This window comes from Phoenix dactylifera, unplaced genomic scaffold, assembly GCF_009389715.1.
Source record: "Phoenix dactylifera cultivar Barhee BC4 unplaced genomic scaffold, palm_55x_up_171113_PBpolish2nd_filt_p 000007F, whole genome shotgun sequence".
NCBI lineage: Eukaryota > Viridiplantae > Streptophyta > Magnoliopsida > Arecales > Arecaceae > Phoenix > Phoenix dactylifera.
In genome coordinates, this window is record NW_024067666.1 from 2,813,025 (window position 1) to 2,951,147 (window position 138,123).

At 39.0% G+C, this 138,123-nt stretch overlaps 11 protein-coding genes and 1 long non-coding RNA gene across 28 annotated transcripts; 6 read left to right on the forward strand and 6 right to left on the reverse strand.

The window, feature by feature from the left end:
* The first annotated feature begins 1,420 nt into the window (after positions 1-1,420).
* On the forward strand, positions 1,421-2,161 carry LOC103709202. Its single transcript, XR_003386118.2, has 2 exons — positions 1,421-1,585; positions 1,684-2,161. It is a non-coding gene; the product is annotated as an uncharacterized LOC103709202 (long non-coding RNA).
* A 3,623-nt stretch (positions 2,162-5,784) lies between these two features.
* LOC103709201 (metal transporter Nramp6-like) lies at positions 5,785-13,701 on the reverse strand. Of its 2 annotated transcripts, XR_604416.4 has the most exons (5): positions 12,935-13,701; positions 11,868-12,004; positions 11,111-11,763; positions 6,574-7,153; positions 5,785-6,286 (listed from the first exon to the last, which is right to left on the reverse strand). XR_604416.4 is itself a non-coding variant. In XM_008794429.4 (4 exons), exons 1-4 carry the CDS (start codon positions 13,621-13,623, stop codon positions 6,944-6,946), a joined length of 1,689 nt encoding a protein of 562 aa, XP_008792651.2. In that variant the 5' UTR covers positions 13,624-13,701; the 3' UTR covers positions 6,448-6,943. The 2 variants fall into 2 exon arrangements, 1 of the variants encoding a protein (XP_008792651.2); XM_008794429.4 differs by lacking the exon at positions 5,785-6,286 and having other exon boundaries at positions 6,448-7,153.
* Positions 13,702-21,131: 7,430 nt separating this feature from the next.
* On the forward strand, positions 21,132-37,156 carry LOC103723689 (TIP41-like protein). 14 transcript variants are annotated; one of them, XR_003382995.2, is made up of 12 exons: positions 21,138-21,835; positions 24,439-24,624; positions 25,019-25,109; positions 28,583-28,687; positions 28,775-28,834; positions 28,939-28,980; positions 29,290-29,451; positions 29,866-29,966; positions 30,851-30,905; positions 31,734-31,838; positions 34,194-34,337; positions 36,091-37,156. XR_003382995.2 is itself a non-coding variant. In XM_008814682.3 (10 exons), the coding sequence occupies exons 2-10, from the start codon at positions 21,690-21,692 to the stop codon at positions 30,867-30,869; spliced, it is 912 nt and encodes a 303-aa protein (XP_008812904.2). In that variant the 5' UTR covers positions 21,132-21,418; positions 21,594-21,689; the 3' UTR covers positions 30,870-31,220. The 14 variants fall into 14 exon arrangements, 8 of the variants coding, with proteins under 8 accessions (XP_008812904.2, XP_017702260.2, XP_008812902.2 ...); XR_003382992.2 differs by having other exon boundaries at positions 30,851-31,116; positions 36,091-36,632; XR_003382997.2 differs by lacking the exon at positions 34,194-34,337.
* An 869-nt stretch (positions 37,157-38,025) lies between these two features.
* Positions 38,026-69,942, reverse strand: LOC103723687. The gene is made up of 9 exons (XM_026800201.2): positions 69,827-69,942; positions 66,058-67,541; positions 65,594-65,960; positions 59,973-60,057; positions 55,657-55,713; positions 52,502-52,561; positions 52,190-52,408; positions 50,532-52,106; positions 38,026-38,687 (listed from the first exon to the last, which is right to left on the reverse strand). Exons 2-9 carry the CDS (start codon positions 67,538-67,540, stop codon positions 38,325-38,327), a joined length of 4,209 nt encoding a protein of 1,402 aa, XP_026656002.2. The 5' UTR covers position 67,541; positions 69,827-69,942; the 3' UTR covers positions 38,026-38,324.
* A 3,153-nt stretch (positions 69,943-73,095) lies between these two features.
* On the reverse strand, positions 73,096-83,180 carry LOC103723686 (mannose-1-phosphate guanyltransferase alpha-like). Of its 2 annotated transcripts, none has more exons than XM_008814673.3 (15): positions 82,818-83,180; positions 82,635-82,732; positions 82,450-82,550; positions 82,277-82,355; positions 82,000-82,060; positions 81,082-81,128; positions 80,878-80,970; positions 80,629-80,719; positions 78,661-78,709; positions 76,926-77,045; positions 76,693-76,840; positions 76,123-76,215; positions 75,965-76,033; positions 73,494-73,536; positions 73,096-73,381 (listed from the first exon to the last, which is right to left on the reverse strand). In XM_008814673.3, the coding sequence occupies exons 1-15, from the start codon at positions 82,873-82,875 to the stop codon at positions 73,281-73,283; spliced, it is 1,251 nt and encodes a 416-aa protein (XP_008812895.2). In that variant the 5' UTR covers positions 82,876-83,180; the 3' UTR covers positions 73,096-73,280. The 2 variants fall into 2 exon arrangements, with proteins under 2 accessions (XP_008812895.2, XP_008812894.2); XM_008814672.3 differs by having other exon boundaries at positions 76,926-77,048.
* Positions 83,181-84,879: 1,699 nt separating this feature from the next.
* Positions 84,880-99,652, reverse strand: LOC103723685 (WD40 repeat-containing protein HOS15-like). 2 transcript variants are annotated; one of them, XM_008814671.4, is made up of 14 exons: positions 99,391-99,652; positions 98,238-98,383; positions 97,778-98,111; positions 96,498-96,592; positions 96,355-96,401; positions 94,120-94,270; positions 93,883-93,946; positions 91,338-91,496; positions 91,114-91,235; positions 88,793-88,867; positions 87,642-87,695; positions 87,489-87,562; positions 85,514-85,588; positions 84,880-85,411 (listed from the first exon to the last, which is right to left on the reverse strand). In XM_008814671.4, the coding sequence occupies exons 1-14, from the start codon at positions 99,455-99,457 to the stop codon at positions 85,192-85,194; spliced, it is 1,683 nt and encodes a 560-aa protein (XP_008812893.2). In that variant the 5' UTR covers positions 99,458-99,652; the 3' UTR covers positions 84,880-85,191. The 2 variants fall into 2 exon arrangements, with proteins under 2 accessions (XP_008812893.2, XP_038971681.1); XM_039115753.1 differs by lacking the exons at positions 97,778-98,111; positions 98,238-98,383 and having other exon boundaries at positions 99,391-99,648.
* A 1,123-nt stretch (positions 99,653-100,775) lies between these two features.
* LOC103723691 (cytochrome P450 81Q32-like) lies at positions 100,776-103,513 on the reverse strand. Its single transcript, XM_039115754.1, has 2 exons — positions 102,542-103,513; positions 100,776-101,609 (listed from the first exon to the last, which is right to left on the reverse strand). Exons 1-2 carry the CDS (start codon positions 103,493-103,495, stop codon positions 100,986-100,988), a joined length of 1,578 nt encoding a protein of 525 aa, XP_038971682.1. The 5' UTR covers positions 103,496-103,513; the 3' UTR covers positions 100,776-100,985.
* Positions 103,514-106,502: 2,989 nt separating this feature from the next.
* On the forward strand, positions 106,503-106,996 carry LOC103700947 (myb-related protein P-like). The gene is given in 3 exon segments (XM_039115838.1): positions 106,503-106,595; positions 106,597-106,717; positions 106,860-106,996. Coding segments are annotated over 3 exon segments (273 nt in total). The 5' UTR covers positions 106,503-106,580.
* A 634-nt stretch (positions 106,997-107,630) lies between these two features.
* LOC103723684 (cytochrome P450 81Q32-like) lies at positions 107,631-111,872 on the reverse strand. Its single transcript, XM_008814670.4, has 2 exons — positions 110,897-111,872; positions 107,631-108,473 (listed from the first exon to the last, which is right to left on the reverse strand). The coding sequence occupies exons 1-2, from the start codon at positions 111,869-111,871 to the stop codon at positions 107,850-107,852; spliced, it is 1,599 nt and encodes a 532-aa protein (XP_008812892.3). The 5' UTR covers position 111,872; the 3' UTR covers positions 107,631-107,849.
* Positions 111,873-114,437: 2,565 nt separating this feature from the next.
* On the forward strand, positions 114,438-116,997 carry LOC103699120 (cytochrome P450 81Q32-like). The gene is made up of 2 exons (XM_039115755.1): positions 114,438-115,394; positions 116,239-116,997. Exons 1-2 carry the CDS (start codon positions 114,489-114,491, stop codon positions 116,851-116,853), a joined length of 1,521 nt encoding a protein of 506 aa, XP_038971683.1. The 5' UTR covers positions 114,438-114,488; the 3' UTR covers positions 116,854-116,997.
* A 12,684-nt stretch (positions 116,998-129,681) lies between these two features.
* Positions 129,682-132,055, forward strand: LOC103723690 (cytochrome P450 81Q32-like). Its single transcript, XM_017846774.3, has 2 exons — positions 129,682-130,656; positions 131,297-132,055. The coding sequence occupies exons 1-2, from the start codon at positions 129,751-129,753 to the stop codon at positions 131,909-131,911; spliced, it is 1,521 nt and encodes a 506-aa protein (XP_017702263.3). The 5' UTR covers positions 129,682-129,750; the 3' UTR covers positions 131,912-132,055.
* A 1,020-nt stretch (positions 132,056-133,075) lies between these two features.
* On the forward strand, positions 133,076-135,653 carry LOC103704573 (cytochrome P450 81Q32-like). Its single transcript, XM_008787927.3, has 2 exons — positions 133,076-134,043; positions 134,895-135,653. Exons 1-2 carry the CDS (start codon positions 133,141-133,143, stop codon positions 135,507-135,509), a joined length of 1,518 nt encoding a protein of 505 aa, XP_008786149.3. The 5' UTR covers positions 133,076-133,140; the 3' UTR covers positions 135,510-135,653.
* The last annotated feature ends 2,470 nt before the right edge of the window (positions 135,654-138,123 follow it).

A 138,123-nucleotide genomic window follows, 5' to 3' on the forward strand; every position in this document is an offset into this window, starting at 1 on the left:
GAGACATGCAACTTATTTTCTCAGAATTACAGTTTTTGAAAAGATTTTAAATTCTAACTCGGTATACATCTGTTTGGCATGTCGTAACGTCAATCTAGAAATATTTATCTAACACGATAACTAATAAAAAATGTAAATGAATGAGCTAAGATGGGCCAAGACTTCACAAAAATATTAATAGAAACAACTTAACAAGCAAGGTTACTTTGACCCTCCATACCGTACGTATTACTCATCAATAAACCACGTCACCGCACATGCAATCCTTCTACCCACAACAAAGTTAAAAAAAAGAAAAGAAAAGAAAAGAAAAGTGAAAGCAAGATGCAAACCAGGGGAGTTGGAATTAACGTATCCCGGAGTGCCTTTCCTCTGTCCACGCTAGGCTTGGTCCGGTGGAGGTGCGATTCAGAACCTTCCATGTTTCTCCCGCGTGACGATCGAAAGCCGGCTGGAATGCAGCATTCCAGACTTCCAGTCTGGTTAGATTACCGAGTCCCGACGTACACGTAACGCTGACCGAGCCAAAGGCAGACGGAAGAGGCAAAGCAGAGAGAGAGAGAGAGAGGTGATAGACTCGCACAGAGAAACAGAGCAGATGCCGGAGGTAATAATAAAAGCCAAGGGCGACGCCCTCGCAAGGGCAATGAATGTGAATTGGAGGCCAAGCAAAGCCGCGTGACCCCACGCGTGTTGTCCCTCCGCGCGGGGCATTCCTCCTCCTCCCGTCCATCGTCCCATGATGATGCCATGCCGACGCTGGTCCCGTCCATGGTCCCATCCATACCATGGTTTCTTCCCTTCACCCCAAACCTAACTAGTTGCCTTCCACTAAAACAAAAGTAAAAGTTGGTATCCGTTTAGTTTGAGTCATATTGGATTTTTCTAAAACTAAAAGTAAAAATATTGGCTGCTATTACAACTACTACTAGATAGTATAATTAAAAAAACACATTGGATAATAATGAGAATATAGTTATATTTTTTGCTCATATTTAAACGATGTTATCTAAAAACAATTTGGCTAGAGATTAAGTTTGGAATTTGATAGGCATTCAGAAATGTATTAAAAAAATTTAAAAACTTGTAAAAAATCAAAATAAAGAAAGAATGTAAGATTATTGGAATATGTAATATCTGCCTTGAAATGAATTGCGAACAATCTGCAAAGAAAATATAGTTCTATAAATAACGATAAAAATTGATAATTTTTTATATTTGTTTAAGAGAGTAATTGGAAGCATCATGATAAACATCCAGGGAAAGAAAGCAAGAAACTTATCATTATTTCGAACCCCGGTTTCATCGGTGCGTCACTTTACTCCCCCCGGATGCCAGCTCGCAGGTCATCACCATCGAGTGAAATCTCTCACCAAACCTCCAACCTGAAACCCTCTCTCTCTCCCCTATAAATACCCACCCAAAACCCACACAGACCCTCATCACCTCAAACTCCAGAGTCTCCACTATATACCTACTTTCCATAAACCAAGTTAAAACATCATGAAGACGCTCCACACCACCTTAGCCCTTCTAGTCCTCCTCTTGGCCTCTTCCTATCTTCAAGCCACCATGGCCGGCTCACGTAAAAACACTAATTAAGCTCATGAGAGCTGTTGTTTCTCTCTAGATTTTTTTGTTAAAGTTGCACTGATCAGGTTGCTTTTTTTTTTTTGGTGCTAGCTTTCTGCAATTCCAAGTGCAAGGTGAGGTGCTCCAAAGCAGGCGTTCGGGACCGGTGCCTCAAGTACTGCGGGATATGCTGCGAGGAGTGCCACTGTGTGCCTTCGGGGACTTACGGTCACAAGGATGAGTGCCCTTGTTACAGGGACAAGTACACTGGCTCTGGCAAGAGGAGGAGGCCCAAGTGCCCCTGAGCCTCGTTCTGAGGCTAAATACCTTTTATATAGCCTCTTTTCTTCCCCACTTGGCACCGGTAACTAGCGGGTAATCATGTTATTGTGTGTCTATAAGAGTTGATATGGAGTGGGATAAATAAAGGAAGTTGTTTCTGGAGTCCTATAGCTATATTTCTTCGTCCAGATGTGAGAGTGACGACGAGTGTTCGGAGAAAATAAGAGAGAGATCTGTTGGAATTTTTACCGTTGTATTTTCCCATATATATATATGTATGTATGTATGTATGTATACCACCATGTTTCTTATATTTGTTTTCTATGCTCGCACTGAACGTTTTGTCACCCTTTTCCTACTTGCCATTGGGATCGATTCTATACTTCTGCAGCCCCCCAACCAACAAATATTCCACCTCCAATTTATGGTCTGGAAAGGGGGTCAAGTTTGCTCCAAAACAGTGAAAGTAAACTATTAGAAGCATAACATTCGTTCTAGTGCGCACATCATGATGGCAATTTTCCTTTTTCCTTTTTTAAAGTTTGAGTCCGGAACCTCTCCCAAGAACAGCATGCATTGAGGGGAGGTATCGAACTTCTTTTTTGTTTTTCTATCCTGTTGATGTGCAAGTGATATATGTAAGTGATTTCTAATCCTTCATACATATATCGTTGCTTATAGCTAGCTTTCATTCTTCCACTAGCAAGGCACCGATTTTATAAGTTTAACATCAGCATGGACCCTTCTTGTGGCCCTTCCCGTGTTAAATACCAACGTACAGTAGGGCTGACACGATTATTAAAGTTTTGTTGACCACCTGGTTTACGTACCTTATCGTGGTTGTGGGTGGAGCGAAGGGCATCTACGTAGCGCTTGATATGGTTTTAGCATCGTTTTCTTAAAGCGCGGGAACTCTTGGACTAAATGTGGCTTGCCATATATAGTTAGAAAATTAAAGTAAGTGCATGATGTTATTATACTACACTACTTTATCAATTACATGGATCAACATTCTATGCTACTTTTTAATTGTAGAAAATACTAACAAATCATTTACTTTTAAAAATTATATATAACATAGGAAAATACATCCAATTTATTTACATATTTAATATTTTAAATAGTTTACGTTTTAAATATATATACAAAATAGAATGAGTGTGTGTGTATATATGGCATATAGTTAAGAATCATCCACTGCACAGATTTCAAAGCATTTCGAACCTCTTCACCCGTATGTTTGCATAGATCTTAAAATGTCCTTACTATATGGCCCATAGTTAAGAATCACCTATTGTACAACTATCAAATCACTTTGAACTGTTTTATTCATCCGTCTATATTAGATTTCAAAGCATCCTTTGTAAAGGATTATCTATTCTTCAAACTCCTTCAGTCAGAAGAAACTCCCTAAAAACGTGCAAGGCCTGGAATGCCATCCCATCCCTGCCCATCGACCAAATATTCCGAAGCATGAGATGGTTCTAGCTCGGACCCCCCCGGATCCAATCTATCACAGTAGCCGAGTCACCCTCCAAGATGATAGAGTCGGCCCGCAACGTGTGCCATGTATATATAGCAAATACCCAATCAGGCTGCTTGCAGCTTGGCTCCGAAAATAGTGGTGTATAAGAGCTGACAGCCACCCGCAGCTACTACTCTCGAGCATGAGTCCCTGGTAACACAAGCCCTCTTCCCCACTTTAAGAGGCAATAGAGTACTAGGATCATGTAGCAGCATGTGGCGGAATGGAGTTGTTCTCACGTTTGTATGCACCGCGTACTGTTCGCATTCATGACATAAACTTGTAACCTTATCTGAAAAGAAATGCACGCCATACCTTAAGGTACGTTTTGCATGAATTACGGGCGCCCAAAAGCATTTTCCGATACCTATCTTTTCTTTCTTCCCTTTTTTTTTCTCTAAGAGAGTTGAAGTACATAATCTAATCTGTTGGTCCATATTGGCATGACGTTCACCAATCTTTTGGCCCAATCTTGTTGTGATGCATTCGGATTATGCCCAGTCATGGAGCTCGCAACAAGTGCTCTTGGACGCTCGCCTCGTACTCCTTAGAGGAGCCATTGTCAAATATGTGTGTTATAAAAAAATAAAAAAAAAAGGTTAATTAAGGAAGTGAAATATAGCAAACCTTATGCGATTATTTTATTTGATGAACATATATTGATTTCAATGGCCCATGGCATGGTTCACTATACTGGCTCAAACCAAATGGTATGGAACATACTGTACCATACCAATACAGTGCTAGTATAGCCCCGGTGTGAATCTAGTATTGAGACGATAAATCTTGATCCATGGTGCATCGTGGGATAATTCAACTATAATTAAAAGCCTCAGCTTTTTTTTTTCAGGTTTGACGCATCAAAGGTCCGATCCTGCTTGACTGGAATAAAGAAGACATCAACAATCCAATAAAATTAAATAGTCCAAATCTAACCAAAATACAGAAAAACAGAAATAAAATAAGATAAACGACAGAAAGACTGTTTGAAGCTTCAAATCTACTAGTGATATCATTATTTTTCATGTCAAAAACCATGTTTTCAACAAAAAACTAAGTACCATATAAAACCTCAAAATAGGGAATAACGAGAGCAACAAACTTCTTTGTAGTATCATAAAACATCTCGAGGGCTTAGAAGTTACAACACAGTCATATCTCAACTTGTAATCCTAATACATTTCTCCTGTATATTACACGTAGCTCACTAGCCTTGAGAACATGCTAGTTGGAAGCATTTTTTATTTTTCCTGATTCTTTTCCTTCTCCTAGCTGTCCAAAGAGAGAGCAGGGATGGGGAGGTATGATTTTAAGTTAATCTTTTTCGTTAGTTCTCCGAAACAGTGATCTCTTACCATTGTTATCCTATAAAAAGCCTTTCCATATCCATATATAAGATTATAAGAACTGTTAGATCCTATACTTGGTGCCTATGAGTGACCGTCATGTTGCTTTAATCTCTAACCTCATGGTTTGAAATCCATGCAGATGGACTGCTAGATCGGTGGATATTGGATAACCAAATAACATTGCCTCCATCTTCACACGAGGATCGAGATCCAAAAGGATTGGGGAGGTTTCAGCGAAAGAAAAAAACGATTGGGGAGGGCCAATGGTTCTCAGACACTCAACTGATTTAGGTGAATCCAAGGGTTCTAAAAGTTTGTTTAAATATGAGGGAGGATAAGGATGTCGAAAGCTCTTAGCTTAAGTAGTTGGCACTTCTCTTCTAAGAGCTTGCTTTTGGAGGAGATTCAGCATTAAAGATGTATGTTTTGAACATCATCGTAGATGAACAAATGGACCTGACAAAGACGATTGATATCCAAAACCATAAGACTTAGGTATCAGGGGTCTGAGATTTAAATCGAGTTGATTTAGAACTTAAAATGAGGTTGGACATATTAGAGTAAATCCAAAGATCCTAAAGGTTTTGTTCAAATATGAGGATGAGGATATTTCAAGGATAAATGTAATATGCAAAAATGAAAGTTTCATATGCTGGAAATATTGAGACATTTACATAGTATTAGTGATGTCATTAGTTGTAAGTGCTGGCCGATTCCAATAGAACACATAGATCGTAGAGAATCCTCGAAGAATGTTAATCACAAAAGCTTGAGGTTGCGGAAATTTTGAAGGGTTTTAGGGTTGTGGAGGAGAAGAGTGGAGCGGAAGAGGAGAGAAGGGGCTCGAGTTCTCCCGACGGCTTCTGACCAAGAGAGACGGTGCTCTAACCTAATCACATAAACTGGTTTAACCGGTTTACTGAGGATGTTAGTCCAATCAAACTAAAGGATGCTTTGGATATTAGGTTTATTGTCAGCCGAGCGTTCTGTTTGCAAGAGTTTAACCCATGGACAGCTATTGATATTTTCTTAAAAATATAGTGACCATCATACACAAAAGAGAAAGAAAGGGACTGGCTTCCAACTTCAGAAAAGAATGGGACCGTCCTGCAAAAACAAACCTCAAAAAAGGAAAAAGAAAAGAAAAGAAAAGAAGATTAATATGCTCCTGCATTCATGACAACATATCAAACTAGAAACTCGGCCATTCTTCCTTTTCAGAACATATGTCAGGGTCAGGCCTAGAGTAATTCTCCCTTCTGTGAAATAATTTCAATAGGTCTCTTTTATCCAAGGAATACCGGCTTAAGATCACCATGCCAGCCTAATTTTTTGACATTGGCATTGAGGCTCCAGCATCACTTAATTCAGAGGATTAATATAACTTCGCCGATCCGATCCATCTGCAGCTGCTTCTCTTCTGAATTCCAATTGCACCCTTGCCTGCCCCAAGTTGCATCCATCTATTTTTTTTGTATGTTCCTTGGTACTGACTATAGTGATCCAGGGAGCAGAGAAATGAGTCCCTCCCTTGGATAAGCCTCCTGACATATTAAACCTGTCAACAAAATCAAATTTCTTCCATATTAAGCTAACAGTGTTGCTCAAGCCTGCAAGATATTGAGTAACAAACACCATATCTATCACAAGCAAACCCTGCTTGATTCATACAACTGAAAAAAGCTAGGAAGTCTAGGAAGAGTCATCAAAGACTAAAAGTGGGGGGAAAAAGAGGGGCTTTAAATATGCCTTGGAGTTTGGACAAAACCATGGCTGACACAAGATTCAGCCTGCTTATTTATACTATTGAAATGTGCAAATACTTCAGCATAACAATGAATTCACCTGTGAATGAATTACTTGTCATCTCCTGCATTGCAACAGGGAGAAAATTTGCTAGAGATAACCATACCAAAGAGGCTTCTGCAAATGGCTCGGAAAAGCTGATCGTGTGAAATCAACATACTACAGAACTGCTGGCCTCTTCAACACAGAGGTAGAGTACAGCAAACCTATTCCAAACACAACTACGCTGTGGAACATTATTTGACTGATTTACAAGACCATGAAAGGCCAATCTAAAAATATAACCCTCGAGCTCCTGCAGCTTCTGTACAACATTATCTCCAATCTCTCAAATGTGGGATAGCAAACTCATATTCTGTATCTTCCAAACATGTTAAAGCAAAATCAATTCTATTTTGAGTTCAAATCCTCATGAGAATCTCCAGCGGAATGCTGATGCAAGCCGAGTGGATAATTCACCACCACGCAAGATGAGATAAATTATAAATGCCACGTATACAGCCACGGCTATGCACACAATAGAACCAAGCAACGGACCATGTATTTCAGAAGAGAAGAATTCCAGCAAGAGGTAGCCGTTGATTATTATTAGCAAAGCAGCGACAGTCCAGGTTACCATCTACAGCAAAAAAATCCGAATAACATATAAGAAATCAATTGTTAAGATTTTTTTATGAATGCAAACAAAAACAGTTAGAAGGCATCAAAACTATAGTGCACTAGCAGTAAATTACCTATTTAAGGATGAGAGCAATATCAAGATCTAATTCAGTTATAAAAGAAGACCGATCGAACTTAATTTGACACCACTTGCTTAGGGACCCACCCAATCAATTCAAGGTTCAAATTGTACACCTAGAGCAAGGTTTGTGGTTCTAGACCTCAGCCAAACTATAACCTTGCACGACAAGAAGGGCAAGGGATTCAAGTAAGAGCAAGGAAGTAGGACAAATTACCAGCCTTCTAGCATGAAGTTGAAGTAGTTTCAATTAGATTACTGCCACATATCTAATCTTTGTTCCATCTTGTTAGATATGTCACATGAATCACCTAGAAAAGTTGTCTCATGCACATCACCATTACTTTTATATATACTAGTAGAAAAGTACTTCCCTAATATTTGGTCAGTTATTTAAAATTCTAAAAAAAATGCTGAATATAATAGTTGACTGAGCCAACTTGGTTTCTTAACACAAATTTATACAATTGTAATGAATGTTAAATAGTCCTATCACCATGCACTTTTACATGGTTTTAGTATTCATTAATTTGTTTTGTAAGTCAAGACTTGTATATATTATTCCTGCATAAGTACTTCCCCATCTAGATCCGTCCCTAAAAGTTCTTGTTCACAAGAATTCTTTTAATAGCCTTCTTCATATTGTGAATGGAGCTTCATGCTGGCAATTTATAGAGGCATATGAAAGTATATGACGCTGCTTACATGAACTTAATAAGACATACTTGGTCATTTTAAATTATTTTTTCTGTTTCTTCCATGTCTTCTAAAATTTCCATGTTACGTTACTGACATTCCTTCAAGGACTTTTTATTGTCTTCCAATGAAAGCCTTTTGGATCTCAATATTCCACAAGAGATGCATTATATTTAAATGGGAATGTCATATTCAATATGTTTAAGAAATTACAGAATCCATGCATTAAAAAAAAAAAAAAACTTTGCAGATCTAACTCAGTAACCTGTTCCGGGTACATTTACATTTAATCCTTCCAGGAAGGAAATGTTTCTCGTTCCTAGCATGTTATGTGCAGTATTTCACACAAGTTGATTTCCCTATGTCCCTACTAATATTTTGATACTTCACATAAACTTCAAATAAATGAATATCGAGCACCAATATAAAATTGGGCACACAATCACACAGCTTGAGTCACCTTCCTGATATAATTAAAAAAGATCCTTTCAGAGGTCGTAGGCTTGTTGAGTACAGTGCCACTGAAGTTTTATTTACTATAAAACCTTTTTAAACTTGTCTTGCAGGGAGGAAAACCAATTGACATTTAACAAGTGCTTAACTCCCTGCCTTCCTACCCCCTTTCCTTCATGCAGTTTCAAAATTTAGAATCATATATCTTTCACATAATTGTGTTGGGAACTTGGGATATTCATAATAACAATAATTTACAGCAAGCTTTAGACCAGAATTTTTCTAGAAACATCAACTAGACCAGACACTTTGTTTGAGCATCAAATTGGAAATGAACTTTCAAAAAAAAATTAAGAATAGTACATACATATACAAATTTTTAGACCTGTATGTCATCATTTTCTTGCTTCATCATGCAAACGAGTTGAAAATAATATGTATTCTAACTAGATGTGGACTTCAGTTGAACTAAGGGTATGTACTAGTTTGAAATATCAGGATGTGATTTTTTCAAGAAACACCAATTAGTCAAAGACTGATATCACCACATCTCTTCCTCTGGGCTAAATGAGATTTGATGCATGACACCTTGAAATTATTAACCATCACCTCCAGCTTCTAAGTGCAAACAAATCAAAATAACCAGTTCTTTAACTAGTTAGTAGTGAAAGTCAGTCAAAAAACTTCAAGGGAACAATTATGATTTTGCTAAAGGTGTATATCATTATTTTTTTTTGTTTGATATAGCCAAGAACTCTCTTATTTCTCTTTATTCTCCCACCATCACTGGATACCACTTGGAATAACTGGTCCTCAAACTAATAATGGCAAACTCTTATTAAAAGAATACAAAGGGCAGGGTTTTAATGTTGCCGAAGGTTTACAGTGTTTTCCTCTTTTGAGAGGCAGCAGAAAATTCCTTTCATGAGAGAACAACACGAGAGAATAGCTCTTCTATCTTGTAACGAGAATTGAAAAGGTAGAATAAAGAGGCAGTTTCTTTTATGCAATAACACATACAAGAGTGATGGAAGAGGAGGAAGACAAAAGACACCCCCATAAACCAGTAGCAAGAAGAAAATATAATGTTCCTTAAAACTCATGAGAAGTATGAAGAAGAATCCTGAACAACACGTCTTTCTCTTTCTTTCCTTACTTCCCACCATAATATATCCAATAATCCAGCAGCTTCTAGAAAATGGTGACTTTAACAAACAACTTATAATAGATTGAGAATTGAAAGTGTCAGAACTCAGAAGAGATGTTCTATATCTTATCCTCCATGGACATAATAACTGTTAGGGAGATACCACCTTTGACAAGATCTTGATCTTTAACTATAAGATGCTCCTAAGTCACTTGCTGATAAAATCGATTGAAATTATGTGGTACCACAAGGTTCAATGCTATCTAAAATTATAAGTGCAAAAGGAATCAGCATGAGCATACACAACTATCAGTTCAGCTAATGTAGCTACACAGCATAGTGCACAAAATGCATGAATGAAGAGCATTATTAACAGATAATACATTCATATTTGATACTGAAACAGTCCATTCAAGATGAAAATTTGATTCCTGAACCTGTTGTACAAAACAACACTCATTAAATAGGCTTGCATCTAGAGCAGATATGTGTAAACACATTTAACGTAGATGGAGTTTCCTTGGTTTACAAAACATTCCATTGGGTAAGAGTTCTTCCAACACAGAACTATAATTTCAGCAATTTTATGTGTTCACGTAGATCATATTTCGGCTGTACCATATTCCAAAAACAAAGTTACAGGTGTACATGAACACCATTTATACATATACATAGACATATACATTATATATAGAGAGATATAAACCCTGCGTGGTCAGTTAAGATAAAGTTCCACAAGCATAGATAATGTTTCAACAAATGTAAATGCTATATTAGATAGATCCTTTTAGGTTAAGGAAGTTATTAAATGAACTTCCATAAGGTATAGTGGCTATAGTATATCCAGGGGATTTAAACTATATACCATATCATGCCGGTTGGATTCAAGGAGTGACACAAAAATGCCAAAACTATGGATGCACCAACATGGAAAGACAGGAGAAACTGTTAAATGATATACTAAAGCAATGTAAGTTCTGCAAAAGAAATCACACAATTTTAATTGCTTTATAGCAATAAGCAAACATGTTTTTTTAAAAAAGAAACTGCAGTCTTTTGAACAAAACTAACATAAGAAGTTCAATTTTAGTTGCAACATTCTTGCTAATTAACATGTTGTGAAACATATCTGCCACAATTTCCATAAAGATTTAACCACTAAGTTTACATGAATCAACAAAACATGGGATTAAATAATACAAAAAAGAAAAATGCATGAAAGGGGAGGTTTTAGGAGAGGAAAAGATCAGCATGATTGATTTTGCTACTTCCACAAAATTTGAAAATTAATGAAGCTTGTCTGTGATAACTACCCTTACTTTTATACCAGATGAATAGCTCTTTTTAAGCTCTAAAACTGTATATTTGAAAGATGAAACTCGATTCAAGAAGATTAAGTAAAACTAAAAACCAGTGGCTAGCAACGAAATAAGAAGCATGGAGCTAGCAAAAAACAAGTCATGACATAAATGAAAATATATGTAGCAATAATGCAGACTTAAGTTACAACCTGAATAAAAAGTATTATGTTCATTACTTACTTGAATAGTAGCGCCGATTTTGAAAACTCCCATAAGATGCTCCTTTGATACCAATGTTAGAAGTGGAATAAGGGCAAATGGGATCTGAACAGATTGCAGCACATTGAGCCACTCATTTAAAATATCCAATGTAGAATCAGATGAATCAAAAAACAAAGCAACAATTATAGTTGGCACAATTGCGAAGCTCCTAGTAAACAATGCTCTGATCCATTTCTTCAAACGAAGATTCAGAAATCCACCCATGATAAATTGTCCAGCATAGGTGCCTGTAATCGTACTACTCTGCCCAGCTGCTAATAACCCGATTCCCCAGATGTAAAGAATAGGAAATAGCCCTCCCCCATACTTCTCTTGTAAAAACTTCCCAGCATTCTCGAGACCTATACTATTAGCTTCTTTAGTACCATAAAATCCTTTTGCAAAAACTGTTGTAACAAACAGATTTATTGTGAAGGAGACAATCAGGGCCAAAGAAGACTCTATGGAATAATAATTTATTGCTTCTCGAACACAGATTTCATTGTTAGGATCAATCTTTCTTGACTGTACAAGAGCAGAGTGCAGGAATACATTGTGGGGCATAATGACACAGCCCACAACCCCAACAGCCTGCCTAATGGTTTTTGAGCTTAGTTTTGGAACCAATACACCTGCAAAGAAACAACTAATCAGCTGTAATTTGAAGAACTTGGATGAAGTGGAAAAGGGAGCCAGACAGAAACAACAAGCCTTTTTAATGAAATCAAATATCTACCAATCAGAAGCTGCTTCCCACTGGGCTTAGTTTCACCAAACATCCAAGCAAAGGAAATGCCCATTGTTGCGATGAGAAACGCAAAAACAGCTTCTAATTTCCTCACACCGTAGTTCTCAAGGAACAGGAACATGAAGCTGCCAACAAAATGATGCATATAAAATCTTCATTCACAATGTTATGGCATACCTTAAATTCTGATGACAGAGAATTGGGGCTTCCTATCAGAACAGAAAACGGAAATGGTTGCCATACCGACCATAAATCTATGGTCAACTTTATTTTGCAAGACAAATTATCAAAAGAAAAACTCAATCCAAACCTTCTTTCAAAAAGCTTCTAGCATTGGCAGAGCCCTACGGTTTAACTAAGAAAGTAGCGGAGCACTTTATCAAAAATATTCTTCAACTTAAAATTCTTTTCAGAAGCTGTAGACTCTTTGAATTATATCTCATTTATCCCTTTTTATAAACATGAAGATTAGCAGTGTATCTAACAATATAGACTGGGATTATAACTGGCACTGGCTTATAGGCATTGCACTTTTAATAGCTGAAAATCTACATCGTGTGGTAAAGTTTGTTAATCCCAAAGAACATTGATTTAGCCCCGGGGAGCTATAAAAGTGAAATCTCTTATATAGATATAAGTGTCTGTCCAGGGTATTTCTGGGACTGAATTCAGAACAGATAAAGCTTAAATAGTAATTCATGATTTAAGAAGCAAACTCAAACTCTATTAAACATAATAGATCAGATTATGTCTAGCGTGATCTTAGTCCCAGAAGTGAAAGTGAAGACACGCACAGAGAGCGCATATCATGAAGCATACTTTGAAAAAATCTCTATCTTTTTAACAAGGGGAAAGAGACGGAACAAATTCGTGATGGAAAAACAAAAAAAAAAAAAAATCACATATTAAGATAGAAGGACATAAAACATGAACATAGCTTCTTCAATCTCACCCAACAAACCAGAATTCCTAAAGAGAGCGACAATTTTGGCACCCAATACAATAAGATCTGCAGGGATCTAAATCAGGAGAGAGAAAAGTACCCAGATCCTCACCAATCCATGGCGGTGATAACAACTCCAGCCCAAAGCGGCAGCACCCCGCGGCTAAGAATCTTGATAGCAATAGCGCTCCCGATCACCTCCTGTATATCCGCCCCAATCAGGGCCACCTCCGCCATGAACCACAGCGCCAGTCGCGCCCAACCGGGATACTCCTCCCGGCAGAGCTCCGCCAGGTGCTTTCCCGTGGCAACCCCGAGCCTGGCCGACAGCATCTGGATCAGAAGCCCCATGGCGGTGGCCCAGAACAGCAACCACAGCAGCGAGTACCCGGCAACGGCCCCGGCCTGGAGGTCCCCCTCCAGATTCCCGGGGTCCAGGAAGGCAATGCTCATCAGGAACCCGGGGCCGGTGAAGAGCCAGAGCTTCCGCCAGGAGAAGGTGGGGACAGCGCCCGGCTCGTCGGCGTCGATCCCGACGACGATCTTCTCTCGGGCGTCGTAGGCGCGCTCCTCGGTGTCGTCTTCTTCGTCATAAAGGGAGTCAGGGCCAGCGGAGAGAGAGGGAAGGAGGGAGCTCTCCTCCTCGTCGCCGGGGTGGGAGGAGGCCATGGGGGAGAGGACGCGGAGGGGGTAAAAGGAAGGCTTTTTATTGTTACTTGGATTGGGAGCGGGAGCGGGAGCGGGAGCGGGAGAGACAGTGGGGACGGCGGAGAAGGCTGAATCGACCGGTGCGGGATCCATTTGCGCGCTTGGTCGGATGGTCGGAGGAGCATTCCTAAACGTCCCGTCTTTCGTTCCGTCTATTTGAGTCAAAAAGGAACAAAAGGGAGATGGAACAGCCCTGGAGGCGAAAAGGGTTAGGGAGAATAAGGTTAGACTTCCACGTGTCTTCTTTGGTTGGTGGGAAGTTTTGTTTACAGATTCGCTGTTTGCTGTGTCGACCTAGATAGCCTAATGTTCTTTCATTATTACGAAGGAGGGCCGGCTGCCGGCGTTCACTCTAGTCGGGCATAAAGGGTACATAGATCCGATGCGGGTGGCTGTTCTTTTGCTGGGATACGGAGATTGCTGTATTCCTAGGAAATTTCTTGCTACTGTACTGAATACGTACATGGTATACTGCTCATGCAAAAAAAAAAAAACAAGTGACTGTAATTTTCAAAAAAATATTATTTTTATCTTCTGTTTTTGTTTTTTCAGAAATCAAAGAAGAAAAATGAGCTGTGCCGAACTACATGGGCCGTGAAACTCATTTGATTTTAAAACTTATTTATAAAATTTTTAGAGACGTTGGAGGCAAAGTTCATTGCTTTTAAAAAAATAATAAAAATAAAAACAAAAGCGGTAAAAGTTTTGTGCAGGTACTGTTTTTGATATTCATTTCCACGCAAATTGAGCTAGTTTAGAGAGAAACTAAAACCGCATAAATTCTTAAGTACTTAAAAAATTATATTAAAAATATTAATATTTTTATTTACTAAGAATTTGGTATTTTTAGAGTAGTTAATATGATAAGATTGAAAGATTAGAGAAGCATGAAAAAATCTAAAGTACATATGTCTTCAGACATTAGAGTCTCAATGAAGGAGTACATGACGACTTATGTGGACGTGTATTTACTTCTATATTAGCTATATAATGGATAGTTGTTGGACAATTGTATACTATACAAAAACTCAACTAATATATTTTGGTTAGTTTTGTTTGGACGGGATTCTGAGGTATGCTAACGATAAAGAGTTTTGGTCCTTGGGCAATGACAGTGTTTAGTTAAGCTTATTACATTGTAATAGGTACTTTTTTTATGAAGAATTTAGAGCATCTGCCGTTATAATATGAATTCTAGGGTTCTGTTTTTCTCCCCCCTAAAAAGACAATGCCCAGTCACATCCTTTCTTTCTTATCACAGAGGTTCACCATTTTCCTTTTAACTTCCTGAGTACGTTACTCTCTCGCATGCAAGTCTCGATCAAATTAATTAGTATCATATGTGAAAAGGTTTCTTTTTATACAGTTTAATTGACTTTAGAATGTAAGAGTGGGAACATGAGAGCATAGAGAACAAAATACTTTGAAAGGAAGGACATTAAAAAGGTTGCAGGTTGGAAGTGGGGAATCGAGAGAGAGCAGATGGTGGATAGATGGCGAAGCCAAGGTTGGTGGGATATCATTACGTACTATTCTCCCACAAGCTCAACGGGCAAGGAACCTTATTCCCCTGTATTTCTTGGTAAAACTTTGTTCCCTTCTAGCGATCTACATTTTATCTTTCTTTTAAATATTCCCTCTTTTCTAAAGAGTAATGTCTTTAAACAAATGCCAAGAAAAGGAGTTTCAATATCTCAGCATCACTTCTCCTTTTTCTCTTTTCTTCTCCAGCATTTCCGTGGAGCATCAATGCCTTTTGGCTCATATCCATCCCCTGTTCTTGAATCTATGTACCCCAAATTACTCTATCTCATTCTATTCAGTTGGAGTTGACACTGAGGGTGCACATGAGTCGAGCAGCTTGCAAGCTACTCGAACTTGACTTAGACCCAAGCTCAACTAAACTCGATTGTTATCAAGCTCGAATAATTTTTCAGTTGAGTTCGAATAGCAAAATACTTAGCTCGAAAGTTCGCGAGCCCAATCAAATATATATATTTTTAACTATATTATGTTATATTATATTATATATATACTTAATTTAATATTTAAAAATATTATCTTATGTTATATTTTGTTTTAACCATATTTTTAATTATGATCAAGGCTCGGTTAATATTTGAGCCGAGTCGATCTTGAGTATTGCTTCTTTTTTTTATCTAGATAAATTCGAGCTTGGATATTAAGGCTTGATCAATCTCAAGTCAAATTTCGAGCCTAAATATTTTGAATTAAATCAAGCTCGAACCTATAGCTACTCGACTTCACTTGGCTTGATTGCACCTCAAGCTAACTTGTCAAATTTTACTATATCTTATCTTATCTATACACGAGGTCAAGACATATTAGGCTCAAGGCATAGACGGTTAGGATCCAGATTATATGACCGAATTGCTAACGCGTCTTTCAAAAAAATGGGTGATGTTATTAGGTCAATCTAGATTGAATTGGCTGACCACCCAGCCTAAATGCTTAAGAAATCTGTCAAAACTTACATAAGATTAAGATATAATTAGTTTATATTAGAATTTAGATATAGCACTATGGCCATATATACGCACAAGTCGGAGATGGGAAATATCTCAAGTTGGAGATGGGAAATCCTACCATTAGAACTTTTCTCGGGTATGGCTGTCTGATTTTCTCGAGGAATTTGATTCAACTTTTTCTCCCTGATGAATTTTCTTCAGAATTTCTTGTTTACAGATCCATGTTTCGTAGCGGCTTGAATGCAATGTTGTTAGGTTCATAGATTCATAAAATGATTGTGTTCTTTAGCAGTCCTTTTGGCTAACTGGGGCTATTATTTTGTCTTCTGTAGGCGGTTCACAAGGGCTGGTCAAGAGGAAGGCAAAGTAAGTATTTTTATGCCCCCATGGTTTAGGATTATTTGACAACATGTTAGCCTTGGAGGTTGCAATTCTTCTGGTTCGTTTATTCATAGTGGTTTTTCACCCTCTGTTACAGCATCCTCCTCTGCTGGAGTTCTTAGGCAGATACCTTGCATAGTTGAGCTTACTTGACTATGGCTGTGTTCAGTTCTTGCCATCAGTAGTTGCTGCTTCAGCTCTTTTTGTTGCAAGATTGACTGTTAATCGAAAATCCAACCCTTGGGAAAGAGCATGTTACTCCAAATGTTTATGGTCTCAGTTACAGGGCTTCTTAGCATATATACTGCCTGTCTTTCTTGAATGTGCCCAATTTTCTTGATGCATTTTTCCAGAACAAAATACTTCAACACTACACTGATTATAGGCTGTCTGAGCTAAAGTAGTGCATTCATGCCATACATGATTTGCAATTGAACAAGTAAGGATCCTCTTTGTTGGCTATTAGGGAGAAGTACAAGCAGCATAGGGTAGGTTCATGTTTTCTACCCTGCCATTAGTTTTACTTAGGGCTCGTTTGGTTCGCGGGAAGTATTTTTTCTCTTAGGAATATAATTCCTCGGAAGCAGATTCTTGAAAAGAGAATGCCTGAGAAAATCTTTTAACATGTTTGGTTGACAATGAAAAAGTGACAGATTTTCAGAGTGCTTATGTTTGGTTGACCATCCACTTTTCTAAAAAAGTTATGTGTAATTTCTATTATACCCTTAATAAAAATTAAGTCTTTAATGCATCTTTAATGGCTTTTTTGAAAAAAAATAAAAATGGAGCGATTTTCGGCTCACGGAAAAGTAACTTTTCCATGTTTCTTATGGAAAAGATTTTTTTATAAAATGTGGAAATCATATTCCCATGAAAATACAACTTTTTCATCTCTCTTCTTTGAAAACTTTAACCAAATAAGAGGCATCTCAATACTTTTTCGTCGACCACACTGTCCCCCCTTCTTTTCCCGCAACCCAAAGGGCCCTTAGTAGTTGAAAGATTCAAAACCTTAAGTTCAATTTCATTGGGCTGACCAGCACTCTTTTTGTTGAACAGTTTAAGTGTGTATCTGCATTGCTTCCTCCCTCAGAGATTCCTGCGTCATATTTTGAAGACCTCAAAGAATAATTTTCACGAGGAGAATTGTGATGTGCGACCGAAAGAATTGATGCTCCGTGATTAGATAACCTGAAGCTGGGAAATGGATGATTCAAGTGAGATACCTGAAGCTCCTGCAATGTCTTTGAAATTTTCCATCTTACCTTGCTCCGAGGATGCAGACGAGAAACACAGAGATCTTTTGCTCCAGAAGCCATCAAAACTTGCTGGGCATTGTTCCTTCTAACTTAAAAGAAGTAATCAAACTTTGGCGTTGACATCACTAGATTTTATGTATCATAAACCTCGCAACAAGAAGTCTTTTAAGGCATCATTTTTGTATGATTTAGAATCTTTCACTCAATCTCCAAGATGGAAATGTACCCAATCAAGATCCTCCTTTTTTATGTTTAAGCATAATAATATGTTAATCCTTGTTCATTGTCTATTTAGATGTTTTATAATTGTCGTCTGAAATTGAGTTGCTGTGTGATAGTTGAGCCTCTTAAGAAGACACCTGTGTCTTTTTCAAGGGCTTGTTTTGCAGTGCTTTTTGTAAGAGTATCGACGATGTGTGGTTTTATCAGTTAACTATAGCTCATGTCTTATTTTTGTTTATGCTAATGTCCAGGGTTGTGACTAATGATTGTTTCCCCCAATGCCATAATCCAGTAATGCAACTTGAAGTTCTTAGAATGCATTCTTCTTTTGTAATGCCCAGCAAATGATGCTCCTCTGAGATGGATTGTGTCAAATGCCAAAGCCAATGGTGGCCACAGAAGTCATCTTTATCCTTGATTAGGAATGGACTTGAAGTTATCTTCAGCTGGATCATTTTGGCAGTCTTTATATCATTGAAGGCAATGATGAACCAGTAATCAATGGTGAATATCTAGCCTAATAGAACAGCTAGAGAACAACATGTTTTCAGTTCTGAAGCAAAGCTCGAGACCTGAAAGGGAAAGCTGGCACACTAGTGACACAGGCGGGGAAACTACGGGCGTTTGATTGATGATGGCGAACATGGTTAACTTATGGGAAATGTAGTGACAATGAACAATTTGATGAAATTTAGTCCAGCCTATGGTATATTCTATGCGATGTTTCATCATAGCCTCTAAGGTAGTTCTGCTGAAAGCACTTAGAAAATGATGCAATACAGTCACAATGTATGATGAACCAAAGCACTTCCCTCCTCTAGTTGCTAAAACCTATCTCATGACACCATCATTTATCAAACAAGATGTAATAATACGCGCGGGCGTCGATTAAATTAGGGGACCGGATGCCCCACGCTCGGCTGGCTTGTTGGCGGTTATGCTTTCCTTCCACTTGTACCAAGGTGGCGCTGGGGTGACGTACCCACACGTGAGGCGGTGAACCCAGTGGGGTGAGCCCACGGGTCGGGGAAGGCACGCGAAACCTGCGACCTGTATCGAACATTCCCTAGTGGAAGGGGGGCCCAATAATGGGGCTGCTACGTGGGTGGGCTGGTCCCTCCCCCTCCCCTCCTATTTTTGACCAAAAAAAAAAAAAAAAAAAAACAAGATGTAATAATTATGTAATGGTGAAATCTGGTTTAATGAGGCAAGTGTTTTTAGGAGCCAATTATAGTGAACAAATGCTAATTGTCCAGTTCCACCAACCAATTAACATATGCAAGTATGAAACTGAATAATTGTATTTTATTTATGTATATTTGAAGGATGGAGGAAGAGAGAGAGAGAGGGAAAGTGGTCCATGGACTCCTCTCAAATCATGGTTTGATTTCCTTGATTAGAAATTTAAAGTAAAAATGAAAGGGAACTCTGATGAACTCTTAGAATTTTCTTACCAATGCAACAATAGATTATGATAAAATCGAGAAATCTACTACCAAATATGTTCATCAGATATAAAAATAAGTGTAAGTATTACTCCAAAATCAGATTAATATAGCTTTAGAAATCAAAAAAAAAAAAAAATACAGCAAGAAAAAATATATGCACACGCAGGCTCCCTATTTGCACTATCAACTTTTCATAGTTATCATATTATACCTGTTGTGGGATGGGGTTCCCAGTTTAGTCCCACATCGGATAATCAGCGGAAAGGTCTGTGCCTTAAATGGGGGGTGCAAACACCTCTTCTCACCGAGGGCCCTTTTGTGGGACAAAACCGTGAGGGTAGGGGGCAACCTCCGCGGACCCCCGCGCCGTCAGGGCTCGGGACTGTCATTGGGACTGTCATTGGGCTCCGGCCCTGGGCGACCTCCCGCAGACCCGAAGCGGCAATCTCAGAGCGGACAATACCTCGGGGAGGACGCGGATGCTTTCCCTGCTCGTCCGGTGTGCGGGCTGGTGTCGGGGTTCCGACCCCACATCAGATGGCGCTAGAGGAAGGGCCCCGGCCACGCACAGACCTTCCCACTGAGGGGGCTGTGTTGTGGGATGGGGTTCCCAGTTTAGTCCCACATCGGATAATCAGCGGAAAGGTCTGTGCCTTAAATGGGGGGGTGCAAACACCTCTTCTCACCGAGGGCCCTTTTGTGGGACAAAATCGTGAGGGTAGGGGGCAACCTCCGCGGACCTCCGCGCCGTCAGGGCTCGGGACTGTCATTGGGCTCCGGCCCTGGGCGACCTCCCGCAGACCCGAAGCGGCAATCCCAGAGCGGACAATACCTCGGGGAGGACGCGGATGCTTTCCCTGCTCGTCCGGTGTGCGGGCTGGTGTCGGGGTTCCGACCCCACATCAATACCCATTAAATATTTTTTAATCGTATCATGATTTATTATATAATATTAATTTTTCTAGGACACATGATAAATAAAATATTGGCATATTTATGCATATATTTTATTTATTTTTGATAACTAAATAAACAATACTAAAATACTTCATGGTGTTAAAATATTTATTTTTATATCCACTTAATACATAGAATAGAGATTATCAAGATACATAGTTCTAGATTGGTTTTATATTATAAATTATATTTAATAATTTGGATTCTCAATTTCCATGTCCCATTATTTATTTTAAAATATCGATATTTTTAAAAATTTGATATAAAATATGCGGTTCAACTTTCTACTTGAAGCATCCCGCCTCAAAACGGGGGCTAGGGCTGTTAACGAGCCAAGCTGAGCTCGAGCCTGGGAGAGCTCGGCTCGGCTCATTTCATAGAAACTCGAGCTCGGGCTTGGTAACGAGTTCTGTATTGGGCTCGAGCTCGGGCTTACTTGGCAAAGCAAAGGCTCGGGCTTGAGCTCGTAAAGCTCGTTTCAATTACGAGCTCCAGAACAAGCCCGAGCTCGAGCTCGGGCTCGTAATCGGGCTCAGCTCAATAACATACTATTTTTCTCTATGTGGTTAGATTTTTATGAATTATGGTGCTGAAATAAGATTTTTCAGCGGAAAATTAGAGCTTGTTTGGGCTCCTGAGCTGCTCGGGTTCGAGCTCAGGCTCAGGCTCGGGTGTAAACGAGCCTTATATTGAGCTTGGGCTCGGGCTCGTTTGACTAACGAGCCCTGAGCCGGATTTTTACCGAACCGAGTTAACAGCCCAAACGGGGCGGCTGATTAACGGAACGAAACGAGGCCAAAAAATAATAATAAAAGAGAGAAATATGGTTTCTTCCTCTCTTCCGTGTTTCTCGTCCCCTCCATCTCCCTCTCCTTCCTGCAAATCCCAAGCCGGCGAGGGGGAGAGGGAGGCGCGGGCGGCGGGGAGGACGAGGAACCACTGGCTGTCGCCGAGGAGCCGTTGGTGACGTCGGAGGCGAGGGCGGTGGCCTCGGCGGCGCGGGTAGGGGGGAGAGGCCAAGGTGGGCGGCGAGGAGGTAGTGGGCGCGGAGGAGGCTGTTGTTGCGGCGGGAGAAGTCGCCAACGGAGAGGAGGAGGGAGCTGATGGGAACGTCGTCGGAGGTCCAGATCCGGTGAACCTCTGCTCTCTCTCTCTCTCTCTTATTACTTTTTTAAGGCCTCCGTTAGCTCTGTTAAAGGGTTGGAACCTCCGTGACAAGTATGAAGCGGCGGCACCGCGACGGCGCTTCTTAATCCTGGTATTAAAGCCGAAACGCAAGTAGGGTTTTAAAAGCTTTCCAGTTCCAGGACAAGGTTAACAGTTCGGACGGAGAGAAGAGAGGAGCGCTTTCCGGGTATTTAAGGAGAACTCGTGGATCGCTATCTGCCCTACAGTTGCGCGAGATGGCAGAGTGGGGCGGCGCGGCGGAGAGCGATCTCAAGGCGGCGGGGGCGGAAGCGCTTCCGGACGGACGGAGCGGGGTTCGGCTCAGAGGCTGGCACATCGAGTCCTCCAGGAGGCCCATTCTTGGCTCCCTTGCCCTCCAAGAGTATGCGATTCTTTATCTCCATTCTCTCGCGGATTGCCTATTGATATTTCCAGAAGTTCTTCTTGATGTCCAAGAAATCTTGACTTTTTAATCCAAAAACAACTTATTTTGGGTGTTAATATGGTTATTTTGTTTGCCCTAGTTCCTGGGTTGGATAGAGGCGGCTTCGGTATCCTCAGCAAATTCTTCTGTAGGAGTATTTATAGGGATCGTACTTGGGATAGCACAGCTGAAACTTGTAGTTGTAGGCACACAAAATGATCGATAAAATGCCTGGAAAGGAACGCGCTTGCATCGAAAGATATTGTGCTTCAAAAAATGGCAAAAGTTCAAGTACTTTAGGGATTTTTTTAAGGTCTGAAACTTCCATATGCCCATGGGAGAGGTGAAGTTGCCGCGAATGGTTTGCTGGTATTCGGAGAATACAAAAAAGAAGAGGGCCAGAAGGATCTGAATGGCATCTAGGGCCTATCTGGATGACCAACCAACTCATTCTTTTGATATCTCTCATGGGAGTGGGAAGGTGTGAAGAGACAAGATGGAAGATTAAACATAATCTGGAGATTTTCAGGGGCTGACAGAATTTACTGTATACATGGATTCTGGTCTCCTGAGGAACTAGAGATTGGGGGATCAATATCCTCTTCTGGTTCCCTCATTTTCTCTCTTCATTACCTTTTGTCTATTTAGCAACTCCAGCAAGGAATGGTGGATATCTCGGGCATAGGATGGTTGGATGTCGACCAGATCTGCAGTGCATAAAGAACATGCATTGTAAAGTGAAAAACCAATGAAGTTATGGGATGATCGAAATAATACTTAATACTTATGTCAGAGATATTGTGTGATTTAAACATTTCACTGACTCAACTAATGAATAAATTTCAAAATCAGGAGGGATTTGCAATCTCCCCCTTATGATATAGTACCAAGAATGTTTATATTGTGTGATAGATGTGTGATATAGTACCAAGGATTCAAATCCCACGGGGTTTTTTCTAGAAATTGGATGCACTGCATCCTGACACTCATGACAATGGATGTCCAATCCCATACCGGTCCATGTCTTGTCTTGACACTTGGGATGGTGCCTTGCTTGGACACTCTAGATGGTTGCACGCCCGCTACTGCACCAAAGATCCTTGTATAGTACCAAATGCGCTTACATTATGTGATACCAAGAGTGCTTATATTGTGTGATAGATGTGCTCGTTATGCATGCTTGCGTGTGTGTTAACTTTTTTGGGCTAAAGGAGGGCAAGACCTTACCAAAGTTTCACAATACTTGGAGTTTTGTTAAATTTATTGTTAGGAGTCCTCAAGCTAAAAGTTTGTGTTTAACTAAGAGTCATGGAATTGATATTGGTAGTTGGTACTAGGTTGGTCATGTTTTAAGTCTTAGGATTCATAATTTTGAATTTGAGTGAGAAAAGGAAAAAGTCTTAGTGGTGGTAAACTCACATCACTTGCTGGGAAAGGAGAAGTTTCATATATTTAGTGGGTAGTTTTTATTTTTTTGGTTTTTATCAAAATCATATGTGGCTGGGAAAATGATTTGGAGTATGAACTCTGGTGGGAATAGAAGTAGGTTTCAACTCTTATATAAACCTGTGACCTGGCCATCCTTGCAATCCCAGGAAAACAATGGGCTTCAGCTACAGAGGCAGTAGTTTTTAAGACAATGGGTGCTTGAGTTAAAAGAGTTACCATGAGTTCCTTATAAAAAATTTCTTTAATAGAATTATGTTACCCTCTCTCTCCCCCACCTGCCCACCCACACAACTTTCTATTTACGCCATCTTCTCCAACTCAGTCTTCTTCTTTTCTAATGCATTTTGGAATGATAACTTTGATATGTGATTTTGGGAGCTTGATGCCTAAATGAGAGGCAAATCCTAACTAACTACAACTATTTAATAGGAAACCTGGAGTGTGTTCTAAATTTTTAACTGTGTATGATGCTGTATTGAATTTATGGAAATAGCTTTTAGAGGATAATATTTTGAAAATTAGCTGAACCAAAATAAAGTTTTTGGAGCACAATTCAAGCTGTAATATGGGAGTTATTGAGGATGTAATCATAGTCGTGTGCTTGGAGATTAACTAGTAAACTCTCTTTACCACTTGGCTTTTATAAGTGAATGTTGGTCAACTTGAAGGGGCATGTGGTTTTTTTTTTTGGGTTTGGGGGAGGGAGAGGATGGGTAGGATTGTATGCTTCAGATGTTTTTTGTCTATAGTTTTTGTATATACCTCAGGGCCCAAAAAAGAACTTTTTAAGAGCTTGGTAGTGCTGAATTCTTTTCTTGTTATAAATTCTTGCAGTCTTATGAGTTTATGATGCTTGAGTCCTTTGAATATGCTATTTATGTGCCAAAATCTTCAAATATTCCTCATATTTTTGTTAAAAAAAAAAGAAATTTGAAACTTATAAAAAGTCAGTATCTTTAATTCTTGGGACATTTTTTTTCCTATACCAAACACTATTACATCATCTCAATCTAAAGACTCTTCACATGTTATGTGACTGAGATGCCAAAATTTTGAGCTGTTTCAGATTTATGCTGTCATGCTTTAATTTAATTCTTTTTTATTTCCTGCAGGTGGGAAGAAAAGCTTGGGACATCACACTTGCCTGAGATGGTTTTTGGGGAGAGTTCTTTATATCTCTTACATGAGGATAGTGGTATTAAGTTGCACTTCAATGCATTTGATGCTCTAAAGGGTTGGAAACAGGAATCATTGCCACCGGTTGAAGTTCCTGCAGCTGCAACATGGAAATCTAGAAGGTCCATTAAATTTTCTTTCATTATAATTACTAATCAGAAGTTTCTCATATATGTGGAAAGTCTCAGCATGTTTGAGATACTATGGGCTTCTGGGATGGATTTAATGCTGGATGATACCATTTGTTACTCTGCCAAAGTCTTGATGCTGTACTAATGAGTTTCAAAGATTCACTAACTGTCTGGATGCCATTTTAAATTCAAAGGGTGATCTGTGTCTAAAACTAAACATCTCGGTATCTATTTTTAAGGATGCATATCAGATTTGTCAGTCTCAGTATCTCTTGTGAACAGGATACTAGTTTCGAACTTTCTGGCTCCTTTTTTTGATGTATCCCTTGTATGCTTGAGATGAAAAATTTGGACCATTTCCTTACTTATTGTTCTTTCGTTGCAGTAAACCTTTTCAGCAAGTGATACTTGATTACGACTATACATTTACGACACCATATTGTGGCAGTGAGGCAATAGAACCAAATACAGAAAAGGTCTGATTTTGTTGCAATATTGTCTAAAATAATTTTGAACTTTATTCTATAATTTTGTATATGTACATTTTTTCCCTTCAATTGCTGATTATGCTTTGTTGGGATTACCCATGTTGTTTCTGAAAATAATTGTTACTATTACCAAGCAAAGTTAATGTTGCTTCACTTGTTGAACCTCAGATTTCCTTTGAGTTGTTTTGAATCAGTCACATGTCTTCTAGTGAAAATAAGAATGTCATCTTGGGTTTAAAGATTGAATACTTTTGCTAGGAGATGGGTGCTAGATTTTTCATTTCTTGGATAGAGAGTATTCAGATTAGATACTTCAGATCTTCTTTTGGGGTTGGTAGAATGAAGAGAATGATTATGATCCAATGGTTGCTGCATGGGAGGCTTGTACGGTCAAGTTGTTTAAGAGGAATGTCAGTGAATGTTGATGAATTTGTTATATTAAACATCGTCAGTTATTATTTGTCTTTCTTCAGAAATCCCATGAGTGTGGCAAATAATTTGAAAAGATATTGGAGAAGTTTTTTGCAGAGAGGGGGTTAGGGTAGAGGAGACTATAATTTTTTCGAGCTGGGACGTCTTAGGTTCTGACGAGAAGAACTAAGGTAGTTAGAGAAATGTAGTTTGCTCTAGATATTAAGTGAACTAGGAGGGTGGGATTATTTCCTTTTTTTTTTGCTTTTGATTTAGGAGTAGTTAGTGCTCTATATTTGTGGCTTGCGATTGTACTAGTCACTTTATCGTGGTTTAGAGATGATTTCTTTGGCTAGGATCCCCCTTTGGAAGGAGATTTTGAAAAATGGGAAGTTGCTTGGTGTTTGCGATAGTTCACTTCTATTGTCAAGTTTGTTCACTTTAAACTCTTGCCCCTTGCATCTAAGAGAATTTGTGAGGACTTCTGCTTTTTGAATGATTACACTTCTACCCTTGAGGTTGATTACCCTAAAATCTTTACCTTTCTGTCTAAGAGATCCCCTCTATTCTACAGGTTGACCTTTTTAAGTCTGTACACCTTATTCTTCTCCCTTCAAGCAACAATTTCAAGGCTGCTTAGTTCGGACTTCTTCTAAATTTCCATGAGGTGATGCATTTGTCATGTCTGGTAGATACAACACGTAATTTAGATCAGTGGCTACATTTTGGTGATGATGCAAATTTAGTTGTTGGCAAATAGTGAAATGCTTTAGACAATCCACATCATAAGTCTATCCATACCCTTGGGCAAAAAATGCAGATTTTAGAGTCTCTATAGCATCACATGCTTTGTGCTAAATGGTGTAGAAACAAACACCATACTGTACTGAGTTTAAGAAAATAAGCTAATCTCCTTTATCACTATATTTCTGTGCCTTTTTTTTGTTCTTGTGTAGCATTCTACTAGGGGACATGAGAAGCACCCTCCAGTTAATACTTGGCAATAGATATGGCTGCCAAGTAGCTGGTCAATTGATGATACTTGGAAGATGATGCATAAAATAAAATTAAACTGGATATACTTGAGACTTTTGCATGCCTTTTCTTTGTGCTAGATGCATAACAGAATCTTCTGACTCACTAGAGTCTTCAATTTTTTGGAGGACAAGGAAGCGACGCAGGTCACTTTCGATATTTGCCGTATATCTTGGTATAAGCTTGATGATACCTAGAGGTTTTTTGAGAAGGTACCAGAATAGGAAATAGAGAAGACGGCCTTGCTTAGGGATAGTCTTGAGTGGATTTACCTACATTAGTTTAACATAGAAAGAGCTAAGTGAACCACAATTAAGAAAGGTCATGTCACATTTGCAGGGTTGGGGAAGATAACATCTTACCTGATTTTGTATTTGGCCGAACAAGGACTTTGTGCCGAGTCAGTCATGAACCAAATGATTGCCCTCATGGACCAAATGCATGCATCCAAACCCTTTGGAAGAACTTAGCGAATGGTGTGTTTTAAGAATAAATTACTTTTGAGGGCAAAGAACCATTAAGTGGTTCTAGGTCTCCTGTAAGGGCTCTGTGCTCTGTTCCTAAATTTTCTTAAAGAGGTGACAAATTCAATGTGATGGTATGTCTTTCAGAAATCCGGTCATATAATCCAGTCTTATAAAGGGATCAATAGCAATGTAAGATGAGCAAGGGCTTGGTTGTGATGTAATGAGAAGCCTGATGGGCAGGTAATTTTTGTAGAAGCACATATTCATGTGTCTCTATTTCAATTTAAGATAAACAATGTATGAGAAAATGAGAGCGGGAAGGAAGAGAAAAGAGAGGAAGAAGCAGAGATGGGGAAGACATGACAAATGGCCCGAGACACCAGAGAACCGTCTTTCTTAAGTTGACCATATGACCAAGGTTGGTTCTTTTCCTGGCTACTAAAGGACTGTTAAATGCTACCAAAGGACTATTAAATGCTACTAAAGGACTGTTAAATGGAGTATTGGATTGTACATGGAAACTCAAAAGCTCAGATTAAGGCCTGATAACATGAAAGGACTATGGACCGCCTAGGACAGAAATTACATGTTTGACCCACTAACCAGCAAATTAGAATACCTTCCAGTATAGCAGACCTTTGCTAGTATTGCTCTCAGTGAGAAAATTTGACCTTCAAAGCTGGGGAAGGTCATACAGAACTAACACTCCTTTTCGTTTGGGACAGCTACTTTGCAGAATATATCATTGATTCTAATTATAAAAGTTTGAGAATTTGGTGTACAGTTTATTTGAGTTTTTACTCTAAATCTTAACCTAAAGGTGCTTGACCCTAGATTTGAAGGATAAAACTACTGTTTGATCAAAGCCTGCCTCGTATATATTTTCCTTGTATCTCTCCAAATGTTCTGGCAACCCAGAACTGGGATTATGTGGCAGGGACGCATTTCTTCTTAGATATAGCCTGATAATCAGAAAATTACCAAATAAAGTGAAAAAGGATTTGAGAACTTATAGTAATGTGAGTAGTTTGCTTTGTTTAGAACTTGTGATACAGATCAGATAGGTGTTTTTAAGAGTTAGGATAGTTAAGTGTCAATTAATGCTGCCATGACAAGAGCAGGAGTATATCAGGCAACTCTAGAAGTTGTCAAAACTGTGATGCTTTTAAACAATAACCTTTTCGATGGATAGATCTTGATCCACTCCTAAAAGCTATTTACTTTAGAAAAGGATGAAGCACTCCATTCTTGCTTCTAGTAGTATCAAATGACTTTCAGGATGCTGCCTCTCAAACAGTGATGACTCTTTAGATCCATCAGTCAACTTTTATCTTATATCATAACAGTAGATGCATTTAGATTTTGCTCTGTGAAGGGTCTCTTTATTACAGAAAAGAGATTCTTTGCTTTGAAAAACTAAAAGAATGTAGGATAAAACAAATTCAAGCATCTTGTGTGCTTATAGCGGCTTGATTGATTTATGTTGAGTACATATATTGGAGTGAGAGAGCCATATTGGTTCTATCTTACATGAATATCTTGGAACAGGCAATTTTGGAAGATGGGTGCTGTAGCTTGTGCTGGGAGGACTCTGATCAACGAATTGATCTGGCTGCACTGTCCTCAAAAGAACCAATTCTCTTCTTTGATGAGGTTGCTACTTTTAATACAGAAAAGTTGCATGTGCTCTTTCTTTCTTATGATGATCTGGTCCTGCTTGTGACAAGTATGTAACTATAGGTAGTTCTATATGAAGATGAGCTGGCTGATAGTGGAGTATCACTCTTAACTGTAAAAGTGGTAAACTCTGTGCTTATGGACCACTAGGTTATGTAATTTCCTTTTATGTTGTTCAAGTCTGTACAAGTTTACAGTTGATATCATCTTGTATCTTAATCTTGTAGAGGGTGATGCCCAGTTGTTGGTTTCTTCTATTTCGTTTCTGGGTAAGTGCATCAAGCTTGTTTCATAATGTACTTGCCCATGCAATAAATTTCACTATCAGAGATCTGCAAGGTGCTATCATGTAGTTCATGAAATGTGGTCTAGTGAGGAGAAATTCATTGCAACAACAATAAGGATAAAACTGCATTTGTATAAATATTAAATTATCATGCTGATCTAATTTTCAAATTACTGTTCTTATCTCCAGTTTTCTGATATTTGTGCAGTTTTTTCTTATGATAGAGATGTGATATTGAAAGATTTTTTGGCTTCGTTGCTCTTTCTAGCCACTCAGTAAGTTTGCATTGCAGCTCAGAATTGATGGAGTACTAATGAGATTGAGGGATACTCGAGTTTATTGTCCTTTTGTAAGCGATCACAAATCCATGCCTGCCATTCTTCGTGAGAGCTGCTGGAGAGAAGCGACAATCCAGAGTTTATCTGCTGTATGTTCGTGCAGTCTTTATGTACATGTACTGTCACCTACGTCTGTATAGGTTTCCTGAATTTGGCACGTGGTCGAGCTGGTATTCATAAATATTCAGCCAGTACTATAACTGTTACTTTTCTTTACACTTGCTGTTGTTGCACACGTAATTACATTATGTTGACTAGCTTATCTTGTATTTTCTAGTCTCATGTAGTCTTGAAGCTTCTTATTTTCTCTCTAAGTCATGTGTTTAGTCACTGCATATTTTGGTGCAATTTTAAGTTTATAATTCATGCTCTCTATGTTTTCGGATTCATGGACCGATATCAAGATGAATAATTCTGCTGTATACCTTTCTCTCTCTTTGGATTTCTTCTCTTTTCTGTTCTTTTAAACAATTTTAAACTGTAGATTATGTTTTGACTAATTGTCATGACCTGTCTTCTTGATTATGCAGGAAGGTTTTCCTTCTGATTCTGCAGCATATGGAGATCCGAATCTTATTGGTCAGAGGCTCCCTGTCATCACACATAAGACCCAAAGGCTGAAAGTTTCCAGGTATTCCTGAATTGCTACTATGGCCAGTCAAGCCTTACATGGAATACAAACTAATTGAGGAATACCTGAAATTTCCAGGTATTCCTGAATTGTTACTATGGCCAGTGAAGCCTTAAAAAGAATACAAACTAATAGAGAAGTAGTAAACCACACATCAAGATGATCATATCATTTTAGGAGTTTGATGTTCTGATTATGGACTAGTTGCAACAACTGGACTAGCAACTGCAAATGTGCTTGATTATCAGGCTTATCAAGATTTAAATTTATTGATCAACCTTGTGGTGCTCTTTGGACAAAAGTTCATGGCTGGTATGTCATTGGTCTTTTGTTCTTTTCTGCAATCTATATTGTTAAGATTGCCTGCAGAGAACCTGCTTGAGTCCTGGCTATGCCCCTGCAAGTTTATCACATTTGTATTTGTGACACCCAACTCTCTCATGCTCTTGTGGATCTTTATTTGTTCCGTAATACAGAGCTTCTGGTTGCGCCACTGATTATTGTACCAAGCTTGACAAGAAGAAGCTTTGCCGATTATTTTTTACCATTGCAATTGTTTTCATTCCTATCTCCAATAAGACATGCCCTGTTTTTACCACATGATGACTTTTTTTGATTGTAAACCTAAGCTTCTACCACCTCCACCATGCTTGCCTTTTCAAGTATACCTTATTATGGATGGATTGTAAGCTTTGGAGCTCTCATCATATGAAACCTGATACCCCCATGCTGACTCATTGACCATGTTTCCACTTACAAATAGTAATGTTGATATACTTTGGTATGAATATTTTTATTCCCTTTTTCTTTTTTTTTTCTCATGAAATTTTGATAACATATCAATCACCACTGCTCTCTTATCATTTCACTCTTTCTTTGTGCAGATCTATCACTGGAGGCTGATGAGACTGGTCACGGAGTTTGATGGCTTTTCTACATGTACTACCTGTCTGTCTTCCTTCCACAACATCTGTTGGAGTGTTCTCTGCATCATTATTTCTAATTTCTGGCACTATGCAGGCCATTTGTCAAGCCAGAGATTAGTCAATGCGACTGAATGAAAAATTTCATTTCTAGCATTTTATGTCTGCATTGACTTCATAAGCATGTCATAGACTTGATAGCAGAACTAGCCAACTCTTTTTATGATGTAAATACCTTCTTTTTCTTCTTGATTTTATGCAACACTTGATTTAATACATTCTGATGTTTGGATATTTTCTTCAGAAGTTATGTCTTGTTTGGCTGTCGCTATATTTCCATGTTTGTTATATCTTATTCATTACAAATCTTAAGTGTGTTAACTTTGTAAATTTTTGCTACAACGTCTGATTCCTAATTCTCCAAATCCAATCTCTAAACAACATCCTCTTACTTTGTTTTTAGAGGTTGTTATGGCATTTTTCTAACATACATAATAAATACTAAAAAGGATAATACTCATTCTGTTTTTCAGGTCGAAGCACCTTCCAAGTTCCAACATCACTTTGACTTGCAGGACCTTGACTTCACTATTTTTTTCTTGTCCTAGGGTCACCTCTTCTATTTAGGATGCATGCTTTCTACGTTACAGTATAGCTACAAATTCTTCTCTAGCTAGATCAGCTCAGATATTTATGATGATTTTTTTCTATGCAAAGCTTCATTTGGAACTCTTGCTTATCACTGATGAGCATGTCATTAATACTACTGGCTACCATTTTCTTGTTGGGTTTTAATGTGTCTTACATATACATCAGCTTGAACTTTGGTTATTTGTGTGAATAGGGTTTACACCAAGGGTCACACCCCCTCTGTTTAAAGGCAAAATGTCCGAGTTTGAATATTGGATGGTGCATCTCCAAGAATTTGGACTTGGTTAATTATAAATTGGTAGGTCTCCCTTCCTTTCTCTCAAGCCCATTCCCTCTGCCCATCTTCATCTTGTTAGCATTATCAATATGCACCATGGATGTTCTGGTTCATCTTAGGGGATGAAAACCCCCAAACCAAATTTCTATGCTAGCAGGAGTCAATCTGGATGCAGATCTATTTCATTCCATATTCATTTCTAGGCTGGGATTCTAGTAAACGCATTTAAAGTTGGATTTGGACATTTACCATTGGACATGTTGCCAGTCCTGGCAGTGGCAATCCTCAAAGATGCCTGATATTACCAACTCTAAAATTCTTGATCCATATATACATTTTTCACAATTAAAAGATGACATTGAAGGGCATTTTTGTGTAAATATCATTTTATATGATATGAGAATAAAATTCCTGTCCAGAATAATTAGTACATCCCATGCAAGTGACAGTTAGAAGCAAGTGACATGAAATAATGATCTTTGTTGATGGCATTTTGAAGAGATTGGTATGGTTCTTTTCCCTCACATGCTTGTGCCTCTAAAACTATGTTGCTTTTTTTATAAAATGCAGAATACTTCTCATGTGGCACTTGGGAAAAGTGAACTGCTATCGATTTTAAACAGTCTGCAACTCTATTGTGACTAGTGTACTTTCATTATTGAAAAAAATGGAATGATGCTATTTGCATGCAGTTACCATTAGCTGAATGCTCTGTACATATTTATTGAATAATGGGTTAGTTAATTTTGACTGGAATGCATTTAAGGTGTCCTATGGACTGAATATTATAGCAAAATACTTGTTTAATTAAGACTGTATAAGTCCCAAGCTTGGCTCTCGCTCAATAGTGAACTCTTTCTGATAGAGTTAGCCAACTTTGAAAATCAGTAAACTCTAATCCTCAAGAATTCTGCTGCACTTATCTTGATTCTTTACTTTGATTCGGGTGCTGATAGAAGGTTATATTTTCTTGGACTGGCATGGATTAGAGTGAATATCCTGCTTTTGTATTGGAGTGTTTTAATTTGATTAAGAAATATCAATCTTAGTAGATAACTGTCTAGTATCAATATTGAAGAAAATAAGGAAGATATTGATTGGAAAGTTGGAGGGATAAATTTTGGTGTCAGCCAAGGGAAGTTGAACATTTGCGTCTCGTTCAAGCTAGCCTCTACTCAGCATTAATTGGAAGAAATATGCCAAACAGAGCCAATTGCTATATTGATTGAACTGATTACATGAACAAACCATTCACACCATCACCATTTGAAACCTGGCTACTCTATGAAGATCATTGTCATGATAATGTTGATCAAAATGATAACTGAAACGAAGGGATCTTCCTTTCTCTTCATTGGTTGACCAGGACAAACCATGTTCCATTGTTGTGGTAGCATTAAGTACCTAGGCACACATAGCTTATGAATAACATGATGGCCATGCTAACCATTCATTTGCTGCCTGTTCAAACATGTCGATATCTGATACTTAAATAATATTTTATGAAATCAATGGATCCCCTTAACCGTGTTATCATTCCTTAGGTTAGTTTTGGTAATCCGTCAGTTTTCTTTTCAATTTATCATTTATCAACTTATCTTTTTTGTGTTGAGGAAACTAGAGTAATGGTTCTCCATAATTTGTCTTCCACCTGCACGATCACCTTAGCTGTCATATAATTACAACATAATCTTTCAATGAAAACAAACTGGAGAAAGTGCATCACTAGTCAAAAATGAACTACACAATGATGAGTGCATTGTCTTAAAACTATCGCTCTAAGTGTCTGAGGAAAAGCGTAATGGAGTATGTCAACAGAAAAAAAAACATTGAGGAATGGCAAGTAGAATAGTCAGATTTGCTAGAATTATCTGCATGAATGCTAATATGCTATAATAGTAAGCTAGCATTTAATGATAGATGGAAGCTTATTGCAGTTAGTCTCTTCAACTGACTGATGCAAAAAATGGAGCTGAACACTAGATGGGCAGCATGCAAATGTTACCCAATTGATTAAAACATCAAAGTCGGAGACTCAAATCAAGCTTATTTAGTTCTGCTGGTTCCCTTGGGGGCTGCAAATTTATTTGATAGCTTCCAGGCCACCTCAAATTTGTTGCTTCCTCCAGCGCATAGGGTAGCCAACTCATACTGACATCATCGAACCTGGCCACCATCCCCATGTCTCCCTCTCTGTTTGGCTTGTGAGCCATTGAATGGGGCTGAACTCGTAGGGAGCGTAGGAAAGGAGTGTTGAGGGGCAAACCCATCATCATCCGTTGGGAGTGATGAGACCGTCTAGCTGCACCTCTTTCTCTTTTATGAGCATTTTGATGTCCCCCCAGTGCCTGTGAGCTAAAAAACTTCCTCATGCAGAAGTTGCATGAAAACACCTTAAGAGGGGCATGCTTGGACTGAGAATCTGAGGAGTTTGTGGCTGCTGAGGAGATGCTCCCGCCCAGGGTCAGGTTCAACCATGTTCGGGAGTTGTCACCAACTTCCCTGTCATCATAGTTGCTGGTATGTGGCTCTGATCTCTGGTTTGCTGATATTTCTCCCACTTCTTCCTGTTCCATTTGGAAGCTTGCAATCTCTGCGGAAGAGTAAGCAGAGTAACTGTCTCTGAATTGAGTTCTTAGAAGTTGGAATAGGAAGAGTTGGATTTTGTAGAGGCTTTGTGGAATGTTGTTGGTCTCATTTAAAAAGAAGAACAAGGTAGGAGTTGGAATAAATGTAAGGAGAGGGAATCGGGACAGAAAGAAGGTGTCTCACTGGATATCTTTAGCTGTTTATGTCTTTCCTATGTGGCCCACATCGTGGTGCTTGTTATGCCAGGGGTGATGCTTCTGTCATGTCTACTGTTTCCCATATCAATCTTTAGATTCCCACCATCTTTTTCCTCATTAGGTCACTCCACTTTACATGGTTCTCTTCTTTGAACCATAATACAAGCTTGACAATCTAGCAGCAATTCCATCAATCTTCATTTATTTAACCTTTTCTTTTTCTTCTATGTTGAGAAAGCTATTTTATCAACTGCTGTCGCTATATCTAGAATATGCGGTCAGAAGTCTTATTGCTAGAAGCATATAGAGGTTTGTTGTATGAAATGGTGTTCTCCACCAATCAGAGTGGGAGAAAATATAACCATTCTTTAGATTAAAAAATATACCTGTCTATTGTTTCTCCGCACCGCACTGCTATTAAGATCATCTGATCAGATGGTCACTTCTTATAGGCATTCATTTGATTTTTTATCTGTTCTTGCTTTCCCATGGGGGACCATCTGATGCTTAGGAGTGCTGCTTTTCGCACTCATCCTGTTATTTCTCTAATGTATAGTGCTGGATCAAATAGTAATGAGTTATAATGGGGCATCTAGAGCACTTCAAAGTTCAAACTATAGTTGCTTATCTCTGAACAAAATTTGGAAAATGATTTTTTCCGCCCCTGTATAACACCATGTAACTGTGAGAGATTGCATCATAGGCTTGTGCCAAGACATGAACAAAGTGGAAATGCTATAGCATTATTGGTGTTATCTTTTCCATGCTATGGTCCCCCCTAAGTACCAATAATGTTGATAAAGGTTGTCTAGAAGTGAGTGCTGCTTTAACTCACTATTTAAGTGTAGTATTTGGGTGGAGTATCTTGCTGGGATTGATACAATGGGTTGATGCAGGCACTTATCAGTAGTGGGTTCTTGTTTGAAAAGTGCTTTAAGAACCACTTGCACTATGCTAGTAGAATATTGTTGCTGTAGAAATAAGACAGAAGATAATGGGGAGCTCAGTTCCCAGCACTAGTTTCTTGATGCTAAATAATGATGTAAGCTTTGATGCTTTGATCCGGAAGCTTCACAGAGCAAAATTCTTGTGGTGATTGCGTCATGAGTTGGACACTGATCAAGATAAGGGAGGGAGAGGTTTCCAGCTTCCCCTACCGTTATCATCTACCTTATTTGCAGACAGCGTCAACCCAGCATGTCATTTTTTAAAGATATCGTAAATTTTAAGTTGTAAGTGCACTGTGGTCCTATGATGACCTGGTTGCCTTGCCCCACCACATCTGTCATCCGTCTGATCATGACATTGGAAGATTGAACATTGAGCTACAAGCTGTCAGTTTCCACCATGTCTCACTGCTACATGCTGTCTTGTTCTTCTTGCTCCCCATCTTCTCTTTTAGAATTTGTTTTTTAAATAAAGTCTCTTTTATTGGGATGGACTTTCACACCGACCCTTTCTAATGCGGTCTGTAAATTTCATTTCAGGCCATGATCATGATGAAAGGCAGTTCCCCAATAAAAAGCCGTCGGTTCCATGTGGATACGGCAAATGGAGGAAGATATGCCTGCCCTCTCTGCCAAAAGAGAGTGACATAAGCAACCAACGCGATTCCTAATAGCTTTAGGGTGAAGCTCTTCTTAGAAGCAGGGGAAGCCAGGAATCCAAAGCAAACAGTGATATACTTGTTTGGCTCCTTCTGGAGTATTATTCCTAGGGTTTGTGGTGTGGATCATTGCTCCATGAGAGAATATATGGAAGAGCTGTGCAGTTGTTTGCAAGCGACAGGAGAGAACGTCCAGCTCCCAACCTCTCACGTCTGGTGGGATCCTGCCCTCATCGATCAAACTGTATCGGTCCAAACCAAAGTCTTTCCGTCAATTGGACAACTGCTGATATGCATCCGTCCAAGTTCCAAGCCCAAATCAAGTGTATGATGGCTGAGATTGCTGAAAAGAACGAAGAAAAGCCTTCCAGCACAAGATCAAATGAATACAATGCGTAGGACGGTTCCCCACGCAAACGCATATCTTTTGTCGGGTCAATTTCATGCGCAATTCTGGCAGCATTAACATTGGATCTTTAACTAGAGGGCGCACGCAGCGAGAGCAGCGTGCCCTCTTCCACTGCCAGAAGCCAATAGCGGGGAGAGGGGCATCTCTTCCGGGGGCACTGATGGTGACCTGATAAGCCCTCCTGATGATCGTGGGCCCTTTTTTTTTTCCCGTCCTTTATTTCTCCTAGTCGAGCAGGGAAATAGGTCCGGAACGAAAACAGGTGGCCAGTAATCACTGGCGCTGTTTTTGCTTTTTTGCGAGAGGTCTGCGGCATCAGTGAGGCAATCGAATTGGGTACAAGCGTCGTGCACCAGAACATTACTTCTCTTGTGCCCTTAACTGTTGTTGGTCAAGCATACTGTGCGTCACTGAGTCTGGAGTCTTGCTTTCCTCGAGGGGACCAGATCCAGATTCTCTAAGCCTGAAGTCGAATGTTTTGAATGGAACAAACAGAACAGATCATTAGTGAATTGCGTTTAGCATGGTCGTTCCCCAACTAGAGAGCTTGCAGCATGTCCGACAAATGATGCCCAGGGCAACAGTTCTCGGATTATAATAAACGATATAATATTCTGCTCACCAAATGGTAAATTAATTAATTCCTCCCCAATTTTTAGCTAGCATCTTCCATAGAGGCTTGCATGCGCAAATTTTAGATATGGATTGGTGGCTTGTTGACAGCCTATAGCTGACAGGAAATTTAAGACAAGTCGCTTAGACCGCTGCCATGGTTTTTGAACACCAATCATGTAAAGGTCGATGAATGCGTTAGAACATGGAACCGAACGGTACCGTCCGCGCTCATGTTCAAACATGGATTCTAATGTTTCACTACTTTGAACCAGTAGATAGGAAAGCAGGATTTCCAACAACATATGGTCAAGACCTGTTTTGACGCATTCGCTCCAACTGCCGTTGGAAAAGTTTTTCACATTCACATTCGCTCCATATTAAAGAATCAAATATTTCATATCAATTAAGGACCAACAGGAATAACATTGCCAAAATCCCTCTTCTTTTGGCAAACTAGATATAACAATTTTAGTATGATTGATATCCCATCCGTGGTTCAACCAAACGAATTCAGTCAGCAAAGCAGCAATCATTTTTTTTATATAAGATTTACAAGTACCTTTCACAAATGCCCGTAACAGTGCAAACAAGAAAACCCTGCTATAGATGCCCTCCATTTGACTAATGAATACATGTTATGACCTGATTAATCACATTTCCAGCATTAAAAATAATAAGCTTCATAGCATTCAAGGCCTACACTTGATAAGGTTAATTAGCCAGCAGGCTCCTTCATGCAGAGCATGTGCAATGAACTGTCTGTGCTACATTCTTAAACTATATGCATGGATCTAGTCTAAATCTTTACCATTTCTTTGGCTACCTTGCTGATACACTTTATATTGCAGAATAAAAAACACTATTTATTACAAAGATACTTCACAAGCAGCACTATTCTCTCTGTATGATGCTATTTAGGTATCCTGATTTACGGCCTTATTGTAATGGCTGCTGCTACTGTCAGATGTTCTAAAGAGAGGCACCAACCAAACAGCATTTGTTTGACCCAGTCATTGACTATTCAACAGATAATAATAAAAGCAATGAGAAAATGGCTCGCATGTTATCACAAATAGCTCAACTTGCAGGGGTTAATTCAAAACAGACCGTTTTCTAGGTTTTCTGGAAGCAACAGTCTTGTGTTCATGAATTGTTTGTGAGGGGGGATGCTGAGAGCCTTTGGAGTTCTTAGAATTTCGTGCCTTGCTGGATCGTCCAGGATGGGTGTGCGGCACGTTTGGAGAATTTCTATGAGATCCATCCTTTTTTGCACTTCCACCTTTGGGATTTAAATGTGACAATTTACCGTGGCATGAACCTTGGTATGTCTGCACAGGACTGGCATAATTCTTGTCCTCATCAACTGATCCTTGGGCTGGAGATTTTGATTGACACTGGTTAAAATTATGAATGGCTTGAATTTTTTCACCTACAGCAGCAAAGGCTGGAATCCCCTGTTCATGAAAATAAAATTCCATAAGATGAAAGTAATAAATGTTCACAGCTTGACTTTTCAAGACTGCACTGATCAGGTGTACATGCAAATCATCAAAGAAAGGATTCAGAGGCCAACCGGCTTAGCTACCAAAACAGACTAACTTATGAAGAAGAATGTGTCAACATTGATCTCTTTAACCAAGCTCAGTTTCAAAGCAACAAACTGGCCACTGAACAACCAAGAATGCGATACCTGAAACAGTTATAATACGAGATATGCTTTTCCCTCATATTGTTTACCAACTGAATTGGTACTGGTTTGGACCGGTACCCAGAACCCAAATTTTGAGAAAAAAATAGCACCAGATTGGTACCAGGACTCGTACTGGTCGGCAGCCGGTTCGGTATGGTACTGATTGGTACCATACCGACGCATAGTACGCAATGGTGTACCAATTCCAAACTGGCACACCAATATATTTTTCAATATTTTTTAAATTTAAATTAATGGTAATCAATTTTGTTCAATTTTTTCAATGATTTTAAGTATAATTTAATATTTATTGATGTTTTTTTTATGTTTTTGTCCTCCTCCTCTCCCTCTTTTCTTCTCCTCCTCCTGCTCCTTCTCCTCCTCCTCCTCCTCCTCCCGCTGCTGCTTATTTTCTTCTTGTAGATGCAATGATTACCACTTATGATTAACAAACAAAAAATTTTAAGTTGACATTATTCTATTGCATACAAAAGCTCAACTCCTAACCAATTTGACAAACTTCATGCAGTTTAAGGTAGATCATCCTCTTCGGTGCCACATCAAACCAAGGTCTATTGTGCTGTCTTTTCCAATCACAATCCTTGATTTCCTAAATTCTTCTTTTAGTCATTATTGAAAATTATGTACTTCTAGTTCCAGTGAATCCTTCAGTCAGTCATGTTTCTATCGCAACATTAGTGCTTACTACAGGAAAACTAAGCTATCCCAACAATGAGGAATCAGTCTTAATAATATTTTTCTATTCCAACATGAATAGAAAAGCTGATTCAATATGCTTCCAACTTATCATAGTAACAACAGTCTCCAAATTATTGATAAAATTACTAAATTACTCACAAATCCTTTTCTTTGCCCAATATTTATCCCAAATATTCTTAGTAAATCAGCTTTACTAAAAATTGTTTAGTTACTCAAAGATCATACACCTTTGTGGGCTATATACAACCTAATTCAGGCAAACTCATGGATTACAAACTAATAATCTCATGTTGCTAGCAACAGTGGTCTTTTACTAATATTGTTGTTTTGGTCTCCCTTATACATGTTATTACCTAATAAATATATAACTATTTACTTCATTGATATTACATTCTTTATCTGTGTACCTGTGTTTTTTTCATTGTTCTTAGTTAATTGAATCTATTTGGAAGAATATGGTGAATTCTCCACATCTTTTGCCAAAATTGAATCTATGCCCCTAGCCGAATTGTCCTTGAGCACTAAATCTATGACAAGATGGGTACAACCAAGGGGGATCAATGTGAGGTCTGTTTCCTAAATCTAGCTTTTGACCACTTGATTACACCTTGATAGCCTCCCCTCGCCCTCCTCCCCCAACCAACACAAAAAGGAACAGTACACAGTTATTCCATGGCCCCTTGGTAGGATTTCTCTATCCCCTAGCAGCCTTATTTGGCACCCGTACTCCCAATGAAATACATATTTTGATATCTTTGTGTACTTCTCCATTTGCCAATACTATTACATAGCGGTCTCCACACTCATAGCCCCACCATAAGCAAGAAATTGAATACTGTTAGAACAGAACACCACTGATGCTATACCACTCCGATTGAAAACTATCACTGGTCCATCCTTGCTATGCTCAAACCGGCTGGATTAGTACATACTGACTATACCGCTCCATCATGGTCGATAACAACAGTGTGTACTGATACCATACTAGTTGGTCCTAGTTGCTTTTCATTGTTATTGATTTAAGAGTCTCGGTATATACCAACCATACTAGTGTTGTACCATTGTGAGACAAAACAAATATGGGGTTTGCTAACTATATTTAAACCTTAATATTGAGTGCTCACTGGATCGCTCATCAATTGCCCACCTGCTGAAGAAAGAGGGCATTGGTGTATTCAGACAGCAGCTGGCATCATATAGGATTTGTCCTAGCCAATGAGCACGGCATCACTTTGGGCCAACTGGCAAGTGCTCCATAGCTTTTCCCTAAGAAAAATAGGAATTCTGTACTCCACTTTATTTCCTAATAGAACGGCTTTTGTAATTTAAGAATGCATAAAATTTCATATCAACAAACAAACAATAAATTTACAATTGTATCTCTTTTTACTGCTGAACATAATGATTCATTCGCAACAGGAAGGTTACTCATTTAGTTGCTCGTGTATTTTCCCCTTATCAAATTTGAGCATTGCTATTATATCTATTTGAGACGTCCTTAGAAAAGGATATAACTTTTTAGTCAAGATATGCTAATATTTGGAAGAGATTGGTAAGTCAACTAAAACCCTTTGATGATTTACTAATGTTGGTCCCCCAAGGTAAAAAACTTGACTCCGCCTTGGACACAATTCAAGATGAATCATGCTCGGTCTCTACATAGGTTTCCATTTTAGCATGAACAAGTAGACTACAATATTTATCATACTCAAACTCAGTGAATTAGCTCTATAAAGCAGTCACCGAAACCCCGTAACCTCCCCCTCCCCCCCTAAAAAATCTCTCATACTCACGAGATCCGTTAACCCCTTCTCTCTCTCGCTCTCTCTCAAACTCACCAACAACATCTAATAAACAGACGACCTAGTGCATTAGACTCCAGCATCTTGGGGGTTTGAGGAGAGTCAAATGTATGCAGCCTTACGCCAGCATATGGAGAGGCTGTATTCAAACACACGACCTTCAGGTCATAATAGAGTAACTGTTATGCCAGCCTCACCCTCCAAAATTACAAACATCATCTCAATTCCTAAAAGAGCAACTAATTCCTCATCAAGTTTAGATTAGGAACTATATAACGAAAATCTTAAAAGGAAAAAAATTAAAAATAAAAACAGCCAGATCCTACCTAATATTCATGCATGTGTATCCCAAGAACTCACCCTAGCTCGACCTTTTATTCTCCTTTTTCATAATATAGATAACACAATTTTTGAAACCTTTAAGAGGCACATGCACGTGTAGGAGGGAAAACATCACTTTATGAACTACCCTCCCCCCCCCCCCCCCACCCAAAAAAAAAAAAAAAAAAAAAAGTTAGTTATCTCTGTGCTTTCCCACTAGGGTATGTGATTTCCTAATTAACTATTTAAGTGCCTTAAAACTTGAAAAGTCAATTAGGAAATCACCACAATAACTATTATTTTGCACTTATTGTGGGGCATTGAATGCTCACTGCAATTAATTTTAAGTGCCTTAGAACTTGAAAAGTCATCTGTCTAGCTAAAAGTTCATTGAGTTTCCAAAAGAAACTATTTTGAAGGAAAATCATTATCCACAAAGAAAATAGGTCTATGTGGAATTTCACCTGCTATGGTGTCTTTTTCTTTTCATTTTTTCCTTTCCTTCTGATGTTCGCTTGCAAAGATCTCAAAAATGCAATAGCTATTGTCAACAACTTTAGTCCAGCTACGTTGAGCCTACGCTTTAATCTAGCCCATAATCTATCTCGAGCTTGAGCTTGGTATAGCCTCAACTAGGCTTGAGCCTAACCCAATTTAGGTTTTCTTTTTTATGGACCAGGCTAGGCTCAAACCTGCCTCATCTATTTTCAAACAAAATCTTCGCCCCTGCACAAGCTTGAAATTACTTGAGCTTCCAAAAAATTAAGCTGAGTCAGGCTTTCAAACCAAAAAATTCCAACTTGAACATGGTTTTTCCCAGTTCGATCTTCAATTATGGTACAAAATGAAAATAAATGAAAATAAAAGGCATATTTGGTATAAATCAATCAGTAGCATTTATTGTATAAAACGAAAATAAATGATTTAACTAATATTTGAATTTTAAAATTACGTTATAATATTACAATGACCAATACTAGAAGTTCCTTATGTGTGTTTATATATTATAATGAAGGCCTCCAAAACAATTAAAGCAATTGTTATTCTAAAATTCAATTCTATTCCTTAGTCACGGATCTTATCAAATATTGGTTTTATAAATCAATTATATGTAAAAATTCAATTAGCTAAATTAAATATTGGAATGGAATTATTTTGTATTTCTAATGCAAGCCTTCATTTCATGCCTAAACAAATGAACAATAAAATAGGAATGGTGATTCCTATTCCTAACTTTTATTCCCATTCCACTTTAATTTCCATTTTGATTCTATTTCATTCTTGCAAATGACGTCATTGATGAACTTCATGAAGCAGCTTCACATGGTAATTCCGCCTCTCTCAATCTTCATGATGCTAACAAGTTATTGAACTCATTTGCCCAAGAGGTTTGGAAAGATAGGATGTATTTTTCAAAATCTCTTTCACATAATATTTATGATCGTTTGGAACCATGTATTAAATTTCCATAATTCTTTTCATTGAAAATATGAAGTAAATGCTGTCCTCAGTGTCTGCTGAGCCGATCGAACCGGCATACCGGTAGGCTCCGGTACTGGTTGGAACTAGTGCCGAACCGAAACCATAAAAAAAAAAGGCCGACACGGCCTAGCCCACGCTCGTGCGCGTGGTATTAAATGCCCACGGGGCCCTGCATAGGCTTGCGCTCGTGCGTGGTGCCGCATGAGCTCGCTGCCCCGCGCGACGAACCGCACGCACGTGCGGGGAAACAATGCGAGCGCGGGGAACCGCGCGGGAGCAAGGTTCCCTGTGCGTGGAATCGCGCGCGGGCACGAGCGATTCCCCACGCGTGCCCGTGCGGGCGGGCTGCCCCGCGCGCGCAAAGGATTTTTCTTTTCTTTTCTCTTCTTTTTCCCCTTCCCTTCTTCCTCCTTCCCGAGCTCTCTCCTCCTCTCCTTTCTTCCCCTCTCCCCTCCTCTCTTTCCCCCCTTCTCCCGCGAGCAAGAAAGGAACCGTTGGGAGGGCCACACACGCGTCGGGGTGCTCGGGAGGGGGTCGGCCCGAGGTATGCCGAATCGTCTGCTTCTTCTCTTCTTCTCTTCCTCTTCTTTCCTCTTCTTTCTTCCTCTTCTCTTTCTCTTCTTTCTTCTTCCCTGCTCGGTTCCACCCTTGAACCATTTTATGTGGTTGTACCGTACCGATGGAGGTCGGTACCGGTACAGTACGTGCTGAACCGGCCGGTACCATGGTTGTCCTACATTTCTAACAGAAGTTGAATCCAATCAAAGAAAAAAATTCAAAAACTTGTTTCAGCAACCATAGACAAGTTTTGATTTTCGTAGTTCTAGCTCTAGTTTTGGCAATGTCAATTGAAATGGTAGGAAAAAACAAAACATCAATTAGAATTTGAGAAAAAATATATATATGAGAATAACGTAAGTCATGCTTACATTGTCATATATAACTTTGTTGTTTGATCACAATTTAACATGACACTGTAAATGCAAATCAGACTTAGTTCTTGATAGCAAACTCATGTTAAAAACTTTATTTCCATCTATATCTTATGAAGCCTAACACTAAAACAGTTCAGAATCTTATTGAAACTCAATTCTAAGTTTAATCTAATGATTCTTGACATATATAGGAATAAAGAAATGGCAATTAATTAGCATTTATAACTCATATATATACCCTTATTTTGGCCCCATAATTTAATTTTGATGGAAACTGGATTAAAATCAATTCCATCTAAATCTTTTTTAAGAAAAAATTCCATCTAAATCATAAATATTTTGATTTTGTTCTTGAAGTTTATGTGAAACCCCAAACATGACCCTAGATTTACTAAGGATGGCAACATGAAATTTGTTCATTGGCTGGACTCATCACAAACTTTTAGATCAATGAGATAAATGATGCAACATTGGACATGCTCTGCGACATTATTCCACTTCCCAGGGTGCACTAGTTTGGGCAAATTTGCCACTAATAGCTATTCAAGGCCGTTTTAACCTTTCCATAACTGTATAAATTACCACCTACATCCATCACTCCGTCTATAACAACAAATGTTGCCTTAATCTGAAGATTGATTTGATGATCATTTTTTCACCAACACTCCTTTTTTTTCTGGGTACTAAGAGCCCTCTCACTATTAACCAGCAGACATCATCATCCGGCCAGGTCTTGCTAGTATCAACAACGAGAAAGAACAACCAAATGGAAATAGCAACTAACTATGGCTCTTGGCCCAGACACCTGTCCTGGGCTGCAATAAGTAGATCGAGAGGTCGTTCCACCCCTTGTCCCCGAAGATGGGTAATATGTTATCAAACAATGTTTCTCCAACTTTCTTCTAGAAGGCCTAGCTGGCTAGCGATCCCAATCTCTAGTCTTCAAAAAAGATATCATTGATAATGCAAACAACTAGACCTCAATACATTTAGATTATGCAAATCACTATATCCATTGTACATAAAAGCACGATAAAATTTCTGCCAGAAGAAATCACAGCCTTTGAATCTAATTTAAGAAATTTTGGCCATCTAAGCTACTCTTTTAAGGCCTCTTAATATGACTAAAACTCAAAATTCCAGAAGAATATAGTCACTAAATCATAGCTATAGCTTTTAGCCATTTTTTTAACAAAAAAAAGGGAATTTCACCAAGGACCATAGGTATTTGTCAATTTCCAAGACATTTGCAATGAGTCCACTGTCATCAAAATTCCATATTTCTATGACCAGTTATACGCTCTGAAAGATTGTTCAACAATCTAGAGGGCCAGAGAGGGGCCGTGGAAGCTCCCGAGAAATTAAAGCTCTCTTACATATGTAGTGCAATAGCTCCAAGATGTCTAGGACAACCTCTTCTAAATTTTGTCCCAGACACAATCAAGAATGTTGGTGCATGTGGGCCATCCTAGAATCAATGCATGTATAATGGAGTTCCTTCTTTCTAGGATCGATGTCAGTTGATGTCAGCATGTCAGTATGTTATCCGCGGTAAAAATTTCATATTTTAAATTAATCCTAACCAGCATCTTGGTAAATCTTATGGTTATGGGCCATGTTTTTCTACCATATTGCTCAAACTCTCAAATTGGAATAGCCCATGTTTTATGCAATAATGCAATAACGCAATAATGCAATAATTATATGTCAAATATTTTTATTTTCAAAATTAAATTCTAACATTTGGACAAAAAAACAAAGACAACAATTCAAGCATGAACATCTCAAGTAATCTACTAATATAATTTTGATGAATAATTTAACTACGATCATTTATAATTTTTGTTTATATTATTTCCCCTTCTACATGTGCATTTGCACTTAGACTTACTATTAATAACAAATATACAACTCATTACGTCTCATAGTCAACTGAAGCAACCTAGCAGGCAAGCAAAGTAGATCTAGACAAGTCCATATACACTAACAATAAACCACGCAAATCCACAAGGGCAAAACAATAAGATTGTATAAGCGCATCAACTCTCACAATCCAGTAAGTAACTCTAAAACAGGGGCCTGTAAGAGTCTACTCGAATCTCTCATATAACAATGTAGACCATGTAAAATGAAACATGCCATTCATCCAACCATCAAATCCTTGATTAATTCTTGCAACATCAAGTTCATTAAAGTATTCTTGGAAAGCAAATCAACTCAAAACCCTTATTTATCACCTCAGATATCATTGCTGCTTCAAGTTTCTCCTAGTTTTTTCCAGGAAAACCATTATTCTCCTCCTAGAGGCCGATGAACACAACCTCTAGTAAGTTCATTAAAGTTGAGCCTAATCAGCAATTCCCAAAATTGGGATTTTGCCAAGCTTGCTGCTTTTTTAACTTTGCCTAATTTTGGTTAGTCTCATTAGCTGGGGTTCGGTCAAAGTAAAACTAACAGAATGACTGGCCTGTACGGAGTTCATAAGGATTTATTTATAAATATGAAAAAGACAGGGATAACTATATTATGTGACACAATGGGCATTGGAAATTTAATTGACCAATGTTGATAATATGCCAGATGCTTTTAATCTGACATAAGTAGAAAATGGAATGTGAGAGTTGGTTGCTTGTTTAAGCTGAGCCCATCAGTGAGTTAGAAGCATGTGGAGCTGCACATATTTTGTTTGCTAACAAGGTGGCTTTTTGCAAGCTGTGAAACTCCCCGTTCCTTCACAATGGAGCAAGTGAGAACTTCAGTTTGAGCATATTTTTTTGAACAAATGATGTAGATGATGGTTGTTTCCAATATGTAAAGTGCTAAGCTTGTTGGGATTGTAGATCTGATGGCTGCTAGCCAGTAGACAGTGGCAGACTAGTTACTGATGGCTGTATATTCAGCGTTTTGTTCCTGGCCACCCCCCCTCCCTCCCTCCCTCCTTAAGGTTTTGAGCCGTCATGTGCAGGACGGTGGGAAGACCATCTGTAGGGGAGAATGCATTCTATCTTCTGATTGGAGATGAGTAGCAAGCATGAGGAGGTGGAATTTAGGATTTGACTGAGGTTCTGATTAAATCATCACATATGAGGGCTTCGATGAAAGATTCTATGGCTGAAAAGAAGGTTAATTATCCATGTTGAGGTGACTTCAACTTTAATTAAAGATGTTCAAATTCATTCTTAGTTTCTTACATACTGTATGTAATTCGTTTAGGGATGAGGCGCTCCAAATTGTTGCAGTTTTAGTGCAAGGAAATAATGTAAAAAGGACTAAAAAGGAGAATCAATTCTTTACTTAAGAGAAAAAAAGAAGGAAATGACCCTTGCTTTCTCATTGATCCTTTTGCATGTGATTTAATGTTGTGTCATTTTCAAAAAGGATGAGTGCTGAAGTATACTTGGATGCGGTTGTAAGTTGATATAATCTATTAAAATAATTTAATCAAAAAAAAACCAAAGTATGCCCTTATGAGGAAAGAGTTGGGAAAGCTTGTGACTGAACCCTAGTTTTCTCCCTAATCACTTCCCTCTTCTCCATGCTCCAGAACCCTGATTTGCTTACGGGCCTTTCTCTTGTCCCCTCCACCTCAGCGCTGTTGACCTCAATCTTTTCCTCGCCACTGCCATCGTTCTTGACTTTGCCCTCATCACAGCCATTGTTTTCCATTGTTATGCCTGCCTACTATCTCTGTCTCTTTCCCTCTATCCCACCAGAACCCAGTGACTTCTCTACCACCACCTAACTCCTTATTGAACTAGCAGCACATCCCTATCCAAGTCCTTAGCTGGAACCAGCATTATTGAGCATGAAGAAGTGAAATCCATCCTAGCCATCTCTCCTTCATCGAGATCCTCAAGCCTAGAGATAAGGAAGGGTGTAGCAAGCGGCAAAATGCTTCAGAGAGTTGAAAATAAGCACAGATCCGGAGATTCCCAAATAGGTCAACCTTTTGAATTGCTGCTGAATCCATAAGCAGGCAAGAGACAACCTGGCAAACTGAAACATCTTAGTAGCTAAAGAAAAAGAAGAAAAAGCGATTCACTGAGTAGCGGCGAGCAAAATGAAAGCAGCCTAAACCGTAAAAATGGGTTTGTGGGAGAGCAATACTCCATTTGGTCCCAAGATCACTAGGATCTAGACGATCTGCATTCCAGCAACCTCCCCCTCCTCCCATAAACAACCTTTACAGCCACGCGTCTCTCCCCTAGTACACCTCATTCAGATACCTCTCACATGGGAAGAGGACCGTGAAGATGATCCCTAAGGCTTGCGCTCATAGTGGAATTGCACGACCTACAGGGGTAGTCGAACTTCACCTTCTCCACAAGCTTGTTGAAGCTTACCCATGTGACTATGAACTCACAGGTCATTGGCGCCCAGGGGTCAACAATGAAGCAACAGGCCGTGATCTCCGTGAAGTCACCAAGAAGGCTGTTGTAGATGTCAATCACGTCCTAGTTCATATATGAGGTGCTTCCTGAAGAGGGTAGCAAGCGTTGCCGTGCAGTCAACTAGGGTGGTGGTGAAGATGGTGTGGCTAATGGCAATCCATTGGTCGTGGATGGAGCCGACCAAGTTGGATGACTTGCAGATGTTGATGAAGCCTAGGTTGAAGCCACACTAACCGAACCAAAAGAGTGTGCCAAGGATGACAGGGAGGTGAAGTGACCGTAGACGACCACAAACCAGCTGATGTGGTCTAAGCAGCTTATGCGGGATTGGATGATCAATCTTAGGTGAACATGATTTATAACAAGTAGAAGAGAAGGCGAGAGAGAGAGAGAGAGAGAGAGAGAGAGAGAGAGAGGAGGGATTGGAGATGTAGGATGTGGAGGTGCCAATGGCCAAGCGTTGGGGGCTAGGAGGCCGCGATGGAGGGTGGAAGTGGGCGACAATCAAAGGTGTTGTTAAGTGCCATTGCCTTGTCGAAGGCAAAGGATATAAGGAGGATAGAGAGAGGGTGGGGGATTTTGGAAGTTATTGCTAGTAAGAGAGCCAGGGCCTAGTGGGATGGTGAGGATGGGAATGGGGTGAAGTTTGAAGATGTTTGTAGGAGGCTTATCAAATTGCAGGAGGCAAAGGATGACAGTAAGAGAGAGAAAGAGAGAGCATATGGTACATGGTTTCAGAAGTTTGTGACAGACAGGGAGCATATGCAGAGAAGTGAGATGTTTGTGAGAGACCTTGAAGTTCAATGATCAATATCAGACTTTAGGAGATTAAGCTCCCTGTTTCTCTTCCCTTTCTTTCCACCTAAACTTTATATTTTTTTTTCTGTTTTGAATTGCAGAAGCTACTTATTATATCCATGACGCGTTAGAAACGTTCTCTCTTCGCTTCTTTAACCTAATATGCTAACCTAATTCTAATAGGAACCCTACCTTCAGAAGCCTTAGTAAATTCCCACAAGCCTCTCATACCACATCAAGACTACAACCTGTCCCAATTATCTATTCCCTTTCCAAAGCCAAATTTTGAAAATTCGAAACTCATTGGCCTTGCATGGTTGTAAAACAGCCTCCCACCCCCTCTTCCATCCATCAATTTTGGTTCCTTGGGTTGAAAATACAACCACAATAACTACATATTTCAAAATTTGCTTAAGCCTCGTCATGTGAACTAAGGTTTGCAATCTTAGGACCGGACATATACTGATACCCAACACCCCATACCTAGTGTCCGTACAGTATGCACCTTAGTACTGCCACTCACTATGTGGGGCATATCGAGTCTTAGTATCCTATGATACAGTATAGTGCCCCATACCATACAGTACAGGCCAGTACAGCAAATGATGATGTAAACTAGCTCAGCCAAATCCTTGATTTGTTTTGAACAAATAATAACAATAGCTTCTATAAATTCACCATGCTGCAACAACCATCAGCTTCCCAATTTCTTTGGCAGTCCCTCCCTTGCCCCTATAAATCAAGAATCAGTTCCAGGATGCCCCTAGGCGTGGGAGAGCATCTACTACCACTAGTGACAAACAATGCCAACTTTAGGCATACCTATGTGGCATTATAGTGTCTCCAATATACATGAGAAAAGCAAACATTTATCTTTTCTAATCGTGGTATGCGACATGACATTAGTATAAGAATTGCTTCATCTCCTGTAATAAAATTAATTCCAACAATAGCATTACTTGAGTTAAAATAGTCATTTTGACATCTCCAACATGAGAAGCAACAAGTAAATACCATCAAACTTAAATAGAACAATCAATTATTATCAAGTTCTTTTGCACTAAGGCAATATTCCATTTTCCTCTGCACATCATGCATGCAATTTATAAAATATTCTTAGCAAATAGGTATAGAAGATAGGTACAACAAGCAGGATTACCTTATTCTGAATTTCAGAAGGTTGTGTTGGGTCCAACTTGTCTTCTTCTGAATCATCCATCTCCTCACATTCAAATACCACATGTTCACTTTCTTCTTCAGAATCACTTAATTCTTCCTGTTCCATTACAATCTCGGGAAAAGACTCATCATCAAAATCTCCTGCACATTGACATGCGCTACCTGGAATAGACAGTACTGTTATAGAATTAACATCCTTCCTAGAGCATGCTTGTTCACTTATAATTGAATCTGTAGAAACTAAAACATCAGGAAAATTATCATTATGGTGGCAGATTGACAAATCAGCATGTGTGCCACTCTCCATCATTCTTTGCTCCAAAGTAGGACTGTCTGACTCGATATGCTGATGCTCATTTGAAACTCCACCTCCAGCAGTCTTTTCCTTGTCCATCACAGAACATAAGTGAATATCCAGATCAAGTTTATTTTCATTTCCTTGATGATCCAGAGATGCCACATTATTTGCTAAATCATCAACCAGGGGTTTTCTCAAGATACATTCAGGTGGATTAAATTTGTCACTACCACCTTGTGCTCCCAAACCACCAGGTAGTGGATCAATGGAAGAGATACTAGCAGAGTCGCCACTTACACCATCAGTTCTTTGCAGGAGCGGATGAAAGTCAATAGGACACAAATCTGATGATGGTCCTTTTGGATGTGGTGTCACTTCAACATGTTTGGTTGTCCTAACAAAATTTTCAGACTTACAGAAATTGGGATTGGCTTGAAGTTGTATCCCCGGGAAGAAGTTGTAAATGCTCGTATTCATCGAATAATATGATGAAATTTGATCTTCAGGCTCCTGAAATAGTAAAGGGTGCATCTGGAGATCTGATTCAGAAGTATTTTCTTCACCCAACTGATTCCCAGAGGTCCCTTCATCTTGTTGATATCTAACTTTGAGACCATTATCTGAGTACGGCTTACTGGGATTCATCATAGTAGCATCTGGTTTTACAGCTTGTGGGTACCCTGAAACAAGCTTTTTTCTTTCATTATTAACAATATCAGAACAAGATGGTCCACTGTGACAACTCTGGAAAGCTGACTGAGAGATCACACGAACAGATGGGGGAAGGTTCACAGGAGGCAAATCTGGTGCCAACTTGACAATGCGAACACCTTTTCTTCGACGCCTTTGGTAAGGCAGTGAACTTAAAGGATGTCTAAGAGCCCTTGATTCTGAAATGGAAGACAAATGCTTGGAAGAAATCACATAAGATGCACTGCATTTGCTACCAGAGCAATGAGATAAAAGATGCACACTCTTTGAGGGCTTTGAAGATGGTACAAGTTCATGCACAGCTCCACTTTCCTGCCCTGATTCCCCACATTTGTCTGCACCAGCAACAGAATTTTCACAAGTTTTAGCACCCTTGTACAGAATCATATTAGCAGGCTGCACATTGTTTTTGTTAATGTTTGAAAAAGAAATATCATTGTATGCACAATTGGAGCTCCCATGTACTGAGTCTGCCAAGAATGCTTCATGAACAAAAGCTTCATCTTCATTGTCCATGTCATCCACACTGTTTGTTCCATTATCAACCTGGTAGTAATGAAGTCAACATAATAGTGAAGGAATGCTCAAGGATACACAATTTCTTTGATCATCAATTTTGACAAACTAACCTCCAATCCCAACGAAGCTTGCTTATCAATTATTGAAGCTTTGATTTTTCTTCGTTTCGCTTCATATAATCTCCTTTTCTCTTTAACATCTTCACTTTTCTTGTAAGACTTCTGTGTTCCAGTAGCAATCCTCCACTGTCGAGGTAGCAAGGATGGATCTCTATGGGGAACAAAAAATTTCCAAATTGACAACCAATCATGTTTAAAGAGTTTAAGCCCCTGGTTTAGTCAGCAAAAAGCAATATGATGAGATATCAAAGCAAAACTGGTTTGCTATCAAAAGTTAAAGGGGCATGACAATCCAATTGTCACCTCGCAGATCCTTGCTTTTTCTTCTGTAGTTAATGGAGAGGTCTTCATGCGTCGTACAGCCTGCATCAAGTTAATATGAATCAAGACACCAACACTCAAAACTAATATACAATAAACCAAAAATATAATATATCAAGTTCAGTGAGAAAATGTGGAAATGTTATTTTTGGAGGTTTCTGATTACAAGTTTATGATTCTATAATTTCAACTAGTTCAATTTTTTAAGATAAACATGTTTTGGAGACGTTTGATTGCCAAAGCGAGAAGGCAAGGAAAGCTCGAGAATCTAAAAAATTCTATGAAAAGTTGAAATTTCCAATTTCATGATATCAGAAATTTCTTGAATTTTCACCATACAACTGAACACCTTGTGCTAAACAGCATAACATTGATTTCTGAAATATGTAAAATCACTAAATGTCATAATTTTGTATTACATCCAATGCAACTTGAATGTCATGATATAAAGTGAAAAAACAACACCAAGGTTTGGAGAGGCCTGCCTTCAACCCTCTCAAAACCAATAAGTGGTATTAAAGCTAGACATCATGTAACTTCAGAATAATTCTTCCCGCTACCATGCAAAAATCGAGCAACAATTTTGTACAATTATCCAGGCATAGATAAGCCTGAAATCATGCAGTTTTTGGCTCCATTTTTCTTGAGCACAACCGGCCCCATAGAATTCCAATACTCACCTCTATAAAACTCTGAGAGACAGACATGCAATCATTATTCACTAATGATAAAATCTTGAGAGTTTTGATTGAACAATACTGTACAGGCATCAAGTTTCATTTTTCATGTCCTCCTCAAAAGTCTTTAAAGAAAATGCCAATTGAATTATGGCTTCCAAACCTAATTTGGTGAAAGCAAGGATGAGAAATAGCTAATAAAATGGCATTCAAACTTTTCAGCCTTCTAATGCTTCAATGTACTTGCTAGAGCTGGAATACATTCTCCTGTGACTATAATTATATGAAGAGAAGAAAAGAAACTACATTTTTTCCACTATATAATGACAACCTTAAACTTTGCCCGGAACCCTTGTCCCAAATTATATGGGATCAATATGTGGTTTTTAATAGGTTCGCACCGGTACGAGCAAGGAGTCGTTCGGTTCCGACCCCAAAGAGGTCGAAACCGAAATCTATGGCTGCACCGTACCGGTGCTGGCCGGTACCGGTATGGTGAACCGGTCGGTTCCGACTGGTTTAGCAGACCCTAGTTGAGAGGCTTAATTAGGCCAACAAAGAGTTCCATATTTTGCTTTTTTCAAATTCTTAATCTGTGAAAGGCAAGCTAAGCCACCAAAGTTCCATATACTCAATGAAAAAGTAGGCAACATAACAAAAGCAACCAGGAATTATAAAGGGGCCACTAAATCCAAAGGCTAGAATTTTATAATATAGTGGTCAACAAACATTGAGCAACTAAATGGTCTGTGGTAATTAAAAAATAAGCACTAACTAACAACTCAAACACAATTGCTCTATCACCCATCATCCATTGGGATCTAAAAAAGATAAGCTATGGGCATCTTTGATATTGCTTTAAAAGGTGTTGTTTTGATTTTTAAAGCAAGAAAAAGCACTTACTAAAAAATATGTTTAATGATATAATTAAAAGGTGCTTCTGCAAGAAGAAAAAGCCAAAGAAGCGGTTTTAGGAGAAGCTAGAAAACCTAGCTTCTAGCTTCTCATTTTCTTAAGTAGAAGCAACACCAAAAATGCCCAGACTATCCAATGATCTTGGGAATGCTCAATATTTCCCACATTTTATATCTTCACTTTCCATGTCATTTGCATAATAGAGGCATCCACTCTGATATTGATAAAATATAAAAATGAAATTCTCAAAAAGACCCAAGACCAAGCACTTTTAACCACATTTCTTAGGGATATGCCCTTAAAAGAACAAAACAAACTCATTATAGCCAGCTCTCTTGAAGTATACATATTACAGAAGGACCAGTATCTAGAAAAATTACCCCAAACCAAAGAAGGTAGTACCATCCCGAACAGTCCAGTTCGAGGCATAGCAAGCCATACCGGGGGAAAACCAGCACGATTTCACCCCTCAGTTTGAGAAACCAGCATGGGAGGGGGAGAGGGAGAGGGAGAGGGAGAGGGAGAAAAAAGAGAGAGAGAGAGAGGGAGGGAGGGAGGGAGGGAGAGGGAGAGTGAGGAAGGGAGGTAGAGAGGAAGAGGAAGGGGGAGAGAGAGGCCGAGAGAGAGAGAGAGAGAGAAAGGGCTGCCGATTTCACTTTAAAAAAAATCAAAAAAAGGGGTTGACTCTCTCCCCCCTCTCTCTCTCTCTCTCCCCCTCCCTTCCTTACTCTCCCTCTCCCTCCCTCCCTCTCTCTCTCTTCCTCTCCTTCCTTCTCTCTCCACCCCTGTTATATAGAAGCTAGAGGAGAGGGGGCTCGAAACCCTCTCTCTCCCTCTTCTCGTCCTCCCTCTCTCCACCTCTCCCTCCCTCCCTTCCTCACTCTCCCTCCATCCCCCTATCTTTTCCTCTCTTTCCTTTTCCCTCCTCCCTTCCCTCTCCGACTCCCCTTTGTCGACACACCGCAAATCGGAACAACATAGCACCATACCCATGCCGCTTGGCAACCGATACGGGTCCCAATCCCAGTACTGCCAACCTTGCCTTAGACCAACTCAGGCAAAGTTTAGACAGTCTCCAAACGGAACAAAAATTTAAGACAAATAAAATCTCTAACTGGGAAGTCTAAAACCAATGGGTCATATAATCATGTTGGTCCAGCACCACTTAAGTATTCACAAGACAAACACAAATAGATGAATATGCTGCCCATTTCAGCAGGCAGATTGAGCAAATGCTGAACTAAATGCTTTATGGGAAGATACATTGGTCAAAAACCTCTAGCATATTGACCTGAGAACAGGGCTAGACAGATGTTTAAAGATAGCCAAAATGGACATATTAAGATATCACGACATTACATACATAAAGAATCCATCTATATTTATCAATTATTTAACTTCTGAACCAGCTGCACTATACAAATACTGGTGAAAAGAGCAAAGGATAAATATGGTGTTCAAGAATAAAAGGTTTATGACTAAAGAAGAAAAGAAGATAAATATCTGGCATTAGAAATCACTTGTCGGAAGCTTTCATATACTTACTTTGATTGGATTCTCAGGTGCTTTCGAGGAACTACGATTTTTCTGTCTCACAAAAATCTACACCACAGGAAAGACATGTTAAAACATCAGACAACAGCAAAAAGCTAGAAAAAACAATTAATCTAATAAAAGAGATGACCATTAACTACATATTTTGGATATACAAGAATTAAAAGAATTATCAGGCTTCAGTCAAAAAGCACTTAAACTGCTGCAAATATTCAGATATATAAACACCAACAATTCAATAAAGTGAAACATCTGCATAATACAACACACAACACTCATGATGTTAATATCATGGCAATTGATTGTCAAAAGACATGATTAGGTAAGCAACCATGACTAAACTCGACTTGAAAATGGCTCTTTAGTCAGCTATATTTACGTTAGTGCTCTACGAACAAAGCGAATCACACAAAGTACTCTACTCTACAACCACTAATGGCATAGTTTAATGCACAAGGCAAGAGACACATTTAAGATAACAGTTCCATATAAAACAAACTAATAGCACCACATCGTACTTCTACCCCTGCAACGAGCTCGAGCTAATTCAGTGAGTGATGATGAGCACAGGTCAATCAAACATAACCAATAACTTTTTTCCCCCAAATGCATACATGAAATTTATGATCTTTCATGCTGAAGTTTCATTATCACATTTTGGAAAGCATTTTATACCAAGGATGTGTACCACAAAACACTCAAAAAGTAGCACAAGGCACAATTTTTTAGTTTAAAAGGTTGGACTCAAATGTACATTTTCCAAATCTGAGTTCTAAGCTCGTTGTCAAGATTATGTAACTTTTGAGATTAAGTCCGTTACTAACCATGGAAATCAATCTTCTCACATATTTAAATAGCATTAGCTTATACTCATTAGTATTAGCAAAGGATCCTAATTATTCCAAGTTTCCAACCATGCAATAACATTAGCAAAGTATGATTATGCTATCACTGTTTTATATTAAGTATATTAATTTGGAAAGTGACATTATTTGGTCATTTCCTCCTAAAAAACCCTAAGTTAGGACTTCTAGAGATAGTTGGTCAAGATAATTGAATGAACAATTGTCAATCTACGAGAGCTGCATTTCTCGTATATCTAAAAGTTAGCAAAGTGACCAATGTTTTAATTTGTACCAAAAGTAGACAATGTGATCTAAAATGATATTTCCTGCAGAATGGAAGCTTTGGTAACAGGAAACTTCTAAACGCATTTTGGAATCTATTTGCTAATTCATTCCACACTCATTTCCCAAGCATTTCCTTATTTTAAACCTTTCTGAGAGATTCGCTGAAGTGTAACTTCATCCAAATCTTCTTCCTGAGCTAAGCAAAGCTGTAAGTACTATTGGCAGAAGAGCAACGTAAAAACAAGATTTAATGGAAGAAAGATTGTCAAAAAATAGTGAACCAGCCTGAAAGTACAACATGTATTAAAATTTCCTGGGTTGTTGCTGCAGTTGTTAAAGGGTGAAAATCATTTCAAAACATAGTGAACCATCCCACAACTACAACATGCATTGGAATTGCCTGGCTTGTTGTTACAGTTGTTGAAGGGTAGAAATCATTTCAACACATAGTAACCAGCCTGAAATTACAACATGTATTTGAATGGCCTGAGTTGTTGTTATGGTTGTTAAAGGGTAAAAATCACTTCACCAAGTGATGCATAATATTATAAAGAAGGATTCTTCTCCTGTCAATGACATATGACAGTTATGAGTAGGACAACAATCATGAAACAAAATAATAAATGAAAAATTTCACATCTTCTAACTATATCCAGAGAATTCATTCTTAATCCCTAAGAAATGTCCAATATGAAAATTAATATACATATATAAAGCAATTTTCAACCGTTATGGCAAATAACCATGCCCTCAACGACTTCTTTCCCACCAAATGTCCCAGAATACCATGTCGAGAGAGGGTCGCGCTCCATAAAAGGTCACATGGGAGGAGCTAGACACCATTGAAACAAAACATCTGCCATCTCAAAAATTTATGATACTTAAACAGTGGGTAATCTATTCAAAAGAAGAAAAAAATCCAGTTGCAAAGAATTGAATTATGGATAACTTGGAGCTTGTCCCTCTTTCTCTTTCTCCTTCCCTCTTGTAAGCAAGTGAAGATGTAGAGGACCAAGCCTCAATTTGAAGAAGAGTGGAATGTCTTGCTAGACACCTGATCAAGGCTTCCTCAGACTACCTATATGTTTGGAGTCTCACTCATCAAGCTAACAGTTCAAAGTTTTCATTTATCAATCAATGACTATTGAGCCCATTATCTTTGTCTTTATAGAATTACACTGACATAAGATAAGAGAGTTCAGGTTTCTCAAACATGGTCAGAAACTTGCAGCTCACCGTCTTTCCAAAAACGTCTTAACAGTCAGAAGCAAAGTTATGTAAAACAAGGCATATGCATAAAAAGGCTGATGGAATGCAGACATCTTATGCCTTATGTTGTGCCTTTAATTGTTAGCATACATATTAGGATTTGGTTCCTTCTTTAATAGAAGGATGTGATTTCTGGTAAATATTTTTCCACCGATGTTGTTTGAGAACACAAATACTAAATTTGCATCTGGTAGAATCTCACTTTGAGCTTTACATGATGTTAAACCAACTTTGGTCACATCAAGGTATACCATACCATACCGAACTAGGTGGTACAGAGCATACCATACTGTACCGGTTCAGTACCAGTATGCGGTACAAGAGGCGTACGACACTCGGTACGTCGGACCAACTTCCGTACCAGGCATACTGATACAATAACAAGGTGGCACCGGTATGGGACTCAGTACTGATACGTCGTACCTTGGATCACATTTTCTTGCGCTATCATCAATAATTGTTTGCATCTTTGGATTGCCCAACATTCAACGACCATTGGTGTTCAATAAATGACATCCAAATAAAACCCTCATATCCCGTATCAATTTTATAAAAAAAAAAAATCTTTCTATAAATATTTCTATTATACAAAAGAAATCCATATAGCTTATGCCTCTCCATATGACTGTGTCTGTTAAAAATTGGTCTTAAATATAACAAATTGCAAAAATGCAAAATAAGACCTAATCTCATCATGTTACTAGGCCACAAGAGAGAAATTAAATAAGTGGTACAGGAAAGGGCTTAGAGAAAGCCACTTAGCCTCTTAAGAAAAGCAACTGCATTGCCCAATTGGTGATTCATTGTCTCCTTTTCACCACAAAGTTTGCACCAATTTAGACCCAAAATTTGATCTTCTCTTGAGTCATTAATTGCCAATAGTTCAAGCAATATTTTTTTGGGTCAGTTATAAAGCTCGAACCCTCAAGACACCCCGTGAGACCATAAAACTAAAAACATTTATCCACCTTCACATAATGCACTTAGAATCTATAAAAGGCAAAATATATCCAATATCAACATAAAAGAATAAAAAAAGAGATTAAAAAATTATGCTAGGCCACTATAGTAAATTTCAAACCCAACAAGAGAAGATGATGTCAGAAACATAAGAACTGCATGTGAAAAACCTGTATGTAATGCTACTTAAATTGGCATCTTGTGGCTATGCATTTCTTTCAGTGGAGACCCTTCTCCTTACCTCTCTCTGATAATTTAATGCAGAATCATCCAAGGCAGCATACCCACCCCAGGATGTAACATAGATTGAACCAACCTCCCCATATGAACAAGATAAATTAAGAGTAAGTCGCAACTTTGCGATCACACATTGTGATCACACAGATATTTGGATATTTCAAGTTTACCTATCATAGAATCAGCAATAAATTCATACTACAAGAACAATAGCTATGCCTCTCATCAATCATTATCCATCGAAGGGAGGAATTTTATTATCTCCCAGCAGCTAGAAAGTTTGCTAAAATTTACTCTTATATATCATTGCTCATGCCTCAGCATCCCCTCAAACAGGACATTTTATCTCTGAAAACTTTAGTATTTCATTCCTTCCATAGTCCCTATGGTAATGCATGTTAACATCTCTTATTATTCAGCTCTCTAAACACTATTGTCTCATAAATACTTTATTCACTTCCTAAAGCAATTGCAGAAAAGAAGGAAAGATAATTAATAAATAATCCAAAATGTAACTTTCCATTGAACATATAATTGTTAAGATAAAACTTAATAAGTGAAAAAGAGAAAGCAAATCCAACAAAATTTGCTAGTTGATATACAAAGGTTCTTATTATGATCATAATGACCCCATAAATTAAAGCAAAGTATAAGAGTATTTATATGAAATTTCCTTTTTTTGTCACGTTCAAGCCTAGGAATGATAATGACCTGATGCTTGGTTTTACAAGGAAGAAAATGTTGCTGTATTGCCCCCCAATCATTATTGTACTCCATCAATCCCATTGCTAGTAATCTGCATGAGATATAAAAAAGACAAAAACTAAAAGATGACATTCCAATCATCCAATTCAATTAACTAAAAGAGTTATTATCAAGAATATGCATAAGTATGGCATTATACACATGGAGGAGAATATTCCACAAGAGAAAGCAATATAAGTGCAGAAAAATTTCATGTCTCTAAAGGATTAACTTGTTTCATCATTGCTATATGACTTTACAAGATACCACATTGTGCTACTCAGGGTTCGCCATATGGGCCGAACCAAACGGTACACCCCGTAGGCACCGGTTCGATACCAATACCTAGTTGGAAGGCATACCGACACTTGGGAAGGTTGGCGGAACCGTTCTGAACCGCCCAGTTCGAGGCATCCCGATCCGTACCGGCGGCGGACCGGGATAGTTCCAGCAAAAAAATTGAAATATCGTCGCCGAAGGAGAAGAACAAAAGAGAAGAAAGAAAGCAAGCGAGGGGAGGGGTGAGGGAGAAAGAGGGAGAGAGGGAGGCGGAGGCCGCAGCCTCCGCCGCCTCCGCCACCTCCACCAGCGCCGGCCTCTCTTCCTCTCCCACCCACGCCCGCTCTCTCTTTTCTTCTCTCCCACGGTCTCCTGTGTCGATATAAACTTAGCACGGCACGACGTGGGCCTATACCGACTTGTGCCGTCGGACAACCGATACGGTGCTCGTTACCAGCACAGCAGACCCTGGCACTCGGCATGCCGAAAAGACCCCATACCATACCGTACCGACACAGTACTAGTGTGGCACCAGTATGAAATCCAGTACCGAAACGACAAACCTTGGTGCTACTTTTCTGTAATTGATAAGCTTGAGATAATTCTGCAACTTTTTTGAGGCAACGTTGAGAGCCTAGGCTTTAAAATATTGAATATCTAAGAGTTCATAAAATCACAATTGTTGACTAGAATTTAGAAGAATGTTTTATGAAACAAAAAACAAAGGTCAGCCTAATTGAGGAAGATTTAGAGTTCATCAAAAGAAATTTAGTCATATTGAATTCTTAACCTACTTAGATTTACATGTGATATTTATCTACCAATAAATATTATTCTTACATGTGAATCAGCTTCACATGCAACATTTAGCATTTGTTTGGAGGAGGAAAAAAATCTGGTATGTTTGGTTACAAGAAAAGATGATTTTTTTCGGAAAATATAATTTTTGGTTTGTTTGTTTCAATATAAAGTTGGCAGATTTGGAAAGCTTATTAGTTATTACATATCTCTAAAAAAATATTTTCTTTCCCTAGAAAAAATCTAGTTTTCCTTTTCCTTCTCCAAAGATTTCCTTGGAGCCAAATATATCTTATAGCACCAGATCACTTGATTTAGAAGTTCACCATACAATTAGTTCAAAAAACATGAAATGTTTATAAAAATTTTTCCATAGAAATAAATTGAGCCTTAGTTTTATATGTAGGACATGTGAGTGATTAAATCAGTCTTTGGTGTTGAAAAGACCTCAAGAGTCGGCCTGGGTTTAAAATTTGGGTTAGGTTTAAAAAAGGGTGCAAAGAGAGGATAAGATTCTGGACAGTTCTCTGCCTGTAGTATTTTAGTAATTACTTCAACTTTTTAGCCTTGCATGCAACATTTTGACTTGAGTAGCAATTTTTTCCAAGGGCTAATGGAACTGCAGGTTGGGAAGCTACCACTCCATGAAGTGATATTGCTCATCTACTGTCAACATTTTTACGAATGAATTAATATACACTAAATCAAGAGTAGACTGGAAAAAATACTATTTTCAGATTGAAAAATATATTTTTTTAAATCAAATCAATCATTACAAAATCTCAATGAGATGTTAGTGAGATTAACTTTCTGCACCAAGATAATCTTAAACAGTGCAGCACAAACCCTCAATCTACTACTCTACTGACCATCTTTTGTTACACTTCTCAACAAAGCAAGAGGAGTTTAGTCAAAAATAAAAATAAAACGCAAGCAAGAGTAGGAATGAAGAAACTGGGTGATCTCAAAGTTGTCAAGGCAACTTAGATGGCATCTGTGTCCTGAACATACATATAACTAAACTAGGTTTGCATGACTAGATGGATCTTGCAACAAAAGTTTAAGCACTACTTTATTTCTTACCAGATAAAAGGAAGGCAAGTTGCATATTGTACTGCTTTCTGTTTAAAATTTAGTGTCTCTTGTTTGAAAAATTAATAAATGCATAACAAGCTTACTGTATTATAGGCCTCCTACTGGATGAGTAATGTTTAAATTATAAAAAACATCTAAAAATTAGTTAAAGGTAGTTTAGAAAGTCTTAACACATTGACAAACAATCAGGTACCACTTAGCCTCATCACTTTGTCATAATTCTGATATTGGCCCTTTTAGCAGGTTCAGATGGGCTGTTATAGATCAGGTCTAACTGGACTGACCCAATATCTCAAACTCATGAATAACCCACAGCAATGACCACCCCATAAGATAGACCAACACACTTGCATAATTAGTGACCGGAAACACCTACTAATCTTACTTTAGGTTGTAAAGCTTATCTCTTCTTTTCTTGTAAAATAGCAAAATCAGAATTGTAACAGCTCCAACATCCTTTTTTGCATCCTCTAACATTCCAAGATAACATCATCGTTGACCATATCATTGTTTTTAAGATCCAGTCTTTTTAGTAGCTCTCTTACTGCCCATATTAAAGCACTTCATAATGCTAGCAACAGGGTAACTGCATACTCAGCAAATATAGAAGCTATTCCTCCCTTCTTTTATCAGCAAAAATTCTAAAACAATCATGAACAAAAGCCTCTGGCACCAAATTCATCATCAGGCTGCATCACCCTTCACAGAAATGCCCTAAGAAGGGGCACTACTCCAACCTGTGGCCATCTGACCCACACCCTCTAAAAAACCATCATGATGGCAGACATCAAGTCAGAAATAGTAGAACAACATGTCATCTTAGTAAAAGGCAATGGGCCATGTATCCCCAGTCTTCAAAGACTCATGCCAGACGAATGATGGGTCCCCCATGCTACAAGCCCTCATTTCATATTGCTTTTCCACAGATGAAACACCTGTAAACAACAAACAACGAGGATAATTTGTCCAAACATCTTCTAGTGAATCAATTCCCTTCTACTTTCTATGCAACAAGCAAGGCAAGCTTCCATCAACAACTGATAAAGGAGAGAGCTCAGGGGGCAAGGCAAAAGGCATGCACTGGACCGGAACGAGTGGCTAACAGGATGTTATTTCGCCCTGAGAAGTTTAGGGCAGAGTCCCATTATGCTCCTCATTTCATGTCAAATGTTGGACTTCCCCAAATGAACATCTCTCTAGCTACCAAGTACAAGCTATCACTTGAGCCCTCTCCGTGCGAAGCTTTGGATAACAAGCCTAACCAATTCTCTCTCTTCTTAGATCAGCATCCAACGCATGTCCCAACTCCTTGTGGGCTGCTTTCTTCATACTTTGGATATGCTTCTGTGTCATCAAGTTCATAGGTCTAACCATGGTCTGCCCTACCGGTCCGTACCGGCCAGTACCGGTCCGTACCGGCCGGTACGGGCCAGTACGTACCGGTCGGTACCGGTCCGTACCGGCCGGTACGGGCCAGTACGTACCGGTCTAGCCTGAGACCGGTACCGGATCAGTGTGAAATCCGGTACCGGTAATTTATTGTTGAAGAACCGGTACGGACCGATACGCCACCAGTTCGGACCGGTACGCCACCGGTTCGGACTGGTATGGGACCGGTTTCGTACCGGTCCGGGACGCCACCGGTATGCCGACCGGTACCGGTACGGTGGACCTTGGGTCTAACGCACTTTCTAGTCCTCTTAAACTTTAAGAACTCCTTGGTAGAAGCTCTGAAGACTTGGTTTCAGTTTTGGTTTTGGTTGGACCTGCAAAGTTTCAGTTTTAGGTTACAGCAGTCTTGACAATTTCACTCCAAGTTTCAAAGTTTGCGTCATAAAGAAAAGAATTTAAAAAATTGCAATACTTGAAAAAAAGAAAAAATAAAAAATTTGCTACACAATGTTGAGGATGTTTTGTGATGGGTAGATTTTGTTTATGTACTTTTAACAGTTTAGGTAGAATTTAATATTGCCTAAAAGTAAAATTCATAAAATATACTGGTATTTTGTATCATATTTTTTACCAAAAGCAATTATTTTATTTATTTCATTAACTTAAGCTGTTTCAATTTTTATTATATTGAGCAATTTTGAATAACTAGTAATGAATCTTTGAATCTTTTCATCATATTAAATTTGGGCATTTCTTTATCATATCTAAAGCTAGGTGACTGTTTAAACAAATGCATGCAGTTATAGAATGTTATATCTTATTTTGTATAAGAAAAAGTCATAACAATAAATAATTGTGATTTCTATTTAAAAAATTGTGACTTCTATTTAGTCGCTTGCCCTAGTCTCCATAGAGTATTGTATGAAGGGTCTTTTTAGATGTCTTGGCTTATCAAGGGTTATATTTATCATCTCTGTCCTCTTTTAACTCAAAAAAAAAGGAGAAAAAAACTATCAAAAACTAACATCATTGCTTGTGTACTTAAGGAAATAAAGGGATAGCCCCAATTTGATAGTGAACACCACATCAAATAATATATAAAAAAATCATCCATGCTAGTTTTGCTCAGGCTCTGATGAAACTAGTAGAAATCACCTAAATTGGACTAAAACTTGCCATTTTTGGCCAAACTTGATCAGAAACAAATCTGTGGGTCAGCTTCAGTTGGTCTCGACCAAAACATAAAGCCTTGCATTGGTACGATAACCAAAAAAAGAAAAAAGACGTCTTCCTAGAATACTACAAGCCTGATTTATGATTTCATGACTAGGTCTTATTCCCATCAAAGACTTTTGTAAGCTTGCAGTTACCATCTCTTGCCCACGATTCCCCATTACTCCTGCAACACATGAATAAACACATGATCTTTGCAAAAGCTACTGCATGTCTTCTTGGTCAGTGTTATGTTCTAATACCTTCTTACATAAAAATCATTAATTAAAAAAATAAAAGCAACATGAAAAAGAAAAGCAAAAGCAAAAACATGCATACACTACTCTCCGTGCTTATCCAATGGATATATTATCTCTAATTCTCTACAAATCCATAAAATTAGGTCTGTGGGAACAAAGATATTGATGCTTGAGCATTATTGTTAAAAACCACATGAGACAGTTTGAAGCCCCATCCTTCTTCATTTGCAATGATATCCTTATTTAGACAGTCACATGTGACTCCCTTGTTCCTTTTGGTCATAGCATACCATCTTTCTTAAAATATCTTAGTTAGCAGCTGGAGTGTAGATAAGCATCCAAACATTTCCAAGACTACCTAGACCTTTTTAAGTTTTACGCTTATCAAAATAATTACTAACAGTTTCATAACCTATCATAAACATGCAAAACAAGTGACAAAGATAGCTGCATAATAATACATATAAAGTTTCAGCAAAGAAAATAGAAGGCAAAAGAAAGATCAAAATCATTGACAAATGACAATACAAGAAGAAATTAAATCAAACGCACCCGTCCTCTGCATCAGTGAAAAGCACACGATTGGCAACAGCCAGCATGGGAGGCTTATGAGGAAATAGTGCTAAATTAAACAGAGGATAAAACCTCTGTGCTAATCTGGCAATATCCTGTGGAACAAGAGCAACTGATTGCTTCATGGTACTTTCTACAAGTGTAGCAGCCATTGATTTTTTAGGCTGTACTTGATCCCGTGAAAATGGTGAAGCTGTCTTTGAAGATGTGGTAATGGCTCCCCCCAGAAAATCATTATTTGTTTCACTATGAGAGGGAAACATACGCAGTGGGAAAAGTGGTACTCTTTTCAAGTGATCTTTGTCAGTTGCATCTTGCACATGATTTTGTCTATACCTCAACACGGCTGACAAATCAATCATCAATTATATAAGAGATTAAAAATGCCAAGTATAAGTTGTGAACAAGCAACGCAGATATACAAAAGCATTTTGGTCACTTACTGGCTGAAACATCAGTCATATAGCTCTTAGCCAACCGAAGTGGAGCAACATCAAGAATTGATAGCACCGGATTATCAATTAAAGGTGTCCAATTAGAGAATTCAGGAATCTGATGAAAATCAACATGCAGTGATGAACGAAGATTTGAAGGCTGAAAGGAACTGCCAGGATAAGGAACTTTTCTACAGGTTAATGCTGCTTCAAGTTTATCAACCATCTCTGTAATCATCTTTTGGACCTGAATTGCAACTTCTTGTCTCGATGGATCGAGAACACAAACAGAGAAAACCTGAATAAGAAGTTGAACATGCTCATGTATTAAACAGTACAGCTGGCCTATTTGCTCAGTTGTAAAACCATTGAGTAAGTCAGCTCCGGAAAATGATGATGAACAATGAGTAAAGCTTTTAGGAGAATAAAATTGCCACCCAAAGGTTGGGAAAGGAGCTACTTGTGCATTTGAGACAAATGGCAATATAGGGCGCAATGGCATCTTTGCCTGCCCCAGAAAATACTTTTTCTTTTCAGCAGACTCCTTCAGACATTTCTTCTGCCTGGTTTCTGGTCTATGAGCATCTCCTTCTTGCTTGTCGCTAAGCCCTTTGTTATTATCGGTACTTTCATCAACGTCACTTAGTAATGCCTCCTCAATTTCTATCTCAAAGTCAGCATCATTCTCTTCATCTTCATCCAAATTTTCATCCTCCTGACCTGTCTGTCTGTTATCAGCTCCTTCCAGCAGAACAGCAGCAAGAAACTTGCGGTATTCTTCTTCATCATCAGCATTTTGCGGGTCATCATCATCATCAGTTTCCTGAAGGAATGCCTCCAATTCTTCTAGTGTATACTGTGCAAGGGAATGGTGGGCTCTCGTGCGTTTGCAGATAGCATCCTCATCATTTATCTCGATAAAGGGTTTCTGGAAACTTCTGGGATATAAAGAACTTGTACTCTGGCCCAGCAACTCTTCTTTTGTCAAGTCATCAACAGCATTGCTTCCATCTCCAGAGTGTAGTTCCTTTATGCATCCTTCAGGACAAGTCAAACCTCCACCCTGCTCAACAAAAGTATTTAGTTCTCTTGTGATTGGTTTTTCTGAAATGGACTTGTTTCCATTTGCATCTTCTGATGCATGTCTAGTTTGCATCACAATCTCCTCATCCTCATTTCCAGAATCTGTGATACAACAGAGAGTCTCCACATTTGCCCTGGATGATGTGCTAGCATCCTGGTGACCTGAGCTCCAAAGATTTTTGTCAACCTTATTAAATAGACCTTCATTGTCTGAACTCAAACCAGATGACGCTTCTGAAAGGGTTTCCCCTTTCAAAAAGGGATTGAAGTCTACATCTTCTTCTTCCTCATCATCCTCTACTCCCATATTCAACTCACTGCTTGCAGATAAATTGTCAAAAGTAGTGGTAATATTTTGATGGTTACGATGACTGAACTCTACATTTTGAGTGGCAACAGATAATGACATCCTAAAGAAAAGAGGAACAAAAATAGTTAATGGTTATTAAAAGGATGCAGAAATGCAATGGCAGTTGCCACAGAACAGCTATGAAAGGAATAGTTGTCTCCTTGGCTCAATATAGGACACAAAAAATAAATGCCAGGAAACATGTTAATTTATGAATGAGTTGAGAAATAATCAAAAAAACGGCTACTTGAGAAGAATAACTGGAACCAGAAGCAACATCTATATCAACTGATATTGCTGAAACTTGAATTCTTTGGGTTCATATACATTATTATTCTAGCAATTCTCATCCCATAAACAAGTTCAAGTTGTAAATCCCATTAAACCAGTCATTTTTATTCAATTCATAACCTCCATCATCGAAAGCTTTTTGGCCTCCTAGATCTGTCAACAACTTTTTTCGTACCTACATCCATCCGAGCCTAGTAATATTAATCACATACGCATGGCTACAGGTACATTCTTCCTAGAATCTTAGGATAATTGCTCTTTTACTTGATTCTTTTCCCTTCAACCTTCTGAGTAAGTATATTTCACAATATAATGTTATAAACACTAGAACATTTCAGAATTACCAGCACATGAAACAGGATTGAGTTTTTATACATGCAAATTTAGATTTCTTTTCCTGCCAATCAAATGGAAGCCAACTTCTAAACCAGAAAATTGACTCAGCACCCTTTTTCAGTGCATTAAGATTCATGAAGAAAATTGTTTTCATGAGTAAGTCACTAATAGCATAATCCCTCACAAATTTGTAAACCATATGGAAATTGAATTCCTTCTCCAGCTTTATCATGAAAAACATAGAAGAATATTGACTATGCAAGAAAAGATTTGGACAAGAAAATCCTACAGGTGTCAGGAAAATTCACTATAGCATGATGTATACTCAAGCACCAAGGATAAAACAGATAAAAGAGAAAGAAAGGGAGGTTTCTTCTCTTTGGTTCTTGAAAAATCAACTCTCAGAGGTTCCACTAAGTGTTTCCATTACTTGTAAGCAAGCATACTTCAGGAATGCATTAGCAAGTCACTAAGGAATGCATTGATTGGGGCAAAACAACTCTGCACAACTCAAATAGCTTATGTTCAGGTGCTATTAAAAAGAAATGAACTAATGCATCAATATAGACTCAGAAGTGGCATCTTCCATATACCTTTTCCACAGGAACATTTAGCACTTAAATAATCTTAATAAGCTATACCTTTTCCACAGGAACATTTAGCACTTAAAAATGCCTCATTTCGACAGTTCAGTTTGGGTGTCTGTAGTTAGTTTCTTCAATGTTCATTTCTTGATTATGCTTAAAATTAGGAAAAAAAATCAAGTTTGCAGAGTACAGGAATTACCATTTGTACCCCAAATAGTATATATTCCAAATGTACAGGTGTACATTCTCATACATAAGCAAAAAAAAATCGGAAAAAAAGGACAGATTGTCCTAAAATTATGGTCGACTGTGTTATGAGTTAATGTATTAAATTTGAAATTTCTTTAAAATTTCTTCAGCTAACAATAGATGTCTTTGGAAAGGAATTTGTTCTTGGTGAAAAGGTCTGAATGAAAAAGAGGAAACAGCTCCCTTTAGCAGACGAGAAGAAGCCTGAATAGGATTCTAAGTCACTATGGGATTCACTATTCAATCCCACACAGACCAGACAGTACTAATTTGCACAGTAGCAAATATGGGTTTCACAGAAGAGTTACAGAAGAAGGCAAAAATATAGCTTAACTCTAAGTGCAGTTTGATCTAGTATTTCTGATAATAACCCTTTGTTTCAGCCCTATCAGTTGATCCAACTACTGCTTATTAGACAATCTTCTTTTTGCAGCGGCAATTCCATTCGGAATTCTAACCACATCCTAAAAACAGAGCCTAAAAGAGTAAAAACCCAATAATGTACTAAAGAAAGAGGAAGATAGGGAGAAAGAGAAAAGGATGGAAGCTTTCCTCACCAAAAACTAAACGAAATTAACAAAACCACTTCAGCATGTTTACCCTAATTTTTAAAGGAATTGATAAAAAGCTAGCTAAAGCTTGAACCTTGCCGGACTAAAATTAAAAGAAATAACAACAGATTGCTATAAATTCTTTCCAGAAATTAACAGAAACCCTTGGACCAGAAACATCAAAAACAAAATTTAAAGCGGAACATTGGAATTGATGAAATAATTTGTCCCTTAGTTTAACAAATTAAATCTTGGAAACAGAATTACCAAGAAAATCTCACCCGCAGAGGAACAAAAACACAGATTAAACATTAAACACAAGAAAATCTTACCAGAATCCAGGGAACCTCCGGTTGGGGTCGGGCCTTAAGGCCGCTCCGGTTTCGATGGAGATGGCAAGAGCTAGGGTTCCAGAGATAATGTAACAAGAGAGAAGGGTCGAGTTCCCTCAGATTCTCGAGGTGGAATGAAGGGATGGGAGAGAAGAAGGGTTTTTAAGTTCTTTTAGGCTCCCTTTGTTTCGGCCCTATCAGTTGATCCAACTGCTGCTTATTAGAAAATCTTCTTTTTGCAGCGGCAATTCTATTCGGAATTCTAACCACATCCTAAAAAGAGAGCCTAAAAGAGTAAAAACCCGATAATGTACTAAAGAAAGAGGAAGATAGGGAGAAAGAGAAAAGGATGGAAGCTTTTCTCACCAAAACCTAAACGAAATTAACAAAACCACTGCAGCATGTTTACCCTAATTTTTAAAGGAAATGGTAAAAAGCTAGCTAAAGCCTGAACCTTGCCGGACTAAAATTAAAAGAAATAACAACAGATTGCTATAAATTCCCTTCAGAAATTAACAGAATCCCTTCAGTACGTTTGCCCTAATCATCAATAACGACCAGAAACATCAAAAACGAAATTTAAAGCGGAACATTGGAATTGATGAAATAATTTATCCCTTAGTTTAACCAATTAAATCTTGGAAACAGAATTACCAAGAAAATATCACCCGCAGAGGAACAAAAACACGGACTAAACATTAAACACATGAAAATATTACCAGAATCCGGGGAACCTCCGGTTGGGGCCGGGCCTTAAGGCCGCTCCGGTTTCGATGCAGACACCGAGAGCTAGGGTTCCAGAGATAATGTAACAAGAGAGAAGGGTCGAGTTCCCTCAGATTCTCGAGGTGGAATGAAGGAAAGGGGAGAAGGGATGGGAGAGAAGAAGGATTTTTAAGTTCTTTTTCGAGAAAAAAACAGAGCGAGGGAGCAAGCAAGCGAGCTTCGCGGTCTGCTTCGGAGACGAGACAGGAACGGGTTCGGAGTTGACTCTTAGCGCGGTCCGACGAACCGCTTTTATTTCAGAGCGAACCGAGAGCCGCGTTAGCTTCTTCTGGGCCCGGAATCAGATCCAGTAGATTTTTTTTCTTCTTTTTCCTCCCTCTTCTTTTCTTTTTTAAGTTACAATAGCTGTTAATCCTACTCTAGTATAATATAAATGCAGCCATCAAAATCAAAAGTAACAATCTGGCATAACTACAAAGAATGTACATTCTCGTCTATCCAAAAAACTCCTTCGCAATATTGTTATATTGTGCTGCATAGGATACGACTTAGTCGACAATCTTATTTAATATATGCCATGTTTCATTGAAAGCAATGACCGCACATTGAAGGTGGCACCCAGTTTTCAAAAGGGTGAGGTCCAGTTTGGTTTATCCCTTTTGGCAATATTAGATGGATCATTTTATAAGACAAATTTTACACTATGAATCATGTGTTAAATAATATTTTTTTATAAAATGATATTGACTACGTTTGCTCTACTAATATCATGTCATGCTTATGGAGAACATTTTATATATTGGTTGTCTTATAGAACTTGTTCTGTAATGTGATCCACCATTTTTTTTTAAGGAATTGAGAATGTTATACATCTGTGCCCATCTACATAAGAGTTTGAACCTTTTACGGTTCTTACATTAAGGAGATGGTATAGTTATTCATCACTTAATTAGTGGGACCTAATCATAGGTATGAGACTGAAGCAATGAGTAAAGTACTCTAGAAAAGATTCCATGCAGTATATTTTTTTTGTATTTTATTTTTTATATTGTTCATAAGAAAGCGTGTAACCCTTACGAGATTACATAACCTCTTCAATGCATGGGAAAGAAAACCCAGTAAAATATGGTAATGCATGTCCTAAAGCTAAGAGAACGAGCGGGGAGGTGTATGAGAATTATGTTATTCAAAAAAGAGCATAAAAAAAAGAAACTGAGAAGACAGGTGATACTATGATGGTCCACAATTATCCAAATAATCTCTAGCAAAAAGGCACCTTCCAAACAAATGCATAACAAAAATTTACAGTACTACTTTTGTCATTTTTTTATTAGATTTTTTTTATTTTGGGGTTGGTTTGAGATTATCTTTAGTTGAAATTTTGAAAAAAAAAGGTAAATGGTAATTTGAAAACAAAAGGAGAAAAGATGTAGTTCTTTGACACAATTTTGGTGGTAAAGGTAGAGCAACTGATGCAAATGAATTGTTATTAGCTGCCAACATCAAAACCATTTAAGTAGAGTAAGGATAGCTCAGTGCATAAGGCTGCAGCTGCTATGGGATCTGAGAAAAAGTCAGATATATACAACCTTATCTTTATATTTATATGCAAGAAGCCTATTTTCATATTTCAAATCTATGGCACTTGGATCACAATAGAGCACCTTTACCATTGCATCCAGACTAACCCTCTAAATTGGAATTAAGTAAGCATTTTGCAAATTTACATGCTGCCGCTTTTGGTTTTATATGACTTGACTGGCGCCTATCTTGATCCAAACCAGTAATGCAACTAGTCTCTTTGACCCAATCAAGGTTGAGCTTGAGCTTGATAATATTTGCTTTCTTTACAATAAATTTTGAGACTAAACCTCATTTCAATCTTATCAGACCAAAAAACCTCCTTACAGTGCAAGGAAAAACCGACAATGTAAATCATTTGCCATGAAAAACATAAGATACTCTCGAGCATTGGCATGCCACTGTGAAGCACAAAGGCGTTCCTTCTTGTTCTCTTGTTTCATTTTTCTGACTAGCTGCACTGGCTTCCAAAACTATGAAAAGAAAATTAAGATGCCCTCAACTTTTTTAAATTTTTGCTCATGTTAAGATCCCCCCTTGAGAAAACTTTAAAATTTGGAAGACCTCTCTGTTTCTCCCCTACATGTGGTGCCCGGCTTGTCATGGGCTATTGCAGCATCCATACACTTATCACATGCATCACAAGTGCCTGGTTCTAGTACTTTGGAGTGCCCTGATTAGAGTATAATAGTTGTAGTTGGAAACCCATGGTTATTTTATTTTGTAAACATATGTATCACACTCTTGACACTCTGCTAGCTGGGAACTTCAGTGTTACCTCTGAATATGAGAGGATTGGATGGTCAGGACACCTGTGCACCTTTACCAAAAGCTTTTCAGAGAGCATGGTTCGGGAATACATGTTTAGGTGAAAAACATGAAATCTACCAGCTCAAGAAGCACACCTCATTTAGCAGAAGAAAAAAAATGCCTAGGGCAAATTTCTAATCAACACCATCCTCTCAAAATTCTTCGAACATTAGAACAAAACTTTTATATAGCTTTACCAGATTCCGAAATGCGAACCTGTTTAAACAACATCGCAATTCTAAGCTAACTCAAATAAGAACAAAATTATAAACTATCACAGGATTCAAAATCGGACTGCATCCAATAGAAAGATTTCTTTCCTATAAGAAGCAACTCATTACAGGATGATCTCTTCTTGTACACTAATGTTTAGGGTTTTGTTTGGTAGGACGATGCTGTTAACCACCACCACCTCATCTTCAACTGCCACAGCTTCTCCTGAAGATTAACGAAATCATTAGAATTGCCACGCAGAACATCATTAAGATATATTTCTGAGAATGGAAAGAATATCAGATATGCGGAGAAAAGGTTAGACGCCAGCACGTACCAAGGATAGTAATCCCAAGTTTTGCATTGTAATCCCCGTCACCCTGAGAAGATAGGCAAAGTTAGTCGGAGCCAGCTAATGTACCCCAAAATTATTGGGTTAATGTTGAGGAAATCAAATGCAGTCATGAAAAATGTGCTTAATGAAATGCTAATTCGTACTTCCTATCCTTTTCCCAAGAAAAAACCAAAATGCAGTCACGAAAAGTGGTATACGATGGAATACCTAAAACCAACTGGTAATTTGTTAGATTAAGGGAGTTGTAGAATTGAAGCTAGATTAAGAAATTTAGAAGATGTTGTTTCCTTAGTGTTCACAGTGCTATTACTCTTGTATATTGAATTAGTTATTTAGCAAGCGACTTTTTTGGCTGAGGAGATCCAGTCAAAACATCTAAGATGGTTACTGACTTAAGATTAACGTTTATCTTTAGAAGGGCAAAGAAGAAAAAAAAGAATATATGATATATAGCAAGATGTCCTGCACTTTGTCTGATAATATGTCTAATAGATTAATCCAACTGTCAGCCAGGGGAACAAACTAGTACTGAGTTCTAATTATTTAGTAATCAGAACGCTAGAATGATTTACTTTCCAAATTCCACGAGGAGGAGCAAGCGAATTAACATTTTAAGATTGCATGTATGCCGGGCTACCATATATGTGCGTGATCTCCAACTACAATACTAATTGGCTCAGGAATAAAGGGAGAAGCGAGAGACAGTAATAAGACTGAATTCCACGATTTCATCCGAGAGGTGATTTCCTGTACCATGAAGATCCTGCATTTGCAGAATCAAGGACCCTTTCAGTCCTACTTTCTCCCTCTCCTCAGCCGATTCACAATAATGTGAGCAATACCAAAAGGGTATGGTAGGCAGATCCATACAGCTCATTCATTTAAATCCTAACACACATGTCAACTAAATGAGACAAAGTCACCTGCATCTTCCAGTACTTGAAGCATCAACCAGATCAAAATTAATAATTTTTAGCAAATTATAAAAGGAATGGCTGTTCAGCTAAAATAGGTGATTTATTAAGCTTAAAACAGAATCAAAGAAGCACTATATACATATGCATAAACACATGTATATACATACATGCATACATATATATTTATAACATATATACATATAATGTATATAGATTTGGCAGCACTCGGGTGGATCTCCAGTTAGATCTAGTCAGTTTAATGTGGAGATCTCTAGTCTATGCATCAAGCAGTCAAAAAATTGAACCGTTTAAATAACATGAAATGATACTTTTTTTCTTGGACCATTTGATGCATAGGTTAGAGGTCTCCAAATCCCACAATTTTTTGTGTATAAGCAGTTTAGAGGTAGTAGACCACATCCAATAACTCGGATTATCATTGTAGGACCTCTATTGTCCAATCTAGACCTGGCTAGAACTGAGTGAAGATCCACTCGAGTGTAGCCTACGTATGTACGTATGCATATATATATATATGTGTGTGTGTGTGTGTGTGTAGAGGTAGACCATATTCGAGTGTATCTTCACTTAGATCCGGTCATACTATGATTGGATGATGGGGATCCAACAATGATAATCCGAGCTGTTGGATGTGATCTACTATTTCTAAATTATTTACATTCCAAAAATTTAAGTGATTTGGAGACACTGCCTATTCATCAAGCCGCAAAAAAAAAAAAAATTATTTTCTATTATTTAGACCGTTCAAATTTTAACCACTTGATGCATATGCTAGGGGTCTCCAAATCACATGATTTTTATTATATAAGCAGATTAGAGGTAGTACATCATATCCAAACATTCGAATCATTATTGTTGGATACCCATCGTCCAATCATGGTCTGACCAGATTTGATTGGAGATATATTCAAGCGTATACCAGATTTGAGTGAAGAATGTTTAGTCAAGAATGTTGCATTGACTGTGAGGTACAATGTTATCATACATAAAATGACCATGCTGAAGATGAGAACCTTTATCATGTACGAGGTGAGATCAGATAAAGTAGAGTTGGATATGTGCACATGTCAGAAGAGTAGGATTTACATGAAATGTGGAAAAAGAAACAAAATACCAAATAAAATATGTTGTGATGTATACAAATATAAGGGAGACCCAAAAGCGACCATGGATCTGAGTAGATGGTAAAAGTAATTCCATTTAATTTGCAGCCACGGGCAAGTGAATTAGTCATGGACTTGCATACGTGCTTGTGTGCATAGGCACATGCGCATGCATGCACACGCACACAAAGACAGACAGACATACAAAGAGAGAGAAAGAGAGAAAGAAAGAAAGAAAGATTGTGCATGTGTGTACGCATATGTGCTTTTTCCAGATTATAAAGGGACTCTTAACCTTGTTGATGCATATCATCCCTCACATCAAAGTCTAACAAAATATGGACCATGTATATGCTTTTTCTTTGGACTGGGAGAGAGCAAACAAAAGAACATGTAAAAGAAGGAAACTTGCCTGTACACGTGCCCATCTCCCAATAGATGACTTCCAGCCGACAATAGAATTTATGACAACTGCATTTTCCTGTAAACAAACAATCAAACAAACAAATAAACAAATAAAAATTTTGGAGATGATATTTTAAATATCAACTTGATCTAAAAATTCCACACCTTAATTTCAACATCATCTAGAATGAGGCAACTGATGAGCCTTACACCAGCCCCTATACGAGCATTTGCAGAAATCGAGACATTTGGGCCAATCTGTTCGGTTAAACCACCATACGTGAGTTGATTATATACGAAACCTCAACAAGCATGAGTGTGCAAAATATGATTATTGAAAATGTGCATTCTAAGAACTTTTAAACAAGTTTTCACTTTTACCATGCATTCAGCTAACTTGAAAATTGAAATGCAGGTTACTCCAGTATTCCTCTTGCAAGCTACTTTACTGTTTTAACTAAACTGTTTGATAAATGCATACATGTGTACATGTGCATACATGAATAAATGCACAAAGACTTAATTTAAATAACTCTACATAAAAAATATAATTTAAACAGCACAAAGATACAAAACTCTCATGTATACAACACTTCTCAAAGTCAATATTCATCAAGGTTCTAAAAATGGATCTCATATAATATATTCATCCACAATTATTGAGGAGTTCCACAGAAACAGTCAGAGATAAGCTATATTGTCATGCATAAAGGCAAGGATATGGTGAAAAACTACCTTTGCAGTTAAGTGCACTTTGGCTGATGGATGAATATAAACATCACCAACAATAGTTGCACACCTGGTGTCACCACCACCTGCTAGAAGATGTGGAGAGGTATGCCGAAATTGGGAGAGATACAATGCAGAACATTTCAAAGACATCCTGCTTACACAAAGAAAACAGAATGGCTTATCAAATGATCCACTGGTGGGGAAAAGACAAAAATAACATGAAGGTGGTTTTCAACCCTGGAGTCTTGATCTGTTCCCAGAAGTCAATAGTCTCATATGTATAGAGCATTTTCTTCCCAGAAAGGGGAGACAAGATATCTTGATCCAGTCGAACAAAATCTGCAGGAAGAAGGGCCCTGCTGAGAGAAAATATCAGTATCAGTCCAAGGGAAAATATGAACTTAGCTTCCTCAGAAACATGGAATTTACTCTAAAAGTTGCGATCATACTCTAGATTAAATTCCGCAAAATTCTATGGTATATGCTAAGAAAATGAAAACAAATACCAATAAATGTGTTTGTATGTGTGAAAGAATGCCTAGTTACAAAAAACAAGTTGCAATTTTGATAGCATGGACCAAATGAGCTAAAAGTAGTTAGAAAGGAAAATCATAATAAGATGTACTTTATAATAGGAACTACAGAATTACATATCAATACAACCATGTTAATAGGTATCCAGACGATGGATTTGATTATCTAAACATTTCATCACCACCCTTCTCTTATAACTCAGTATGCTAAATTTGTTCCCAAGTCAAGCTATGTGTTTAACTCAAAGATAAGTTACATAAATTTGTAACCTACATAAGTTAGATCTCAAAGATATTCATCAGCAGTTTGAATTCAGCCACTAACACTGGACTGTTCCTTCCTGATTGCATCTGTGGAGTTCAACAAAGAGTTGGTTGATATAACCTACCAACCAAGAGTTTAAAACTACCTAATTTATTTAATAGAACCCAATAATTCAAACATCTCATCTATGATTTAGGTCTAACTTTCCACCAGTTATATTGTGGTAGTCCCACCAAAACTAGCATTTAATGGTGGACACCTCCATTTCCATGCATTGCTGGTCCAGTAGTTTTTTGTTAAGATAGATTCATACACCATTATATCCATGATCCAGTATGGCCCTTTTAGTACTAACATCCTCTCATGGCTTGCAACTTAAGATGAAGCCATCACTGGGTCCTTTTAGGGAGTCAGTTTTCTCTTTGCTATCACACCATCAATCACCAAATCTAGCCATGTGGATAGCTCATTAACCTTAATTTGAAATGTGTCTTAGGAGTTATTACAATCTATAAAACTAAGTCCAGAGATGCTGCAATTGTCCACAGGTAGAGACGCAGAGGAAATTGTACAAGAAACAAAAGGGAACAAGAAATACACTTCCCTATAAAGTGCAGGCTAGACTAACATGCGAAAGTTAAGATAAACATTGACAGAACCCCCTGAAGTAACAAATTATGATGTCAATTGCCGCAAATGGTTTTCATCCACAATCTAGATGGCAAACGTTTCACCTAAAACAGAAACTTTACTCGTGCTCTTTCTTTATATAAGACCATATCTGAAAAATCTGGCATAAATAATAAGCAAATGTGAAATCTGTAAATTTTTATACAGCTATGCCAAACATCTAGCATTTTGCCAAGTCAAACAGAAATTGCACTCATTATAGTCGCTCAAATCCACAATACTTTTGCATATGAAAAGAATATATAAAGCATATAATGGGCAAAGTCATGAATTCTGTTAAATAAGAGATCTGTTTTCAGAACAAATTTATCCAAAGATAGCATTCTGAAGCATCTTAGAAATCAATTAATTAAGATCATCAAAGAACATATATAGCAACTGCAATTTCCAATAATTTCAGGCCAATCTCCTTCATATGCTATTAATGTAAGCTCAGAACAAATAAAGTCATGTAATACTAAAGAAAAGTGTTTATGGACATACTTAGTTGCTGATTGAAGAGCTTCCAAGCTGGTTTCACGGTGCCAATTAGCTGAAAGATCATATTAGACTTTGTATAAACATAAGAAAAATCCATACACAACGTAAAGTTACAAGCCATTAATACTTGGCAAAGCATATCATAGTAATGGTCGGCGGAACCGCCCTGAACCGCTCGATTCAGGGCATATCGAGCCGTACCGGCGACAGACCGGGACAGTTCTAGCAACCAAAATGAGAAACCGGGATGGAGAGGGAGAAGGAGAAGGAAAGAGAGGAAAAGAAAGAGCAAGGGAGGGAGGGAAAGGGAGAGGAAGACGAAGGAAGAGAGAGAGAAGGTGGCGATCGACCGGCGGAGGGCCGCGGAGCCGCACGCAGGGGCAAAAAAGGGGTCCTAGAAGGGGGCCCTTTTTATTTTGAAAAATTTTAAGTGAAGTCGACAAATCCCTTGCCGACTTCACTTAATTTTTTTATTTAAAAAAAATAAAAAAATTAAGTGAGTCGGCAAGGGCTGACTTTACTTGAAATTTTTCAAAATAAAAAAGGTCCCCCTCTGAAACCCCTCCTACACCTCACCATGCAGCTCCTCGGCCCTCCGCTGGCCTCCGCCACCCTCCTCTCTCTCTCTCTCTCTCTCTCTCTCTCTCTCTTCCTCTTTTTAGTTCTCCCTCTGGGCTCAACACGGAACAACACGAGGGTGTACCGACCCATGCCATCAGGCAACCGGTCCGGCCCCAATTCCAACGCAACAATCATTGTATCATACAGCCAACAAACAAATAAAAAAAGGGGAACAATATTTTAGCATGTTGCATCAATCCAAGGACTAATATACTATTTTTGTAGAATTGTAGAAGTGACTTGAAAGAAAACTAATGATGTCTTTAAAATTGAAAGCTCTACAAATTTGTATAGATTACTAGGCTTGCTATTTATACCAGGCAATAAAATGCAGCAAGAACTAAAAACACATCTCTTCTGGAGAACATTGAATTGACAATCATCTACAAACAATCTATAACTAGTTATTGCTGATAGGCTAGGCATTAACCATCTTATGTACCAAACAAAATTACCATATTATGTCTCAAATTGTTTTTCTTTAAAAGTGAAGATGTAGTTAAGTAGTTTGGCCAGGTCCCCCTTGAATCAGACTCAACTTTAAGATAATAGATCAACTATTAACAATCATTAGTTCTCACAAATCAATTATCCAGTGTTTAAAGTTATTTGGGACGAGAGAAAACTATCCTTAGTGCCTCTGAGTAGATGCTTTGCCCTTTCCTCTGTGAACTATAATCCTGTCCTGCAAACTGGTATATGAATTCTTTGAACATAACAGCAACAGATTTATTTCGTAGACTTTTGGACAAACATTCTCCAAAGGCACAGGAGCCACTCAAAAATTTACTTTATCTCCAGTGTCAACTCTAAATCTGAACACTCATAAGAAATTGTTTCAATTTCCTAAAAGGCTAAAACTTTTTCTGCACTTATGAGATACAATGTTGATTTACTGAAAATTCCAACCCACAGCCCTGTAGCATTAAGCTCACTTTCCTTACAAGACTAACTTCATCTCACAGAATTGCAAGCCTATAAAGTTGTTGTCATAACAATTCTAAATTCATGTAACTCAACCTCACCGTTGAATTCCCCTCTCATGCTTTCTGTGCACATAACTTTCTATCCAATGAAGACAGTACACTGTTAACCCCCCCCCCCCCCTCCACTCCTTTAAAGGAGCCTTCTGTGAAGTTCTTATGAAATCAGGAATCTTAACAAGAATTGCAAAGATTGACAAGTGTACAGGATGGATGAGACAATGCAGAAAATCTCAAATGTTCCAGCTTGCAGATAATCACTTTGGATATAGTCCAATAGTTTTCTGCAGATGCATATCGAGCCAGGAAAATAGGGACAGAATATAGCAACATTTGGCATAAAGCATCATTGAGCTAAAGTGAATACCTCTGTCATTCCGCCGCATGATGGCATCCTGGATGGCAGTAAAGATATCTTGTGTAAATACATAGACACCACAGTTTATGAGATCACTTACCTGCAACATAGAGCCATCCCACAGCATAGCGGTATCATTCAGAGTAAGCAAAACACAGATCTTTAAAGATGTACATATTACAAGAAATTGGTGTTTTGGTTGCATATGCAAGTCCAGGAGTTAGAAAGAAATAAAAATGAATGACAACTGTTACTTACAAATGTCTCTGGTTTCTCCGTGTAGTGCAACACTTCATTTGTGATGGGATCAGCGACCAACTCACCAAACTGGTTCGCTGATTCAGCAGACACCTATATAAAAGTGGCGGAAAATCTAAGCACACTGAAAAATTATAAGATGTCATTAACAAAAATATCACCAGAAACACAAAATGAACAAGATAGCTACAACCAGTGCTTCACCTTGATTACTAAAACAGTGCCCATGCCACCATATCTTTTATGGGCTTCTGCATTCATTAAAAGGAATAGGAAGTTAACCATCAACTTAAGTGAAATTTAACAAAGGACTGTACCAGAACTACATAATTGTCTGAGACAACATGTCGTTGGAACCTATATTTGGGGGACAGGGGTTTCACACTTTACTGTCAATGTCTTCCTGAACTGCAAATTATAACTGTCAGATAATCCCCTACTAAAGGAATGCTAAAACCATGTCCTCAACAAAGTTTCTTATATGCCTTCAATGCTAATTAGTTGGGCCTATGATTTGTGCAATAATTGACAACGACGTTGCAGAGCTCTGTCTTGAGTAGCTGAAAAAGTTCAGAGGCATAAGCCTATCGAATATGGGCTGCAAGTAATCTGATGCATTAGTGTAACCATCACTTGTCTGAAAATGAATAGCATTAACCCGATAATTGGATACTTCAATAAGATTCATGTATTTGTCTTAAACACCTAAGCACCTCTGAGGCTCTAACAGTAAAACTATGTGGATGTTTCTGGGCCACATCAATCTTCATAAGATTCACACCTCCAAAGAAATTTTGAAATTTTGACCAGAATATATACTCGACCTTCATGTATAAGATATCCCAGATACTTGTCTTGTACTCAAGCTTTGGTTTTAAGTATCAAGTATGAGCAGATTAGTGCACTATATAGGATAGTTGTGCCCGTACTCATGTCCTCAATTTTGACTACAACAAAGTAAAATCATAATATCACAACAAAATTTATATTCATCAAGCAGGTGATATTACGGTGATGACACAACTATGCCACATTGGCATAACTACATGCAACTAGTGTGGATGAAACTGAACCCGTATAAGGAAACCTAAATACATAATAATAGCTCCAGGGGGAACTTACCAAGCATTTCTGGCAGAGGAAAGCTGCAGCAAACATCACAATTCAGCAAAAATATATGAGACTGCCGTACACAAAGGAAGGGGTGATCAGAAACCGAAGAACTTAGATTACTAGACTTATCACAAGGCAGAAGATCCTATCAATTATGTTACAACAAACAAGAAATTTCAAAAAAAAAAAAAAATTGCTATTCAAGAACTCAAGCCTAACAATGATGACACTTTGCCTAGCTTAAATATAAACATATAGGGATGTTTGAGTGCCAAAGAAACCTAACTGGATTATCTTCCATAACATAGTCCCTGAAGTTGTACAGACCACCAGCCGAGCCATGTGGCTTGTCCTCCTTCAAATATCTAAGGAGTACATGCGCTAGTGAATTAAAAACATGCATACAAAATTAAGCTTCTCAAATCTACCAGAATCTCTAAAGAGAAGAAACAAACAAACCGAACAGGAATTCTAAGCTCATTAGAAATAGACGACACATAGAGAGCAAACTCCCGCTCCTCATAGAAGCCAATCAGATAAATCTGAGCCAGATTTGGAATCTACAAGATATCAAGAACGTATGCATGAGAAGATGATCCAACAAAAAGGGAGGAAAAAAACGCACCATAAGAGAGAAAGATTACTCTTTTACAGACGGATATGGGATGGTGAATCATAGGCTGGCCGGCCAAGGGGAAGAGCGGCTTCGGAACGTTCAGCGACAGCGGCCGGAACCGAGTACCTTCAAGAAAACCAAGAAGATCCATCAAAGAAGAAGAGAAGAGAGTGGTATTATAGATCATATCATCTGATCAAAGAAAGAATACCTTTTGTGGGTCCGCCGACCAAGATCACGGCGACCACCCTCTCTTGAGAGCTCGTCATGGCCCCCTTTCCCTCTACTTGAGATATCCGTTCGATCGATAGACCCTGGAGCACGACAAGCCGGAGAATTGAAGAGAAGGGAGCAGAGGGAAGGAAAAAGCCAACGGTTTGGGGGAAGCGGAAAGGGGAGGAGGACGCGACGGGAAAAAAGTTCTTATTTTTGTAAGCAAACAAAAGGAAAGCAAAAGACGAGGGTTTTGACAGCCGGAAGGGAAGTAGAGGGGTCTCAGAATGTGGAGCGGGCGGGAGGAAAAAAGCGCAAGCTTCATGGCTCCATCCGCCTTTTAGACGTCGTCGGCGACTAAGCGTTTGGTGAGACGCAGCCTCTTTTTATTTTATTTTATTTTATTTATTTTATTAACAATAGTTGTTTGTTCGACTCTCATGTTGGTGCAACCAGTGGAATTAGAGGCAACAATCTAATCTTTATAGAGTATTGTGCAGCATAAGAGGTGACCCTATCGGTGGCTCTATTCGTCTTCTAATATACATGCACTGTCTGATCGATGATACAATCTTTTATTATCTGACGAATATCACAAAGTAGAGAACTCCGGTTCTCTCTCTATCCTCCTCTTGTATCCAATCGATCATCATGGTTGAATTCTCTTTATGAATGATGGGCTCCGCCCGCAGCCTTTATTCGTCCCAAAACCCACCGAATATCCACCATATTAGCCGGGTACAACCCAAGAGACCTTGCTATGAGCTAGCATGGCTGCATCAGGCATGGAAATCAAGATTATTAAAAGAAGGAAAAAAATTATGATATATCTTTTCTACATCGGTTGTTTGTCAATTTATTAAAACATAAATTTTTTGCACTCGATTAGCATCATTCTAATATAAAAATAGATGTTGCATTAGTTCCAACAAGAGTCGCTTCATCAGTGTTGGAGATACGGGGTTAAGTTCAGATGCAAATGTTGTTAATTTTTAACCCTGAGAGGCACCTTGGCTACTTTTAACTAAATTGCTGATAGCTCTAATCCTCTTGGATCTCATATTCCCGGAAAGATTTTGAGCGACGGGTCTTAGAGTTCTCTACATTATTCTAGGGATGGATAAATAACATTGCAAGCCAATAGAAGTTTACAACTTTTTCATCCTGACAGAGCCGAGAGCTTTTGTTTAAAATTAGTAGTATTTTAAGCTTTTGATCACGACCATGGGCCTCCAGGAACAAGTCTCAACGATGGATGATTACTTTATGACAGTTTACAAGATAACCAAGCAACCGAGCGCAATGGTGCGAAGAAGACAAGCCTTACATGGTGCTAGCATTGTGCATTTTTTTAAGCACGTCGAAAGAAAGATATAGGATGGATTGTTGCATTATCCATACGCAGAATCCTAATTTTTTTTTTTTTTTTGGGTACAACAGCAGGCTACTCTAGCGCAAGTACAGTCGGCAGAATTAAAAAAAAATGACAAAGCAAGCAGCCCCTAATATATTCAGAAGATCTTTTCAAAATATTACGCAGTAAAAGAGGCAATCCAGTCGACAGCCCTGTTTGCTTTTGATATACATATACGGCTTGAAAGACGCTACAATCCCCCACCATCCAACGAATGTCACATATCCACTCGATCACCATGGCTAAATTCACTCTTTTTGTGCAGAAAAAATGCACACAAGCTAGGCCAAATTGGGCTGCTCCCCCTCTCCCGTTCATCCCGTAGCTCATCCTCCTCATTCCCGGTCCTCCAATAACGGAGATATCGTAATCTGAGAACAAAGGAAGAGTGGAGATTCCAAGGACGAGGTGAGGCTGATGGCAAGTGTTTCGCTGCTGGGGCCGACTTGAAGAGGGGCTTCGCCCTCTTCTCAGGCCAACCACAGTTGTTCTCTCTGCTTGGATTTGGATGGCTTGGGCTCAGTTCGGATCACAACTCCATTAAGCTCATGCTTAAACCTTCAAAAGATTTCGAAACCCCAAAAAAATTTCGAGACCAGGCCTGGGCTATATGAAAGCCTGACAAGACTCGGTCCAGTTCTAATCCTAATTAAGAGCCAACCAGTCATCAGCACTAATCATATATTACACATAAACATCTAGAGCTTGAGTCCAGTTTCTAGAATAACCTACATGTGTCTCTTCCTTAACCATGGCATTCTCAATCATTTTGCATGCTTTGAACAGACTGCAGCACTAATTAACATGATTGGGTTTGGGTTCAAAATGGAGGGGAAACAAATGGGACAAACACGCTATTACATGGCATTTTTATACACACATTTGCTATCTTTGAAAACCCTAGAAAATAAGTTAAGCCTCCTGCTTAATTGATTGTTCCTAGGATACCAGCAGCTGCCTACATTCTGAAATCCATCACACATACAGTGTTGTTGGAGTAACAGGCTGCAATTTTGTCACCTTCCCTGCTCCAACAGACTTCGAAAATGCCACCGCCTCCCCTGTAAGTCTTCAAAATCCTCCCTTCTCTCACTGACCAAATATGCAGGCATTGATCCAATGACCCGCTTGCTAGATACTCACCATTTGGGCTAAATGCCACAGAGTATACTGCTTGCCTGGTATTTAATTATAATGAATCAATACTAAGAAAATTATAGGTATCGCCTTAATTAAAACATCAGTGTAAACCACTGTGTCATCATGAATTGCAGTCATACCTGTGGCCATTTAAGCTGTACAGAAGGCGTCCTAGCTCAACTTCCCATAACTTTATGGTTGAGTCAAAAGATGCACTGTATATTTGCCAAAATCACTGATTAACACTAGCCAAGAGAGAGAGGAAATGACATTGCTAGGGTAGATGGTGAATTTGCGATACATAATAGACATGTAAGGCCAGTATCATGGCTCTGGAGAGGCTTATCCAGTGTATATTTTGCAACCTAATGTTTCATAGGAACAATTTCTTGAAAGATCAAAATATTTACCGCAATGAGAATCAGTTATATGGATGCCTTACAGCCATTAAATGCAATAAAAGCACAAAATATTTAGCAATAACAGTTCAACAAAAGCAAATAACCTAAATAACCTGAAATCGAGGTGCAAGTTTTGTCTGCATGTTTGCTTGTAACCAAGCTTTCATAATTTTGTTCTTTACCTTCCTGATGGCAAGGAGGGATGTCTTTCCACAGGGTAATGATCATAGGAATGTTTTTACAGAACAAAAATTATGCTGGCAATGTCATGTGGCTCTCCATGGTAGGTAAACAGAGAGAGAGAAAGAGAGGTGTTTATAATGTCATGACCATTGCGTCATCAAGATAAGAGAAGTCTTAGGTCGCCAAACAGCTCAGACATGTTAAGAAGGATTCTCATGCAAGGAAGTCTTCAAGAAACAGGGACAGAAAGTGAGGATCTAAGACAGCAAACCTTGACTGCAGATTTACCTTTTTAGATGATGAATGACAAAAACAATTATAAAGCAATCTAAAAAGGAAACTGTTGAACACTTGTTTATTGGCCATGGTATTATTAGTTAATACCAAATCCTAAATCACAATTTGAATCACTTCTTCCATGTGGTGGAAAATCCGCAGAAGGAAAGAACACATCAAGAAACATAATACAAAATAACTGGTCATGTTAACGCAATGAAATCTGAAGGTCATGAACAGTGCTTCAAAATGTCCTCCAACATTATTCACATATCTTATACAGTCACTTCCTCTGAACAGCCTAAAGCAAACTAATTATTAGTTGTCCCGCATTGCTGACATGCCTCCCACTATGCGAAGAAATCCATTCTAAAAGTAGATAGTCAAAAGCTGGAAAAAGAACACCCTGACCTGCTAAGCTTGCACCCAAAAACATTATCTTAATTTACAGACTGATGGTTGGGGATGACATTATATGGACTTGATACCATCAGTTTACTTATTAAAACAAAAATACCACCAATATGTATATTAATTTTGCTCTTCAACTCCATGGGGGTTTTATGGAGTTTCACAGGCTGCAAAAAAACTATAGCTGACAACTTCATGATATCATCTCTTCTATAACTGGTTTTCCATGATGAAGTATAAGCATACTGAGAAAGAATGCCAAGAAATCATATAAGTTAAAAACAAAACGAAAAATTCCCAAAGTCAACAACAGGGGAACCCGGGCTAGAACCAGAGTCAAGTACAATTAATTTATAGCTTTGGGAAGCTAAACTTTTAATTCATATTGCATACAAACAGGTCACTGATTAGGTAGGCATTGGAAGCTTGTTATTTTACAGAAACAAGTATGAGTTACCTAATGTAGCCTCCTGCTAATACGGAAAAGGCCTAAACAAAAACAAGCAACATTTAAATAATTGCACCTAATGACTCAGGAACAGGATAACAAACTCAAATTAGTTGATTCAGGATAAGAAACCAGATTTAAAGAAAATACAGAAATCATCTCTTTGATTTTTCCCCCCATGCGACAACAAAAAGGATGGAAAATTAGAACCTTTCTAGTTAATTGCCGATTTTGTATGACTATGGTAAGAGGATTCTCAAGCACTAATACACATGTACATTCTAAAGGTATAATTTGCAAATATGTTAGCCTATTCAGTATGGGTCAAATGCACCCGGGAACAAGTGGTTGATGTAAATACAGTCAAACTTAGTATTATGAAGCTTAAAAAAATACCTTGCCAGTACCAATTGCTGATTTGGGTTGTTTGTACCTGCACCTGCAGGGCTCCATCTAATAGTGTATATTTCCTGAAAAAATTATTCACGAATCTGTAACAAAGTCATCTAAAAAGAGTTGCTGCATTATGTCAAGCAAAAGATGTAGAACCTTGTTATGCCCCTTGAAGTCGTACAAATATTTGTCCTGCTTCAGACTCCAAATCTGCCAAAATTTCACAAAAGATACCAGATGTGATCTCTAGGCAATGTTTCCACTTATCCAATGCAACATAGAAGCTGGTTCAAAGTCAATGTTCTCACTAGGTTCTTGCACCAGACAATTACTTATATTCCATGTCAAATAGCAGGGGCCATCAAGTAAATTCAAGTAGTTAGACATAATGCCAACCCTTATTACACCCTGGGTACTATGAATCAAACTGTGGCAGACGATGTCTCGAGACAAGATGGAAAATGTAAAATGATTGACTGAGGTTGCGAACCATCCATAAGTTGAGGCAGAATTGTAAAATAAAAATTGATAGACAATTGAAAACGACATAGTATTAGCTGTTTATAGATAGTCAGGAGACTCAGGACTAAGGTTTTAAATCCAATGGGATGGGGGTGTCCCGGTTTCTCCATGAAACAGGATGCCCCGCTGTCCCGCCCCATCTTGGCAGCAATCCCGGTCATGTATCCCGATAGATATCCTCCATCTATCTCCCCTTCTTCTTTCTTTCCTTTTCTTCTTTCTTTCTTTTCTTTCTTTCCTTCCTTGCTTTCTTTCCCTTCTTTTTCTTTCAGTTTCTTATCCCTTCCTTTATTTCTTTTTTCCTTTTTCTTCTTCATTCTCTTTCCTTTCTTCCTTCTTTCCTTTTTCTTCTTCCTCTTTTTTTCTTTCAACTTTTTCCTTTTCTTTATTTTTCCTTCCTTTCTTTCATCCCTCTTTCTTCTCTCCCCGCATGGATATTTTTCAGAGTTCCAACCCTGTCCTAGTCCCGTTTTCTCATAGGAACAGGCCGAGACGGCCGAGACGCCCCCATCCCACCGGAACCCTTGGTTGGGACAAGATTTGATAGTTGAGATTATGTTTATGGTTATCCTTAAAAAATCAGAACATATTGATGTATGCAAAATAAAAATTGATGCCTCAGTTGACTAAAATATTATAGCTTAAGAGAAGGATGTAAAAATCTCCACTAAAATATATTTTGAACCTGGGCAACATATGGATATCATGAACATGAAAAGACATTCAAGTGCTATGTGAAACTATGCCATATGGAAACAGTTCTTACTTCAAAGATGTTCAGTTACCTTGGCAGTCCTATCATCAGAACATGAAGCCAACAGTGAACCAGTTGGATCCCATTTGATGGCATTAACTTCACCCTGAAATGGAAAACCAATGAATTATTCTCTCATGCCAAATGAATATCAGAAAATCCCTATTTCAAGCAACTGTGAATATTCCAATTGTAGCCAAATATTTTGCATTAGCATGCTCTATTTTCTAAAGGACCTTGAACTCTGAAATGGAACTGTAGTTACCCATAGAGCATGAAAACCAACTATACATATACTAAAAACCATGTATCCGAAATTCAATCATTACCTAAGGCAAGTGGTAGCTTTGCTAGTACAAGTGACATTAAGAAGCCAGTTGAAGACAGTAATTTCAGTGATCACTTTATCAAGCATACACTTTGACAGACTACTATTTCCCCAATTTGTAACCATATAACACTAAATTTTTTTAAGAAAAATCATGATATCCAACATAATTATATTGAGAGACAAGAGGCTGTCAAATAGAGCATCCCAAAAAGAGCTAGACCAAAAGATGGATGTTAAAAATTGACTATTTATTTGTTGCATTTTATTCTGCCCCATATGTCAGAATTGATGCAAAAATACACTATAGGCAATAAGCATTTTCCATGTAACAAGTGATTTCATCCAAAGAAATTAGAAGTTCTTGAGCGCTATGGCCTTGTAAGCAAAGCATTAAAGTTTCCTACCTAACGGTGTATCTCTTCCATTACATCTTTCTTTTTTTAATCTATCAATGACTATATCTATAAGATGATATTTTGAAATCTATCAAAACCTTTCTATAATTTTTACTGGATTGACAATACAAAGTGGCTTGCAATGTTAAATTTTTCTTTTACAATTTTCTAATTTTTGTTATGTTTTCTGAATTTTCCTTTATGATTTCTGAACTAAATTTATTTTAAACAATTTCAAATTATCAATCAGAACTTTTGGTACTGAAAGATGCTTCATGCTTCTGTTGGTCATAACAAGTGTAGCTCAATACTGATCATTGATCTCTTGTTTGCTACATAAACAACATTACTTGTTTCGAAAAGAAATTAAATAATTAAACATAAAACATTGGTATGACAATGTAGACCAGGGTCAGTAGAACCGTCCCGAATCGGGCGGTTCCGATTGTACCGAGCCCTCCCAGCGGCGGACCGGGACGGCTCCCGCAACAGAAACAAAACCAACTGCCGGAGGGAGAGAAGAAAAAGGAAAGAGAGAACGAGCAGGGGAGGGAAGGAGGAGGGTGGTGGAGGCCAGTGGAGGGCCGTCGGAGGGATCCGGCACAGCAGACCATGCTGTAGAGAATAATCAAGAGTTTATAGGATAAAGAGATGATAGTTATTACTTCAAGCAGAGTTGATCCACAAGACAACTTGAAAATAATAAATGGCAGTGGCCCAATGAGGAAATGTCCTGCATGCAGATTTTACCTATGTTCTACAAGATTGCAAATTGAATGAAGAAAAAAAAAACTTTATCATTCTCATTATCAGTACTGAAGTGACAATCACACCATTACAGTGCTGCCCTTCCATCTTTTACCCATAACACCTTAATTTTTCTAAACAAAAAAAATATACCATCCCAAAACTATCCCCCTCTGTAGTTTCAACCAATCATATAGAGGGCTCTACAGTACAAACAACCCTGTCCGGTCCAAACTGTTCTTCCATTTTATTGCTTGCTTTGAATTATTTGGTCTGAGCTGTTTTGATAAATATAATGAAGTCGTCCTAGTCTAAAATTGACAACGGATCTGGTCAAACCGGCAAGTCAAATAAAGTCCTGTTAGCACTGCCCCAGAAGATACACTCTGACCATCCACAAGCTTAAAAGAAATTTTAATTAGAATTATAAGTAGGCAGTGATATGAATTGATTTTTCATATACATTGATTGATAAGAATTAATTTTTCATATACACTTGCTTTTCAATTGCACATATATATATATATATATATATATAAATATATATAATCCAAAATTTCACAAGTTGATCACCTAAAGGAGCTGATACTTCATTGTTTACAAGCACCAGTGGACTATGGATCAATTTTGTAAACTTTTTTTATCAAACTGACTTAGCATGTCTGGTTACTACTTGAAAATGTCCACTTTACAAATGTTCCGAGGAAAAAATGCACAAGGATTAAGAAGCATACAGTTAGACAAAGCTATGAATTTGCTGCTTGTTTTGAAGTTGTACACATTATAAAGGAAGATGCATGTCAAGTTGGCAGCAATGACAACAAAACTCAAAGGAGATTTGATCAAATAATTAGTTTCTATACATCAAAATGGGCAAACCTGATGCCCGGAGAAACCTTTAACTGGGCGATTTTCACCAATCTTACAAACATAAATCATGTTGTCTGTTGAGCATGTTGCAAAAGAATTATTGTTTCTCCAATCAACATCAAGTGTCGGAGCTGAAAAGATAAAGAGATCAAACACATCAATGCTCTCATGTTTCAGTAACGTTAGAAGCACTTCACATAAGCACAGATGTAATTATAGAAAGAAAATAATACCCGAGTGAAATTCAAATTGTTGCTTACACTCCCATGTCTTTGTATCCCACACAATAGCAGTTTTATCTACACTTCCACTAAGGAGAAAATCACCCTTCTTATTCCATTTCAGGGAGAAAATTGGTCCTTTATGTTTAATTAAAGTATTCTTCAATTCCCCTGTTAACACCCAAAGATGGTAAGAACATAATTAAACAAAGGATTCGAGAATCTAACATTACGGTGCCTTATAGGACACGTGCTAAAAAGAGCACCAAAATAGTCTTGAGATGAAAAAAATCATTTTGACGAAAAGTCCATCTTTAATTTAAGTATTATTCTCGATTCACCATTCGTCATAAAACTGTCACTGAAAGATGCCAAAAACAAAATATCCAAACAAAAGTAATAGAAAGGATACAGGAATTTAACATTGTGGAACTAATAATAAAGTTCTAACTTATAATACATTACATAAAAAAGGTACATATCATAAATAAAATGTGTGCATTTTTTGTCATAAAAAGATTCTGTTATATGGTGGAAAATTCTTTATTATACGTAATTGTTGATGGGGAGCTTAACCTCCAAAAGAAACCCTAAAGCTCCAGTTGCGACCTTTAGGCTAGAGATTAAAATTAGATACCAAAGTTACTTGGCTATAGGTGGTTATAATATGAAGTATCTCCACAATGTTGGTGATAAAGGAAAAATGCTAGTTAACCAAGATGATGTACTAAACTGATTGTGCAAGTTTAATGATGATGTTAACTTAATTATATCTTAATATGTGAATAACATTAAAGCCTTTCTTCATCAGAATACTAGCCCTGCAATTGATAATCTTATGATATTGTTCTTGGAGTTTCAGCTGGTTAGGTGGCAAAGGCAAAGGCAAAGGCAAACAAGTTTCTGGCAAATATAAACCACTGAACAACCAACTTCTTCTATATAGCAGAACATGAAAACCATAAAACTATCATAGTCTAAAGAGGGCATCTTGGTGCATGAGGCACCTATCACTGTGAGGTCTAAGGAGGCTCGGATGTACGCAGCTTTAACCCCATGTGCGGAGAGGTTGTGCCATGTTTCGAACCCATGACACTCAAGTCGCAATGGGAGCAACCTTACTATTACGCCAAAGCCTGCCCTTTACAAAATTACAATAGTCTATGTGTCACAATTCTTTTTAAAAAAAAAAGAGAGACATGTCGAAGGTATTTTTAACACTCTAGATGTTGCATATTTGTATTTATTATAAACCCACCATTTACCTTATACTTTTTATTCTTATAACCATTCTTATAGGAGACCGAATATTTTAATTCAAACCCGTGGTCAACATTTTGTCCGAAACTAAAACAATATTTTTTTCTTGAGATGCAAATGAAGTGTAACATTGAAACATAAAAGTCAAGTGGCCCAAGAAACCCTTGGTTACGTAGCTTACAGCCCAGGCAGTCAGCCAAAAATAACCTACTAAATCAGTTCCTAGAAACCGACTTCATGCAAATTCAATTAATTTTTAATACACCCACATACTAATTTCAAAAGATTAATGCTTAACATGCCTTATGTGTGACTTCTATATTGCAAGATTCATTGACAATTTAAAATATTTGTAGCAGAATTCATAATATTTAAACTGAAGGAAATTTAATAATAAATATCATTGTTGTCATAGGTCAATTGGTATAAATTAACACTAATTAGGGTCACTTGTTTAACATTTCAATTTAAGTTATACTTGTTCCTGTTACAACAATTTGACCTTTCTTTGATTTCAAATCTACTAGGCAAGTAGACATCATTCACTGTGTCATGTGTACATGTATTCATGTGTGCGCATATATGCAGATCTGTAAATGAATATGATACATATGAATATACACATAAATAAGAGTGTCTATGGTAGTCTTGGTGACGGTGACCCCAGCATTTTCAGATCTTCTGCTACTCAAAATCTTGGCAAAGTGCCTAGGAAACCTCCCATGATCACAGTTCATCCGGCAAAGTTTAAAGATGTCTATAATGCTGGTATACAATAAGCAAGCAAATAATTATGGTATCAGGAAGTTGAGACAGACAACATTTATAATCAATAAAAGGAGTATCGATATGCTTATCATGCAACCAAGCATCATGATTAGATCTTAAAAGATCAAATCAACCAGAGGTGTTGTTCTTGTGATACAACCTTCATCTAGGAGGAGGCAAAAATCTAACCTTATTCGTATTGTGTAGTAATATAGACTAATGAAAAATATATAAAAACTGAAAAATAAAAAGCATAGATATACAGATAAAATTGATATTCCTCACTTCATCTCTCCATCCACATTCATCATTATGCAAACAAAGTAGGAAAGAAAATACAAGGATTTGATGTAATTACATGCTGCCTCACACTACAGCCCAAAGCCCCAAACAACTGCCATAAACTTTTAACATCAAAAGCATAGAAAATAGCATAAGGAGTTGAGGAAAATGAAACGTTAAAGAAAACATACAAGAGGAGTGAAACAAACAATTAACAACAATGAAAAATCATGCTATAGCAACTTACCTTCCCTATTCCATATTCTTGCCTGCCCATCATAGGAACCTGTTGCAAGTAGCGTACCTTCTTCCTATACAGAGACAAGTGAAAATGGATGAATCAACAAAAGTTCCTGATGTGATATCTAGAACATATCGAGACTTACAACAGCAGCAAGCATCTTGCTTTCAAAATTTTATATTGGAAACTATTTATTTTGGAGCTTAATATATCAGGAACACAATCAAACTAAGAGGAACTCACATTCCAATCTAGGGTCGTGACATCCTTGCTTTTTTCATTAGTTCTATCCTCAAAATGTTTCAGAACATGTACATTTGGAGGTGAAATTTGCATATTGGAACCACAAGGGCCATCTGAAATTGTCCAAATTCTTGCTGTTGAGTCTCCAGAACTACCAGTAAGTGGCAGAAAGTAAGAGCAAAAACATAAGATCCTATAGAAGATCAAAAATAAGACAACATAGAGCAACTCTCATATTAAAATCAAAATTAAAAAAAACCCAGAAACTCGCGTATTAAAACAAATGTAAAAAACCCTCTTAATGAGCAGTCTTATCTTGATATGCCCTGCCATGTGAAAACAAAAGAAACAGAAGGAAGTAAAATGACTATTGAAGATCTGCAAGTGTTTGTTGATTAACAAATCTTAAGTCCCAAAAGGAATTATTCAAAATCCTATAAACTCCTCCTAGGCCATCATAGTGCTGGAACTTGAGCTTAGATAAATTATTTAGAAGCCATTTATTCTCCCTAAGATCCAAGCCTGTGCCTAACTAGTTCTTTTAATTAAGATTTTAACATCTGGTAGTCTAAAGCAATTTGGTGTTTCACAATCCAGACACTTTTTTATGAAGGATGATGAGTTTGCCTACTGCAAGTTACCAATAAGGGTGTGATATTTAAAACTAGTTTTTGTGATGAATATGTATTCTCAGTTCCCAGGTTCCACCACTAAGATGTACTTCTGAAAATGCAAGATATTCATTTTGCAAAGAAGACACAATCACATAGACTTGGATACTTTCTTTCATAAAGGTTGCAAGGCGCCCCACAAGTCACAAGCTGTGGCATAAAATTAATGGCTGATATATGTGTTACAACTGTTACAACAGCATTATATAAGCCTTTATTAGACACAACAACTATTTCAACTTTCAAAATTACATTAGAACATGAATACACCCTTCCATAATGATAATTTCTTTAACATATCTATCATTATATTGATCAAATAGAAACTTTAAATAAAACCATAAGCTATTCTGATGGCTTAAGATGGCCTTTTTTAATAGCGATATTTAAATATTCATTCTGGTTTGATTGTTTTGATGCATGGGAAATATGTGAAAGTAATGGAATACTAACTCAGAGGAGAAAATTGCCTCTAGCAACTTAACAGGAATGGTGAAATGAAGAAAGTTGGTCAGAACTCAAAAGATTCCTATCAGTGCTAAGGATGTTGACACTTGCCAGTGATAGACTGAAGAATCATTTGAATCTGGAGTCTTTGTCTCTTTCTCTGAAACATATAGGTTGTTTCACATTGGCAACACCTTGTGCCTGCTTGTTCGGTATACCAGACAAACTTTATTTGCTATTTACAGTATTTTATTTTCTATAAGAAAAAGAAAAAAAAACACAGAAAGTGAATGCCTCTTTTTTGCAATTTCAGGAAATGAACCCATATATGCACAGAGCCAGGAGCCCAAGAGGCCATCATATTGGTCTGGCAGAGCAAATTATATATTCGCCTTATACAGAGCCTCAATATGCAAGATAAAGGCATCTTTCCCACCACTGATATGCACATGGGTCTATAAGAGCAGTAAGGTTGGCAAACAAAACTCACAATCAATGTGACTGCATAACAGAAATACACCTCTATCAGAGCACAATGTTACTGCCCAGAAGTTTTGGAAATTTAGGCCACAGACCAATCTTTTCATGTACAGACCTCTATTCAGGGTATATTTGGAGTTCTTCTCTTGGAAAAAAGAGTTTTAAAGAAAGTACTGCTTCACATGTTTCAATCTTAGTAAACAAAGTGTCACAATAAAGATGGGACAGAAAATGGCTGAGACTAGAGTTGCATACTGAATGCATCAGGTCCAGGTCTAGCACGACCTGCAAGAGACTTGAATTCATTTGAAGTATAAACTCAATATCTTGTAGATATATCGATTTTAAGATTGGTTCAAAAGCATAGCATAGTTTAACATTCAAGGCAGCAAATGACATGTTAGAACAGGTAATATGGTGGTTTCGCATTGAGGTATCATAGTCTCGACTTTTGAGGTTAATACAAGTCAGAAGGAGAAAGATAACTGGCAACTTCAACAGCTATAGTTATTAGGAAAGAAATAATTTGCCGAAACTTTCAAAGATACAGCTCAAATCAACAATACTAGTAAGTAGTAACAGTTTTTTTTCTAAATGCTATACTTAGTCTTGTGGAGTGAGCTAAAACTATACCCACCCAGATGCTAGAAGTGAACCCGCTGGGCTCCATGCACAAGCAAAGACCTAAAAGCAAAAGAAAAGAAAACACAGGTAGGACAGGTTAGCAATTGAAAATATGATGCATGTCAAAAACTATTATATATAACTAAAAGCCCAAACCTCAGAACTGTGTCCTTCCAAAATGGTTACATCAGAACTAGAAATCTCACAAGGCACTGATTGTGAGCTAGGGGTGATATCCATGGGTTCAAGACCTAAAAACAGAGGAAAGGAAATTACAGAGTATTAATAACAGATAAAGATGCAGCTGACACATTTTATATGCTAATCACAAAAGTGAAAAACTAAAGAACATTGCTAAACATAAACAGTTTTACAGAGGACAAAAGGAAAAAGAGAAAATAAATAAAAAAGTATCAAGTTGATGAACATGCCCTTAAAAGAGAAACAAAAGGATTGTACTGAGAAAATAAAAGGTTGTGGCAATTAATTATATTAATCATTTCAAAAGTGACAAGTTTTGTCTTAAAGAATAGCACTACAGATCCAAGTTGGGCCCCTAAATAACAGGGTGGTATTGCGGTTTTGTTGGAAGATTTCGTACAATTGCAATTTTGTTGGAAGATTTCATACATGAAATCAAGCGACTGCTGAGAGGTTCATAACATCAATGAACCAAAAAATGAAGATGCAGTGAAGTGATAGTGACTATGAATGGCATTTCTATGGTTCCTAAAGGTGAGGGATACTTAGATCTAATTAGCAAGGTGAAAATGACATGGAGCATTATTTCCATTATAAGCTTGGATCCTCATATGAAGCCATGACAAATCTTCCCATATCACACTTCTTTATGCACATAATAGTTATTTATCGAACCCCTACTTCTAGTATGGCAAAATTTTGTACCCGATGCTCGAAATTTTGTTAAAATTGAAAGTAGGGGGTGTACTCATAGGTATGAGAGAAGTGAGCATTTTTATGTTTAAAAGGTTTAGTTTAAAGTCATATATATGTGAGGTTTGATTTGGGGTTAATATCAATCCTATGTAGTAAAGTTCAATACTATCCCCTCTTAGTTCGATCATACATCCACTTAAACATCCTTCTGTGCTAATGATCCCTCCTCAGTGCTCAATAGTATAATCCTTGTAATGAAGCTGGTCTTGTAATATGTGGCCCTTCTCATTATCCAACATTCTCAACTCTTCCAAGGTGATGTGATGGAGATATTGATGAGGATATTATTGAAACAAAGAGGAGGCTTTAGCCTTATAGCATTAAAAAGTTAATTCAAAAAAGGAGCAAATGTTGCTAACCTACTGATATTACAACATAATCCAGCGCACATAACTAAATTCCTTAGAACTCAAAAACGCGATCATGACTAAGAGGAATTGCATAATCTTGAAAGAAAGAGAGACACCCGAAAAGTCTACCTCCACAACCCCCATTTTCATCGAGTCTGGCCTTATCTTTGCGCTCCGCACGTTGCTTTTCTTTTTCTCTCTCTTGTTTTTTGTCCCTTTCTATTTTCTCTTTATTCCTCTCCTGATCTTTGTCTCTATCCTGTCTTTCTCTCTCCCTCTCGCCTCCAAGTTGCCGTTCATGTTCTTGAACATATTCCTTATCCTTTTCCTTATCTTTATTGCGTTCCTTCAGAAGTTTTTTCTTCTTCTTCTCTCTTATAATTTGTTGCAGTTCTTTGACATCTTTTGTGATAAGATCCAAAGGTTGTAACAGAGAAAAGTCATCATCAACATCCAACTCACTCTGGCAAGATTCAAGAAGTACGAAGAAACAGAGAAGATTGTTACCCATTGATATACATGCTAGCTGCCCTAAATAAGTTCGCAATGCTTAAAGGTTAAGTCACGAGGTGACGGTCCAAACACTTACAGTGTCTAAGTTTGCTTCCAACTCTATATATTGAAGGCCTTTTTGCACAATCGTAACAAGAGCACCAGGCGGGACGGTATTTCCATCAATATCACTTTTGCTGATACCCGCCTCGTATCCTAAAGCAAAGGATGAGTGTGTAAAACCTGGAATAATTTATTCAATGTGAGTTAGTATATTATATCCGATAAACTTTCCTTGCAGAAGATATTTTCCTTTATAATATGACAAATCAATTGAAGGAACTCATGCTAAAAGCAGAAGATTGGGTCAAAAGAGACAAGCCCATGCAAACAAAGAACATGAAGAACGGTAAATGAACACATAGGCAGAACAAATAAACATTTAATGTACGACATCTAAAAGAAAAGGGAAGCCATCAAATAGTCAGTGATCAATCAAAACTTCAAAACAAATTAATTACTGGCTTACCATCAATAAAAGCACCCACCAAAAGAACACAAGATGACTCTTTTCAGCCAGAGTATTTATGAAATACAAGTTCAAGCACCAAAAATTGCAAAGATTTAGCCAAAATTCCCAAACAATCACATTCATTGTTTTTACAACTACGGAAACTTCATGCTAAAATTTGCCGTTTCGGTACCGGACCCATACAGTATAGTATGGTATCATATGAAGTTTTTTTTCGTTTTTTTACCCTACCGAGTATCAATATGCCACCCATACCAAATATCGGTACCGAACTGGTACAACATGCTCTGTACTGTCTGGTTTGGGCCGGTATGGCCTATCATGCTTCACGCCATCATGAACTCCGAGGAGGAAAACCTGTTTTAATGAAAGAAGAAAAAACTTCTAAAGTTTCAATTTTTCTCTAAAGTCGGCTAATATGTAACTCCAAAAGGCAAAACATCTTAACTAGTTCGAGCTCCTCACTGGAACCTTGCGCGCAAAACTTTTAGCAAATCCTAGGAAGAGAAGAAACCCAAGAAATCATACGAATTTGCCCCGAAATCCTTCAGCAAGAACAAACTTAAAAAAGCCAAAAAGACTAACACGATTTCACCGACTAGACAGCTCAAAGAGAACCCCAACAAGAAAAAGCAACAAGAACGAGAAGAAGACACCCAAAAGAAAAAACGAAAACAATTGAATTTTCGGAAAAGGGACGGGCAAATGAGGGATCGACCTGATCCCTGGAGGTACCGGAAGACGAGGTAATTGAGCTCGGTGGAGGTAACAGTGGATTTCGACATCGAAAGCTCGCAAGACCTCCCTCTCGTTTTGATTCGATAATTGGGTTTGGGGGAAAGAGAGCGAGAAAGTTTGAAAGATCACCGAGGCGCAGCGGGTTCCGGGAGGAGGGGGTTAGCGCCGGTTGCCGGGTGAGATATTTTGGGCCGGGTGTGCGGATGGCGTGAGGAGACCCGTGACTTCTTCAGCTCCCGTCACGGCGGCTCGCAGGGCAGGCCGACCGGGCCTGGTTCTAAAGATTTCGACCCGTTAGGCTCTTGAACAGTTTAGTCGGGAAATAATGTTGCTGGCTTCGGATTCGGATCCTTTTAAACTCCGCGGTCCATCCGGCCCGGTTCTATTCACTAAAGAATAGTCAAACACATACGTGACCTGGCTGGAAGAGAGAGGATCCGTGCTCTTTACAAAAATATTTTTGTAACTCTAAAATAAAAAAACTAAAAGTTTTTGATAATATTACATGAAAAGAGTTTTTAGAAAAATTAAAAAACACAGAAACTAGAAAATCTATTTTTTTATTTTTTATAAAAAAATAAAAAAGTAAAAGCAAACACCAAACGTACCGTTGGATTTTTCTCTATAAGACCCATTTTTTTCTTTTTTGCCTATTTGATGCATTTCTTGTTTATCTAAAGAACCATTTTAGATTGCAATTTATTGTGACTACCAATTACCATTAAGCATTGACATAAATGTAATTAAATATCAAAAAGGTTAATCCATCTTCTAAGAAGGTTAGTGTTATATGGCCCGCCCCTACCTCATCTCCGGCATTGCTATTGTGTGATCAAGCAACACAAACCACCTCCCTCAATCGTCCCAAGTTCTAGTAGATAATCTTCCCCTCTCATTACATCGGTTCAATGTCTTCCAACCCCATAATCTAACATTAGCGCTTGGGCTTCATCCAACATGAGTGACATGGTCTAGCGTATATAATGCTCAGTACAATCTTTTCCCCTTCTTAGAACACTTGTTATCTTATCGAAGAAACCTGATTTTGCATAATGTTGGACCAAGCATATTGTCTTTGATCAATTCACAAGATAAATTTGTTATGATAAGATACTCAAAACTACTTTTGCTTTGAAAAGACACTTAAAAGAAAGGATCTGTAATCACATCAAGGAATGAAAAGTCAGAACCTTAGACAATTAATCCCGAATCCTCTTAAAAAGCAACATATCTTAGACAGCATAACCCCCAAATATATGTTTGTTTGTAATGGTGCTGTCCTTGCCTAATCAACACATGGTTTAGCTAAAAAACAACTTGTTATATATGGTTCTGCATTAAGAGTCCTCATAGCAAATCAGCAAGGAACCTGAAAGTGGTCTTAAACTTGTATTAAGAACCCCAAACTGAAAAATATAGTGCAAATATTCCATTGTCTCCATGCAAAAAAAAGAGAAAAGCTTCAACTGAAACTGTAAACCGAGACCAAGTAGCCTCGTCTGCCTGCTGCCAAGCAAGGCATCACGCCATCAACACAGAGCTGTTTCGAACTCCAAACAAGTTTGGTCGTAGTTGCTAACCTTCAACTCTCTCGTCAACCAGGCTTGTCGCAAACCGCCTTGGCTTATACCCTGCCACCAAAGGCACGGCCTTGGGCATGGTGATCCCTGCTTCCTCGCTCAAATCCACTGGATCACCACTGCAGTCCCACTCAAAGCACTGGACCAAGGCCCCCAGCGCCAGCCCCACCACGCGCATGGCCAGGCCCTCGCCGGGACATCCTCTTCTCCCCAACCCAAACGGCAGCATTCCATGCTCCTTCTCCCTTCCAGCTTCCAGGAGCCTCTCCGGCCTGAAGCTCGTCGGCTCCGGCCAGAGCTTGGGGTCCCTCTGGATCGCCCACACGTTGACGAGCAAAACTGTGCCGCGCGGCACGCGGTAGCCTCCGACGATGCAGTCCTCCGAGGACTCGTGGGGTGGCACGATCGGAGCTGGAGGGAACAGCCGGAGAGTCTCGTTGATGATGGCGTGGAGGAATGGGAGCTTGGGGAGGTCCGATTCGTCTACGAGGCGGTCTTGTCCGACCTGGAGGTCGAGCTCTTCTCTGGCCTCCTTCAATGCCTCTGGGTGGTTCAGCAGGAGCGACATGGCCCACTCTATTGTTACAGCCGTAGTATCCGTGCCGGCCGCTAACAGCACCTGCATTAATCCAGATAATTAATTTCAGAAAGAATTTAGCAAAAAATAATGATTCTAGTGGTAGAATTACGTGCACTCATGAACAATTATTCTAAAAGCTTGTTCATGCACTGACACCGATACCTGTCCTATAACTAAAAACTCCATATCTATACCCCCTCGTACCTAACCCGGATGGAATTCGATCGGATTAATTAGATAGTGCGCGTAGGGTTGAGTCAGGCAGATAAGACGGATAAGGTTGGGTAAAAAACTTATCATGCAAACATTTTAAAATAATTATAACTTTAGATGGAGGGACTTAGATTAAGGTTATATCAGATCGGGTTTGGGGCGGGGCAGACTATTACCGACCCAAACCTGGTTTGAGTATTTTATTTAGAACCCATATTTGCTTTAGATTTAAACAAGTTGGATAAAATCTGCCCAATTCGAGCTAGATTGAGTCGGGTATCTAGTGGGCCGGCTACAATTACCACTCCTATTGATGATGTGGAAAGAGAGGTCCAGGCAACAAAGAAAATGATCTTCTAACAGGATTTGAGATCTATATTAGAGATCTATATGTGGTAGCATTGCCTGTTTAGTGGGTTATGTTCTCTTCCCCTCTTCAATCATGAGATTGTGGGCTCCCACCAACTATATTGCTATATATATTTTTAAGGGCAAGTTGAGATGCACTCTGGATCGTCTGCCTTATGTTATTTAATGAATGGAATGAAATTTCTATCCAGTCTTTGATTTCAATATTCATTTTACTTTTAATCCTTGCCTCATACTTCTATTCAAAAGAATAGATATTTCAGCCGAAAAAAAAAATCCTAAACAATTTGCGGATTTTCCATTAATTCAAATAGTATACATGCAGTTGATCGAAACTGTCAGTCATGTCACAAAATCTTTTAGCATAGTTTGCGAAGGTGCATACTTACCACGAGAAGGGCTTTGATCATTTCATCCGTATGGTATTCCGGGTCACCTTGTTGGAGAGACAACAATACGTCAACAATAGTCTTCCTTCTTCCTTCCCCTCCTCCGCCTGCCACTGCTTTATGAGAGACAGGACAACGATCACCTCTTCTATGCTCATCAATCAGGCCCTGCATGAAGTCATCCCTCTTCTCCTGCAACCTCATTAACTTCCTCTTCACCCCTCCATGATCCAGCAATCGGAGGATTGGCAAGAAGTCACCAAGATTCGTCATGATATTCGACGCAAACGTCTCCTCCACAATCTCTTGGAACCTCCTGGCCTCCTCTGAGTCCTCTTCATCCTCCCCATAATACCGCTTTCCGGCGATCATCCTCATCATCACGTTTAACGTTAGTTCAAATAACCTCTTCTTCAGCTCCACCTTCCGAAACCCGTTCTTGCCGTTAGAGTCGATAACAAGTCGTCTAATCAAGGCCATGACCTCCTCTCTCCGTAATCCGGAGAACGAGTGGAGTCGAGCTGTTGAGAAGATTTCGACGGTGGCGATTCGCCGTAGGTTCCGCCAGTGGTGGCCGTAGGAAGCCCAGACCATGGAAGTGTAATTGTAGCCGAGGTATTTCCCGGCGAGGAGGCGGGGGCGGTTGGCGAAGATGACATCGTTCTTGGAGAAGCATTCCTCAGCGGCATCGGGCGAGGAGACTACGAGGATGGGCCGGGATCCGAAGCGCAGAGAGATGACTGGGCCATAACGGGCGGAGAGAGCAACGAGGGAGCGGTGGAGGGGTTTCTTTAGGAGGTGGAGATGGCCAAGTATGGGGAGAGAAGGAGGACAAGGTGGCGAGTTCTTGCCTCGGTCGAGTCGGGTGAAGAGGAGGAGGAGGAGGATTGATAAGAAGATGGCCGCGTAGTGGATGATATCCATCTTTGGTTCTTGGTCTCCCCGGGCGTTCATTTGTTTGGATGGTTTCTGCAAGGATATGAGAGCTAGCCGTCGGTCAGTCTTCGCTTTCTGGGGCCGGATGACCTCATGGTGCATTAATTAGATATTTAGCTGTGGCAATTGATGATTTGTCTTCTTCTGTTCGTTTGTCATGGCAGTTGGTTGGCTCGCGAAATTAGTGGCTCACCGGTACCCAGGGGCGGCGCATTTGAGACTTCTTTTTTGTTTTGTTTTGTTTTGTTTTCAATGATGAAAAAAACCTGCTAATGGAAATGCCTTCTGTTGTGGAGGAGGGAGGGGGCCTTGAATTTAGTCCCACATCGACTAGTAGCAAAAAGGTTCTGTACCTTAAATGGGGGGTGTAAATCCTTTTCTTTCGAGGGCCTTTTTGTGGGACAAACCGTGAGGGCATCAGTCTCCCCCATTTGCGTTCGACGCGCGGGCCGGAGCGCCCAAAACGGACATTACCTCGGGAGGAATGCAGTTCTTTTTCTCTGCTAGCTTAATATGGGCTATGCTGTTGTATGAGTCTCCGGCCAAAGGCTGTCCCCGCAACACCTCCAAACCTTTAATGTAAAATTCATACCATATAAATCAATTTCTTATCACTATTATCCTCAATTGGTTTCACTTTTATGTCTATTTCAGTATGCTGATTTCTCTTTCTATATTCTGATTTCGGCCTATTATTCTATTATTCTATCATACCACGTAGAGTTTTCAACTTTTTTTGTCCTTTATATCTTGCAACACTCCGAACAAGACTTATTCCATATCTACGAAGCCTTTGAACATATTCCATATCTATGAAGTGTTTGTTCGCATGAACAAGAGGCAAGAACAAGACATGATATGGGTACACTAATACCACAAATCTTGAAAAAAATGCCATCCAATACATCGAGGAATGTTAGCGTCTACATAGTATATATAAACAAGTATTCATAAAACATAACGAGCTGTTACAATATCATAGTCATCGATCCATGCAGTAATATCCAGCATCATATACATTTATTTAACCACCCATCATGAAGTCAAAAAGACCATTATTCATCAGAGTATGCTGGCGGCATCAGAGAAGTATCTGGAGCCCTTTTTGGGTTCTTAAAAAAATAGGTTAATTGAAATAAGTACTCAGAGATGGAGCCACATGTGAAATAGATTGCTATAATTAGTCTAATAAATTTCTTGATATGCAAGGACATCCTTCCACCCAAAAAAAAAAAAAAAAAACAAAGAACTAGGTAGCCAAGAACAGGAAGGAACTATGCTGGAGCAGCTCGTAGCGAGTTCCGACTCTTCCGAGTTCTGACTTCGGCTTCGGTGAATGGCGATCCTAGTCTCCCTCGGAGGCCTTTTTGGGCTGAGGCCTTAGGCGACCGTCTTGGTCGTTTAAGGCTTGGGCCGTTCCTGCACATAACCCCCAAATATATATTTGTTTGTAATGGTCCGTCCTTGCCTAATCAACACATGGTTTAGCTAAAAAACAACTTGTTGCATGCACTACAGGAAAACTAACCTATCCCGACACTTTTTGCAACATTTAGCGACACTTATACGCATCGGCTAAAGTTCCACCGACATAATGCAAAGCGTCGCCAAAGCGTCGGCGATACCGGAGTGGCAAAACTTTTTACCGACGCTAGACGAAAGCATCGGCAAAAACCGGATAATTACCGATGTTTAAAAGTGTCGGTAAATCCCGTTTTTTCCGATGCTAATGAAAGCATTTGAAGCGTCGGCATAGATGTGTCAGGCCTGTGCCACGACGTTTTTTACAGACGCTTAAAAGCGTCAGAAATTGTATTCTTTATAAAAAAATAAAAATAAAAATTCATATTATAAAACACACATTATAAAATACATATTATAACAATATGAACCTGTACTATATTAACATTGACACAAATATTCAAATCATTAGAAATATTTATATTGTCATATCCGATTAAATTTACATAATATGTTTAGAATTACAATGTACTTTGAAAAATAAGAAACATATACATATCAAACTTCATAAAAAACAGTCTAGAAGGTATCAGAGACGGGATTTAGCTCCATCATCATCATCTCTACGAACGTTTGAAGTATCAAGAATCTAAAAAAAAAAAGAGAAACCTTAGAAATTAGAAATAATGTGATACATTAACATATATATCATAATTGATAATATGTAAAGTATTCAAATATATATAGTTATTTACATGAGAAGGAAGAAATCGTTGTAACATAGATGAAATATTCGCAAGCCGAGACTGCAAATTTTTTTAGTAGTGTGTTCTATAATTAAGGGTTGGTTAGATGAAGACGATAATTTAGACTCTCCATGAAATATCCATTCCGTATAACCCTTCAGAAAACCATTCCATACCAAATGTTCTTCAACAGTTTGTGGAGCCATAGCAAAACAATTTACACATTTTTGACATGGACAAAAAATATTCCTATTCATTTCAAATTTCTCAAAAGCAAATTTAACGAAATTCTGAACTCCATTTAAATATTCGGCACTGGATCTCGACTTATTTATCCAACTTTTGTCCATTCTATTAAAATACTGATTGAATTGCAACTAATATAAAAATAATAATAATTAAAATTAGGGTATGAATCACCAATACGAACTCATGGTATAAAAAAGGGATATTGATCCATTGCATTATTGTTGCATGTGCTACTAAAAGTAGTCATATTAAAGTGAAAGGGTGCTAAACTAAATCAAATCCTTAGTTTGAGGCCTCATGAATCATCAACCTTTAGTTTAGAATGAATCATCATTCTAAAAAATCGCCGGCATGAGAACATAGAGGCATCAATGATCTTATAGGCCATTTTAAATAATCTTTTCAAATAATTATTAAAAAAAGTAAAAAGAACACAATGTCATATCTATCAACAACACAATGTACTGACCGTTCTGGTTGGCACATTTGAAAGACTTCCATTCAGCAGATTTTGACTGGATCCTACTTGAGTCTAACTATTCCTCAAACTCTCAAGCCTCACATCCACACCCACGCTTTTGGACCCAGGTGATGTGCTCGCGGCAGCCTCTTCTCTCTTGGGCTCTTCGCACTAACTAGAGAAAGAAATGGGAAGAGCTCCTTGCATGCTGTGAGAAGGTGGGGCTGAAGAAGAGGAGGTGGACGGCAGAGGAGGATGAGATACTGATCAAGTACATTGCGGCCAATGGAGAAGGGTCCTGGAGGTCCTTGCCTAAGAATGCAGGTATACGAAGCTCTAAACTTAGAAAGCACTGTTTTCTTCTCTAGTTTTCCTTTTCCAAGGCTCAAATCGAGCTGGCTCGATCGCTCAAGACGCCCCAGATGATGTTATACTAATTATTTGTTGGTTTGTGGGGGTCTGGAAGGCATGTTGAGGTGCGGCAAGAGCTGCAGGCTAAGGTGGATAAACTACCTCAGAGCTGACCTCAAGGGAGGCAACATTTCGAAGGAGGAGGAGGAGGAGATCATCATCAAACTCCATGCCACTTTAGGAAACCGGTAATGAAGGAGGAGGAGGAGGCTGATCTCAGACGAGGGCAAGGTCGACGGCGGCGAGGCAGCGGAATCTTCGATCGTCGATCGGGGCTCGGGATGGAGGTGAGATTAGTTTGCTGTCGGCACGCAGCTAGGGCATCGACCGAGAGAGGATGAGGAGAGAAGGTTGGGCGAGCGTTAAAAACAAGAAAAAAACAAAGAGGAGGAGGAGGAGGAGGAGGCTTACCTCATATGAGGGCAAGGTCGATGGTGGCGGGGAAGCAAAATCTTCGATTGCCGATCGGGGCTCGGGATGGAGGTGAGATCAGTTTGATGTCGACGCGCAGCTAGGGCATCGACCGAGAGAGGGTGAGAGAAGGGGGCCGGGCGAGCGGTTGGGAGGGTTTTATATTTTTTAACGACGCTTTTAAGCGTCGTCGTTTCTAAATGTTTTAACGACGCTTTAGAGCATCGTCACTTCTGGAGCTTTACCGATGCAAGGGGGAAGCGTCAGCAAAGGTTGGTGTTGAGCTAAACTTTTACGACGCTTCCCCCTAGCATCGGGAAAACACAGTCGGCAAAACTCACATTTGCTGTAGTGATGTATATGGTTCTCCATTAAGAGTCCTCATAGCAAATGAGCAAGGAACCTGAAAGTGGTCTTAAACTTATAATCTTCCAGAAACTTGCAATGTATATATTAAGAACCCCAAATTGAAAAATATAGTGCAATTCCATTCTCTCCATGCAAAAAAAAGAGAAAAAGCTTCAACTGAAACTGTAAACCGAGACCAAGTAGCCTCGTCTGCCTGCTGCTAAGCAAGGCATCACACCATCAACACAGAGCTGTTTCGAACTCCAAACAGGTTTGGCCGTAGTTGCTAACCTTCAACTCTCTCGTCAACCAGGCTTGTCGCAAACGGCCTTGGCTTATACCCTGCCACCAAAGGCACGGCCTTGGGCACGGTGATCCCTACTCCCTCGCTCAAATCCACTGGATCGCCACTGCAGTCCCACTCAAAGCACTGGACCAAGGCCCCCAGCGCCAGCCCCACCACGCGCATGGCCAGGCCCTCGCCGGGACACCCTCTTCTCCCCAACCCAAACGGCAGCATCCCATGCTCCTTCTCCCTTCCATCTTCCAGAAGCCTCTCCGGCCTGAAGCTGGTCGGCTCCGGCCAGAGCTTGGGGTCCCTCTGGATCGCCCACAAGTTGACGAGCAAAACTGTGCCGCGCGGCACGCGGTCGCCTCCGACGATGCAGTCCTCCGACGACTCGTGGGGTGCAAGGATCGGAGCTGGAGGGAACAGCCGGAGAGTCTCGTTGATGACGGCGTGGAGGAATGGGAGCTTGGGGAGGTCCGATTCGTCTACGAGGCGGTCTTGTCCGACCTGGAGGTCGAGCTCTTCTCTGGCCTTCTTCAATGCCGCTGGGTGGTTCAGCAGGAGCGACATGGCCCACTCTATTGTTACAGCCGTAGTATCCGTGCCGGCCACTAACGGCACCTGCATTGATCCAGATAATTAATTTCAGAAAGAATTTAGCAAAAAATAATGATTCAAGTAGTAGAATTACGCGCACTCATGAACAATAATTCTAAAAGCTTGTTCATGCACTGGAGTCATGTTCTCCAATCCCTTTAGTTCCCAATCAGGTTTTGCCATGTCAGCGGATAAACCAAACATGAAAAATATTTTAATATGCAAGATATTTAATTTCCTGAGTCATTTGCTTTTGGTACCTAAAAAACCGATTTTTATTTATTTGAACGTCATTTTATTATGCTAAAATCTGCAATGAACCGCTTTTAGATCTAGCTAGTTAAATAATAATAATAATTTGTACAAATCCATATCCAAATTTGCCACATGTATCCATGATGACTGCGGGTCCATAACTTTCATAATTGTGGTCGGAGGGGATACGGATGATTAGGTATGGCAATGGATTGGGCTAATATTCATACCTGTTCTATAACTAAAACTCCATATCTATACCCACCTCGTACCTAACCCGGATGGAATTGGATCGGATTAATTAGATAGTGCGGGTAGGGTCGAGTCGGATAGATAAGACGGATCGGATCGAGTAAAGAACTCATCATTTAAACATTTTAAAATAATTGTAACTTTAGATGGAGGGATTTAGATTAAGGTTATATCAGGTTGGGTTTGGGGTGGAGAACAATATTACCTGCATCCGACCGAAACCTGCTTCGAGTATGTTATCTAGAGCCCATATTTGCTTTAGATTTAAACAAGTTGGATAAAACCTGCCCAATTCGAGCCAGATCGGGTATCTAGTGGGTCGGCTACAATTACCACTCCTATTGATGATGTGGAAAGGGAGGTCCAGGTAAGTGGCAGCGGAGAAAATGATCTTCTAACAGGATTTGAGATCTATATGTGGTAGCATTGCATGTTTAGTGGGTTATGTTCTCTTCCCCTCCTCAATCATGAGATTGTGGGCTCCCACCAACTATATTGCTATATATATTTTTAAGGGCAAGTTGAGGTCCACTCTGGATTGTCTGCCTTATGTTATTGAATGAATGGAATGAAATTTCTATCTAGTCTTTGATTTCAATATTCATTTTACATTTAATCCTTGCCTCATACATGTGCATATGTGTGAAAAGAAGATCTATAGGTGCATATGAACAAAACATAAAATGCTATGTAAGGGATAAATATAAGAAGGCAATTAAACAAAGAACTGGTGTTAAATTTTCTCTATTTCTAAAATGCTAAGCACAAAAGGGCATCTTTTTAGGTCTCGAGACAAAGGGAGGATATAGCTATTGGGTGAAAGCCGGTTACATCCAATATTTTATCCGAGAATCTCTATTTGCCAAGCAAAAAAGTATGATGAGAAGGACTAATTCCAATACAAAAAGAAATCTTTAATAAAATTCTAGTGGCTTGGCCTCCACAATATTTTTCTCGAAAAAATGCTCATAATCAAGAAAGTGGAGAAAGCAAGATTAAACTTTCCCCTATTTATTAATATAATGCTCATAATCCAAAAGATAAGCCATGAGTATTTATGAATCCAAAAACTTGGAAAAGCTATTAGCAAAATAATGCATAATTTTTTGATAATTCAACTATATATATATATATATATATAGGGGATTGATAACCTACTCTCTGTTATGGTAGGTTATCAATCTACCCATTTTTTATTGGACAAAAAATATCCTTATTTTTTGTAACTTTTAAGAGTGTTTTATGTCTTTTTACAATCTCACATTAACTCACCCTCTCAACCCCCAATTAATGCTCTCTCCCTCTCTCTCTCTCTCTCTCCGGTGTGTGTGTATGTGTGTGTGTATGTATGCATGTATGTATATGTATGTATGTATGTCTATGTATGTATGTATATGTGTGTATGTATGTATGTATGTATGTATGTGTGTATGTATGTGTATGTATGTATGTGTATGTATGTATGTGTGTGTATGTATGTGTGTGTATGTATGTATGTGTATGTATGTATGTGTATGTATATGTATATGTATGAGAGAGAGAGCATTAATTGGAGTGGTTAAGAGGATGAGTAAATGTGAGATTGTAAAAAGACATAAAGTACCCTTAAAAGTTATAAAAAGTAAGGGTATTTTTTGTCTGATAGATTGATAACCTACCATAACAGAGAGTAGGTTATCAATCCCCATATATATATATATATATATATATATATATATATATATATATATATATATATATATATATATATATATATATATATATATATATATATATATATATATATCTCACTTCTATTCAAAAGAATAGATATTTCAGCCGAGACAAAAAAATCCTAAACAATTTGCGAATTTTCCATTAATTCAAATAGTATGCTATTGATCGAAACTGTCAGTCTTGTCACAAAATCTTCTAGTATAGTTTGTGAAGGTGCAACTTACCACGAGAAGGGCTTTGATCATTTCATCCGTATGGTATTCCGGGTCACCTCGTTGGAGAGACAACAATACGTCAACAATAGTCTTCCTCCTTCCCTCCCCTCCTCCGCCTGCCCCTGCTTTATGAGAGACAGAACAACCATCACCTCTTCTATGCTCATCAATCAGGCCCTGCATGAAGGCATCCCTCTTCTCGTGCAACCTCATCAACTTCCTCTTCACCCCTCCATGATCCAGCAATCGGATGATTGGCAAGAAGTCACCAAGATTCGTCATGACATTCAACGCAAACGTCTCCTCCACCATCTCTTGGAACCTCCTGGCCTCCTCTGAGTCCTCTTCATCCTCCCCATAATACCGCTTTCCGGCGATCATCCTCATCATCACGTTTAACGTTAGTTCAAATAACCTCTTCTTCAGCTCCACCTTCCGAAACCCGTTCTTGCCGTTAGAATCGATAACAAGTCGTCTAATCAAGGCCATGACCTCCTCTCTCCGTAATCCGGAGAACGAGTGGAGTCGATCTGTTGAGAAGATTTCGACGGTGGCGATTCGCCGTAGGTTCCGCCAGTGATGGCCGTAGGAAGCCCAGATCATGGAAGTGTAATTGTAGCCAAGGTATTTCCCGGCGAGGTAGCGGGGGCGGTTGGCGAAGATGACATCGTTCTTGGAGAAGCATTCCTCAGCGGCATCGGACGAGGAGACTACGAGGATGGGCCGGGATCCGAAGCGCAGAGAGATGACTGGGCCATAACGGGCGGAGAGAGCAACGAGGGAGCGGTGGAGGGGTTTCTTTAGGAGGTGGAGATGGCCAAGTATGGGGAGAGAAGGAGGACAAGGTGGCGAGTTCTTGCCTCGGTCGAGTCGGGTAAAGAGGAGGAGGAGGAGGATTGATAAGAAGATGGCCGCGTAGTGGATGATATCCATCTTTGGTTCTTGTTCTCCCCGGGCGTTCATTTGTTTCAATGGTTTCTGCATGGAGATAAGAGCTAGCCGTCGGTCAGTCTTCGCTTTCTCGGGCCGGATGACCTCATGGTGCATTAATTAGACATTTAGATGTGGCAATTGATGATTTGTCTTCTTCTGTTCGTTGTCACGGAAGTTGGTTGGCTCACGAAATTAATGGCTCACCGGTTCCCATCATAACTCTCCATCATGCCAAAAGACAAACAAAAATATATCATATGATATTCTATAAATAATAAATTTTAATTTTTTTATAAATATCCTCTTAAATATCGAATTTTACGTAAATATTTTTTTAAAATTAATTTTTATATACATACCCTCCTAAAATACTTATTTTGCTATTCTTTCTTTTTTTTAATCCTTATTAGCAGTTTCAAATTAAAATAACTAAAATATTCTTAATGGATAAATGTGCCAAAAAAAATATTTTTAAGACGATCATGATGAAAAATAAAAAATAATTTTAAAATTTTATTTTATTTTTAATTAAAATAAATATGATTTTTATTAACAGTGTTAAAAGAACTGTTATATTAGGAATATTTGTGCAAAAACAGTATTTTATAAGGATAAATAAATAAATATAAATTTTAAGAGAATATTTACATAAATTTAAATTTTTAGAAGGGTATTTATAAAAAAATCTAAATTTTTATTATATGATATATATGTGTGTGTGTGTGTTATAGATATATTATATATATATATATATATATATATGAAAATGGAGGCTTTCAGTAAAGCTCCTCATTCATCATCAATGCTCGAAGCCATGGCTAAATCTTATTTAATTTCAGGCGCAGACACGTCGAACGTGATAGGCGAAGGGGCAGTTTCGGAAATTCAAAGAAGGGAGAACCCCGCAGACATCAAAATTAATCCACGACCTACGCGAGGTCTAAGCACCCCGTGATCCACCCCCTTCCAACCACGCCCCAACCTTAGCGTTTTAATTACCTAAACCCCCCTCCTAAAATATATATATATATATAGGGGATTGATAACCTACTCTCTGTTATGGTAGGTTATCAATCTACCCATTTTTCATTTGACAAAAAATACCCTTACTTTTTATAACTTTTAAGGGTACTTTATGTCTTTTTACAATCTCACATTTACTCACCCTCTTAACCCCTCCAATTAATGCTCTCTCCCTCTCTCTCTCTCTCTCATACATATACATATACATATGCATGCATACATACATACACATACATACATACACACACATACATACATACATACATACATACACATACATACATACATACATACATACACATACATATATACACATACACACATACATACATACATACATACATACATACATACATACACACACACACATATACATACATACATAGACATACATACATACATATACATACATGCATACGTATGTATGTACATACATGCATACACACACATATACACACACACCGGAGAGAGAGAGAGGGAGAGAGCATTAATTGGGGGTTGAAAGGGTGAGTTAATGTGAGATTGTAAAAAGACATAAAGCACCCTTAAAAGTTACAAAAAATAAGGGTATTTTTTGTCCAATGAAAAATGGATAGATTGATAACCTACCATAACAGAGAGTAGGTTATCAATCCCCATATATATATATATATATATAGAGAGAGAGAGAGAGAGAAAAAGAGAGAGAGATAGATATTTCAAAAAAATTTCAATTAAAATTTTATTTATTACTATGTATAGATATATTTTTACTTTATATGGCACAAAAGATGATGGTATCTGGAGTTTCTTAATCTTTCTGAAATTACACTTACATGTGAAATTTTCTTACAAAAGATTAATGGGTGGTCTAGCGCATCAGACTCCATAGGTAGGGCTATTATGTGCGGGGTGACCATACATGATGACCCAGCACATACAATTAAGGGCATATTATCATGAAAACATTATAACATTACAAACGGAGAAAGACTAAGGGTTAAGGTCTAATAAAGTGCATGTTGTCTCTTAAATATTCTAAGAAAAACACGAGTTTTCTCTTTCCTCATATGACAGAATGCATGAAAAAATAAAAAAATAATTAATATCAAAAACTATTTATATTTAAAATTGATATAAAAAAATGAGTTTTGAGAAAAATGTTTAGTCAAAAAATAATGCAAATGGAAATAATATTTGTTATTGATATCAAAATCAACTATTATAATGTGTTATGACATATTCATTTATTAAGAAAAAGAAATTTATTCTTCAAGTGAGAAGGTATTAAGATCTTATAAACATATGAAGGGCAAGTAATTTTTGATGAATATGATGGTTCTAAATAATAAATACAGGTTTTATTCAATATGGTTCTTTATGAAAATATAGCAATATAATATCATGATAATAAGTTTATTATCATATCAACTATATTAAATAAAGAATTTTTCATTAGTATTACTATATTAAATAATAAGTTTCCTGGGTCACTAAAAAAAAAAAAAGTCCAGTTTTTTTTTAAAAAAAGGACCGAGTGTTAGGTCAAACACAAAAAAACTATATATCGTCATCGCTTACATCACATCGGCTTGAAGTCCGCCTTACACGCAAACGAAGTGATAAGGAGGACGCGGAGGCAGTCCCGTGGCGGAGATCAAAGGAAATGGAAACGGCCACCTTCTACTACTGTGCGGTGCTCTTCTTGGCCCTCCTCTTTACTTCCAAAAGCTTCTTCCAATCCAAGAACGCCCGTCTCCGAAGTCCACCCACCGGTCCCCTCGCCCTCCCCGTCGTCGGCCACCTCCACCTCCTCCGCCAGCCCATCCACCGCACCCTCTCCGCCATCTCCGCCCGCCACGGCCCTCTCCTCCTCCTCCGCTTCGGCTCCCGCCCCGTCCTCCTCGTCTCCTCCCCCTCCGCCGCCGAGGACTGCTTCACCGTCAATGACATCACCTTCGCCAACCGCCCCCAGATCCTCTCCAGCAAGCACTTCGGCTACGACTGCACCACCCTCGGCGCCTCCCCCTACGGCCCCCACTGGCGCAACCTCCGCCGCATCGCCACCCTCGAGATCTTCTCCCCCGCCCGAGTTGCTGCCTTCTCTGCCTCCCGTGCTGCTGAGGTCCGGTCGCTCCTCCGCCACCTCTTCGGCGACGGAGATAGAGCCGAGTTCAGGAAGGTGGAGATGAAGTCGAGGTTCTCGGAGCTGACGTTTAATGTGGCCATGCAGATGATAGCCGGGAGGAGGTACTACGGGGCGGAGGCCACGGAGGTGGCAGAGGAGGGGCGGCGGTTCCGGCGAGTTATCGAGGAGGCGTTTTTGGTGGCCGGGGCATCGACTTTGGAGGACTTCTTGCCATGGGTGAGGTGGGCAGGGTGGAACAGTGCCGAGAAAAGGATGGCGAGGTTAGCGAGGGAGATGGACGAGTTGTTCCAAGAGATGGTGGAGGAGCGAAGAAAGAAGAGGGGAAGAGAGGAGGGAAAGACAACTATTATCGATGTTATGTTGGAGATGCAGGAGGCCGAGCCTGGTTACTACACCGACGAGATCATCAAAGGAATAATTCTGGTACGTACGTTCATATATAGTAGCTTCTTTGATTCGATCTACTTCTATCACCAAGAATCATAAACTCTATTCAAACTGTTCTCTACAGTGGAAGTTTTTCCCCGTGAGAGAGATGGGGGAAAAAAGGTTTAAATGAATAGAATTCCTTCTTTGTTTATTTTTCTGCCTCCACCGATTATGGCAAGAAATTAAGGTGGGAAGGTGACATTCATTAAAACTCAAAATATGCTGGCGTGGTACTTCTCCATCCTCCATAAAATACCAACCACTAAATAAATTAATGTATAATCCATGAATGTGCGACTAACATTAAAATACAGTTACAGAAACAAATTAAGTCCAAGCAATTGATACCTAACCATGCTAGGAAATAAAAACTGCATGTGCTCCTAGGTCGATATACCTACGAGTAGCACAACCAGACTCCATCTTCGAGTAATTAAACTTGGTGAGGAGAAGTACCTCACAAACGCTCCTGGATGAGTTAGGAACAAAGTTCATGAGGTATTACTTTATAACATATCTCATCCATCGGAGACAATTACGGTGATTAGGATGATTGTTATCTCCGATTTGAAATACAATAAAATAAGATAGGAAGCTCATCCATACCCCTTGACCATATTGGAGGCCCTTATTTTGAATCCAGAACCAAGATTAATATCCTATAATAATAAAAATTGCTGTCAGGTTAGTGTGGGCTATATCTGGGATCAAAAACAACATCTTCTTCAAATTACTTTGCAGGAAAAAAAACAAAAAAATAGGACCTTGGTGGGCTTCATCTAATGATTTTATTTATCTCGTTTTCGCACATCTAACAATGACTATCATTTTATTTCAGAACCTAATATCAGCGGGAACGGACACTTCTGCTGGAACCATGGAGTGGGCATTGGCCTTGCTTCTCAATCATCCAGAGGCATTAAAGAAGGCCAAAGCCGAGATAGACATGCAAGTCGGTCATGCCCGGTTGGTCACTGACCATGACCTTCGCAATCTCCACTACCTCCAGAATGTCATCAAAGAAACCCTTCGTCTATTCCCAGCAGGCCCTCTTCTCCTGCCGCACGAGTCATCCGAGCAGTGTGTCGTACAGGGATATAGTGTTCCACGCGGCACGATGTTATTGGTTAATGCTTATGCCATACAAAGGGACCCACAGCTATGGACGAATCCCTTCGAGTTTAGGCCAGAGAGGTTTGATGAAGGAGAGGGGGAGGGATACAAGAACATCCCCTTTGGGTCTGGAAGGAGGAGGTGCCCGGGGGAGGGCTTGGCCATGAGAACTATGGGGTTAGCCTTGGGGTCTCTGATTCAGTGTTTTGAGTGGAAGAGAACGAGGGAGGAGGAGGTGGACATGACTGAAGGCTTGGGGCTCACTATGCCCAAGGCTGAACCCTTGGAGGCCTTGTACAAGCCATGTGGAAACATGACCGACGTTCTTTCTCAAATATGACCATGCTCACATTTATGTCCCTATAATAACTACTTTTATGATGTATCCGTACTTTAAATTTATGTGAAATATATGCATAAGCTGCAAACCAGTGAAGCGTAGAAGGATGAAATCTAATTGAGTGCAATGGTTTTCTTTGGCTAATTTATTGTCTTTTTAGTGAGGTGAGAATTAATGCATTAATTTGAAAGAAGTTGTGCTACTTGCTGGCCTTTCGAAGCCAAACTTCTTTCATATTGCTACTACATCTGCTTCACTAAAGTAGCATAGTCTGTTTTAGCATATAAGTTACTCCTCCTTATTTCAATTGCTTTTGTTGATCTCTTGAGTGATTTAGGATTTTGTTTTTATTTTACCTCTGATGAAAGGATATCTTCAATTCCCTTTTTTTTTCATACTAAATTCATTGATTGAATCTGCCCTATATATTGAACCGACATTGTTTTCTTTTGGAAACAAAAAGCTATTGTAGATCTTTAATCCATTCAATTTAGCCCATAGTTTGTTGTTGTTTGCAGGCCCAACTAACCAGATTCAATCATGCGCTGTTCTCCTATAAATTGTAAACTCAATCCATTCCACAAAGAACCATCATTGAGGGCTGCAAATGAGTTGGGTTAACCCTTAACTTGACCTGGTTCCATCTGGATTCGACGTGGTCCAACCGATTGCTCAGACTTGTGGTTCAGGTCGAGATCAAGATCAAGAAAAATGACTTGCTCGAAAAAGTGGGTCAATATCTAGGTCATATATTTTCATACTTAATGCGATTCATATAATAGTTGGGCCAAAATGGTCCAATTTATCGGGACTAAGCTTGGTCCAATCTGATTGAATCCAAAAACCCATTACTTTAACAACCCTAAACCATGTATAATTATCGAATTCCATGCATATGTTTGTATGATGGGGATTAAGCTTTTTCGTCTACGTCGAAGATCCGATAATAGTTAAATAATGGTAACGATATTAATAGCAGAAATTTATATTAATTTTGGTTTTCTAATTCTTTCTACTTGTTATCCATGTCATTATTTCTTCACCTTTTAAATGTATAATGGATAGTACAATTTTAAAAAGTTAATTCATTGACCTTGATCCTATATTTGATTTGATATAGAAACTAGCACATTATGTTGGGTCTACGTACGCACCCACCTTAGCCTGAATTATCAAATTGATTTAAAATAATTTTTCATATACTTGACCCAACTTGATGGTTTAGTTTGGATCTTGAAATAAATCATCCAAGGAAGCATCTCCTGGTGTGGCAATAAGCCTACTCAGCTCATTACTTCCATGAACTGCTGGGTTTACAACCTTTTGAGAGCTAACTTCTGGTATGCCGGAATAATCTGCAATTCAAAATCCATGATGACCAACCTTCCAGGTGCTCTTGCTGCGTAAATTTCTTCCTCCCAATTAAAGAGTGTTGCAGCAACAATCCGCTCGCTTAATTGGTGCTTCTCCGGACCCTTTCCTGGATCAGCACTGCTTGCAAGAGTTGACAAGCTCTCGAAAAATGCCACCGGATCAAATAAATTATGTAGTTCCCCATGTGGAAAGCTCATAGTTCTCGATCGATGCATATATAATTGCTCTAAAGGGCCACTCCCATTCATCTCATTATTTGGCAATGCAGTGCGACGGTGAACTTCATTTTCATCAAGCAGATACCAATCAGGAATGCCGATTTCTCTACCAGGAACAAGTCGTAATTGATAGCCAAGTAACAATGGCGTCCGGTAATTGGCTCGCCCCACGCAACTTATTTGATGCATAACTATGTGAACATCACGACCAGCTGCAATAAGATGCACTGCCAATGTTTCGTCTTAATCTTTATTGTCCCACTTAACCGGCTGCTCTGCTTGTTCTTCTGCACAAGATTCTTCTTCAATGAAAGAGACGGGCTCTCTATTTGGGCAGCTGCAATATGCCGAAAGCCTTAGTACTTGAAATACTTGCGAGGGTTCGGGATTGCTAAGAATGTCCTTATCCTTTATCTAAGAAAATTTAGCATTCAATAGGGTTGCAATTGCGTTACTTGCTCAATTTTTGGCTTCAATCTTCTAAGATATCGCGCTATAGTTTGCTCTTCGAGCTTTTTGATATCACATATCATAAAAAGTTATTCAAAATTCTATTGTGTGTGTGGCCTTCTACGGTCATGTCACACTGCCAAAGATTGTAGTGCTTTAGAATTTTTCTTGGTGGTAACCTTCAGGGAAAAACTTATGTTTGAGTTCGCAATGCATCTTGTCTCACGTTTGTATCGTGCCACATTCTTCATGCTCACATTGTCACTTCAGATTCTTCAACCAAATTAATGTGTACTTCTAGAGTTTGATGGCGACTAACTTGACACATTGATCATGGCAAATTTTGTTGAGTTCGACAAGTCATTTGACGGTGTGGAACCAACCAACAGAGATATCAGCTTGCAGGTATCCTTCAAAGTCGGGGATGTCTATTTTGATATCAAAGTCATGATGGTTGTGATGTGGTCTTCATTCATGTTGATGCCATGTATCTTCTTCACTTGATGAAGCTTGTCAGTTATAGGACGGATTGAAATCTTTTAGTTTCTTATCGGAATACTTGCTTTCATCATCAAAGAGTTCTCTATCAGAGTGGTAATTGGAATCCTGACGATGTCGACGTTCATGTAAATCTTAATGTCATCGAAATCGCTGATTTTCTTATTGAAGTTGTTGAAGCCGCTGATGAAATTCATCTATTCAATATCTTGTAAATCTTGCTCATGTTCAACATACATTTCGACATTGCAATGATGAGCGGCATTTTGAAACTATGCTTCGATACCAACTGACGCCAAAGAGGTATTGAAACTTGGACTCAAAAGTTGAAGAAGCAAGGGTATGTCGGTGCAATCGATTATGATGAAGTAGAAACCCCATTGCAAAAATGTATGATAGTCGTTGGAAGAGGAAGCAGGAATGAATCACTCTCTTTTAAGGCCGAAAACACTATATTGGGCTACCACTCTAAGCATATAGCTCTCACGTTCGTTCGCAAACCATAGGAATCTGCCAAAAAGAGTAGAGAGAGAGAGAGAATAGAAAGGAGGCAAGAATAATTTTTAGAAGAGATTTCTCATTAATCAATAACACAAGAATCTTAAGATGATTACAAAAAGAGCTCTAGTAGGAGTATTTTAAGTAGTACACGGGGACTCTTTTTTTATCCTTGTAATATGGAATTTCAAGTTTTATTCTAACTTGAACAATCCTAAGTACTAATTTTTCTAATAACATCAAAAGTGCTCAAAAAAAAAAATCTTACAAAAATCAAATTTTTTTTTAAAATTTAGTAACATCAGTCATTCTTAATCGATACAGAAAAATAACTAATCATCAAAAACTAGTCGTGTCTTGAGACTTATATATACGGGACCGCAACCTGTGTACCTGGGATCTGTAACCCACCTGTAACCCATGGGGCTAGGACTTGTGATATGTGCAGCATCATGTATGTCCTAGGCGCTCCAACATCAAATATGAAGAGGAGAAAACATGCATTGAATTGGATTTGCATAGAGGGAATTGGTTGTAAATCTCTTGAAACCTCTTAGCCTCCTCACACTTTTCCCCATCCTCCCCAAAATACCTCTTTCCGCTGATCATCCTGATCAACACATTCCCAAACTAGTCCTTGTTGTTAGAGTTGATAACAAGCCGTCTAATCAAGACCATGACCTCCTCTCCCCAAATACCATAGAACAAGTGGAGTCGAGCTGTTGAGAAAATTTTGTCTGGGGCGATTGATCACTAGAGGATCCACTAGTTGTGGCCATAGAAAGCCCATACGATGGTAGGGTCTTTGTAGCCAAGATGTTTCCCGACGAGGAGGCAGCATGGTCAGTGAAGATGACATTGTTCTTGGAGAGGCATTCCTCAGTGGCATCGTGGGCTAGGATTCGAAGCGCAGAGAGATAATTGGGCTATAACCGGCGGAGAGAGAAGGAATGGAGCAGTGGAGGGGTTTCTTTAGGAGGTGGAGATAGGCAAGTGTAGGGAGAGAGGGAGGACAAGGTGATGAGTTCTTGCCTTGGTGGAGTAGGGTGAAGAGGGTGAGGAGAATTGTTAAGAAGATGGCTGCGTAGAAGATAATATCTATGTTGGTTTGGTTTTTGGAGAGTCAAGGTCTTTATTTGTCTAAATGAATTCTGCAAGAAGATAAGAGTCATTGGTTAGTTTATTTGCTAACAGAAACTATATCCTACACGACGTGTACCACATGACAATGGCAATGCATGTCGCCAATTACAGCTGCTCATTTCTGTAGTAATGGATTGAGATGAGCGGTTGTGATTGGCAGCATGAACGACTACTTGATGCACGCCATATAGGATATAATTCCTTCTTTGGCGGGGCTGGAATTGCCAATTTTTTTTATATTTTTTTCTTCTTTTTTTTTATCATAATAAAATATATGGCAGGACTTCTTTCCTTTTTATCAAGAAAAAAAGGGGGGTGCCGGTGAGAAAACCGGTCAGTTTTCTATTTCCCCGCACAATATTTATATGGCTAAAATTTGAGCAAGTCTTCAAAAACTGTTCATTTGGCAATATTTTTATTATATTATTTTTTCTTTCCAAAAACTGTTAATTTGACAACAGCCTTTAGAGGGAAAACTTTATCTTCTTCATTTTTTCTGCACCGCCCAAATGCATCTGGTTTGGAAAACTAAACATTTACAGCAGATGATATTATTTTTTTAAACAAAATTAAGTCAAATAGCTTCAGGGCTTTACACTCTCGGATCATCTCTTCCTTGGAAATCAACGAAACTGATAATAACACATCTCATGAGCTGCACTTTTTTTTTTTTGTGCCCTTTCTGCCGTTTTCTAAACATAAATAGCCTGTTTGAATTTATCAGTTTACTGATAACTTTAATATTGGATTTCAAATTATCCAATCCAACAACTTCCCGCATCAGATTACGAGCCCACCTCTCTGTCTCAGCTGTCCTTCCTGAAAGAGGAAGTTTGTTTCTCAAAAAGAAAATAAAAGGATTTAGAGGGAATATTTTTTTAAGTGTTTAGCAAGTGAATAAAGCAAGACCCACGGTAGCTCATCAAAATAGAAAAGAAAAACAAGTAAAATTAATTAAATAAAGATCAGACAGTATGTGTATGTGTATTTGTGTTTGTGTGTGTGTGTGTGTGTGTGTGTGTGTGTGTGTGTGTGTGTGTGTGTGTGTATATGAAATAATAGGAGAGTATTATACTTACTTTCTGGAATTGGGTTGAAACTATTATATATCTTAAAGGATTAGTTCAAGTCTGGGCTACAAAGAGAGCAGCTACATAAGGTTGGGCATCAAAATGAATTAAGAAAGAGGGAGAGGAGAAGAGATTGAAGTAAAGAAGAAAATGTTATAAATAATGATCAAATCGTTTGCTCCAATTCTATCCAGTTATTTTGTTTGTTCTTAATCTTTTTCTTTCTTTTTGAAAACATTATTCCTCTTGATCATTATTGCACTGCCTTCCTGATCACTCGCGCCACTTTTCCCGGGACGTAGTGCTAGTTCTGAGGACTTGTTTGGGTTGAGGTTTCAAAACCTCAGGGAGAAAGAAATATGGCTTTAGAACAAATGAACTCCTCTACCTTGCATTCGGTGAGGTTTTGCCTTACTTAAATAAGTGTCTACAGCCCATGGTTATAACTCAGAATACTCTGTTTTGATAAGGATGAAACAGAGTTTCTGTTACAAGATAAACTTCAGGTTTGTTTGGATTAGATCGACTTATTATCACATTGGGTTTGAAGTAGTCTGACTAACAGTTTGACCCAAGTTGGCCCATCTTGTTCGTTTGCCAAATCCAAAGTTGATCAATTTACAGTTAGGTCGGACATGTATCAGAACATATTTGATTACAGAAAACTCTTATCCAAGCCCATTTACTTCCATGGAATCAATAGATATCGACCAGATATTTGCCATAGCTTCTTTAAGGTGGGAGAAGGACATATCAACTGTCGACTGCATTCATGGATGGAAAGAGTTCCAAACGTTGCATGTACTATGGGAATCTTTCGTTCTCATTTACGTCACAAAGGTTGGAATTGGAGCACACTGACGAGGACGCTTTACCAATCTTATTTATTTACGAAAGCAACTCCATCCTAAAGCCACTTTAATTTCAATATGGGCTTCCATGTAATGATAGAACAACGTGGAATTCTCTTGTTAAAGATCTAATCGTGAAATATTCTTACAATAGAGTGAAATTCCTTAAAAAAAAAATTCCTACAATGGGACACATCCAGTGTTCCAAAGAGATTGATCTTATCTAGATTCTACGACATACTCCAGTTATGGGAACTTCCTACAACTTGGGCCGAAGCTTTATTTCTTTACTTTTTAATTATTTAGGCTCTCAGGCAGGGAGAAATCAAAAAGCTCATGGAACCGGGAGATTTATTTAGAGCAAATAGGGGCAAAGAATCTAAAGGCAAACGGCATTCAGATTCAAACCCCCCCGAGATCTCTCATCTAAGATGTGGAAGGTAATATCAGCCAAGGAAATTAGCGCTCCGCGGTGTAGGTGCTATCAATAAAATTGCAAGCTCAAGAGAGTCAAAGAGTTGGCCATCAACAAATTGACTTTGGGGATTCTCATGAATTAAGAGATTGTGACTGTTGGGGGCATGTTTGATCATGCTCCCGCTTTAGAAAAAAGCGAACAAACTAAAAGCTAAGTTTTCTTTGTTTTCTAGCTTCTTCTAAAATATTTTCTTTATATATATTTTTAGATACTTAGATAATTTTACATAATATGTCATTAGATATAATTTTTTTTTTATGGCAACGCACCTCTACCACGAAGTAGATCAGACCTTGGTTGGTTGTTATCACCTAGGAACCTCTGCCCTTGAACTTTCTTACGGTCAGCTTTGATGGTGGCGTGAATAGAGACGAGCTGAATTTGTGGACTCTTGGATGTTAGCTGTTAGTGGGAGTTCGACCTTCGATATCTCAGTTTCTAGGGTGGACCTGAGGGTGGCCTCAGTAGGCAAGATTCATATGAGGTAGATATTGAGGGCCGACCTCATAGCCATTGAAGGTGATTTAGCTATTGCTGTTGGGTGGATTCAGAGCGAGGCGGGGACAACTAACGCACACCTGCTCCTACATGACATTTGGAGAATTTCGAGAGATCGTGTACTCCTAGGTACTAGGCATGTCTACTAGAAGGCGAATACGACTGCAGATTGGTTTTTTCTTATTTGGTGGAGTATTCTGAAAGAATACTGTGGACCCAATTGCCCTCTGTAAAATTTTATTTAATAATTTTAGTGGATGTATTTTTTTTTTTGCTAAGACGGGTGGATCATACCTAACGAGTATGGATACACCCAATAAAATCAAAAAAAAAAAAACTTCGGAGTGCCATGGGCAGCTCCCCATCTCCAGCCCATAGGGTACTGCTAGAGTGACTGGCTACATAATCAGCCACCCAGTCTGCAGCCCCATTGGCTTCACGAAAAACATGCTTGGTCTGGAAGGCCCCTCCGTCCCTCACTAAAGAAATTCAAGATGAGAGTTGAGAGAAAGAACTTTTCGTTTTTACCTTTTTTACATTCATCACGTTTACATATTTATACAAGGATAGCGTATTCAAAATTTAAATTTGAATTAATTTGAAATTCAAATTTTTAGCTGTTATGACAGCTAAAATTTTTCTTCTAGTGAGTCCAAATTTGGCAGCTGTTATGACAGCTAAGAATTTCTCTTCTGGTGAGTCCAAATTTGAATGAATTTGAAATTCAAATTTGAATGAACTTAAAATTCAAATTTGCAGCTGTTATGGCAGCTATGAATTTCTGGGATTGGGCTCTCCTTCACTTGCGCAGAATACTCGGACTCTTCTGGTGAGTCCGTTTCAACACGCCCCCACAATCGAATGTGCAGTTCTTACACATGAAGATTGTCTCGAAGATGCGTGAACCTCACTACTGATAGTCTGATCTTTTGACGATAAAAATGACACTCTTAGTTATTTCTTCATCACCTGTTCTCGCACGGTATGGAAACTAATTTCAATATGCTTCGTTCTGGCATGGAAGACTGAATTGGAAGAGAGGTAGGTAGCACCTATGTTGTCACACCACAATGTAGGAGTTTTCTGTAAGGGCAAATGAAGATCGTTAAGTATGGACTGCAACCATTGAAGCTCCGCAACGGTGTTGGACAGGGATTTGTATTCTAATTCTGCAGCTCCAACTAACTAGTTTTGCACCATGAAAAACACAATAAGCACCAACACTTCTTCTGTCATCACAGTTCCCAGCCTAATCAATGTCGGTGTAACAATGTAGAGTGTGACGCGAATGAGAGGAGAAGTGGAGACCATAGGAAATTGTGTTTTTGAGATATCTTAGTATTCTTTTAACAACTTGCCATTGAGGTACCCGAGGTTGATGCATATATTTGCTGACTTTGTCTGGTCTGGTAAGGCCCAAATAGTATAAGGCGCCATCAGTACTTTGATAGAGATGGGGATCATCAAATTCTTGACCTTTAAATTTTGATAACTGACAGAAAGTAGACTTCAGGGTGCTGCAAGGTTTAACTTTGTCTAGAGAGACCTTTTGTAAAAGATCAACGATATACTTTTGTTGAGTGAGAAAGAGACCAGAGGGTGTCTGTAAGGCTTCCACTCCAAGAAAAAAACTTAAGTTGCCGAGGTCTTTGACAGAAAAATCTTGGCCAAGCAGGTTGATGATTTTGGTGACTTCATGAGCATCAGACCCAGTGATAATTATGTTGTCAACATAAATGAGGAAGTAGATATAAAGCTGACCTCGATGCAATGTGTACAAAGAACTGTTCGCTTTGGAGCCAATGAAGCCATAACTCTGCAGCTTATCTGTCAAGCATGAGAACCAGGCCTGGGGAGCTTGACGTAGTCCATACAAGCTTTTATGAAGCTTACAAATATGGTGAGGAAAGTCTGGATGTGTGAAGCCAAGTGGTTGGCTCATATACACGTCTTCTTGCAACATACCGTGTAGAAAAGCATTTTGAATGTCAATTTGAGGAAGGCACCAGTTTCTGGACACTGCAATGGACAAAATAAGCCTAATAGTTGCCGGTTTGACAATCGGGCTGAAGGTGTCGGGGAAATCGACTTCTTGTTGCTGGTGGTAACCTTTTGCTGCCACGCGGGTTTTGAATCTCTCTATTGTGCCATCAGCTTTCTTCTTAATTCGGTATATCCACTTGCAACCAACCAAGTTGGCATCTGTTGGAGGTGGTAGCAAGGTCCAAGTACCGTTGTGCATCAAGGCATCAAATTCTTGATTCATAGCCTCCCTCCAATGTGCATGTTTGGAAGTTTCAGTGTATGATGTGGGTTATGTAAGTTTAGGCAATGATTCTGTAAGAAGAGCTTTTGGCAATGGATATTTTATCATGCCAACAAATGGTTGCTTCAATTTAAGAGAGTTTGTCTGAGATCGTGTAGTCATGCGATGAGTTGGTTGTTGTGGCAGCAGAATAGTGTGTTGGTCGGTCTGTGCAACAGCAGCATTTGAGCTGGGGTCAATATCCCTTGCAGGAGTTCCATCAACTTCTGTTTCTATATTCCCACGTTGAGTACCAGAGATTTGATTAGATTCAAGTGGCATGGTCACAGGAGAAGACTGAATGGTACCTACATGGTTAGTTGATAAACTCAAAAAACTAGGGGATATATTTATGGTGGAGGGCAAAGGTATGACATCAGGATTTGATGGACTTTTATTTAGAGTGTGGGAGGCAAAAGGAAATACGTTTTCATTGAAGACTACGTGTTTGAACGCAAAAAATTTTCTAGTGGACAAAAAGAGGTCTTTCTAGCCCTGGTGGCAGAGACTGTAGCCAATAAGGACACATGTTTTTGAGCGAAAATCAATTTTATGTTTGTTGTATGCTCTCAAATTTGGCCAACGGGCACATCCAAAGACACACATGAATTGATAGTCAGGTTTCTTGTTATAGGCCATTTCGAAAGGCGATTTTTGTTAGAGAATTTTTGTGGGCAATCGATTAATAATATAGGTAGCTGTTAAAAACGCATCTTCCCAGTATGATTGTGGAATATTGGAGTGAGTTAACAAAGCTAAACCCATTCAACGATTTGCCTATGACGCCTTTCAATGGAGCCCATTTGTTCATGTGTATAAGGACATGCTAATCGACGATGAATCCCACATGTTTTAAAAAATTGATTAAGGCGACGATGTTCGCCTCCCCAATCAGTTTGTATAGCTTTTATCTTAGTGTCAAAGTGGAGTTCTACATGTTTTTGGAACTGAAGACAAATTGATTCAACATCTGATTTTTGTTTAATTGGAAAGAGTTAAATAAATTTGGTGAAAGCATCAAGGAAACAAACATAGCAACGTGATCCATAACTTGAAATGACCGAACTTGGTTCCCAGACATCAGAATATAGTAATTCTAAAGGTTTTGAAGCTTGAAAAGTAGAAGCATGAAAAGGCAAATTATGGCTTTTAGCCTTCTAACACTCAGGGCAAACATGTTGCCTCTTATTCGTACCAACTAGAAGTTTATTTGCTGAGATAACATGATTAACAGTGGGAAAGGACGCATGTCCCAACCTACGATGCCAATCAGTTATGGAGAATCGAACACCAACAAAGGCTGAAGGAGATTGCTGTTGAAAGGGCTTTAAAAAATAATATAAACCATCTTATAGATGGCCTTTATGCTGGATGCTCCCCGAGTAATCCTTTATCAGAAAAAAGTTGTCATGAAATTCAAAGTAAACGTGATTGTCAGAAGCAAACTTATGAATAGAAAGAAGGTTCTTTTTAATTTGAGGGACAACAAGAACTTGATCTAATATGAAAGAACGAGAGGGAGTAGATAGTTTAGCGGTACCAAAGTGAGAAATGTTCAAACCTGTGTCATCGCCAACTTGAATTTGATCAGATCCATTGTACTCATTGCTGCGAATATTGAGGTTATTAAGATTGGAAGTTAGATGATGAGTAGCTCCAGTGTCGGGATGCCAATCATTCTTAGAGTTTTGCTGATTGGAAGCGACCATAGCTTGTGGATTCTTTGATTGAGGTGATATCAAAATGACGGAAGCACTTGTGGATTGTGTGTCCAGGCTTTTGACATAATTGGCACCAAAGTGAGGAGTTATTGTTACCATAGGAATTGCGGTTTGAGATGGAATTGTTTCCTCGACCATTACCCTTGTCTGTATTATATTACTTACGCCCCTGTCCTCGATAATTATTGGAATTGCCGTAGCCTCAGCTCAAGGTGTTGTTTTGTTGCCTTGTTGCAACGTTGGCATAACCTCCTGGTAAGGATAGGGGCTGGTTGCTGTGGATGATGCAAGCCTCACTAGTAAGGAGTAGGGAGTATACCTCTTCCAGTTGTATCGAGTCCCGACGGGAGTTGATCATTGCAACCACAGAGTCGTACTCGGGGCCAAGACCCGCAAGTATGTAGGTTATGATGTTATCACACATCATCGGTTGACCGGCTATGGCAAGTTCATCGGTGAGTCTCTTGTTATGCATGAAATTAATCAATGGTCGACATATTACCTTTCAGTGTTGTTGCAAGTTAAGACCGCACTTGGACGGCTTTGGCTCTGAATTGAGTAGCAAAGACAAGACAACTTGAGCGAGCACTTCATCGGTGAGTGAGGAGTTGATTGCACTAAGAATGAGATTGTCTTGTCTATCCCATACAGCATAATCGCGATTTGGAGAGGTAGAGCCGTCAGGTGCAGTGAGCTCGGCAGGAGATTTTTTTGCAGTGCCATCAATGTACCCGAATACTTGTTGTCCTTTGAGGTATGGCAGCATCTGTGCTCTCCATATAGGATAGTTGTTGAGGGTGAGTTTGGAGATATTGGGAGTGGAATTGGGATTGAAATTGGGAAGAGAGGTTGTTGTGTTATTGGAGTTTGAAGATTGAGGAGAAGACATATTGTGCGACGTTTGTCTTAGGGCTCTGATACCAAAAAGAAATTCAAGATGAGAGTTGAGAGAAAGAACTTTTCATTTTCACCCTTTTTTACATTCATCATGTTTACATATTTATACAAGTATAGCATATTCCAAATTAAATTTGAATGAATTTGAAATTCAAATTTTTAGCTGTTATGATAGCTAAGAATTTCTCTTTTGGTGAGTCTAAATTTGGCAGCTGTTATAACAGCTAAGAATTCCTCGTCTGGTAAGTCCAAATTTTAATGAATTTGAAATTTAAATTTAAATGAATTTGAAATTCAAATTTGTAGCTGTTATGGCAGCTATGAATTTCTAGGATTGGGCTTCTCTTTCACTTGTGCAGAAGACTCGGACTCTTCTGGTGAGTCCGTTCCAACACTCACCAATGCTTAGATGTCTTGGAGCAAAGGGTGGATGCAACCATTACCCCTTGGCCCCCCTCCGGATTCAGCTGATGATTGTGGCCGAGAGTCCCCCTCTAGGACAATGAAACTAGCCGGTAAAACATACCGGGCATGACGGAGGTCTACCCAAGCGGCCCTCAGCTCCGCATCCAAAACTGAAATGTCGATGAGTTGACTGGCATGTATTCTTATTATTAGATATATATATGATCTGGCCATTTTATTAAAAAAAATAATCAGACGATAAATTGGTTGGGAGAAGACGCAATGATCGGAGATTTTCTTTTCAAAAGGGCCGATCTGGTTTTTGTTTTTGTTTTTTATTTTGTCTGGATCCAGAGCTCTGATGGTTACGGTAAAAAAGTAAAAGCCGGATCTTAATGGCCGGGTTTCAATGGTTGGGAGGGTGACATCGGCTTGAAAACGAAAGGATAAGGGAAGAGACGGAGGCAGTCCAGTGGCGGAGATCAAAGGAAATGGAGACGGGCACCTTCTACTGCTGTGCGGTGCTCTTCTTGGTCCTCCTCTTTACTTCCAAAAGCTTCTTCCAATCTAAGAACTCCCGTCTCCGATGTCCACCCACCGGCCCCCTCGCCCTCCCTGTCGTCGGCCACCTCCACCTCCTCCGCCAGCCCATCCACCGCACCCTCTCCGCCATCTCCGCCCGCCACGGCCCTCTCCTCCTCCTCCGCTTCGGCTCCCGCCCCGTACTCCTCGTCTCCTCCCCCTCCGCCGCCGAGGACTGCTTCACCGTCAATGACATCACCTTCGCCAACCGCCCCCCGCTCCTCTTTCTCAAGTACTTCGGCTACGACGGCACCAGCCTCGGCTCCTCCAACTATGGCCCCCACTGGCGCAACCTCCGCCGCATCGCCACCCTCGAGATCTTCTCCCCCGCCCGGGTTGCCTCCTTCTCTGCCTCCCGTGCTGCCGAGGTCCGCTCGCTCCTCGGCCACCTCTTCGGCAACGGAGATAAAGCCGAGTTTCGGAAGGTGGAGATGAAGTCGAGGCTCTCGGAGCTGACGTTTAATGTGACCATGCAGATGATAGCCGGGAGGAGATACTACGGGGCGGAGGCGACGGAGGTGACAGAGGAGGGGCGGCGGTTCCGTCGAGCTATAGAGGAGATGTTTTTGTTGTGCGGGTCATCGACTTTGGAGGACTTCTTGCCATGGGCGAGGTGGGCAGGGTGGAACAGTGCCGAGAAAAGGATGGCGAGGTTAGCGAGGGAGATGGACGAGTTGTTCCAAGAGATGGTGGAGGAGCGAAGAAAGAAGAGGGGAAAAGAAGAGAGAGAGAAAACTATTATCGATGTTATGTTGGAGATGCAGGAGGCCGAGCCTGGTTACTACACCGACGAGATCATCAAAGGAATGATTCTGGTACGTTTATAGTAGCTTCTTTGATTCGATCTAATTCTATCACCAAGCATCATCATAAACTCCATTCAAACTATTCTCTACAGTGGAAGTTTTTCCGAGTGAGAGACACGGGGGAAAAAGGTTTAAATGAATAGAATAGAATTCTTTCTTTATTTTTCTTCCTCTCCACCGATTCTGGCAAGAAAGGTACATTGGGAAGCAGGGAAGGTGACATTCATTAAAACTCAAAATAAAATAAGTTGGCCGGGTACTTCTCCGTCCTCCATAAAACAGCAACCACTAAATAAATTAATATATAATCCATCCATAAATGTACGACAAATATTAGGGAGATTAGGAAGATTGTTATCTCCTATTTGAACAACAATAAAATAAAATAGGAAGCTCATCCATATCCTTTCACCAAATTGGACGCCCTTATTTTGAATGCAGAACCAAGATTAATATCCTATAATAATAAAAATTGGTGTTAGGTTAGTGTGTGCTATATTCGGATGGGATCCATTGGGATCAAACACAACATCTTCTTCAAATTACTTTGCAGGAAAAAAACGAAAAAACAGCACCTTGGTGGGCTTCATCTAGTGATATTATTTATCTTGTTTTCGTGCATCTAACAATGGCTGTCATTTTGTTTCAGAACCTAATAGCAGCCGGAACGGACACTTCTGCTGGAACCATGGAGTGGGCATTGGCTTTGCTTCTTAATCATCCGGATGCATTAAAGAAGGCCAAAGTCGAGATAGACACGCAAGTGGGTCACGCCCGCTTGGTCACCGACCATGACCTTCCCAATCTCCACTACCTCCAGAATGTCATCAAAGAAACCCTTCGTCTATTCCCAGCAGGCCCTCTCCTCCCGCCGCACGAGTCGTCCGAGCAGTGTGTCGTACAGGGATATAGTGTTCCACGCGGCACGATGTTATTGGTTAATGCTTATGCGATACAAAGGGACCCACAGCTATGGACGAATCCCTTCGAGTTTAGGCCAGAGAGGTTTGATGAAGGAGAGGGGGAGGGATACAAGAACATCCCCTTTGGGTCTGGAAGGAGGAGGTGCCCGGGGGAGGGCTTGGCCATGAGAACTATGGGGTTAGCCTTGGGGTCTCTGATTCAGTGTTTTGAGTGGAAGAGAACGAGGGAGGAGGAGGTGGACATGACTGAAGGCTTGGGGCTCACTATGCCCAAGGCTGAACCCTTGGAGGCCTCGTACAAGCCATGTGGAAATATGACCGACCTTCTTTCTCAAATATGACTATGCTCAAATTTATGTCCCTATAATAACTGCTTTTATGATGTATTCGTACTTTAAATTTATGTGAAATATATGCATAAGCTGCAAACCAGTGAAGCATGGAAGGATGAAATCTAATTGAGTGCAATGGTTTTCTTTGGCTAATTTATTGTCTTTGTTGTGGTTCAAATTGGGGCATGCGGAGGAGTCGGAGGAGCTGCCGGTTGAGACGGAGAAAGGACATATACAATCCCTTTACAAAAGGGTATTATGGCTTGGACGACGACAAGATGAACTTTTATGGTGATACATATCTACCACAAAATGGATCAGGCTTTGGTTGGTTTTATCACCTAGGAACCTCCACCCTCAAACTTTCTTACGGTCAGTTTTGATAGTAGTGTGACTGGGGGCGATAGTAGAGGTGGAGCAAGATTTTTGGACTCTTGGCTGGTAGACTGTTGGTGGGAGTGCAACCTTCAATATCTTAGTTTCTAGAACGAAGCTGAAGGTGGCTTGGGCAGCCATAATCCATGCGAGGTAGGTATGGAGGGCTATCCTCATAGCCATCGAAGGTGATTCAGCTATTATTGTCAGGTGGATTCAAGATCAAACGGGGACGACTAACGCACATCTGCTCCTACACGATATTTGGAGGTTTCGAAAGAGTGTGTATTCCTAGGTACCAGGCACATCAACTAGAAGACGAATAGAACTGCGGATGGAATTTCTTCTTATTTGGTGGAGCATTCTGGAAGAATACTATAGACCAAATTGTCAGTTATTTTGGTTGCTCACTGTAAAATTTTATTTTACAATTTTATTGGATGTATTCGTCTTAGATATATATATATATATATATATATATATATATATATATATATATATATATATATATATATATATATATATATATATATATATATATGATCAGTCCATCTTATTAAAAAAAATAATCAGACGATAATTTGGTAGGGAGGCAATGCAATGATCGGAGATTTCCTTTTCAAGAGGGTCCATCTGGTTTTCGTTTTTCTTTGTTCTTTTGTTTGGATCCACAGCTCTGATGGCTGTGGTTAAAAGGAAGAAAAAAACTGGGTCATCCTAATGGCCGGTTTTAGTGGGCCAAAGGGGGCGCTTAAAAGTCGAACAAAAGGACCGAGTGTCACATCGGCTTGAAGTCCGCCTTACACGCAAACGAAAGGATAAGGGAAGAGACGGAGCCAGTCCGGTGGTGGAGATCAAAGGAAATGGAAGCGGCCACCTTCTACGTCTGTGCGGTCCTCTTCTTGGCCCTCCTCTTTACTTCCAAAAGCTTCTTCCAATCTAAGAACTCCCGTCTCCGATGTCCACCCACTGGCCCCCTCGCCCTCCCCGTCGTCGGCCACCTCCACCTCCTCCGCCAGCCCATCCACCGCACCCTCTCCGCCATCTCAGCCCGCCACGGCCCTCTCCTCCTCCTCCGCTTCGGCTCCCGCCCCGTCCTCCTCGTCTCCTCACCCTCCGCAGCCAAGGACTGCTTCACCGTCAATGACATCACCTTCGCCAACCGCCCCCAGCTCCTCTCCAACAAGTACTTTGGCTACGACGGCACCACCCTCGGCGCCTCCTCCTACGGCCCCCACTGGCGCAACCTCCGCCGGATCGCCACCCTCGAGATCTTCTCCCCCGCCCGAGTTGCCGCCTTCTCTGCCTCCCGTGCTGCTGAGGTCCGCTTGCTCCTCCGCCACCTCTCCGGCAACGGAGATAAAGCTGAGTTCCGGAAGGTGGAGATGAAGTCGAGGTTCTCTGAGCTGACGTTTAATGCGGCCATGCAGATGATAGCCGGGAGGAGGTACTACGGGACGGAGGCGACGGAGGTGGCAGAGGAGGGGCGGCGGTTCCGTCGAGTTATAGGGGAGATATTTTTGTTGAGCGGGTCATCGACTTTGGAGGACTTCTTGCCATGGGCGAGGTGGGCAGGGTGGAACAGTGCCGAGAAAAGGATGGTGAGATTAGCGAGGGAGATGGACGAGTTGTTCCAAGAGATGGTGGAGGATCGAAGAAAGAAGAGCGGAAGAGAAGAGGGAAAAACTATTATCGATGTCATGTTGGAGATGCAGGAGGCCGAGCCTGGTTACTACACCGACGAGATCATCAAAGGAATAATTCTGGTACGGTCATGGTAGCTTCTTTGATTCGATCTACTTCTATCACCAAGCATTATCATAAACTCTATTCAAACTATTCCCTACAGTGGAAGTTTTTCCGAGTGAGAGACACAGGGGAAAAAGGTTTAAATGAGTAGAATAGAATTCTTTCTTTGTTTATTTTTCTTCCTCTCGACCGATTCTGGCAAGAAATTAATGTGGGAAAGTGACATTCATTAAAACTCAAAATAAGTTGGCGTGGTACTTCTCCATCCTCCATAAAATACCAACCACTAAATAAATTAATGTATAATCCATGAAGGTGCGACGACTAACATCAAAATACAGTGACAGAAACCAAGTCCAAGCAATTGATACCTAACCATGCTAGGAAAGAAAAACTGCATGTGCTCCTTGGTCGATATACCCACGAGTAGCACAACTAGACTCCATCTTCGAGTAATTAAACTTGGTGAGGAGATGTACCTCACAAACGCTCCTGGATGAGTTTGGAACAAAGTTCATGAGGTATTACTTTAGAACATATATATCTCATGCATCGGAGACAATTACGGTGATTAGGATGATTGTTATCTCCTATTTGAAATACAATAAAATAAGATAGGAAGCTCACCCATATCCCTTGACCATATTGGAGGCCCTTATTTTGAATCCAGAACCAAGATTAATATCCTATAATAATAAAAATTGTTGTCTGCAGGTTAGTGTGGGCTCTCTCTGGGATCAAACACAACATCTTCTTCAAATTACTTTGCAGGAAAAAAAACAAAAAAACAGGACCTTGGTGGCCTTCATCTAATGATTTTATTTATCTTGTTCTCGCACATCTAACAATGACTATCATTTTGTTTCAGAACCTAATAACAGCTGGAACGGACTCTTCCGCTGGAACCATGGAGTGGGCATTGGCCTTGCTTCTCAATCATCCAGAGGCATTAAAGAAGGCCAAAGCTGAGATAGACATGCAAGTGGGTCATGCCCGCTTCGTCACTGACCATGACCTTCGCAATCTCCACTACCTCCAGAATATCATCAAAGAAACCCTTCGCCTATACCCAGCAGGCCCTCTCCTCGTGGCGCACGAGTCATCCGAGCAGTGTGTCGTACAGGGATATAGTGTTCCACGCGGCACGATCTTATTGGTTAATGCTTATGCCATACAAAGGGACCCACAGCTATGGACGAATCCCTCGGAATTTAGGCCAGAGAGGTTTGATGAAGTGGACGCAGAGGGATACAAGAACATCCCCTTCGGGTCTGGAAGGAGGAGGTGCCCGGGGGAGGGCTTGGCCATGAGAACTATGGGGTTAGCCTTGGGGTCTCTGATTCAGTGTTTTGAGTGGAAGAGAACCGGGGAGGAGGAGGTGGACATGACTGAAGGCTTGGGGCTCACTATGCCCAAGGCTGAACCCTTGGAGGCCTTGTACAAGCCATGTGGAAACATGACCGACGTTCTTTCTCAAATATGACCATGCTCAAATTTATCTCCCTATAATAACTATTTTTATGATGTATCCGTACTTTAAATTTATGTGAAATATATGCATAAGTTGCAAACCAGTGGAGCATAGATGGATGAAATCTAATTGAGTGCAATGGTTTTCTTTGGCTAATTTATTGTCTGTTTAGTGAGGTGAGAATTAATGCATTAATTTGAAAGAAGTTGTGCTACTTACTGGCCTTTCGAGCCAAACTTCTTTCATATTGCTGCAATATCTGCTTCATTGAAGTAGCATAGTCTGTTTTAGCATATAAGTTACTCCTCCTTATTTCCATTGCTTTTGTTGATCTCTCTAGTGATTTAGGATTTTGTTTTTATTTTACCTTTGATGAAAGGATATATTCAATTCCTTTTTTTTCCCATACTCAATTCATTGATTGAATCTGGCCAATTGAACCGTCATTGTTTTCTTTTGGAAACAAAAAGCTAATGTAGATCCTTAATCCATTCAATTTAGCCCATAATTTGTTGTTGCTTGGAGGCCAAACTAACCTCATTCAACTCATGTTCACCTATAAATTGTAAACTTAATCCATCCCACAAAGACCCTTCATTTAGGGCCACAAATGAGTTGGGTTAACCCCTAACTTGACCTGGTGCCATCTGGATTTGACCTGGTCCAACCTATTACTTAGACTTGTGGTTCAAAAATATGACTTGCTCGAAAAAGCGGGTCAATCTATGTCATATATTTTCACACTTAATTCGATCCATATAATAGTTGGGCCAAAATTGTCCAATTTATCGGGACTAAGCATGGTCTAGCTAATCTGATTGAATCCAGAAACCCATTACTTTAAAAACCCTAAACCATGTATAATTATCGAATTCCATGCATATGTTTGTATGATGGGGATTAAGCTTTTTCATCTATGTCGAAGATCCAATAATAGTTAAATAATGGTAACAATATTAATAGCAGAAATTTATATTAATTTTGGTTTTCTAATTCTTTCTACTTGTTTTCCATGTCATTATTTCTTCACCTTTTAAATGTATAATGGATAGTACAATTTTAAAAAGTTAATTCATTAACCTTGTTCCTATATTTAATTTAATATAGAAACTAATACATTATGTTGGTTCTACGTACGCACCCACCTTAGCCTGAATTATCAAATTGATTTAAAATAATTTTTCATATACTTGACCCAACTTGATCCTGTCAGTCAAATGGTTTAGTTTGGATCTTGAAATAAATCATCCAAGGAAGCATCTCCTGGTGTGGCAATAAGCCTACTCAGCTCATTACTTCCATGAACTGTTGGCTTTACAACCTTTTGAGAGCTAACATCTTGAATTCCTGATCGATAATCAGCAATTCAAAATCCCATGAGGACCAACCTTCCAGGTGCTCTTGCTATGTAAATTTCTTCCTCCCAATTAAAGATTGCTGTAGCAGCAATCGCTCCCTTAATTGGCGCTTCTTAGGACCCTTTCTTGGATCAGCACTACTTGCAAGAGTTGACAACCTCTCTGAAAAGGCCCCCGCATCAGATAAATTATGTAGTTCCCCATGATTAGGAAGCTCAAGGTTCTCGATCGATGCATATATAATTGCTCTAAAGGGGCACTCCCATTCATCTTCATTTTCATCAAGTAGATATCAATCAGGAATGCCGATTTCTCTACCAGGACCACGTTGTAATTGATAGCCCAATAACAATGGCGTCACTTATATAATTGCTTCGCCCCACTCAACTTGTTTGATGCATAACTATACGAATATCACCACCAGCTGCAATAAGATGCACTCCCAACACTTCATCTTAACTTTTATTGTCCCACTTAATTGTCTGCTCGCTTGTTATTCTGCACAAGATTCTTCTTTAATGAAAGAGACGAGCTCTCTATTTGGGCAGTCGGCTTCAATATGCTGAAAGCCTAAGCACTTGAAACACTTGTGAGGGCTAGAGCCACCAGTGTTGGAATGGCTGGGGTTGCTAAGGATGTCCTTATCCTTTATCTAAGACAATTAGGAGATGCTGGCTTTTGGGGATGGCGACGTCTTTGATATGGAACTTCTCCGGTTGCACGCTCCATCTACATATCTCGACAAGCATGAATTATTTGTTCTTAGTTGCTGCTTTTCAACTTTTGTTGCTAATCGTATCACGTCGTTTAGTATTCAATAGGGTTGGAGTTGCATGACTTGCTCAATTTGAGGATTCAATCTTTTAAGATATCGCACTATAGTTTGCTCTTTGAGTTTTTTGATGTCACAAATTCTAAAAAGTTACTCAAATTCTATTGTGTAGCCTTCTATAGTCATGTCACACTGTTGAAGATTGTAGAGCTTTAGAATTTTTCTTGGTTGTAATCTTCATGGAGAAACTTACGTTTGAGTTCGCGATGCATCTTGTCCCACGTTCGTATCTTGCCACATCCTTCTTGCTCACATCATCACTTCAAATTCTTCAACCAAATTGATGCGTACTTCTAAAGCATGATGGGACCAACTTGACACACCGATCATTGGAAATTTTGTTGAGCTCGAAAACTCATTTGATGGTGTGGAACCAACCAAGGAAGATATTAGGTTGCAGGCATCCTTCAAAGTCGGGGATGTTTATTTTGATATC

Coding starts and splice junctions, on each gene's coding strand:
- LOC103709201 (XM_008794429.4), bottom strand. CDS start 13,623: ATGGATCCCGCACCGGTCGATTCAGCCTTCTCCGCCGTCCCCACTGTC. Junction 11,764..11,867: donor TGGGAAGCAGCTTCTGATTG/GTAGATATTTGA, acceptor GTTTCTTTGCAG/GTGTATTGGTTCCAAAACTA. Junction 7,154..11,110: donor AAATCGGCGCTACTATTCAA/GTAAGTAATGAA, acceptor TTTTTGCTGTAG/ATGGTAACCTGGACTGTCGC.
- LOC103723689 (XM_008814682.3), top strand. CDS start 21,690: ATGGCAGAGTGGGGCGGCGCGGCGGAGAGCGATCTCAAGGCGGCGGGG. Junction 28,688..28,774: donor CAATTCTCTTCTTTGATGAG/GTTGCTACTTTT, acceptor ATGTAACTATAG/GTAGTTCTATATGAAGATGA. Junction 29,452..29,865: donor CGTGCAGTCTTTATGTACAT/GTACTGTCACCT, acceptor TTGATTATGCAG/GAAGGTTTTCCTTCTGATTC.
- LOC103723687 (XM_026800201.2), bottom strand. CDS start 67,540: ATGTCATTATCTGTTGCCACTCAAAATGTAGAGTTCAGTCATCGTAAC. Junction 65,961..66,057: donor TATGACTGATGTTTCAGCCA/GTAAGTGACCAA, acceptor TTGATTTGTCAG/CCGTGTTGAGGTATAGACAA. Junction 52,409..52,501: donor AAAAAGCAAGGATCTGCGAG/GTGACAATTGGA, acceptor TGACTAAACCAG/GGGCTTAAACTCTTTAAACA.
- LOC103723686 (XM_008814672.3), bottom strand. CDS start 82,875: ATGACGAGCTCTCAAGAGAGGGTGGTCGCCGTGATCTTGGTCGGCGGA. Junction 80,971..81,081: donor GCACTGTTTTAGTAATCAAG/GTGAAGCACTGG, acceptor ACTTTTATATAG/GTGTCTGCTGAATCAGCGAA. Junction 73,382..73,493: donor ACTTGGGATTACTATCCTTG/GTACGTGCTGGC, acceptor GTTAATCTTCAG/GAGAAGCTGTGGCAGTTGAA.
- LOC103723685 (XM_008814671.4), bottom strand. CDS start 99,457: ATGTCGAAATCCACTGTTACCTCCACCGAGCTCAATTACCTCGTCTTC. Junction 98,112..98,237: donor TGGAAGCAAACTTAGACACT/GTAAGTGTTTGG, acceptor GAATCTTGCCAG/AGTGAGTTGGATGTTGATGA. Junction 87,563..87,641: donor ACTTCAAGGGGCATAACAAG/GTTCTACATCTT, acceptor TAATTTTTTCAG/GAAATATACACTATTAGATG.
- LOC103723691 (XM_039115754.1), bottom strand. CDS start 103,495: ATGAACGCCCGGGGAGACCAAGAACCAAAGATGGATATCATCCACTAC. Junction 101,610..102,541: donor TGATCAAAGCCCTTCTCGTG/GTAAGTATGCAC, acceptor GGATTAATGCAG/GTGCTGTTAGCGGCCGGCAC.
- LOC103723684 (XM_008814670.4), bottom strand. CDS start 111,871: ATGCAGAAACCATTGAAACAAATGAACGCCCGGGGAGAACAAGAACCA. Junction 108,474..110,896: donor TGATCAAAGCCCTTCTCGTG/GTAAGTTGCACC, acceptor GGATCAATGCAG/GTGCCGTTAGTGGCCGGCAC.
- LOC103699120 (XM_039115755.1), top strand. CDS start 114,489: ATGGAAACGGCCACCTTCTACTACTGTGCGGTGCTCTTCTTGGCCCTC. Junction 115,395..116,238: donor TCATCAAAGGAATAATTCTG/GTACGTACGTTC, acceptor ATTTTATTTCAG/AACCTAATATCAGCGGGAAC.
- LOC103723690 (XM_017846774.3), top strand. CDS start 129,751: ATGGAGACGGGCACCTTCTACTGCTGTGCGGTGCTCTTCTTGGTCCTC. Junction 130,657..131,296: donor TCATCAAAGGAATGATTCTG/GTACGTTTATAG, acceptor ATTTTGTTTCAG/AACCTAATAGCAGCCGGAAC.
- LOC103704573 (XM_008787927.3), top strand. CDS start 133,141: ATGGAAGCGGCCACCTTCTACGTCTGTGCGGTCCTCTTCTTGGCCCTC. Junction 134,044..134,894: donor TCATCAAAGGAATAATTCTG/GTACGGTCATGG, acceptor ATTTTGTTTCAG/AACCTAATAACAGCTGGAAC.